Raw genomic sequence first — 144,179 nt, forward strand, 5'->3', positions numbered from 1 at the left:
GGACCCAGTGTAGCTGTGTGTGTGTTATTGTTTTTGTTGTTGATCATGTGTGCCATGGTCTACATGAAGCTCAGACTACCTCAGGTGTCCATTTTTGCTTTTCACCTTGTCTGAAACAGGGTCTCACTGGTTTCCCTGTGCTCAGGCTAGCTGGCCCACAAACTTCCTGAGATTTTCTTGTCTCTGCCTGCCATTTTACCATAGGAACACTGGGATTATAGAACTACTGCTGTGCCCAGCTTTATATGGATTCTAGAAATTGAAATTTGGGTCTTTATTCTTGCATGAGCTTTAGTCATGGAGCCGCCTCCTCATCCCTACCACAGTGCAGCTTTAACCGCAGCATCTATTCTCACGACTTAACATTCAGACCTTGAGGAAACACTTCTATTTACTGTTTGCCTTCTACCATCAAACTCAAGGATGATCATACTCTAACCTGAAAAGATTTTACCATCAAGAACACTGATGTTTCTAACAACGGTGGATAAACCCCATCACAGAAAGTATGGCTACAGCACAGCCTTGCCTCATGCAACATGATTTCCACCCCATCGCCCACCTGGGGGCCGGTGGGGCTAACATCATCTTCTTGCTTTTCCAATGCATGGTTCCAGAGGCATGGAAGTAATCTTTGCAGAAGCTGTACCTGGCAACAAAAAAAACTTCAGGGAATATTGAAGCTGGGGGTGTAACTTAGTCATTAGGGTTCTAGCCTTAAGGCACAAAGCCACAAGAGAGCTTCCCAGCACTGCAGAAACCAAGCATGACATGCCTGTACTCCCGGTACTCATGAACTATGAACATGTCTTTAATCCTAGTACTCATGAACATGCCTATAATCCCAGTACTCAAGAGGTAGAGGCAGGAGGATCAATGTTATCATCAGCTACATAGTCTTTGAGGCCAGGTTGGGATACATGCAATCCTCTTCCCCAGAAGACCATGATGTAATTTAAAACATCATAAGTAAATCAATAAGTGTGCAAATCTAGAGAAGACATTCATGATTCTGATACCAATACTATACACTGAAGACCAACTGTTCTTAAAGCAATAATATTGCAATAATTATATACATGCAAAAGATTTTAAACTTAAATAAAAGTAAAAAATTCACCATTGCTTAAATTGTATGTTCATTGTAATTTTCCTTTTCTTTTTAAATTTTTGTGTGCCATTTCACAAATAAATATAAAGATAGTTCTATGTTAAAATTCTTCATATTTATTTTGTATATTCCTTGATGAAAATTCTCTTCAGATTTTGGACATTCTCTGGTTTCTAACCCTTCAAAACACAAATCCTGAGAGAATATTTGTTCTGATAACACAATTAGTGATTTTTGCTGAAAAAAAGATAAAACATATATCATGATATAAACACATTATAAATTATTATTTAGGTGTTTCATCTTATTTCTCATCTAATGATTATAAACTTATCCACAAAATATCCAGAAACTTGCAATAACAAATTTATTTGTATCAGAGACTTTCTCAACAAAAATCTTAATTTCATATAGATTTTCCCCCAGCATAATGTTTTATTTGTTACATTCTGTCTAGTAGTATATTTATTTGATGTATAATTTGTAAAATTTAGGCACATGATGTTTGGGCTTTTGACTATTTTCTTGTCTTGGGCTCCACAAACATTAGCTTCAGGTCAGAGACAAAACAAACAAAACAGACAAAACAGTGTGAGGAGGCCCTGAGAGATGACAGAACTGCTTGTGAGCCCAGGTTCTGCTTCAAAACAAGGCCACTTGCGACCAGGCTGTGTCTGCTCTTACAAGACAACACTACTGCAGGATCCCCACGGCCATTCTGAGGCATGCTATTCTTCATTTTCAGTAGGACCTCCTCCACATTGCAGGAACCTGGATCTGGAGAATGAGCTCTGAAAACGAAGGTGAAGTGTGGCTCTTGTACCACAGGGTTGGAGCTGTGCAAAGCCATCCCACGCCAGGTGATAGGAGCCCATTCGCTCCTTACCTAGGCAAGATGTCACCCGCAGAATGAAGAAAGAAGTGCCTCCTTGACTTTTCTGCTGATAGCTGCCTGGAAGAACGGTATCAGGACAAATGTCCTGGAGTGAGGCTGCTACAAGTCCAAGAGGAGTGGAGACATTTGAATAAGGTTCCTCTTATCCTAGACCTCAGGCCGTTTCAGTTGCCCATTAACTAGAGAAGAACCTTTTCTTCTGTGCCTATGACATCACAGCACACTTAAAAATCACCAATGAAAACAAAATATCCAAAGATGGCTGGTGACTTCAGGTCACTGTGACTTTATAAAGGATTCCGTATCTGCTGCTCCTTCTCTGACGGAAGTAGCCAGGACACATGGGGATTTCTCTCCACAAGCACCAAGGATTGCTTTACCACCACACATACATACAAACAAGGCCTCTATCCAATCCTGCTATCCCATCTATTTATAGGTACAAATGTTTTGTTCTAGTGAGTGGGGTTGGGGTATTAGAGATAAAGTTTGGCATATACCAGGGGAGGAGGAAGAAAAATCAGGACCTAAGTTCAGCGCATTTTTTGTTACTGTACTTCCCCGTCCTTTTTTTTTATTCTTTCAAAGGAAGCCCTAAAATCTCTCTGGAAACTCAGAAGGTTTGGGCATAAAACTTGAAAAAGCCTGATGTAAGACATGAAAATACTGTTTTTCAATCAGGCTCAAATTTCTGAAATAATGTTCTCTTTTTGCATGTTTTTGGGAAGGATGCTGGTAATATGGTTACAAAATCTTTAGCAGACACATAAAATGGTCATTCTATTGTCTTTGAGTTCCCTCATGCCTGTGCACAGATGATTTATAGATTGAGTGGATTTAGGCAATCTTTATATCAGATACCCTAAACCTTTGAGATGAGGTTTGTTTTCCTGTGCTTTCCTAATGGGGTTGCAAGAGAGGCCAGGCCTATGTCTTTCAAATAAAATTCAATGTCTTTCTTGGCATGAGGCTTTTCATGCAGCTGCCCCACAAATAGTTATGATTAATTAATAAAAAACAGCAAAATAAAGTTTAAACTTTTGTGGGTGCTTTTCTGTCTTGGCACCTGGTTAGCTGATCAGCCAGAAAACAGTAATTTGTAAAAAATTAATCACCATAATCCATTTACAAAGATATAGTATTAAAACCTAGACACTTAGAGATATACTGAAAACTAATAAGAGAAGGAGGGGAAGAAGAAAGGAAGGAAGGAAGAAAGAAAGGAAGGGAGGAAGGGAGGGAGGGAGGAAAAAGGGAGGGAGACGGAGAGAGAGATGAAAGGAAAGGCATGGGAAGGGAAGAAGGAAGGAAGTATAGGCATAGGAAAAGAAGAAGGAGGGGAAGATGGAGGGAGGGAAGAGGTGGGGACAGAAGATAGGGAAAGAAGTAAGAAAGTTCAGAGTTTTAAAAATACAAGCTAAAACAATGTACCAACAACTGGGCTGGTTCTCTATAAACACACACAGCAAGTCCCACCAGTGTGGAGAGAGCAGTTTCCACAGTTTCTCTCCCAGCTCCCCAGGTTGTTGCAGCTTTTGTTATCTAAAAAGCACTTTTCTTAAGCCCACCTTGAGTCACTAATATCATCTTGGTACAATATATTATTTAGGGCATTGACTAAGTCCTGTAAACACAAAGGAACCCTCAAATATAAGAACCAAAATAAGATGTTTATTTGCTTCTCTTAGTAGCTCTAAGTTGAGACCCAGTGAACATTGTCCTCTTTTGAGCAAATTCCAAATGACCTGGAGCTGCAGTGAGTTAAGAGCACTTGATGATCTTGCAGAAGACACAGGCTTGATTACCAGCACCCACATGGCAGCTCACAACCATTTCTAACTCCAGCTCTAGGGCATCCAATACCATATTCTGGCCTCTGAGGGCACCAGACATTCACACAATGTATATGCATGCATCCATGGAAAACACACACACAGAGACACACAGACACAGACACACAGACACACACACACACACACACACACACACACACACACCACTGCCTGTTTTGGCTCCTGAAAATTGTTTTTATATTTTTACATAATTGCAAAACCTGGAAAGACAATATTTGTAGCATGGGAAGAATAAAAATTCAATCTTCAGTGTCTATTTAAATAAAATTTGATTTATTGAAATATACCAACACTCCTTCAACTCATAGTCAAGAGTGGCCAATAGTTGCTTTTGCAAATAATGGCAAAGATGAATAATAAAACCTAGTCTATGTGACCCCAGAGACTGAACACTGACTGTGCTGCACTTTTACAGAAGTTGTCTAAATCCAGTTCCAGGTGGAACAGAAGGCTCTTTCCCATGTGTTCTATCTGAAGCTTTGAGTTTCTTCCATCTCTGATGATGCTGTTTGTCAGCAGGCAATGGTCATGGTCTGCTATGCACTGGATATTTTCTTCTCAAAAATCATATGTTGAAGCCCAATGCAACTGAATTTGGAAATATCTTTGTGATCGTTAATATTGGTGGTCAACTTAATAAGATCTAGAATTACCTAAAAGATCAGCTCTGACTGCGATGAGATAGTTTCTTCTATACAGAACAGGGATGCTGCACCCATAAAATCTCAATAGCACAGTTGCCTAAATAGCCCACAGTGATAGCCCCAGTTGACATGCCAATGTGAAAAGGGAAACACCCACAGACTCCACACTAGAGGGAGAGCTGCAAGCAATCAGAGCTGCTGAGAGAGAAGATTCAGTCTTCTCCAGGGCAGAGCCAATGGCCAACAGGATATCCAAGCTGTTTAGTCCTAAACACATTTACACATGAGCAACACTAAATAGAATCAGTAAATCGTGAAGTCTGTGCGTGTGTGTATGTGTGTGTGTGTGTGTGTGTGTGTGTGTGTGTGTGTGTGTGTGTGTGTGTGTGGTTTAGAGAGGGATAAGGAGAAAGAGGAGGAGGAGAAGAAGAAAGAGGCTATGGTTTGAAATGAAGTGATAGAGTGGAGTGAACATAGAAAGAGTTGGAGGGAAAGGAGGCATGGTAGAAATGTACTCATATGAAAGTCTTAAAAATAAAAAGGGTTAGATATAAACTGAAAAGAAGACAGATTCTGGGCAAGAAAGAGCCATGAACCACTGCTGCTGAGTTCGGTTTCAACTTTATATAAACCAAGCGCAGAAAACAGTGCTACCTGCCTTTAGGGTGATCCCCCATCTTGATTGACAGAATCAGGATTACCTAGTTGTTATGATAGGTATACTCTTTTCCTTTCTTTCTTCCTTCCTTCCTTCCTTCCTTCCTTCCTTCCTTCTTTCCTTCCTTCTTCCCTCCCTCCCTTCCTCCCTCCCTTCCTTCCTTCTTTCCTTTCTTCCTTCCTCCCTTCCTTTCTTCCTTCTTTCCTTCCTTCTTTCCTTCCTTCCTTCCTTCCTTCCTTCCTTCCTTCCTTCCTTCCTTCCTTTCTTTTTGTTGTTTTATTTTGTTTTTCAAAAACAGATTTTTCTCTGTGTAGCCCTGGCTGTCCTGGAACTCACTGTGTCTGTCTGGACTTGAACTCAGAGATCCATCTGCCTTTACCTCCTGAGTGCTGGAATTAAAGGCATGCGCCACCATGGCCTGGCAAATGGTCTTAATATAGTTACTAGATTTAAATTCTAGTAGGATTGTTGTGCTATAAGACAAGGACTACTCAATCCTTCCCTTCCCTCTATCAACACAAAGGGAAGCCACTAGAAGTTTCTAGGCCGACTGGGGTGGGGGGAGAAATAACCTGTAAGCTACACAGACTGATGCAGTCACAGTCACTTCACTGATGCTCTTACTCAGATATTTTATACATAGATACTGGTGCAATTATAAGATGAAATCAGAGAGTCTAGATTGCGGGGGGGGGGCGGTTCTGTGAAATTCTGGCACACACTGAATTATATACACAGGAATTAAAATTTAAAATCTTGTTATCTGACATCCATTAGGTTCCCTACTAGGCAGGGCTCAAGTTTTGCTATATTCATTACACTAAGTTCCTTTCTTCCTTCTCCCCTCCCTCCCTCCCTCTCTCCCTCCCTCCCTCCCTCCCTTCCTCCCTCCCTCCCTACCTCCCTCCCTCCCTACCTCCCTACCTTCCTTCCTCCCTCCCTCCCTCCCTCCCTCCCTTCCTTCCTTCTTTCCCCCTCCCTTTTTTCCTGTCGCCCAAGATAGGGATTGACTGCACTGGCCAGGCCTCCAACTCCTAGGCTCAAGTAATTCTCCCAACCTCTTCACAGTAGTCAGTACTATAAGCATAAGCACTTTTGACATAAAGGAAAATTGTTTCACAAGGGACATAATTTTACTACTGGAGTGTTTCCAGATCCCCAGAGGACACCAGTATAGCTGTGTTTTCTGTGTCAACAGGCCCCAAGCTGTCCATCCTAAGTTCCTAGCTGTTGACTCCTGTGCAGTGATCCCCTCTGTCCTCTTTCAGCCACTGTGAAATACAACGAGACACTACATTTGGGCAAAGTTTATTGATTTCTTATTATTTTTATTATATATATATAGCTATTTTTAAATACAGTGACAAAATACTTTCATTTTTAAAGGGACAGGGTAAATTTGACTCACAAATATTATCAAAGATGTTTATCTTGCCAGGCACTATGGTACATAGTTATATTCAGCTCTCAGGAGAATGAAGCAGGAGGATCCTGGGTTTGAAGCCAGCCTGGGTTACATAGTGAGACTCCTTTAAAAAATCTTTTTTAATTATTGGGACTGGATAAATGGCTCAGCAGTTAAAAGCTCTTGTTGTTCTTGCAGAAAACCCAGATTCAATTTCCAACAACCATAGCGTAGCTAACAACCATCTGTCAAAGGGATTCTAGTCAAAGGGACTCTGATGCCCTCTTTTGACTTCTCAGGTACCAAACATGTATTTGGTGCACAGACATACATGAGGGAAGCAAATCATTTACACATATAAAATAAAAATCTAAAATTATAATACTAATAAAGCTCTTATCTTGATTAGATACTTTGTGTGAAAAAAATAGCTAATGTCCATGGACAACTAAGCAAAGAGAAGGAGGCAGTTTACTAAATAACCCCATCTCACCCCATATAGGGACCAATCACTTCCTTGTCACTGAAAGCTGAGTGTTGGTGCCCTTGGCTCCCAGGAACATGCTGTTGAAACTATTGTCCTGCTTCTGAATTGATAAAAGGCAAGCCTGAACATCTGCATTAGAGCCACAGACAGGACGCCTGCCAGTGCTGTGTCCTGATATGACAGATGGAATAATACTGAACATCCTTAGAACATAAGACAGCTCTTAAAGACTGAAGAGTAAACATATTAGAACATTCTGGTCGTTCTGTGGTGTCTCTCAGTCTCATCAGAGCAGCCTACACCTGGAAAGGGATTCCCCAGAAACAGAAAAGTTACTTCAAATTAATGGGGAGAAGTCCCCTAATAAATTCAATGGGCTAACCAGATACTCAATGGAAAACTTTCAACTATCAATTTGTGTCTCTATATAACAAGACAATTAAGTTTCAGAAGAATTGAAGAGCCAAATGTAAACAAATTTTAACCATATTAAAAGGAAGTGTAGGCGGGCTAGAGAGATGTCTCAGTGGTTAAGAGTGCAGACTGCAGCAGGACCGGGGTTCCGTTCCCAGAACCTATGTAGAGTGTTTCACAACCATCTGACCACCAGCTACAGGGAGTCTAATAATCTCTTCTAACCCCCATGGTAATTCCTCACTAATGTGGCATACATTCACTTAGCTACACACACACACACACACACACACACACACACACACACACACAAATGTAAAAATAAAATACATCTTTTAAAAAGGAAAATGAGAAAGAAAAAATTCTTCAGTAAGAGATGTATGCAGAGACTGCTCTTAAGAGACACAACCAAATATTACAAAAAGAAAAACTGATATATGGGTCATGCTTAAACCTTCCAGAAGACAAAGACATCAAGGGTAACAGGGGAGCACAGAGTCAGCAAGACATTTATTATATGTAACCCCACATACATACACACACAGAACATACACACACATAACATACATACACACAAACATACACACATACATACACACATACATACATACACACATACACACAAACATACACACATAGACACACATACACACATGATACACATATACACACATGCTTACACACATACACACATAATACACATATACACACATGCTTACACACATACACACATACACACACATACATACACACAAGCTTTCTAAATCAGTAAGCCATCTAAAAGAATAAGCAAATGTAACTTGATTTAAAAAATCAAAGAGCTTGTCAAGCCACGATGCTGCATATCTGTAATTTTAGAAGTAAGAGGTCTGAGGAAGAAGAAGTCTCATGAGTTCAAAGCCAGCCTGGACCACAAAAAGTCAAAATACTTCTATTAACAATAGTAATAAAGAAAAGGTTCTCAGACAATGAGAAACTTTTCACTATCTGTCCAGGCATACTACAAACATTGAACTACAGATACTGCATATTATATGAGGAAAGAGGTCCTCGGGGATGTCTGTGTATCATTGGGTTGGAGTGAGGTGAGGTGGGAAAAAGACTTAAAATGAAAAATAAATATGGAAATGTTGATTAATTTATAATTGAAAAACTGTCTACTTCAATTCTACTACCATGTAAGCTATTTATAGAAAAAATGCTTAAGCATAAATAGGAAGAATCATATACAAGAATGCATAGAAATTTTATAAAAATGAGAACTGGAGTGGGAATGCTTGTGTGGGAAGGACTGGATAAATTGTGGAGCATTGTGCGACCATTTGAAAGGATCTGCAGCCGGGCGGTGGTGGCGCACGCCTTTAATCCCAGCACTCGGGAGGCAGAGGCAGGCGGATCTCTGTGAGTTCGAGACCAGCCTGGTCTACAAGAGCTAGTTCCAGGACAGGCTCCAAAGCCACAGAGAAACCCTGTCTCGAAAAACCAAAAAAAAAAAAAGAAAAAAAAAAAAAAAAAAGAAAGGATCTGCAGTTATATATAGTGTGTACGAAAGTTCTCTATGCCATCAATTAGTGAAAATGTAAGTATTTCAGTTTAATAGCGAGCTATTTTGTTTAGCATTGGTATGAGAGTGCATGTTCTTGTATACAACTTGGTCTAATTTATTTACAGACTGAAAGGAAAACTGACGTGTTTCTAATCCTGTATTTGAAGGCACTGAGAGAGGTCAAAAGGATGTGTGTATAGGGCAGTATTCACATCTTGGTGGTTCCTTTGAAGAATGCAAGGCCAAGGTATACTTGGGTTATCTGCTATTCTTAAGAATAACTTATGGAAAAGGCCCCACTCATCCAGTCGTTGCTATTTATGCAGTTAAATTGGAAATGAGCCACAGGCATTGATGGACACCTTTCGGAGCCTACTCATATTCCCACCTTTCCCAGAGCACCAACTTCTGGATTCTCCAGTCAGCTTGACCAACTGTGAAGTGAGCCTGGTCATGGTTCATGCCCTTGTGATCTTAAAACATTTGAGTAGAAATGGAGTCTTTTATAGCATTTGTTCGTTCTCTGCTAGTACGTTTTAAAGTGGGAAAGTGAGTTTAAAAACACTTTTTTTCTCCCCAAGCACTTTGACCAACGATAATTCTGAAATGTCAAGGTATCTTGGTATAAATCTCAAAACCAAAAGCAACACCCCCCACACACAAACACACTGTAAGGTGAAATTAACATATATCTATAATTATATCCTAAGTTAAATAAAACAGTTAAAAATGCCCAATGTCCTTTAACATCTTTTTAATTTCAGAAATGGCAATGTTACTTCCACATTTAAAAAAACACCATAGAAATAGTGTAAGGAAAATTTATAACAAACTTATAGTTATTGTTTTACACTTTAGTAAATTCAAGCTAAACCAACATCAAATTAACCAGAATTAAGTTCAGGCCTCTGGTTTTCTGCCTTCAGAGCTGGGGCTTGGTTTCCTCCTTCCCTAGAGCATAGGGCACCTTCCACACATCCTTCACTCCCGGAACAGCTGCCTAAAAAGGCAACTTTCACAGCTGGGGTTGACAATACAGCAAGCACTTCACAGACAGGAATGGGGGAAACAATGCGAGAGTCTGAGTAAAAATCAGTTTAGGAAAAGGTAGAATTTCATATGATATAATATAAGTGTCTGGGCTGTTGTAAAGGAATATGCTTGCCACTTGCACACAGGCTGCAGCCTGGAACTATTCGGAAGACACTTTCATTTTTAACAAGAGCCCGCTACTGTCCCTCCATTGAAAAATAGACCCTAACCATTAAGCCCCGATCGAAAGGAGATGTGATATTAATTTTCAGTGACCTCGCCTGAGACGAAGGTGTGTGTGTGTCTGTGACAAATAAAAGTTGTTGGTTTTTTTTAAAAGTCTGTATATCTAATGGGGAGGACTAACTAGCCAATGCATCGTGAAGTACCCAGGATTTCAATGTAAATACATTGAAATGCTAAGAAAAATTTACAAAATTGCTTTGTTCTGCACGACAGTAGCATTACTGTAGCTCACAGCTTCGTAAACCAGTAGGATATTATGAAATTATGATCACATTCGTCGTCACTGCTTCGCCCTAGGGAAAGGCAGTTGACGACGATTGAAGTCAGAAGGGAAGGTTGGAACTGAGTTCATCCCAGTGCCTACCGACCATCTTCACACAGAGACCATGGAAGAGAATGGGCTCTTTCTTCCTTTGGATTGTCAGCTGTGCCTGCCTCTGCTGTGAAACTTGCCGGCAGAAAAGGGGTGGTTGAAACTGTTAAGATGTGTCCTTGTTGTTTAAGCCGCCGCGGTGGCCTCTGTGAACCAGAGAGCCTGTCCTCAACCTATTGCACAAGCGCGCGAAAGACAGCGAATGCGACCAAGGAACCTTATATAACAGAAATCCGGGAACAGCACAAAATGAGATCAAATCATAGTGCGCATCTGCCTGGCGCACAAAAATGAAAAGCCACCCTCCTTTCTGATTTAGATTGTGCCATGCTGGGTTTCTGACCACTAATTGAGGAGATTGAAGAATAGAGAGTGCGATTAGTCTTGGAAATAGCCCCTTTATTATATACTTTAGCCGCTTCTAGAGCACAAAAAAAAAATGTGGACTCTTAGGTGAGGCTCAGCTCTGCATGGCCATGTTAAGGAAGAAAGGTTCAAATGATGCTAATTCTGTTAGGTTTTCAAAAGTCTGCTTTAGCTCTTAAGAGAAGTGGACGGTAGCAAGAGCAGCAGAGCCCAGCCATCCTAGCAGGCGACTTGGTGCTCCACTTCGAGGACTCTCTAAACTGCCACAAGTTCTGCTCAGTCTTCGGCGGATTACAAAACACTGCATAGAGCTTGTGGTAGTTGCTCTTTCTCCTTACTCCAGATGCCTTCAGGTTCCAACCTGAAGATCCAACGTCTCCAGCTCGATCTTCTGCACACCTGGACTACAGCAGCAGTGGCACCTGAGATCGCCTCGCCCCACCTCTGCCTCTCCACATCCCTACCTCTTCAGAGCTTGTCCTGAGAAGCACGCGCTTTCCTGTCCTTGACATCCATAGCCTGGCCTTCGCTGGCCAGCCCAACGACACCAAGAGAGGTTGCTGGGTGCCAGAAACTCTAACCTCCAGCTAATCAAAAAGGAAACACCTGGTGCATCTCCGCGACCTTTTCGCGTCCAGCCACGCATGGTGACATTTCCAGCTCAGGGAGCAGCTAAGATACAGGATTTGCATCACCGCGACCTCTGGAGCCCCAGGCTTCGGGCAGCTTCTTGGATTACTCCCCTGAGCAGGAAGGAGAAAGCCTGCTTTCCTGGAGCTGCGAGGCGAGAGCAAGCGGAGCGGCGCCCCGCTGGGAGAATGCTGCTGCCCGGGGCTCGGGGGGGCGGCCAGCCGCAGCTTCTCCGCGAGGGGTTAACTGCAGCTCCTGCGGCCAGGCGGGCGCGATCGCTTCCTCTCCCGCTGCCCCGGAACATGGATTCTGCGCCCACGAGATGTTCGCGGGCTGAACCAGGCAGTCAGGAAACATGAGAAGGCCTCGGTATTCCGGGTCCCGGGCCGCGAGCGTCCGTTTGGGTAAATAAAGCCGAGACGACGGCGGTGGCGGCGTTGAGCTCGTCGAAGCCTTCGCCGAGAACATGCGTCGGGGATGGGAGTGTGCCTAGCTCCAAGAAGGGACAGCCAGCCGCTGGCGGAGGGCTGCGCGGCCACAGGTACGGCCCTGGGTCCCCTCCCCTGAGCCCAGCCTCAGGCTCGCCCAGGCTGAGTCGCAGCTGCTCCCCAGCAATCAGGACGCCGGGGCTATGCCCTCCCCTCCCCCCTCCCCTTGCCCCACCTCTGTCTGAGGTCGAGTGGGGAGCGCTCCTGGGTGTTGATCAAGGCTGGAGGAAGGATCTGGGAACCAGTTGGCAGCCCACCTGGTTGCCTTTGCTTTGCTTTCTAATTATCCACAGGCCAGTTCCGCAGGGAGCGCGCTCCCCAGCACAGCTAGGACAAAATCTGGGTAAGTGCAGAGCACAAGAGCAGAAATGGGTTGTAAGGGACCTTTCACGGGACCAAGGAAGACTTAGGAATTATAGGTTTTAACTGCCCCCACGCCCCACGCCGACCCATTGTAATGGTTCGGATCTCTAGGACGTGTGCCAACCTCCTGCCACCGCGCCCGCAGTTGCAGACCTGAACCATGGCTGTGTTTGCAGTCTGTGGGAAAGGTCCTAGATAGCAAACCTCACCATGACTTTGCTAGAGAAAAGGCGCTGTTGTGTCTGGGGTGTCGGGGAAGGACGCCTGCACCAGCAAAGAGGCTTGCTTGATAGGCAATCGTCGAAACAGGAGCGCCCAGCTCACAAACTTGCTTTGACACTTATCGCCAAGGCTGTATGTGCACCCCGACCGGTACCTATCTGCTCAGGATTCAGCCCTAGGGGGCAACGCTGAGGCCACCAGAGATTTGACTTCACTTTCCATATCAACACTGACAGTGGCCGTCGCTTAGTCGCTGTGGCTTTTCCTAAGTGTTGCGTGTGGCCGCCACTGCAGTGACTAAAGGGCGGGGCAGGGGGCGTTGGCGAGTGTAGACGCTGCGCACTCTGGAAGCAGTATGTGTGTGTTGAGGGGGTGCTGGCAGCTCTATGTGAACGGCTCGAAGTAGACCGAGATACCAGGAGTTGCCAAGGGGGAGATCTGACCGCTGGGCATGGTCCAGATATCGCGGCGATATTGCAGTTTTTCTGCGGTGGTGCGGCCTTGCTCCTGATGCCTGCACCTGGTGGCTGAGGCCTCCAAGACGCTCTAACTCCAGAGGTGAGCTGCGGGCTGTCCCGAAGGCCGGTGGCCACAATCTGAAAGGTGCGGGGGTCACTGCCTGCTAGGAGGCTTCAGACATCTGAAATGGGCTCAAATTCCTGAGGACTGTAATCCTCAGAAACCCCGGTCCTGGTGCCTTCGCTTTGAGTGCCCCAGGAAAATTCGGGAATTTGTGATACATTTGTCCTGAGACCATTTAATTTTCTGGTTTGGGGCTCTACGCCTAACTTTCTCCGCTGTCCTTATTTCAGCGGGAAACTTTAACCGAAAGAAGCAGAGGACTCCGCTATATGGTCCAAGATCTAGAAAACATGGACATCCCTTGACACCAAGACCTAGGACGCACTGACCCGCCCCTGTGGATGCAATTATTCATGTTACCCAAAATCGTCCCATCCCTCCAACTCCTTCTGCTTACCCTAGAAGAGGCTTTATTCTGTGTGTGGTGCTTAACGAATGTCCATTCCTCCTCCTCCTCCTCCTCCTCCTCCTCCTCCTCCTCCTCCTCCTCCTCCTCCTCCTCCTCCTCCTCCTCCTCTTCTTCCTCCTTCTTTTTCTTTTTATTCTAATTCTGTTTCGCTGTCCTACTTGTGTGTCTATTAGAGACCGAAAAGTTGGTTTGGAAATTGCGTTCTTTACCTCGGTAGGTAAATTATTTCTGTTTGAAGTTCCTAGAGGTGTGGGAGCTTGACTGCCCGGAGAAGAGCAGGGACCTGTCCCAGGGTTCTGTGTAGGTAGCCTGGTGCTGAAGAAGGCCGTTCACTAGTCTACCAGCAGCAATCCAGCCCTGGCCCTCAGCTCAGCAGCCCGGGAGTCCCCATCAAGTTCAGGGCTCCTGAGCGGTGGGAACCTGAGCACAGTCCGGAGTAACATGATGCGCCTTGATCTTCTAGAACCGGAGCCCTGCTGCGGAGTTCCTGGCGCCCAGCTCCAACGCGCTGCGGCAACGCCGCGGATCCCTGCCAGCCCGCACCATGAACACCATTGTCTTTAACAAGCTCGGGGGAGCGGTGCTTTTTGAGGACCGAGGTACCCCAGAGCGGGAACGTGGCAGCAGGCCATACGGTGGCATCTTGGACAGTCCACACACACGCCCGGAGGTGGGCATTCCAGATGGCCCGCCCCTCAAGGACAACCTCGGTCTGAGACACCGGAGGACTGGGTATGCTCATCGGCCTGTGCGGACCCGCTAGTCCGGAGGGTAGAAGCGGCGATTTGCGGGGAGGGTTGTGAAGCGCAAACTAAAATTTGGGAATAGGGAGTCTGCAGCTTCCCTCCTGGCCTCAAACACCCGATTCTTGAGGATTTACCTTCTCAAAACTGAAGGGACTAATTCCGTAGAACAGTTCAAAAGAGACTTGGTGGAAATTGAGTTGATGCACAGTCCTCCCACACTTAGAGGTCCCTGGCAATCTGGGACCTGGCGTAGTTTCTTGCTTTCTCTGCATATCGAGGGAGTAGATTGAGTGCTTTACTCTGTGACTGGGTAAAGTCATAGAGTCAAACAGACAGTTGGTCCCAGGTAAGGTCTCGGTCACCGGAGGATGTCACCTTGGCCTCAAGGTTCCCTTGGCCTGGGACTAGGTCGGTTCCCATACCGGGACTAGGTTGGTTCCCATACTGGGACTACGTCGGTTCCGTATGGCGTCCCTGGCGCTCACAGCTCGGCAGAGTCCGCGGCGAGCCCGGAGGAGGAGGCTGCAGACCTGCCGACTTTCGGTTTCTAGGGTTAAGCGGGTTGTCGTCGCCCGGGAGCTTTGGGGTGAGCCATCTGCCGTGTGGCAGTAGGGTAGTGTGTGCCCGGCCAGGTCTTGGCAGTTCCTAAAGCGGCCGGCCTCCTCCTAAACCACAACACCGGCTGCTTGTTTTACCGCACTGATGCTTAGTAGAAGAGATTAGGTTGTCGCAAACTGTTACAACCAGTCAGCGAGGATGGAATTACATTTCAAAGAGTTAGAAGCTGTCGTCCGGGAGGCAGGGGCGCAAGCGCTCGAGCGGGGACTGGGCTGGGAGCGCTTGCAGTTGTGCGGCGACACCTCCCGGAGCCTCTCGGGAGCGCATCACCCACCAACTCTAGAGAGATGGTTGCTTTGTTTGCTCCTCTTGGAAGTCTGCTTTCCTGGGGTCTTTTACAAACCTTCACCTATTGGGACGACGTTTCACAGGTTCCACTCTTCCTAAGAAGGAAAGAGGCCCTAGACTGTTTCCTAGGGTCTGCTGTTTTCCCAGCTTCCCGCATTTCCAGAGCATCAAATGAAATAGGGAGTCTAGGCAGTTGTTTCTGCCTTCAGAGTAAGTGTTCCCTGACCTTTGGCAACCAGCAGTCCCAGGACCTTAGCAAGAGGACTTAGAGGGCCGACCCTCCCTCTGAGGCCAGAGCCTCTCAATGGTCTGTAGAAGCAGGCGAAGAAAGGATCAGTTAGCTCTGGATCCAGATCTACAGTCTAGAGAATAGTTTTCCACGTGGCATTCGCCCCTACCCCTGCAATCCTGCCTTGCAGGGATCAAGATAGCTCCCCTTTTCAATATAAACGTAAGGCCTTGCACTGGCACAGGACCCCATTGTCAAACAGGCTAGAGAGATGCACAGGAGCCCGTTCTCCCACAGAGAAGTAAAAAGTTGTGGGTTTCCTTTTCTTGCTTTGCCCCAACTGTGGGGGCTTTTAGAATTGAGGTGCATAAGGATAGAGACCCAGGATTGCTGGCGGTGGGGTTCAGTTAAGCCTAGGCTTGGTGCTGACATCATAGAAATGTGACCTATCATGTATTCCTGCGGGCTACCAAAAAGGTGCCACTAACACGTCCCTCTCTTCTCCTCATGTGCCAGGGTCCGACAGAATGGAGGGAAGGTGAGGCACAAGCGACAGGCCCTGCAAGACATGGCGCGGCCTCTTAAGCAGTGGCTTTATAAGCACCGTGACAACCCTTACCCCACGAAGACCGAGAAGATATTGTTGGCCCTCGGTTCGCAGATGACACTAGTGCAGGTAATCCAGACCCCTCAGACCGGTGTCTTCCCTCCTCGCCAGCCGCTGAGGAGCAGAAACGCAGTGCTACTGCGGTTGCGCCTCTCTCTAGGAAGGATGGTGACCAGGCAGGTCCAGATACCCTGGTTTCTGTTGCGGAGGAGGATGAGGCACACAGGTGCCAGGTCCTATCGTAGAAAAGAGATTTCACCCCTAACAGTCACCTCGGTGCGAATGATTGGGTCCAGAAGGAGTTTGTGTGATGCATTGGTCGGGGTGGCGGGAATAGAAGGCCTGCTGGAATGGGATAAAAAGGTGATGGGTATGGATCTGGGTTCATAGCCGCGATGGATAAGGGTGGTGCAACCCACCGTGGTTCTCAGTCTTCAGTGTTTGTTAGTTACTAGGGAGTGTGCTTAGAGCACAGATTGTTGCATCCTGCTTTGCTCATCGTTCCTTACTATGTAGTTCTGGGGCGGGGCCATAAAATGCATATCTAACAAGTTCCTAGGTGGTGCTGAAGATGCTTGTCCAGCTTTGAGAACCCCGGGGCCTGAGGGTGCATATCGGACCTCAAGTTAAAGCACTCTACAGATTCAGATTAAGTAAGAACAACCATTCAGAGGTAAGCCAGAAAGCAAGAAAGCTGGGAAGAATGCAGCCTCCTCGTGTCACACACTGTTTTCTCGTGGGCTGAGGAGAGAAGATTCCAGATTGTGAGTGGCCGGTTCACTTTGTCAGTTGTAGAGAAATCATACCAGCGTGTTTTTTTCCTAGTGAACAAACACTGCTTTGTGTTTAATTAGCTTTTCTGAGCACAATCTTACCGCAAACCGCCCGTACAGAGCAGCTCCTCCCATTTTTACCAAGGTGCAGGGGAGCTGTGGATAAATGATAGAGGAACAAATACCATTACACTGCAATTTTCCTTACATAGTGATGTGAACTTCTGTGTAAACAACATTTAGGAAGAGGAGGCCGCAGGGTGAGCGGGAAAACTCCATATATTATAGTAGCACAAGTGAGAAAGTTTGGACATCTCATTAAACATCTGAGGACGCTGTGAGATCCAAAATAAAGCTGCACGCGATAACATAAAAATCTCTTTCCAGAGTATTTCCAGATTCATTTAAGAATTACGGGAAAGTTTGACAAAGCATTTGCGCTGGCTTGTAACAAGTCTCCACAAAATTCCAACATGTATTTTTCTGCTTATTTTCAGAAAACAGTTTTAGAGAGAAACATCTGCTTTCTTTCCTATCAACAGGAAATTGTAATAATGGTGATTTGCCACAGCACTGGAGGCAGAAACTAGTTCCTCATTTTTGGCTTGAGATCTGTTTAACACAAAACTGAACCTTGCAAAAGCAGTTTTCTAAATAGTTATTACAATAAGAAAAACGACTTACGAAAAAAAATGCATATGATTCAATATTAACTTGAACAGGCCTGTCACTTATTCTAGACATACGCCCACTTACAGAAAAACATGAATTCTAGCAGAAAGTTCTACAATCAATTACATTATTCTGGATGATCATGTGGCTTCACTGCTGTTCATATGTAAAGCAAGTTTATTTGACATGTTTTTAAAAATAATGTTTAGTGATTAAAAAGTAGCATTTGTAGCTATGAGAGAAATTTTATATTTTAATTGTTAGCTTGAATGAACTGAAATGCAAAGTTATATTCTTAATTTAGTTATATAGTTACTTGCCACTTGTAATGATAGCTTCAATACAAATAACTGCTTTCACGCTTATATCTTGGTAACACGACTACATTTTTCTAATTTATGTGTATTTTTTATTCAAAATTATTTATTCTTTTATACAGTTCAGAACATAAAATATGTAATTCTTAGGTGAGGAAAAGATTGTTTGCAATTAGATGATACATGTATAACAATGATTTTTATTATTTTCAGTAAGATAAATTTCTTAAACTTTAAAATGATAAGTGGAAAAATTTGAAATGTATAAAATTTCCACTCAGGGATTTTATTTGTAATCCACCTTAGGTTCAGTTATTTTCCACCATGCGCAATGGCATATGCAAAAGATATATGTAATATGTGATGTATACCCACACATCCAATTATATAGGAATTTATATGAGTCAAGCATGAATTAGACATCCAAAGTATATTCCAGCTTTATGGAAGCAGTATAAATTATGCAAATACTTTACACTTCTGGAGGAAAAACATAGAGCTGTGATCTGAGTCAAGCTTTGGTCCTTGCAAATTAGAATCTTGTCTTGAGTCAGTCTCTCCCTGTGAGTCACTTTCTCCTGTGGAAGTTTCATCAGAAGAGTGTTCATGTCTCACTCATGTGGTTCACACCATAGCATGGCTCTCTCCGGGCAGCACACTATCCCTACATGCTTGTAGAGTGATTGGCTTTCTTCTGGGAAATGGCATTCGAATCACATAGCTTTCCAGAATGTCTTTCTGACAATTACAGGAAAGCTGGAACTCTTGCTTTAGTTTCAGAACATAGCAGAGAACTCACAGCTTATTAACTTCATCCTACAGGGTGAAGTCTTCAGAACAAGAACAAGTATGACTCACTTTGTTTTCAAAATGTCTACAAATATACTACACATGCAAGCCTGCAGGCAGATGTGAAAGCTGCCCTTGCTTCTGTCTGAACTCATGATTCTTGTTGACTACAGGGCCTACTCTTGCTTCTTTCTCATGGATTGTTACAACAGGCTGTGACCATAACTATTTTATTCCTCAACAGAATATATTAAGTTTGAGCATTTATTTTACATTTAACATTTTCCTCTGAGTGTGTGTCAAACTTTTCCTGTACTGTAATTCTCCTTTCCTTTGCTCCTCTTAAACTGCCGAGGGAAGGTGTGAGCCCTGGTCAGCAATCGGGAGTAAAAAGATGGAAATATGTTTTAGAACCTTTTCTGATACATAGAATCCTGGAGGACACTGATCAGCACCTACAGTTTTTCATCCCTGAGAAAATGAATTAACTAATGATCACGTGATTCTCGCTTACTGTTTGTTATTCATTCACCTCAACATTTTGGCCCTAATTTGCTATCACTGTGCTTAACTTTTCTTTGCGCACATCATCTTTATGAGAGCATAAAAAGTAGAGTATTTCTTTATGACATGCTTTGGTGTCAGCCAAACAAAATCTTAGACTTGATTTGATTCATATTAATAACATTGTTCATAGATTAAAAAATATGCTGTGTATTCCTAAATTAAGAATCGCTTGTGCTTTTGTGGAGCAATAACAAATGGTATGAGATGGAAAGTTTGTATCATCACAAGATATGTAGCTTCCAAAGAATAATGCTTGGGAGTTGAGACTGCTTCTTCCATTAATATAACTTCGCATTAATATAATATAATGATGTGCTCATGGACATTTGATAAAATCATAGTATTACAAAAAATTTGTTTCCAACATTGGCCTAGCTGTTTTTGCTGGTAGTTGAGTATTTATTCTGAGAAAATACTTGTTACATATTCAACAAAATCTTAGACAAGGCCTTATATGTCATTCCAAGTGCTACTGGTACAGAGAGAAGATCCCCAATATTTACATAATAATTCAGACTAGGTTTGTTAATTTAATATGTTCAAAACTGGAGAGACTCCAGCTCATTCCTTTGGGTTCACACAGCAATTCCTCTGTCCACACAACACACCTAAGCACCTTTAGTAAAGATGTGTGGAAAACCACTTTCTCTTCCAGCTTCTAGATACTTGGCTCTTTAAGCCTTTGCTATAAAATATGCAGTTTTAAAAGCACTTCTGACATTAAAATGCTGTTCCAGAGTCTACCTTTGGTAAGAGAATATGCACAACCACATGAAGGAATCCAAAGTAAGTGTAAAATGTTGAAAATGGGAGTCTATATTTTTAGTGTCAGTGACACAGAAATTTACATTTAATCAATGAGGAAAAGTGAAAAATATGCAAATTCACCAACCATTAGTACTTTTATTGTTCACAGAAGTCAATATTAAACACCCCAGGCTGCACTTAGCTGTTAAGTTGTACTATACATTTCTGGTCATAAAATACAGAAAGCATATGTATGCTAGCAGACTTGGTGTTGGTCAAACTTATGAAGCAACTTTAGAAAAAGCCTATGTTAAAGATCACTGACCTTTCTGAAAAATCATGTAATGTCACTATAATAGGTTCAGAATTAGAAATATTTAACACAGTAAAAAGTAGATGATCTCCAATTGTGAAAACCCAATTAATTCCCTTTGACATTTAAATATTCTTCCATTTTTATGCATTAGAATTATAGCATACTATGATTATAGTTATTATATTAAACATAATTAGTGCATTATGTTTGTTTTTTAACTAGAAGGCCATTTCACTTTTATTATATGAAGTGTCATGAGGATTGGGTTTTATACCCTATCATCTGTGTATAACACAAGTTAGTCAACACTGGTTAAGATCTAGCTAATGCAGTCTGAATTAAATGTTGTTTAGTAAAGAAAGTGACACAAAAAGGTTTGGTGTTGAGTGCTATAAACATAGGAGAAGTTGCAGGCTGGGTGCTCTGTGTGAGAGGTGTAAAGACAGGCCTACTCACACACTACTGATTTTAAAAGACAGTGCTGGGACTAGGAAGCAGGTTGGATAGTGGGCTGCAGAGAGGCTGGTGGATAGTGACAGCGGCTTCACAGCTCTCTCCTCTTAGAGAAGATGAAGATGTTAGGAAATGTCTGGTCCATTTTACAACAGGTGAAGGGCTTTCTATCTGTTTGTCTGTCTGTTTGTTTGTTTCACACCAAGGAGCAAAACCAGAGCTTTGCATATGCTAGGCAAATGCTCTACCACTATGTCATAGCCCAGTGGATGAAGTATGCAAAGGTCAGGAAAAGCTGGAATGAATGAACTAAATTTACATGACATGACATGTTTTTAGATAATTCAGAACAGAAAACCAGGCCACTTTTCATTATACCACAGTCGTATTAGTGATTAGGACATTAGTGATGACTTGAAAAAGTAAACTGATTAAGTCAAAACAATGCATCACATTTAAATTTGATGTTCACTTTTAGATCCATTTAAGAAAACAGAATGGAAACTAGGGAAGTTTGAAAGAATGTTTTTAAAGTTTCCAACTAATAATCATGAAGATTTCATGAAAATTTAGGCAGTGAGTGAGATAACCAGAGGGGAGGGAGGGAAAGGGAGTGACCAGGAGCTCTTTGCTTCCATGGTGAATGACTGACCTTGTTCTCAGATTACCACTGTTGTTTTAGGGATTCAGGTGTGACATTTGTAGATTCGTGTGTGTGTGTGTGTGTGTGTGTGTGTGCATGTGTGTATGTGTGTGTGCGCGCGTGTGTGTGCATGTGCGTGTATGCGTGTTGATATATCCGTTACAAGACCTGCACTTTACACCACAGCTAGCATGCAATAGCTACTTCCTGCATATTTGCTGAATGAATACTCCTGGAGTCGTCTATGTGTGGAGGATGGAAAGACTGAGAATTTGAAGCACTGAACCATAGTCATAACAGTTCAGCTTGACGGGTATAGAAGCTGATGACTAAGACTTTTGAAGGGATCTGGTACACACTGTGAAAGCACAGCTTTTCAAGGTAGAAGAGGGCAATGTGAATGTAGTCAATGTTGACTTTATATTAAAAAAATACATGCTAGACAAGGAGAAAAATGTAATTTTTCTTTTTAAAACAGTAATCACTATAGTTTTAGTAATAATTAGATATTGATCAATTTACAAAAATACTTATTTTGTATTTATAATATTTATACTCTACTATAAATGCCCTAAATAAATTTATAGTATGACTAAGAAACAAAAAAATAATTTTCTACAAACTATTATAGTAATAGGAGTTTGGGTTCTGGAACAAATTGACAGAAAAATTATATTTATATAGTTCATATTTTTAAAAGCAAATTTTGTCCTTTTAATTTTTTTTAAGAGCTGTCGATATCCTGATAGCACATTTTATCCTCTAGGAACTCAATGGCTTGAAGGAAGACTGAAAGTAATTCAAAAGTCATTTCTTTGTCTTCCCTGATGTTTCTAACAGCAGACGTTTAGTTTCTAGCAGGTGTTCTGACCCCCTTCCCCACTCCTCTGATGGCTCCACCTTTGAACATTTTCTACCTTCTCTGTTAAGTGTCTAGTTTCGTTAATTGGCTTCCAGAGCTCGGCCCTGGACTCTCTTCAGTTCGCCTACTCATAACTAAGCCTGAAGGTGAACCTCTAAACCTGTAACTCTCAAATTGGACCCTCTCTTTCTTTAAGTCTTATGTTCACCTTTTGTTTTCCTGTTGAACCTTCATCTGTGTGCTTCTCTAGTACCTTAGCTTAGACATTCCCCCAACAGGACACCGGCACATCCTCAGAAAGATTTCTTATTTTTCAAAATTTCAGGGCAACACAAATTGGTTGACTCAACGTCACCATTAACTTCCACTCATTGTGTGTGTGGATTCTTATATCATTTATCCTCAATCCCTTTTCCCCTTGCCCTCTCTTTTGAGATGGTGCCTCCCACTTTTCCCCAAGCTGACCCCAAATCCTGGCCTTAAGTGATTCTTCTGCCTCAGCCTCCCAAATAGCTAAGATCACAGGTTATGTATAGCAGCAACACTGGTCTTAGATCCTTTAAATGAAAGTAATTGCATAATCGCCATGTTTTAATGCTTTGTTAATTGAAAAACTGATGGTGTTTTAGGTGTCCAATTGGTTTGCTAATGCTAGACGTCGGCTGAAGAACACTGTTCGTCAGCCAGATTTGAGCTGGGCCTTAAGAATAAAGCTATACAACAAGTATGTGCAAGGCAACGCCGAGCGGCTCAGCGTGAGTAGCGACGACTCCTGCTCTGAAGGTTCGTTCAGATTCTATGTTCCTGTCTTTGTTTTGCCATTATATAAGTCCACCAAGGTGCTGTCTTAATGGTTAACCACTAATATTGTAGTGCCACAGATTTATTTTTTAGTGAGGCAACTTCATCCTTACAGTATATAAAGCAACAGGAATTATAGCCATTCCCTCTGTTTATAGATTTGTCATGTGTGGGGAGAAAGCATTTTCCTTAAAATTAAATACCCTATGGAACAATTACATAGGCTCCTGTTTCCTTTTACCTAAAAATTAATCTTATATATCAAAATAATTCTGCATATGGCATATATTCTTCAATTTTGCATATTTTTAATGACTGTGACAGTTGAGCATTTAGGGAAAGTATGTGCAAACACTAGTTGGTGATGTTTTTCCCCTTAGATGGAGAAAATCCCCCAAGAAATCACACGAACGAAGTGGGCTACAGCACCCCTGCCCATCACACTGTCACTAAAGGGGAGAACTCAGTGATAAAAGCTGGAGTGAGGCCCGAGTCAAGGGCAGCTGAGGACTACGTGTCGCCTCCCAAGTACAAGAGCAGCTTGTTGAACCGTTACCTTAACGACTCTTTAAGACATGTCATGGCCACAAGCACTGCCATGATGGGAAAAACAAGGCAAAGGAACCATTCGGGATCTTTTAGCTCCAATGAATTTGAGGAAGAGTTGGTGTCTCCGTCGTCATCAGAAACTGAAGGCAACTTTGTCTATCGCACAGGTAAGTCCAGGCTTTGTTGTAATTATGGTAACCTGTGTAAGACAGATAGAAATCTGTGGCAGAGGGATTTATTATAAGAGATATAAGAAAGCCAGAAGATACTTGATTTACATAATTAGCATAAGATAATTATGGATTGCCATAATTAATTCTGGTGTAAAGCTTTTGATTTTTTTAAACTGGCAATGGTTATATTTGTTAGTCGATCATGGTCTCAGAGAGCCTGAGATACTTTGCTCTTTAATAGTAAGGCTAAAAATATTCATTCTTACAGATAATTTTAATTATGATGACGTGATAACAGTATTGATTAAGAAAATCAATATTTTGTGTGCGCATCTGTGTATGGGCCCATGTGTGCCAGATACCTTCCTCTATTGTTCTCAGCTTTATTCCTTGAGATTTGGTCTCTCATTGGATCCAGAAATCCTCCTGTCTCTGACACACCAGCACTGGGGTTACAGGCACATGGCCCATCATGCTTAGCTTTTTTATGTGGGTGCTGGGCATCTGAACTCAGGTCCTCATGCCCATGCAACAAGTTTGCTTTCCCTCTGAGTTATTTTGCTTGCCTGGCAATAACAATATTTAAAAGATGCCTATGCTTCCTTTATAAGTAATCATTAAAGGATTGTGCTGGACTGTGGTTAGCCATGCAAATGTTCCATATTTTCTTTTATATACTTTGATTGCTTGAAGTGAAAGAAAATTATACAAATTAACACACCTGCCAGCATTTTCAGGAGGAGAAACACAAACCTAGATCCACTTACTTTGGAAACTTCACTTTTATATCTGGAAAGTACAAGTTGGGCTGATAAGTAGCTTTGAAGATTTTATAGTCATTCCAGAAATATTGAGCTGATTTCTACATGTCCAAAGCATTCAGATGGAGTAGCAGGTTGGTGAAAATTATTATCTTGATTTTAGCTCAGCAGGACTTGCTTTTAAGGAGTCTTTGAGCATAGTTACTTTGGAATAAGGGATAGGTGAGATTTACATCTAGTACTGATGCAGCCTGGCTCCAAAAAACACCAACGAATGAGTCTAATGTTAGATCTGAAGACAGGAAAGCACTCAACCTAGCCCGTTACACCACGATGAGAAAACCAGCCAAGAACACACAATAGTTAAGCATTGACTGAACAGCACAGCACAGCTAAACCTGCACAAGAAGTTTCAGGAGGGACACCTCTTGTATCTACTACCATCAATCATTGCCCATAGTTACCCGACGCTAATCAATGTCTGTAGCTATACTACTGTCTGTATTTATCCTACTGCCAATCAGTGCCTATAGTCAACCTACCACCATCAGCCATTGCCTGTAGCTAACCTACCACCACCAGTCATTGCCTATAGTTAACCTACCACTATCAGTCATTGCCTGTAGCTAACCTACCACCACCAGTCATTGCCTGTAGTTAACCTACCACCATCAGCCATTGCCTGTAGCTAACCTACCACCACCAGTCATTGCCTGTAGTTAACCTACCACCATCAGCCATTGCCTGTAGCTAACCTACCACCACCAGTCATTGCCTGTAGTTAACCTACCACCATCAGCCATTGCCTGTAGCTAACCTACCACCACCAGTCATTGCCTGTAGTTAACCTACCACCATCAGCCATTGCCTGTAGCTAACCTACCACCACCAGTCATTGCCTGTAGTTAACCTACCACCATCAGCCATTGCCTGTAGCTAACCTACCACCACCAGTCATTGCTTGTAGTTAACCTACCACTATCAGTCATTGCCTGTAGCTAACCTACCACCACCAGTCATTGCCTATAGTTCACCTATCACCACCAGTCATTGCCTGTAGCTAACCTACCACCACCAGTCATTGCCTGTAGTTAACCTACCACCATCAGCCATTGCCTGTAGCTAACCTACCACCACCAGTCATTGCTTGTAGTTAACCTACCACTATCAGTCATTGCCTGTAGCTAACCTACCACCACCAGTCATTGCCTATAGTTCACCTATCACCACCAGTCATTGCCTGTAGCTAACCTACCACCATCAGTCATTACCTGTAGCTAACCTACCACCATCAAGCTAACCTACCACCACCAGTCATTACCTATAGTTCACCTACCACCACCAGTCATTGCCTGTAGCTAACCTACCACCATCAGTCATTGCCTGTAGCTAACCTACCACTATCAGTCATTGCCTGTAGCTAACCTACCATCACCAGTCATTGTCTATAGTTAACTTACCACCATCAGTCACTGCCTGTAGTTAACCTACCACCATCAAGCAATCTACCACCACCAGTCATTGCCTGTAGTTCACCTACCACCATCAGTCATTGCCTGTAGCTAACCTACTACCATCAGTCATTGCCTGTAGTTATCTTACCACTAACAATCATGTTTTATAGTTTTGCTACTACCATTGACAATGATGTTATTCCCCCAGAATTTATTAAGTACAATGTGTCCAACATCATAGCAAAAGTGATATCTAAATTATATTCTTAAAGAAGAATGAGGTAGATAATTTCCTGTCACTGGAAACTTTTCCAGTGAGATTTAGTTCTTCTTTTTTTGTATTATGAAACTCATTTATCATTTTTTATTGTTTTTATTGAGCTATACATTTTTCTCTGCTCCTCTCCCTTCCTCTTCCCTCCCCTTCTACCCTCTCCCATGGTTCCAATGCTCCAAATTTACTCAGGAGATCTTGTCTTTTGCTAATTACCATCTACATTAGATCCATGTATGACTCTCTTAGGGTACTCTTTGTTGTTTGTTGTCTAGGTTCTCTGGGATTGTGAATTGTAGGCTAGGTTTTTTGGTTTTTTTTTTTTTTTGCTTTGTATCTAAAAGACATTTGTGAGTGAGTACATATGATATTTGTCTTTCTGGATCTGGGTTACCTCACTCAATTTGATGTTTTCTAGATCCATCCATATGCCTGCAAATTTCAAGAAGTCATTCTTTTTGTGCTATGTAATACTCCACATTGTGTAAATGTACCACATTTTCCTTATCCATTCTTTGGTCAAGGGGCATTTAGATTGTTTCCAGGTTCTGGCTATGACAAACAATGCTGCTATGAACATAGTTGAGCACATGTCCTTGTGGTATGGTTGAGCATACTTTGGGTATATACCCAAAAGTGGTATTGCTGGGTCTTGAGGTAGATTGTTTCCTAATTTTCTGAGAAATTGCCATACTGATTTCCAAAGGGGCTGTACCAGTTTGCACTCCCACCAGCAATGAAGGAGTGTTCCCTTTACCCCATATCCTCTCCATCATATCATCAGTGATTTGATCTTGGTCATTCTTACAGGTATAAGATGGAATCTCAGAGTTGCTTTAATTTGCATTTCTCTGATGGTTAAGGATGTTGGGCATTTCCTTAAGTATCTTTCAGCCATTTTAGATTCCTCTGTTGAGAGTTCTCTGTTTAGGTCTGTACTCCCCGCCCCCACCTTTTTATTGGATTATTTGTTCTTTTGATGACCAATTTTTTGAGTTCTTTGTATATTTTGGAGATCAAACTTCCGTCTGATATGGGGTTGGTGAAGATCTTTTCCCAGTTTGTAGGCTGTCGTTTTTCTTGTTGACTGTGTCCTTTGCTTTGCAGAAGCTTCTTAGTTTCAGGAGGTCCCATTTATTAATTGTTGCTCTCAGTGTCTGTGCTACTCGGGTTATATTTAGGAAGTGATCTCCTGTGCCAATGTGTTCAAGTGTACTTCCCACTTTCTTTTCTATGAGGTTCAGTGTAGTTGGTTTTATGTTGAGGTCTTTGATCCATTTAGACTCAAGTTTTGTGCATGGCAATAGATATGGATCTATTTTCATTCTTCTACATGTTGTTATCCAGTTATGCCAGCATCATTTGTTAAATATTCTTTCTTTTTTCATTTTATATTTTTGCTTCTTTATCAAAAAGCAGGTGTTCATAGGTATGTGGATTGATACCTAGGTCTTTAATTTGGTTCCATTAGTTTTCTTGTCTGTTTTTATGCCAATACCAGGCTGTTTTTAATACTGTAGCTCTGTAGTAGAGTTTGAAGTCAGGGATTGTGATGCCTCTAGAAGTTCCTTTATTGTGCAGGATTGTTTTGGCTATCCTGAGATGAAACTCATTTTTCAAGGTATGTCATACGACAGGGACCAAGTTAGAAAAGAGTCCATGGTGAATCCTGTAGCTGAAGTGAATGACCTAAGCAGTCTTCTTAGAGGGTCAGCAGCATATGATGGCACAAAGAGAAGATAGAGGTCTGAAGGTGCTACTTACCCATCAGCTCCCATGATAAGGATATGGCTTATATATGGCAGGCTCTTCTCTCACTATTGAGCACCTCTCTTTGAAGTAACAGTATTTGTTTAATTCTTACCGAGTAGTTAGCCCACACCCCAGTCATTTACTGAGTACTGTTGATACACTTGGCCCTGCCTTGGGGACCACACATTTCTGCATAATTTCTACATGAGGAGCCTGACATGGCAACAGTAGAGCATTAGGAAGGAATCCACATTAGAACACCAAGTGCAGCCTTCAGATGTGTTAGCCTGAAATCTCCTCAATTATCTACAGATGTGAACAGTGTTATCATTCCAGAAGTGTCAGGACATTCTTAAAGAACTGAGTTGACATTTTTCAGTTTGTATCTCTAACTCTCACATCATAAAGTAATTCCAAACACACAGAAATATAAAGGCAGCCTCAGAAGGAAGGACTGGGTAAAGTTAAAAATAAAAAGCCATTTAGCCAATAATGAAAACAAAGAAAACCTATATTATTATCTGAATGCTAGAGACTGAGTGGAGATTGGAGTTAATTTAGAGTTTTAGAAATGTTTTCAGAGAAAGAAAAATAAATTAAGAAATTCCAAGTGCAGGTGTTTAAAAGAAAAACAAAAGTAAAATGTGGGGTAAAATGAAAGTCAGAAAATAAATAACCAAAAGTTTGAAAGCAATAATAAATAAACAAAAATAGTCAGTCACAAATTAACATTGGAGATGACAAAGTAGATTTATAAACAAATGTATAGCTATCAAGAAGACTTTTTTAAATGATCATAAAGGGAATGGGGGTGGCTCTGTGGCTAAAGCATCTGTCACACAAGCAGCAAGCCTCAGGACCAGAGTTGAGATCACCAGCCCCTCAAGAAAGTCTGTAATCTCAGCACTTGAAAGGAAGCCAGAGGCTCTCCAGAGAAAGCCAACTAGTGAGACCAACTTGACCAGCAGGCTCTGGTTCAGTCGAGAGGCCCATCCTCTGTGGACAAGGAGGCAAGTGGTTGAGGGAGACTTCAGATGTCAACCTTGAGCAAACATGCATACAGATACAGTACATACTAGGCCAACATGTGCAAACACATACGCAAGCACACCTACACACCTGCAACTGTGTATATGCAATAGATTGATATTAGCCTTGAAAATAAAAGATAATTTCACAAGTAAGAAAGTTTTATAAGTAACCAATAACTCGGAAGAAATTCAGGTTTTCAGTAAATCCAGTGCCCCCAAATTATGAATTGATGGATCCATTGGGCTGTTTTTGTTTTTTCAAACTTTGAGTAAATAAGTCTTCAGTTTTATATTTTTTCTGGAACATTTAAAATTATAAGAAGTTCTTCATTTTTTAAAAATGTAAATGTAATTCTAATCCCAGACAAGATTACGATAATAGAGACATCTCTTTAAAAAGAACATGTTGAGAGATTTTTACAGTTCAAGCTATTCAAACTACAGAAGCATGAATACAGCTATGGCAATAAAATTTGCATGCACAGGTATAGCAAAGGTTTCTTGGAAGAAAAATTATAATTAATGAGATACATTAGGTAACAACTGTTTATTTAGAAAAAGGTGTTTCTTATAAACACATTTATGCTACCCAGTGAAAACAAGGTTATCGCCTGTAAAATTCCCATTGTGCTGACTCTTGAGAACATGCACTCTTTTCAGAGGGGATGAAACGCTCAATCAGAAAGGGGCTGAGCCTGTACTTGGTGCTTTTCAGACTAAGACAGTTTATTAGCTGCTTATTTTTCTTGGCCATTCCAAGAGCACTTGGTGCATACTGAGCACCACTCATCTGCCAGCTCCCTGTAGAAATAAAGCCCTTTTTGCAGTTATCCAGCCAGTGAGAAAGCAACCTACACATGTAAGCTTTTTCATGCATGTGTGTAAACTTAAAAAGAAAAGTCTGATTTTTTTTCTTAATGTCCAAGCTTGGAAAGCAGAGAGACCAACGACCTAAAAGCACTGTGCTAGGTTTCAGGCCAAACAATAAGTGGCTGTCTGTCTTCAGGGGGACTGAGAGATAACACTGTCGTAGCCAGGGTACCATGTGTGCCACCAGAAGCACAGGACACTCCAAATGCTTTCTGAGTTAGCACTGTGGCTTTCCTTGGTTCCTGAGCCTACTCTGTATCCCTTCATTGCCGTATACAAAGGCATTAACTCCATTTTAAAAGAACACTGTAAGTTTGCTTTGTTCAGTTGGCTGTGCTAAGCAATTACATTTCCTTGTTCTCTGTGTAGACCAGAGTGGCCTAGAACTCACAGAGATCTGCCTGCTTGCCTTCTGAGTGCTGAGATAAAAGGTGTGCACCACCACACCTGCCTTTGGCCTTTCTTATTAAGTCATCAGAGGGAGGAGAGAGTCTGTGGGTTATGAAACAGAAGCCATCAATGCATGAGTGTTTTGTTAGTTTTTACGTAAATACTATCTCTCTGTATTTTGCAGCCTTGGGCATTATGCCAAAGCCATAATAAATCCTCAATAAATATTCACTGAAACATTTCCAATACAGAATTCCCAACGTTTTTAATACAGTAAAGTGACATTGCAGGCAAGCAGTCACTTAGTGTGTCCACGGGAAGAAGTCTTGTGAGTTAAAGCAGCAATCCATTTTCCTCCGGTTAGGCTAATGAATGGGCATTTTCAGATACTTGCTGGAGTGAGTCTCTGTTACAAACTGACACCCAAGCCTCTAGTGCTGAGGTGGGTCTGAGACATCACGATAAAGAGCATCATTCATCCCTCTGTCCTCTCTCTTCCTTATGTTCTCCCACAAAACCAACTAACTATTCCACCTTATAAAAACAAGTCCTTATTAGAGCCTTGTTCAGAGGATTTAAGTCTGCTTTTTGCTTCAAAACCAAATCTATTGAATTTTCTTCTCTCTGGTGAGAGGAAGAAATTTCTAAGTGTGGTGATTAGAGGATATCAGGAAAGCCTGGAAATAAAACTTAAGGACTTCTGCTTTCTACTCAGCTGGAGAACAAGGGCTGTCTGTCTGTCTGTCTGCATGTGTCTGTGCACATATTCACAGCTCACAAATGAACCTCTTTATAAGTAACTGGGTCATTTAGACATTTCTCTGAACCCACCGTCAGTATATAATTCATCAGTGTAACCTCCCAAGAGGCTGAGTGTTTCAAGTTCATCTTATTAAACTGACTTAATTAGTCACATGTGTCCTAGACAAAATATACAGGTCTCCAGGACTGCTGTGTGATGTAAATTAATCATGTTTAGCTTTTCCCGTGCTTGACTGAGGTGAATGTTTTGATGGTGAGCAAAAAGAACCATATTTCTGGTACATGGGACCTACACTTTAAGATACAGGAACTATTTGGACTGCCTGCCACTTTTGCGGAATCGAAGCCAACTGAGAGCCAGTGGAGTTGCTGAAGATGCGCACAAAAGATCGTGGAGGACAAAGACCAGCTGCCATGTCTGAGTGTCTTTGTCTTAGCTGACAGTGGCCTTTGGAGGGATAAGATGTTCTTTTCTCTCTCATTTCCCACATGCTCATATATGTTAGAATTTAAGCTGATGTCTGTAGTAAGCTCTAGGTGTGCTAAACCCAGCAAACCACTGGATAAATCTGGGATGTCACCTCACTCTTGGCTTCAAGTCTTTGGAGAAGTATGCTCTGGTTCTGACAGCTGCTGAGTGCTGCTCTTCAGAAGTTAGTCCATCTTGTCTGAGGTTCTCCTGTGCATAGACTCCTTCCCTCATCAAGGTTTGAAGACCAGGAACCCCATTATTTGGCCAGCCACTTCTTAATGAAACTTGTATAAATGAACCAGAGGAATAATTTTAGAAGATGCTTTAGCAGACATTTTATTTTTAATGGTGAGAATCAATTCTTCTGTAGCAGTAACTTAAAGATTGGTACCAGAGCATATGGCTATAAAGGCAGTGGTGGGGCTTTGTTAAGGACAGTGCATGTGGATTTGTGTGCACATGAGATTTGTCTTCAGATCTTGTAGGCCAGGATTTCTGCTTTGGAGGTAATTTTTTGTTCTATTATTTATTTATTTATTTAATATTGTGACTTGCCTGCTTCTTGTTGAGCTTTGTTGGATTATTTAAAGCAATGTTTTCCTAATAAGGCAACAACAGTTGATAGACTACAGCAGAAAATAATGAGACCACCTATCTCTGGTTCAGCGAGTGGCATTTGAAGCATATATAAAAGTTTACACAGTTGGTTTTGGCCTTGTACTTTACTGATCAAACACTATCTTGGAAGGAGGTAGTCAACATGGAAATTCCAAGACAGCAGAAATTTAAGTATAAATGTAAAAATACAGGGGTATATGCTCCTCTGACATCATAATTCTAAGCACTGCTTTCAGGATGTTTTAAGGACTCTTCTTGTGTTTCCTGCCTTCTTGGAGAGCTTCATTATTTAAGTCATTATTTAAGGCTGGGATCAAACAAGGGTCTTTGACAGTAAGACAAATGGCCCTACCCCCAAACCACACTCCTATCCCCCCAGTGCTTTAAAAAGCCATTCTAACTTTTCTATTCAGAACCCTCAGGTTTGCCACAACCCTAACTTCTCTGCGTAAATATCAATGATTTCTTGAGGGATTTTGAGATTCAGAACTTTCTTAGTCACTAATTTTAAAGCAGTAATATTTCAAATGAGGTTTATAGACATTCTGGAAAATGGGTAAGATTATGACAACATTAGACAATCTGTAGGTTCTCAGTAAATGTTCAGTAAGCTTATGTGGGGAATTTCACTTGAAAAATATGAATGGAGTTACACAAAGTTTTTCCCTCAGTGAAGAACTTAAAGAGGCACGGGCCGGAGAAGGAGAGAGAAAGGGAGGAGGGAGGGAAAAACAAAGACTGACAGTCACTCACTCCTGAGTGACTCATTCTTTGGTACTAAGAAAGCCAAAATGAAGGTTTGAGACTCTCAGCCTCATTAACCACATGGCTTGCCAGTGAACCCAAAGTGACATCTTAGCTTGGAGAATGCATAGATTTTGTCAGAGCTGGGTTTGATCCAGACATATCTGTCCTTTATTACATAGCAATACTTAAGACAGACAGCAATACTAATTTCATACTTGTCTGAATGCAAAAAATGATTCTTTTTCAAAATCATTTCTCTGTGTTTATGTGTGTGTGTGTGTGTGTGTGTGTGTGTGTGTGTGCACTCATGTACATGGTAGGAAGCATACATATGGTGACCAGAGAGAGAGTAATTTAGTGAAGTTTGATTCTCTCCTACCTTAATGTGGGTTCCGGAGATTGAACTAAGGTTGCTAAAACTCAAGCATTTTTACCAGCTGAGCCATCTTGCTTCCACAAAGTGTGTTTTGGAATGCAGGCACATTCCGTCTGTCCATTAGGTAGTGATTCCCATTGCCTTGCATGCATTACAAGTTCTCAGTGGCCCTAAATTGGTGATGTATTGATTGAGTGTTCATAGACTCCCTAGCACTTCAAATAGTAATGTATTTGTTGCATAAATATTTCTAAAGTGAGTGAATTGGTGTTTTAATGTTTTAGTGTAACTGCTCTTAAATCTTGACAGACATTCAAATGTGCACAAGTGTGCATTGGTCTTTATTTATTACCATGCCAAGAGAAAGAAAAAGATCCTGAATAAGTTACAGATAATAAAATGTAAATTTTTGAAACCAGGCAAAACTTAGATAAAATCAAGCTCAAAAGAGATTGTGAATGAAAGAAATTCAATTTTAAGTAAAAGAGGAACTTCCAGGAAATTCATTGGTAATAAGTGGGGAAGATTAGCTAGTCTGAAGAAAATCCATCAATGAAGGAAACATCAAGCAGGTGGGTTTGCCACTGAGAGCACAGTCTTGGAGGAGAGGCTTCAGGAACAAGGTGAGATTTAGACCATCCATCAGGACTCTTCTGTCTCTTCAGGAGTTGGCAAGAACCAGCACCAAGTTTTGCCTTTTTAAGAATGACTGTTTGGAGTTGAGGATGCAGCTTAGAGTTCATACCTCCTCAGGGTAACAAAGACTCAGGTCTGCTCCTCCTCGCTCCAGCTCCCATCTCAGCATACACCTTACACCCCTCTCTCAGTGTTTTCCTACTGAAGACATGTTTATGAGCCTCCTGTAGAGGCATTCTTTATATTCTGTTCTGATTATTCTGCTGGCATATGTCAGCAGCTCCACCATGCCTGTTTCTGATGCTCAGACTTGCTGCAGAGGCCAGTCACCTCCTGGGCAGTTCCCTGGATGTGCTTGTGTGTTTAAGACTGTGTTAGTGTTTCCATTAAGATACTTTTTCATTCCCTGGAACTTCTAAATGTCACTAAAATTCGAGCCAAATTCAAACCTTGGTGTAAAAGTGTCTTTTTCCCCTTTCTCCATGCATAAATGAATAAAAAAAAAAAAAAAAAAAAAAACCCACTAATGCTAAGACATGGATGAGACTGAATTAGGAACATTGACACCTCTGTGTAGCCCAAGACTAAAGACGATGTAAAAAAATGTTTACTGTTTCTCAAAATAAGACATTTTTTCTGTTTAGTGAACATGGATGTGTGTACTCTACCCCCTCTCTGTCCCCCCATGCCAGTCTGTCTGTCTATCTCCCTGTCTCTCTCCCCCTCCCTCCCCATCCTTTGATTAGTTCCCCAACTTCTGCTTCTCTGCTTTGTTTCTAGAATTCAACAGGTATTTTTCTGTCTAAATTTTTCTGTGTAGCGTTGCTCTTACAGAAGTTTTACTCTGGGTAAATATGTACTTTCTGCCAGCCCTGAATATTTTGGTCCTTTGAAGTTTTAAGGCCTCATGTATTTGTTTTCTATGATTTATTAGATTGTCGATAACTGTGAGTTTTCAGGAAGCAACGGAGGATAATAAACTTGTGTATCCTAAGAAGCTGGGTTTTTATTTGTTTGTTTGTTTCTTAGAACTTTTTTCTTGTTTTTTCAGGTTGGTGGAGGATAGCATGTTTAAATAGCAGTTTTGTACTGAACTGGCCCTCCCCATTGGCAGCTCTGTTTTAGTGTGGTTCCCTAAAGGGCAGGTGGTCATGGACTTTCCTGGGACCCTCAAATCCCATTTCTTACTTCATGATGAGTAAATGGCTTTGTGTGTACCACAGGAACAGAAAAAAGTGCTTTTTAAATTTTTTATTAAAAATTTCCATCTCCTCCCCTCCTCCTCCCCCTTCCCTCCCATCCCTTCCACTCATACCCCCACTCCGCCCCTCTCCAAGCCTAAAGTGCTTTTTGGACATGAATTGTTTAGTCTAATTGCTTTGGGTAATTCCAGGTACTTAATTGGTGTTTAAGAATTTTGAATCATTAGTGTTGAACTTTTGAGAACTTAAAATGGCTGTGTGTACATTTCTACCAATTTCATTGAAATTTTAAAAATTCACATATTATTATTGTGTGTGATGGAGTGTGTATGTGTACTCAAGTAAAGATGTGTGTGTGTGTGTGTGTGTGTGTGTGTGTGTGTGTGTGTGTAGGTTAGAGGACAATTCTGCAGACTGGATTCTCTCTTTCCATATTTATGTACATTTTGGGGCTCAAACTCAGGTTGTCAAGTTTAGTGGCAAGTGCTTTATTCATGAAGCCTTCTTGCGGGTCCAGTTTCTTTCTTGTTGACATTATAAATTGCAGGTTGGCTTCAGTTATAAAGGAGAATAAGGAATGGTTTGTAGAAGATCACCAGTCATTAACAGTGGTAGCTGGAAGTCTCTGTGGGCTACATGCACACTCTTGCTTGTAGTGACAACAGATGTTGAGCACGTGGAACATTATATTAGCTTTTGAAAGTGAGCAGTACCATCTTCTGTCTACCTTTACAGCATGGGAGCCTGAAGTCACTGCCAGGAACAACTCCAGTGCTAATAGCATCCCAGTTAGATGAGGCTTAGTCTCAGGTTTAAGCATCAGCACTGCCCTTCTGCCTCCAGCAATCCTGAGACTTCTCAGCCAGAGAAGAGAATCATGAGCTGCTCCAGTAGGACAAGCAGTTCATGGCCCCTGAGCTTCTGTGAAGGAATTCCTCAGATGGAGATTAAGAACACTTTCTCGGGTCAGATGGGGAGCACTTCCTAGAGCCAGACTGGGAGCACTCCATCAGCACCTCCTAAGTCTAGGAGAACCAGAAGTGGAGTTTAAACTTCACCTGCTCAGGACACTAGGCAGCATCTTAACACACTGGCCCTGTAGCCTTGGTGATCTCCAGTATCGTCCAGAACTGCTGGACTGCACACAGTGTTAAAAACTACCTCACTGCTGACATTTGGAGCATAAATAAATATCTCTGGTTGAAACAATGTATTGGGGTGTGTGTGTGTGTGTGTGTGTGTAGATGTGTGTGATAAAGTAAATTTTGCCTTTGAGTAGTTTTCATTCTAATAAAGAAGTGAGTTGTTTAACAATGGCAATGCAAAGAGGAGTATATTGGAAATGTAAAGAGTAAATGAAACCTTTAAACCACTGAACAGTGGTGGGAGACCACTGTCCATCCAGTGAGAGTTCCAAGGGACAGACTGTTCTTACATCTCACATAGCCACCTGTGCACTAAGAACTCATTGTCCCTTCAGCCGAGCCAGACTTGGGCGATGGTGGACAAGGCTCAGTGTGCAGGGCTGTTTGCAGTAGGAATGCCCTGTTCTGCCAAGACTGTCATTATGACCCTGAAATGTGCCCTTTTTCAAAGGGCCAGAACTCAGAGGCTGTTCTTCCAGTTTCCACACTGATTTAGACAGCAGATGCATTAAAAGGCAACGTGGAATTTAGAATCATTTGTCATATGGCTTCCCGGCAAAAAAAAAAAAAAAAAAAAAAAAAAGAAAGAAAGAAAAGAAAGACAAAAAGAAAGAAAGAAAGAAAGAAAGAAAGAAAGAAAAGAAAAAAAGGAAGAAAGAAGGAATGGCTATCTGGCCAGAGGAAGAATTCCTTAAGTGTTACTATGTCCTGCATTTCTAGATGTAAAATCCCAGGCTAGAACTTGTTGAGTGCCAAGGACCCTTGCTGTGGTATCTCAGCCTAGTGTGGGGCTGACGGCCGTGCTGTCGTGGCTGCTTGTGGTCCAAATGGCCTTCTTGAGTTGCAGCTGAAGCCATGCCTGCGGATGTTATTGTTTTCCATGGTCACTCACAGTTCTGGTGTCTTCCCACCCATAGTTCTGCTAGCTGCTGCGTCTGTCTAGCTGGACTGAGGTCCAGTCACCGCCGCGTCAGGGGGGTAGCTGGTCTTTTTTCACTTGTTGAGCCTCCTGCTTCTTTTATTTTAGACCTCTTAAGAAATATAGCTCCAGTTTGGCTTGTTTTCACATCTCACCGAGACCATAGTTTCTCTAACCTGTGTCCTTCCTCCTTCAGATTTTTCTTAAAGTAGATTTGCCCCTTACACTCTGCTTAGAAAATGTAAACAAAAATCATCTGGAAGAGTAATGGTTAACTGTGCTAAAAAGTATTTGAGGGCTGTTTCACCACTACTGTAGTTGAAGCTCTGAAGTTTCCTTTGTACATGCAGTAACTCTCCTCGCACTAGAGAAATGTCGTGATTTCATGACATCTTAACTACTCGGAAGACCATTCCTACACTACCTGGAAACACACGAGTGGAAAGTATCCCAGGAGCTACAGGAACCCAGAGAACAGGCTTAGCCAACGCCCAACCTGCACTCACTTTTATTAAATGACATTGCACAAGGCCCAAAGAGGGGCTCCGTTGACACATTCCAAGTCGAATCAATATTTTTATGGTAGCCTCTGCTGGAGTTTGGAAAACAATATCATTGGGCCCAGATTTTCTTCCCTACCAAAGCCTCCTTCTTTACATGAACCACTGGGAGGTCACAGATGGAACCAGCAGAGACAGAGGCAATGTCCTGGGCTATGGAAGTCCAGATGAGCCAGAACTGCTAGCGTGGGTTTGTGTTCTGAGGTAGGTCCCTTTATCAGCCCTAGACTCCAGTTCCTTTTGCTGTGAAGTGAAGGAACATGATGATGTAATCTGTAAGTGACACGCCCCTGAAAATCTGTGACTCTGTGGGAGGCATCAGGGAGAAGGAAACACAGAGCTCAGAGAAATGCACAGGCAGAGGCCTACCAGCTACTCACCCTGAGGAAACACAGCTCAGAGAATCGACCAGGTAAGAGGCCAACCATGTTACCCACCCTGAAGAAACAGCTCAGAAAATCACTCAGGTAGAGGCCTACCACGTTACCCACTCTGAAGAAACAGCTCAGAAAAATCACTCAGGTAGAGGCCTACTACGTTACCCACCCTGAAGAAACAGCTCAGAAAAATCGCTCAGGTAGAGGCCTACCACGTTACCCACCCTGAGGAAACACAGCTCAGAGAATCGCTCAGGTTGAGGCCTACCATATCACACACCCTTTGAGTACATTGGGCTTAGGGGGCTCAGAGGTCTCAGTTGTGTCTATCATGGTGGGGTTTGTATGATGTGTTATTTTAGAAACATCTAGTCCAAGTTTATAACCACTGCTTCAGTTTTAAATTGTATAGCACAGTTTATAATCTATCCTTAGAATTTATTTTTGTAAATTACATGAGGTAATGATCTGACTTCTGTGTTTACTCATTTATTTATTTTCTGGGGTTTTATTATTTTTTTAGATAGGATCTCAAGTAATACAAACCATGAATAACCTTGAACTCTTGGTCCTCCTGCCTTTTGCTCCCCAGGACCTGGGATTTAACTTTGTAGTTTTTTTCTCCACACGATTGACTGAATGAGCAACAGTTCCTAACTGACAGGAAAGGCTGTCTTCATTATACACCAGCTTTAGTAGGGTGCCTATTTCTAGATGCTATTGCATGATCAGACTTAATATATTCATTGTATAAGAGCAGACCACTCTCCCAACTCTGGTCATATAGACCATTTTGACATATAGCAGTATATGTCCATTTTCATTTTTCCTCCAGATATTGTCATCTGTTCTTAGAAGTTCAATTTCCAGCTTTTAAGTAAATTTGGCAAGTTCTATTGAAGAGTATTCTTGTTGGAAATTAATTTGGTATTGTAGTAAGGAGCTGCGAGCAGGCCTGCTTTTCGTCCCGCCCGGCTCCCGCATAGCTAGCTTAGCCCTGGAAATAACAACACACAAATTGTATTCTTTTAAACACTGCTTGGCCCATTAGCTTCAGCCTCTTACTGGCTAACTCTCACATTTTGATTAACCCATATTTAGTAATGTGTGTAGCACCACGAGGGGAGGCTTACCAGGAAGATTCTAGCCTAAGTCCATCTTGGGTCGCAGCTTCATTGCATCTGCCTCACTTCCCTTCTTCCCAGTATTCTGTTCTGTCTACTCCACCTGCCTATGTTCTAACCTATCAGGCCAAGCAGTTTCTTTATTAATTAACCAATGAAATCATCAGATAGGTAGAAGACACACCTACATCATGGTATCACTTTGAATATCAGTCTATTAGCATTATTACTTTGGGGAATATTTTTGTCTTTAATATATCAAGTCTTCCCAGTAAGAAATTTTTATTCTGGTCAACTTTTATGACATTTAATACAGTTTTATTCTTTACATGTAATATGCACATTTCTTACACAGTTAATTACTAGATATTTTATGTGTTCTTAATTGTTTCATTGTATGTAATTCTTGCCAGTTATCTGATATAATAGTTAATTAACACTGATATATAGAAAAGCTATTGCACTTTGTATAATTTTCTTATAGCAAAGTAGATTTTCAAAGCACCCCGTAAGTCTTGTTCAGATATCATTTTGTATGTATCCTCTTCTCCCCCTCCTCCTCCTTTTATTGTGTCATTATTGGTGATTCTACAAAATACCATGGTAAACATTAAATGTAATTTTTCTTATATTTTACCATTAAGTATATACTTGCAGAAGGTTTTGGGTTATCAGAAACCCAAAATAAGGAAATTACTGAATTAAGGAATTCTTTAACCATTCCTAGAATAGGTTAAGGCACCCACCACCAGCAGACACAGTGGTGCACCTTGTATTTACAGAGGGTTACCTCTACAGTTTTTAAGATCATTCTCCAGTTATTTTTTAATCTATTTGTGTTGTTATTTTAAAAAATTCCTATATTTAAATGTTCTTGAATTCTTGGGGAATTTTTCACTTCATCATAATATATCATTCTTTCAATATACTTCTGAATCCAGCTTACATTCTATTAATAAACATTTCAGTTAGTGGTTTTACATCAAAAACCTCCAGTGAGATTTGCCTATAATTTTATGTCATTCTGATGTTCTTACACAGCTTTAGTTAAAGAGTTATATTTATTAGGTGGAAAGAACTAGAAACTATTTTGCCCTCTTTTATTTTGGAGACTTTTAAATGATATATTAGGTCTTCTTGTTGTAAAGGTTTGTTAGAATTTGCCTCTGAGATGAAGTTGGCCTGTGAACACTGAGATGGCCTTGGGCTGTGATCTGTTGGGATGACCTTGGCCTTGAGTCAATAAGAATTTGGCTGCAAGTCCTTGCTTCTCTGCTTTTCCTCATTCACTAGTCATCTTTCTCCTGATTGTCATGAACAGTTTTATAACTTTATCTTTCAAATTACTGATTTTGGCTTTAATACCACCCCATTTATTATCCAGCTTTATACTGAAGTTGGTCTTTTGAATTTTAGTATCTTATTTTTATTCTCCAAGAATGTCATCATCTTTTTATCTTCTGTTACAGTGTGGACCTTAAATTTCCTTCAAAACTCACCAGCCTAGGGGAAATGATGGGACGTTTAAGAGATGAGGCACAGGGAGAGGAAGTTAGGCCAGTAGGGGATTACCTGGACAGGGTCTTCGGGATGTTGGCCCTTCCCCTTCTCTTTCTCTTGTTTCCTTTCCTCCATAAGGTGAACAAATTTGTTCCCTGTTGTGACGTCTCCCTTTCCAGACTCCAAAATCATAGAGCCAAGCAAGCTCTGAGTGAAACTGTGAGCATCACAAAGTTTTCAGCTATTGAACTGGTTTTCTTCATGCATTTTATCATAATGATAGGGACAACCAGGGAGCAGCACTTATTTCTTATAGCAGTTGAGAGAGCAGAAGTTACTTGAAAATATTTTTTGTCTCTTCCCCAATTCCCCCCTTCCTGCCTCCTTCTTTCCCTTTTCTTTTCTGTCTGGTGATTGAACTCAGGCCTTCACACAAGCTAAGCACACGCTCTACCACAATGCACAGCCCATGTGAAACTCTAGATTTTTTTTTAATACAAGTTTTAATATTTATTTATTTATTATGTATACAATATTCTGTCTGTGTGTATGTCTGTAGGCGAGAAGGGGGCACCAGACCTCATTACAGATGGTTGTGAGCCACCATGTGGTTGCCAGGAATTGAACTCAGGACCTTTGGAAGAGCAGGCAATGCTCTTAACCACTGAGCTATCTCTCCAGCCCTCTAGATGGTTTTAAATCCTTCATTAAGAGTCCTTCTTGCCTTTTCAACAAGTCTACTGATATGTTTAAAGAATATTTGCGATCAGGTGACCCATTAAGCCTCATTGAGTCAAGAAGGCAGAAAAAACATGAACTTCTTTTGTTGAGTGAGCTTTAACTGGTGACTCTCCTGATTCCACTTATGTATCCTCAGTTCTGTTTGAGAACTGCTAATCTGCAGTATATTATGTGCTCTATTGGGAGAGCTTGTGAAAGCTCATGCCGAGCAAGCCTGACATGGTGGGTCAATCATAGAATTAATGTAAAGTCACTGATTGTGGGAGGTCACATCTGTATTGCCAGCACATGTATGATGAGTTGAGGTGAAGTCACTGGCTGTGGGAGATCAGGTCTTTAATGCCAGCACATGTATGATGAGATGAGATGGAAACAAGAGAATCTGGAAGCTTTAGGCAGGCTAGCCTGGGGAATGCAGCGCAACAAACAGGAGAGACCCTACTGCAACAGACTTAAGAGAGAAATGACTCTCCAAGGTCCTCCAGCCTCTATATGCACAGCATGGTACACATGCATTGTGGCACAACTCATACACATGAATAATAATATTTTTTTAATTTCAAATTTCCTGGAGAGATGGCTTAGCTCTTTGTAAGTGTTTGCTGCTCTTCCCAAAAACCCAAGTTCCATTTCCAGCACCCGAGTTCTGCTCACAACTCCATGCAACTCTAAGGTTAGAGAATCAATGCACTTTGGTTTGGTCTCTGTGAACAGCCATATACACGTGGCACACATACATACACATGCACAGATAAAACCATTTTTTAATCTTTAAAAACATTACTGATAGGCTTCATCTGTATAAACATGACTTGTTCTGGTAGCAAAGACTTCCTGAGTTACATTGTTTCTAGAAAAACTTTACATATAATTGAATTAAATAAACGTGCCTATAGTTATAGCAATGTGATGTGGGGCTACTTGGCAGATGTGCCCCTTCGAAGTACTCTCCTTGAAATGCTACTGAACTTGGATGTACTGTTCACTCTGTAGTTACACATGTGACAGAACATGCTAGAAACCCACCACTTCCATGGAAATCTTTAAGCTCTTTGAGGAAACTGGTGGGAATTTTCTAAATGAAAACAAGAAACTATGAATTCCACCACTTTTTTAAACATTTCTTTCAAGCAAAATGATCAATAAATGAGCTTTAAATATCATACACTTCAAAATATTTTTCTACCCTTTTGTACTGGAGTTACTTTTGTGGTTTTAGCTAGTGCCATGAGGGCAGTTGATGAAAATGGCAGAGGAAGCAAAAGCATCACCATGTTTGAAAGGCATTGTGTTAACTAAAATCATTCTAAATGTGGCTTGTGTGCTTGATTTGTTTTGAAAATGTCAAAAATAGATTTGCTTTCACGGAAGACTTATATCACTTTTTTTCTCTTTCTCCCTTTTTTACCTGACAATGAAATACACTGTGTCTTTGTGAGCGCTCCTGCTTAGATCTCCCTGGGTTTGTTTGACTGTGACTGGCCCAAGGAAATATTTTATAGTAATTCTGAGTCTAAACTGGCCTCAGAGTATTTTTCTGTGCGTTTTGATTCTCCTCTGTCAACACACACAGCTGCAGCAGCGCTTACACAGTACCATATTAAATAGACCACTGTCCCTAGGTCTTTCTAAGACTGGTCCTTTCTTTCATTTGAACAACTGACACTTCTCACATCCTTTGCTTTGCAGTAAATTATTGTCACTGAGTGGCATGTGTTTTATCAAACAAGTCCCTGAGTTACATAGCTATTGCTTTGGTTCATCCTTGAAGACGAAGGAGCTCAAAGACTTCGCATCCTTCCACCAACTAGTTCCACCACTGGGAAAGAAGCATAAGCAATGCCAGATCCAGTTTGAGTCAGTGATTGTAGCCTACTCCTTTACTAAGCTTTTTCTAGAAGGGTGGGGATCTGAAGTAGTTGTTTTCTTTATTTTTATTTCCTTTAACTGATTGAAAAATAGTAGTTCCACACATTTCTGGGGGTACAATGTAAAGTTTGATGCATGTATACACATGGTACAATCAAACCATACTCACTAACACACATATCACCCCAAGAATTTATCATTTCATTGTGGCAAAAGCAGTTAAAAATCTCAACTCTTCTGGCATATACAGCACATTTATTACTAACCACAGTTGATTCTCTGTCTTGAATGGCTGGATCTCATGGTAATTCCAACCAGGCTTTTTCTGGACTCTCTTGCTGTTTTTCCCAATGACTGTAGTAATTTACATTCCTATCAATAATGTACAAAGAGCTCCCTTTGTCCATGATGTCTCCAATGCTTGATTTTTTTTGAGAGAGAGAGAGAGAGAGGGAGGGAGGGAGGGAGGGAGGGAGGGAAGGAGAGAGGGAGGAAGGGAGGGAGAGAGAGAGAAAGAGAGAGAGAGAGAGAGCACGCATTTGCCACAAAAAGGATATGAAGGGATTTTTCGTGGCTTTAATCTTATACTTAAGAGACACTGAACATTTCTTAATATATCTTTGATCATTTGTGTGTCTTCTTTTGAGAAATAACTATATAAGCTTTTGTTGTTGTTTGTTTTGTTGTTGTTTTAATGTAGTTTTTGCTGTTGTTATTGAGTAGTTAGCGTTCTTTCTGTACTTTGGGTATCACAATTTTATCGGAAATGAGATTTTTTTTTTCTCCCTACTTATGGCCTGTCCCTTCCCTCTATTGTATCCTTTACTCTGTGGAACTGTTTTAATTTGCTAAAAATTCCACTGCTTAGTTTTTCTTTTATTGCCTGTGCTCTGAGGGTCATATCTAAGAATCATACCCTCGTTTTCCCAGGGAGCCTCCCCCCTGTTTTTTCTTCTCATGGTTTTATGGCTTCTGGTCTTTAGTCCTAAAGGGATTTTTCCCCAGTAGTCCCACACATCCTATGTTGGTGATGCTGCCTGGCAGTGGTGCATCCCACTTTCATCCTAAAAGAATAGAAAAAGATGCTTTTAAATCAAGAAGAGCAAGGCAGATGCCAGAGGCTGGCTTCTGATCATCACACACCTACCGCCATGAAGAAATTGCTGGCCCACATCAACAGAGGGCATAAGATAGGGCATGAGGTGCTGTGTGTTATCTCAACAACAATGTGGGGTTTGTGAGTCTAGTTACAAATTAAATAACAGTTTTGTGAGTGTGTGTTAGTTTTCTACTTCACATAGGAAGTTGCCATAAATGTTATAACTCAGTACCATTATACGATGTCATAGATCTGTTAGTCAGAAACCTGGTGCAGAATTCCTGGAGTCTCAACTCAGGGTCTTACAGGCTAACATCAGGATGTTAGTTATTTGGCTCCTTCAGCACAAGCAAAGAACCCACATGCAGATTTCCCCAACCACTGGCAGAATTCATTCCTGGTGGTTATGGGACTGGGATAACTATTTCCTATCCTTTCTGATTCTAGAGTGTTCTTTGACTTTGTGCTGTTTTCAGACAGCATCATCACATGGACTCCATGCCAAGTGTGAATTTCTCTGACTCCCCCTTCACCTTTAACCATTAGACCTTTACATTTAAGAGTTGATGCTACTCTACTGGACCCACCTATATGAACAAGAATAATCTTTTTATTTTGTGGTCAACTAGCTACTGATCTTAATCAAATCTACAAAGTCCATTCCCTTATATAATGTAATGTAGCACCAAGAACAAAAGTTCTGTAGGGCAACATTTTGCCTCCCCTCATGTCCACATAACAAGGTAATTTTGAAAGGTTTGTCTCATCTTTCCTCCAATGTATAGATGATAAATATAGGATTAATAGCAACTGAAACCTTTTAATTATAAGTTATCAAAAAGTATACTGCTTAAATGCTTTGGGTATGGACAGTGTACAAACTGAGTCATGAGAACTCATCTAGATAAGTAAGTTCAAATTTATATTTCACTCATCTGTGCTCATTTATCTTCATAAGGGTCCCCATGTCTCACTGTCATGTGTTCTCTATATATCTGGCTCATTTTACTCTTTTAAAAGTTATATATTACCACATTTATTTATTTATTTATTTATTTATTTATTTATTATAAAGTAGGCAACTGAACATGCAGTTGAGCATGGAGTCATTAGCAGTGTACTTCTGAGCAAGCTGGCTTGGTAGTGGCAGTAGCCTGGGGATGCTGAACGGCAGGAGGAGTACCAAAGATGCTCCTGTGTGGTGATCAAAGCTGCTGTGTGTCAGTCACACAGTCAGGCATGCCTGGCCATGTGTGTGGTGCTTCTCCTACATGTGTCACACTTCCTTTAGTCCTCACAACATCTCTGAGGTGTTAGGATGAGAGTAGACGTAAGTTAGCAGAATGTGCATGTGAGAGCTGTGGCAGAAAGCCAGATTCTAAATTGGGCTGTTTGACATGAAAACATCACCAAGATGGAGGTTTGTCTTTGTGACATTTTTTCACTCTCCTTTTCTAAGGCTATCTGTGCCTCCTGTATCTTTTTCCTATCACCACTAAAGATCTTGTGTCCATATGAGTTTCTCAACCCTCCGCCATCAGAGTGATCTTCTGTGACTCCATCGAAACCTACAGATTCTAATTCTGGGGACAGCTGATAATGGCAAGAGCTGAGAGCACTGCCAAAGGGCTTACATGAGGGCACTGGAGTGACAGGAATGGCAGTGTCACCACACCCACAGGAGCCGCTCATTGACTTTTCCTCCATTGATTTCCATACTCAACTCTCACTGCTCTATGAAGTAGGCCTTGTTCCAGTCCTCGTTTCCCACAGAAGCTTGTAAATTTCCAGGAGATGGAGAGGGCTTCACTGAACTCTGCCTACTGCGGGCATCAGTCCTAAAGATTAGGCTCAGCCCTGGAGCGCCTTCATTTTTGCCAATCACCTTTGGTTTTTAGAATTTACTTCAGCCCTTCTTCCTCTGACTGTTGAGAGCCCTTTGTGAGCATATGAGCCTGAGACAATGAGATAGGGCCGACTTGGGCAGATGGTGGTCTTCTGTTTATAGAACGGCGAACAGCGGTGGGAAGATGGCGGCAGGAAGACTCAAGAACCTTCGCAGACAGAACTAGGAATCTGGAGACATGAAGTAACAGAGGGTGGCAATTGCTTTCAGGGACTGTCACATGAGACCAAAGTGCCAGGCTTCTTAGAAGGGCAACTGCTCATCTGCAAGGGACAGCCAGTCTGTTAGGGGACAGGCCTGCAGGGGTCTTTCCTCCTTCTCAGGGTGGCCACAGGATACCCAGACCAGGCCTGAGACCAAGAACTTTGCTTTCTGCCTTGCTTTTAGGTTCGATTTAAAACACCCATGCACTTCTCTACAAATCTACAGTCCATGAAGTCATGGCTTAATTTTCAAAATAGAGTCCCAATTTTTAAAAAGCTGAAATGATGTCACATTTCAAGGACAGTACAAACAGTATCTCCAGAGAACCCTGCAGTGAAGCCCTTTGTTCTACACACAGCTTATCCAACTTGAGTGTTTCAAGCTTCAACTCTTAGATTTGGGACTTTTCTTAAGTTTGGGGTAAGGCTGCACGGTCAGCTGTCTTCTATTAGGTCTGTCAAGGCGTCAGTGGTAACACTTGCTAAAGCTTTACTTCCTGGGTTTAAAGTGTGTCAGTAATATAATACTGAAAGGATGAAGTATGACTCTGCTGGGGCTGAAGAGCAGCAACAGAGCTGCCTCTATGTGTGCTGTGTGCTCTAGACCTAGGCCTCCTATAGCAATGAAGGTGTTTACCTTAAGAGGATTATCTTTTTAAAATTCTGATGCCGTCTCCAATGGTGAGACTCAATAGCATTCCTTTGAAACACTTTCACTCTTAATCTAGAATTAAAACCACCATTTTATTTTAATTTTAAAAGCTTGTCCTTGAACTAAAATAACACGGAACATTTTGAAACAGGGCTCCAAGCAGCTGTAGATACGTTTCATTTAAACCACAGAGACTGCAGTTAGATTCCTCAGTGCCAGACACACTGCCAATTAGAACTGTGGGCAGATGAAAAATGAGTGAACTTCTGGATTCAGTAGGACCAGTGGGACTGGTTGGGACTTTTGGAGTTGTCCCTGCCTTTGGGTAGTACACACAGATGACTGGATCTTTGCCTGAGATCCAGCATTAAGCCCTTTGCCATGTGGAGAGGCATGTGGAACCTCCTCCTTTGCTTCTCACAATGTGCTCACCTCCAAGAGAAGAAACCGTGTGGAGAAAGCTACCAGACAGAAGTTGTAAGACTAGAACACACTGAAACTCTAGGCCTTGGATATGTGATAAAAATAGCATTTACAGAGAAGGCAATTGCTTACCATGGCAGGAAAAGGGTTAGAGTCCATGATTGAACTGTAGAAATATTTTTTACAAAGTTCATTTTTATCCTTACTATTCTGGTATTTGATTAGCGAATCCCATGCCAGATTAGGTCTAATAATACCTTACATTGTGCTGCTCTGTGTACTGCAGGCGCATGAACATCTGTTCTTCTATTTGATCCTCATTATGACTCTATGAGGTAAAAGTACAGATAATTATTCCCACTCCTGCAGGGCGGGAGGGAGTGATTTGCCACAGCTACTTAATGGCAGAGTTAGAAAGAGACATGAACTCTCTCAGCACCTGATTCAGGCTCTTTCCATCCATATTTACAGTGTTTTCCATCCTGGGTAAATGGACTAAAAATTAATAATACTTTGCAGAGAACTCTTGAAAACAGTGACTGGGAGTTTATCTGGAGCTTTTTTATTTTTTTTTTTTTTTTTTGGTAAATAGTCTGCTTTGAAAATTGTGTAAGATGTTCCAGAAAAATGCATAGCTACCTCCTGTCCCCTCCCCCGCCTTACAGCTTTTGTGACAGAAATGTCTCTGTGGCAGCTCCTGGTATAGCAGGGTTGAGGGCTGTTGTCACAGGAGGAGGCACCTGGATTTCCTAAAGCACATTTACCTCATGGGTTGTGGCTGCTCTGTACGTATGCTCCTGTTCTGTAGCTTGCTGATCCAGACATAAAATGAGTCCTTGTCTCCAAGTTCCAGGAGCCCCTACTCTCCAAGGCATGCACACAGTACAGTGGACTGGATGGAAAATATGGAGAACACGAATAAGGGTTTTCATCACATCACTTCCTCCTCCTGCCCACCGACTTCCCCCTGTGCCTAGGATTCTGCAGTCTCCCACAGCCTGAGCACATGCTCTATTAGTGAGCTGCATTCCAACCCTGCCCTTGTCTCATCTCTCTGTCCCCACATAACCTCACAGCATCTCATTAAGCCTACTCTTCACTCCTTTCTTCCCCTTTCTACTCTGTTGCCCACTCCAAGGGCATGGTAGACTCAGAACAGATGGTCCAGAAGTATGTGAGTGTCCACATTTGTGGATCTGTCAATTCTCTTCAACTGGCTAATCAAGAGATAGAGGTAGTATAGAAACTCTCGCTTAAAAAAAAATAGAAAATTACTCAGACCAGGCAGAAATAACTTTGATTTATCCTTACCAGTCTATCTGGTCCTTATTTTTTATTAAAAAAATGAAATATGTATTATAAAGAAAAGTGAAACTGTGTTATAGGAATAGAGAATGGTATAAAGTGGCTTTATTTTTGATATTTATTTTTTAAGTTAAATATAATATTTTCATTATTTGAAAATTTTATACCTTCATAAAATATATTTTTATCATATTTACCTGACCACACTCTTCCCTCTGACTCCTTCCAGTCCCACTCTCCTACACACCCTCCCTACTTCCTGTCTCCTTGGTTTGTTAATAGCCCACTGAGTCTAATTTGTGCTGCAAATGCCCAGAGGTTCTGAGGCCATCCACTGGATCATAGCTGACCTACCAGAGACCACATCCCTAAGGAAAATTGATTCTCCCTCCTCTAGTTGCCATTAACTGTCAATAGCTCCTAATTTAGGAGTAAGGGCCAATACATAAGCCCTTCTTATCTCCTTGCTGTATGTTGATTGGCCTGATAGTGGAGTGGACAGTTCTTTTGAAGACAACATCCAGTAGACATTATTTTACTCCAGTCTTCCCACAAAAACTTCTCTAATGAGGTCTGAGAGCTGCATTAATATATGGGTAATAGAGAAAAGAAGTTAGAATTATGAAAATAATTGTAGTAGGTACACCCCTGGATGCTATGAGCTCCCCAACCATGGACAGATATAGAGCACTAGTGCTTCTTCCTGTAGAGTAGGACGTAAATCCATTAAGAAAGGAATTGGTTACTTCCGTTATATTTGTGCCACTATTGCACACATGGGCATATCTTGCCAGCCTGGTCACTATTGCAGTTCATAAGATTCACAGCTGAGTAGCACCATCAAGTACTGTGGAAGCTAGTCAGCAGGAAAACTATTTCTAGTAAGTACCAAGTTGATTTCTCTTTGTCCTGTGACCAACTTACGTGGTATCTTCAGAAATAAGGTGTGATAATCAAGTTCCAGTGGGCAACCAGGAGCAATGGCAATAGCCTATATTCTTTGGTGGGGGACATCATGGACCCCCTTGACCAAAAATAAATCACTTCAAGGGCAGGTATCCCATACCTGCAGTGCACTTTTTATTTGGCAATTTATGCCTTCTGTGAGGAATATCATGTCCTGTGTACAGTAATTCCAATGAAGGCTCTTTATATAAATACACACATATACACACACGGGTACATGCACACATCCACATAAACGTACACGAAACTTATAAAACAGACAGTTTCTGTGGGGCCCCTGCAAGCTTCATTGCTGGCAGTGAAACAGTCTGATCTGTAAAGAGGCAAGAAGAAAATCTCTGCTCATTTCAACCTAGTGAGCCAGAATGGATCAAACCTTTGGAATCTGACACCAGGCAGTTCATTTTAGACATATCTAAATACAGTATAATCTTGGAAGAAAAGTGTCCTGGTAACAATTATGCCAATCTGTGTGCATGATATGTGACCTCTACCATGAAGATGGGTTCTACAGCTTAAGGGCCTAGGAGCTGGTGTGGTCTCTGATGGAGACAGAGTAGAGATCAGCAGGCTATGAAGTACACATGACGTCGGATGAGTTTGATTCACTGGAAACAAACCTAAAGCTAAAGGTCTAGGGAAGGAAAATCTGGGGTGAACATTCTGGGGGATTTGGGTGAGATCTGGCTCTACAGACAGCAAAGGTCACCAAATCATCTGCTCCAAACTTTCTGGCAGGAAACAGGTATTCGTTTCTTCCATTGAGGTAACAACCCTGCATGATTGACATTCCTGGTTTCTCCATTGCTTATCTGTGAGCACTGATGCCTTCTATGGGTTTCCAGGTGGCTTTTCAAAGTGCTGGGGCTGCTCCACCTTATACCTCCATCCCACCTCATTACTTTCCTTCTCCCTTTCACACCCTTCATGGTGGATATTGCATACCCTCTCAAGTAGATATTGGTTTTAAACACATTTGTTTTAAGTGCAAATGAAGCTCTTCTAAGGGTTCAAATGCATCTTAAGAGCATGTGTGTCTCGTTGTCTAACCTTATATTTCTACCTCTGTCTTCCCAACCCCTACTATTAAGGAGTATTAATATAAAGTAAGAGGACTTTGTTCTGCTGTTACAGCACACTGAGGCAGCATACTTCACAATGACCCAGTGAGGATTTATAAAGGATTTTAAAAACTCTGAAAATAAAGCAATGGAAAGGAAACAAATAGTAATTATCCAGTTTAATCACAATATGCTACATGTGTGTTGATATGTTGCCCCACACTGTAAATGAATACAGTCATTCTTACATACACCATGTCGGTTACTGCTCTTGTCATTGACAGAACACCTGATGAACACAGTTTGATGGAGGAAGGACTAAGTTTGCATTGTGCTCTCAGGGTATGTCAGTGCATTGTTGAAGAAGGTGGGGTAGAACGTCTGTGGAACAGTGACTTGTTCACATGAAGTTAAAAGGAAACAAAGAAGTTAGCTAGAACCAAGTCTATGTATAACATTCCAAGGTCCAACTCTGGTGATCTACCTCTGCTAGCTGGGCGCCAGTTCCTAAAGGCTCCATAGCCTTCAAAGTAGAGCAACAAGCTGTGGGTCAAGCCAAGTCAAAGCATGAACTGGGCATCCCAGATTCAATAAGTCATGCTAATCTAGATTTAAAAATTTCAAAGTCAACAAAGGGGAAGAAGGAAGGAAGACGAAGGGAGGGAAGGAATGAAGGAAGAAAGAGATGTAGAGAATTAGGGATAGACAACAAACATCACACAATTGCCAGTTCTGAAGTAAAAAAAGGTAGAAATTATTGAACTGGTATTTGGGTCCTGGTCCCACATGTCCTGCTTTGGAGCGTGCTTTGAAGCCCTTAGGGCTTTACTGTGTGCCCTGGGTGTGCTATTAGATGCTAAATCACCCTGGTGACTTACAATATACTTTGTCTGCTCTAGTGACCAAGATCAGATTCCTTTCTTTTCTTCTTAGGAAAACTCAACAGGGTCAAGAGCACTGGGTTGTCTTTTTATACTGTTCAAATACCACTGAGTATTTGCATTTATAATTTAAGAAAATTATGTGTCATGTTTTTCCTGGAAAATATGGGGTGTTTTCATAGTTATGTTATATGTCATATCAGTCTGCCTTGATACAGGAGTTAGAAGATCTGGCCCAGTATAGTGGTGCATACCTGTAATCTTGGCATTCAGGAAACTGAAGCAGGAGGGCTGAGAGTTCAAGACCAGTCTGGATTATAACATCAGACCTTCTCTGAAAAAATCTAACAAAAAAGTTGGAAGACCTGATTTTGAGACTGAATGAGTGAGAACAAAACACAAGAAGTAAATACAATTGCCTATGTTGACAGAAGTTTCTATCCCACCCCATCCCGTAGCTGTTCAGTCCCAAAAAACACACAGCAGCCTACATTAATTATAAACTAGTTGGCCTAGTAGCTCAGGCTTCTTTTTTTCCCCATCATTTGAAGCATATAAACTATTTATTTCAGGTTTTTTTTTATATTTACAATTTTCCATCTCCTCCCCTCTTCCTCCCCCTTCCATCCCCTACCCTCTCCCCATACCCCCCCTCCCTTTTTCAGGCCAAGGAGCCATCGGGGTTCCCTACTCTATGTTAAGACCAAGGTCCTCCCAACTCCCCCCAGGTCCAGGAAGGTAATCAACCAAGCTGAGAAGGCTCCCACAGAGCCTGTCCATGCAGAAGAGTCAAAGATCAGCGCCTTTGTCCTTGGCTTCTCTGTCAGCCTCCACCGTCGGCCACATTCAGAGAGTCTGGTTTGGTCTCATGTTCCATCAGTCCCAATCCAACTGGAGTTGGTGATCTCCTGTTAGTTCAGTCCCACCGTCTCCATGGGTGAACGCACCCCTCACGGTCCTGACTTTCTTTCTCATGTTCTCTCTCCTTCTGCTCCTCATCAGGACCTTGGGAGCTCAGTCCGGTGCTCCAATGTGGGGCTCAGTCATTTTCTTCATCTATCGCCAGGTGGAGGTTCTATGGTGATATGCAAGAAATTCATCAGTATGGCTATAGGAACTGGCCTTTTCAGGATTCCTCTCCTCAGCTGCCCAAGGAACTAACTGGGGGCGTCACCCTGGAAACCTGGGAACCCCTCTAGGGTCAAGTCTCTTGACAACCCTCAGATGGCTCCCTTAATTAAGATATATGCTTCCCTGCTCCCATATCCACCCTTCCTGTATCCCAAGCATCCCATTCCTCCAGGCTCCCTCCATTCCCCCCTTCACGCTTTTCTCTCCCCATCTTCCCTTGGCCACGTCTCGCCCCAACCTCAAGTTCCCAAATTTTGCCTGGCGATCGTGTCTACTTCCAATATCCAGGAGGATTGCTATATCTTTTTTGGGGGGGGGGATTCACCTTCTTATTATCTTCTCAAGGATCCCGAATTATAGGCTCGATGTCCTTTAATTATGGCTAGAAACCAATTATGAGTGAGTATATCCCATGTTCATCTTTTTGGGTCTGGGCTACCTCACTTAGAATAGTGTTTTCTATTTCCATCCATTTGCCTGCAAAATTCAAGATGTCATTGTTTTTTACCACTGTAGTATTCTAGCATGTATATATTCCAGAGTTTCTTCATCCATTCTTCCACCGAATGGCATCTAGGTTGTTTCCACGATCTGGCTATTACAAATAATGCTGCTATGAACATAGTTGAGCAAATGCTTTTGTAGTATGATTGGACATCTCTTGGGTAGATTCCCAATAGTGGAATTGCTGGGTCCTGGGGTAGGTTGATCCCGAATTTCCTGAGAAACCGCCACACTGCTTTCCAAAGCGGTTGCACAAGTGTGCATTCCCACCAGCAGTGGATGAGTGTACCCCTTACCCCACAACCTCTCCAGCAAAGGTTATTATTGGTGTTTTTGATTTTAGCCAATCTGACAGGTGTAAGATGGTATCTCAAAGTTGTTTTGATTTGCATTTCCCTGATAGCTAAGGAGGTTTAGCATGACCTTAAGTGTCTTTTGGCTGTTTGAACTTCTTCTGTTGAGAATTCTCTGTTCAGTTCAGCGTCCCATTTTTTAATTGGGTTAATTAGCATTTTAAAGTCTAGTCTCTTGAGTTCCTTATATATTTTAGAGATCAGATCTTTGTCAGTTGTAGAGTAGGTGAAGATCTTTTCCCAGTCAGTAGGCTGCCTTTGTGTCTTAATGACAGTGTCCTTTGCTTTACAGAAGCTGCTCAGCTTCAGGAGGTCCCATTTATTCAGTGTTGCCCTTAATGTCTGTGCTGCTGGGGTTATGCGTAGGAAATGGTCTCCTGTGCCCCAATGTAGTAGAGTACTTCCCACTTTCTCCTCTATCAAGTTCAGTGTGTTCAGATTAATATTGAGGTCTTTAATCCACTTGGACTTGAGTTTTGTGCATGGTGATAGATATGGATCTACTTTCATTCTTCTACAGGTTGACATCCAATTATGCCAGCACCATTTGTTGAAGATGCCCTCTTTCTTCCATTGTGTACTTTTGGCTCCTTTATCAAAAATCAGGTGTTCTTAGGTTTGTGGTTTAAGATCCGGGTCTTCTATACGATTCCATTGGTCAACTTCTCTGTTTTTATGCCAGTACCAAGCTGTTTTCAATACTGTAGCTCTATAATAGAGTTTGAAGTCAGGGATGGTAATGCCTCCAGAAGTACCTTTATTGTATAAGATTGTTTTGGCTATCCTGGGTTTCTTATTTTTCCATATAAAGTTGATTATTGTCCTCTCAATATCTGTGAAGAATTTTGATGAGACCTTGATGGGGATTGCATTGAATCTATAGATTGCTTTTGGTAGAATTGCCATTTTTACTATGTTGATCCTCCCAATCCACGAGTAGGGGAGATCTTCCATTTTCTGGTATCCTCTTCAATTTCTTTCTTCAAAGACTTAAAGTTCTTGTCAAATAAATCCTTCACTTCCTTGGTTAGAGTTACTCCCAGATATCTTATGCTATTTGTGGCTATTATGAAAGGTGATACTTCTCTGATTTCCCTCTCTGCTTCCTTATCCTTTGTGTATAGGAGGGCAACTGATTTTTTAGAGTTGATCTTGTATCCTGCCACGTTACTGAAGGAGTTTATCAGCTGTAGGAGTTCTTTGGTGGAGTTTTTCGGGTTGCTTATGTACACTATCATATCATCTGCAAATAACGAAAGTTTAACTTCTTCCTTTCCAAATCGAATCCCCTTGATTCCCTTATGTTGACTTATTGCTATTGCTAGAACTTCAAGCACTATATTGAAGAGATAAGGAGAGAGTGGACAGCCTTGTCGTGTTCCTGAATTTAGTGGGATAGCCTTGAGTTTCTCTCCGTTTAATTTGATGTTAGCTGTCGGCTTGCTATAAATAGCCTTTATTATATTTAGGAATGACCTTTGTATCCCTAATCTCTCCAACACCTTTATCATCAAAGGGTGCTGAATTTTGTCAAATGCTTTTTCAGCATCTAATGAGATGACCATATGGTTTTTTTCCTTCAGTTTATTTATATGATGGATTACATTGATAGATTTTCATATGTTGAACCAGCCCTGCATCTCTGGGATGAAGCCTACTTGATCGTAGTGGATAATTTTTCTAATGTGTTCTTGGATTCTGTTTGCCAGTATTTTATTGAGAATTTTTGCATCAATGTTCATGAGTAAGATTGGCCTGTAATTCTCTTTCTTGGTTGAGTCTTTGTGTGGTTTAGGTATCAGGGTAACTGTAGCTTCATAGAAGGAATTTGGCAGTGACTCTTATGTTTCTATATTATGAAATACCTTAAGGAGTATAGGTATTAGGTCTTCTTGGAAGTTCTTGTAGAATTCCATATTGAAACCATCTGGTCCTGGGCTCTTTTTTGTAGGGAGGTTTCTGATAACAGTTTCTAATTTTTTGCGACTAACAGGACTATTTAGAGCATTTATCTAGTCCTGGTTTAACTTTGGTATATGGTATTTGATGGCTCCTTGGCCTTGAGAGGGAGGGAGGGGAGGTATGGGTGGAGGGAAGGGGAGGTATGGGTGGAGGGAAGGGGAGGGAAGGGGGAGAAGGAGGGGCGGGAAGGGGGAGGAGGAGCAGAGGGAGGGGGGAGGAGGAGAGAAGGAGATGGAAATTTTTAAATATATAAAAAAATAAACCATGAGAAAGAAAAAAAAAAGAAAAAAAAAGCTGTCTATTTCTTTTACATTTTCCAATTTTGTGGCATACAGGCTTTTGTAGTATGATCTAATGATTCTCTGAATTTCCTCTGTGTCTGTGGTTATGTTCCCCTTTTCATTTCTGATCTTATTAATTTGTGTGTTCTCCCTCTGCCATTTGATTAGTTTGGCTAAGGGTTTGTCAATCTTGTTCATTTTCTCCAAGAACCAGCTTTTTGTTTCATTGATTCTTTGGATTGTTTTCTGTGTTTCTATTTTGTTGATTTCTGCCCTCAGTTTGATTATTTCCAGTCTTCTACTCCTCCTAGGTGAGTCTGTTTCTTTTTTTTCCAGAGCTTTGAGGTGTGCTGTTAAGTCTCCAATGAGTGCTTTCTCCGTTTTCTTTAAGTGGGCACTTAGTGCTATGAACTTTCCTCTTAGCACTGCTTTCATTGTGTCCCATAGGTTTGAGTATGTTGTGTCTTTGTTTTCATTAAATTCAAGAAAGACTTTAATTTCTTTCTTTATTTCTTCCTTGACCCAGCTGTGGTTCAGTAGTTGACTGTTCAGTTTCCATGAGTTTGTGGGCTTTCTGGGGGTAGCATTGTCGTTGATTTCTAATTTTAATCCATGGTGATCTGATAAGATGCAGGTGGTTACTAATATGTTTTTGTAACTGTGGAAGTTTGCTTTGTTACCAAGTATATGGTCAATTTTAGAGAAGGTTCCATGAGCCGCAGAGAAGAAGGTATATTCTTTCCTATTTGGGTGGAATGTTCTATAGATGTCTGTTAAGTCCATTTGGTTCATTACCTCCATTAAGTCTTTCAATTGTCTGTTAGGTTTCTGTCTGATTGACCTGTCCATTGGTGAGAAAGGAGTGTTGAAGTCTCCAACTATTAGTGTGTGTGGTTTGATGGCTGCCTTGAGTTCTAGAAGTTTTTCTTTTACATAAGTGGGAGCTTTAATATTAGGGGCATAGATATTCAGGACTGAGACTTCATTCTGATGAATTTTTCCTGTTATGGGTATAAAGTGTCCCTTTCCATATCTTCTGATTGATTTTAGTTTGAAGTCAACTTTGTTAGAAATTAGTATGGCCACACCGGCTTGTTTCTTAGGTCCATTTGCTTGATAAACCTTTTCCCAACCCTTTACTCTGAGTAGGTGTCTGTCTTTGTGGTTGAGGTGTGTTTCTTGTAAACAGCAGAATGTTGGATCCTGTTTTCATATCCAATCTCTTAGCCTGTGCCTTTTTATAGGTGAATTGAGTCCATTGATATTCAGTGATATTAATGACCAGTGGTTGTTAACTCCAGTCATTTTTTTGTAGTAGAGTTTGTGTGTTTTCCTTCTTCTAGTTGTGCTGGTGAAGGGTCGCTAGATGCCTGAGTTATTGTGGGCGTTGTTGGACTCCTTTGTTTGTGAATTTCCTTCTATTACTTTCTGCAAGGCTGGATTTGTGGTTACGTATTGTTTAAATCTGTTTTTGTCCTGGAATATCTTGTTTTCTCTATCAATGGTGAATGCAAGCTTTGCTGGGTATAGTAGTCTAGGCTTGCATCCATGTTCCCTTAGTATCTGTAGCACATCTATCCAAGCTCTTCTGGCTTTCATGGTTTCCATTGAGAAATCAGGTGTAATTCTGATAGGTTTCCCTTTATATGTTACTTGACCTTTTTCCTTTGCAGCTCTTAATATCTGTTCTTTATTCTGTATGTTTTGTGTTTCAATTATTATATGGCATGGGGATGCTTTCTTTTGATCCAGTCTATTTGGTATTCTGTAGGCTTCTTGTACTTTCATAGGAACATCCTTCTTTAGGTTGGGGAAGTTTTCTTCTATAATTTTGTTGAATATGTTTTCTGGGCCTTTGAGTTGTAATTCTTCTCCTTCTTCTACCCCAATTATTCTTAGGTTTGGTCTTTTCATGGTGTGCCAGATTTCCTGGATGTTTTGTGTTAAGAATTTGTTAGATTTGTTTAGTTCTTTAATCTGTGAATTTATTTCCTCTATAGTATCTTCAGAGTCTGAGATTCTTTCTTCCATCTCTTGTATTCGGTTGGAAATACTTGTCTCTGAAATTTCTGTTCGTTTACTCAGAGTTTCCATTTCCAGTCGTCCCTCAGATTGTGTTTTCTTCATTACCTCCATTTCATTTATCAGGTCTTGTACTGTTTCCCTTACCTGTTTGATTGCTTTTTCTTGTTTTTCTTGGTTATCTTTGAGAGATTTATTTATTTCGTCTACCTTTTTGTTTGTCATCTCCATTTCTTTATGGCAGTTTTTTACCTCCTGTTTAAGGTCCTCTTTTATTTTCATAAAGTACTTTTTAAGGTCGGTTTCTTCTATATCTTCTGGGGTAGTGTGTTCAGTTATTGTTGTTTTGGGATGTCTGGATTGTGGTGATGTCATGTTGCCTTTCATGTTGTTGGAGGAGTTCTTGCATTGGCGCCTGCCCATGTCTTCCTTCAAATGGAGCCGAGAGGTGCTTGGTGTCTTAGAGCAATCTTTGCTATGACTGAATCTGGTTGGATCTCCCCAGTGCCAGAGGAGGACCTATTCCTTGCCTCACAATCTGAAGAAGCCTGAACTCCCTTGCAGGAATCCTCAGACCTGCCTGGAGGCCAGAGTCTGACCTCTTTGGGTGGATGGCCTTAGTACAGGAGCAGGACACCTGAAAACACTAGGGAAGGCTTGGGAGAAGCAGGGACATGAGAAACAAAGACAAGCCTGTAGAAGGAGCTGGGAGGAGGGGGTCTGTGCTCTCTTCCAGGGCAGGTTGCCCCAGGCTCCGCACTCACTCACCAGTCCAGATGGAACTCCAGGGCACAGGATCAGGGATTCCAGGCAGCCCAGGGACGCCACCCGGACAAAAGGGCTAGCTCAGGCTTCTTATTAACTAACACTTACATCTTAATCCATAATTCTTGTCTGTGTTAGCCACGTAGTTTGGTACCTTTATCAGTGAGGCATTCTGATCTTGCTTCCTCTGCATCTGGGTGATGACTGCAGACTGAGTCTTTCCTCTTCCCAGAATTCTCCTGTTCTGGTCACCCTGCCTATACTTCCTGCCTGGCTACTGGCCAATCAGCATTTTATTAAACTAATACAAGTGACAAATCTTTACAGAGTACAAGATCATTGTCCCACAGTATACCTACTAGTTGTGATACATGATGGTAGCTCAGAAATAGAAAGACAGAAGAAACATAATGGGAAAAAAATCCAGAGGTGGTAAAAGTTGCAGCCTCTTAGTGGGGTAGAGAAAAATACATTTGAAGAGTTGACTTCATTAAAGGAATAAACTAAGGTAGAAAGGAGGAAATGAGAAAAAGAGACTTTTAGGAATTGGTCTTACATGCTAAGAATCAGTGCATTAAAGTACAAGGAAGTAACCATTGAGAAATAGGTTGAATGAGCATTTGGAGGAATTGCAGATCCCATGCTGAGTAGTTCTGGGTTAGTCCTTCAGCAGGATTCTCTACTGTACCACACTATAATGTCATAGTATAATAGATACAGTACTTTAATACTATTTTTTATTTCTTGAGTATTGGGTACACTTGTTTGTAAGCATCATCCAGTCTTCTTCCAAAGTCCATGTACAAAGTATGCAGAAGGGGAATAATGTTGAGGTGTACCTTGAGTTGGCACTGCTGGGAAACAGTCAGCCCTGTACCTGTCAAGCAGAAACTAAAGATGAGTCATTGAGGTAGGTAATCAAGTCACCATGAACCTGAAATAAATTCTTTTAAGACCTAGATTAAAAAAAAAAATGGAAAGCTAAGGCCTGGAAAAATGGCTCACACTTGTCACCGAGTCTGAAAACCTGAGTTCAGACCCTGGACCCACATAGTAGAAGCAGAGAACTGTTGCATGCTAACTTTCCTTTGAGTCTGTTTTTCTAAGTGAAGAATCATAGGATGAGAAGTTTGCAGTCTCCTGGACACGGAATTTGATGCAGTAGCTGCATCGCACATAGCACACACACAAAGTCAGAGCCCCCTGAGTAGCCTGGGCTGAGATCTAGATGTGTGTGTGTGTGTGTGTGTGTGTGTGTGTGTGTGTGTGGTGTGCATGTGTGTGTTGTGCATACATGGGTGCATGTGGGGGGATGTACATGTGTGTGTGTGTGTGTGTGTGTGTGTGTGTGTGTGTGTCTGTCTGTCTGTGTATCTGTATGTGGAGCAGAGTTTGGCTGCATTTTTTTCCAGAATGCATTTAGGTCATGTTAAATCTCAGCAGGGACCCAACTTCATGAAAGACAAGGGTGGAGAACTTTTGAAATTCTCACTAAGAAGAAATCCTGCCAAGCCTACAGCACAGCAGGGATAGGGAGTAGGGGCAGGGGGTTAACCTACTGCCTGGAAGTTAGCCCAGAAGGCTGCTGGAGAGGAAGAGGGTGAAGAAAGAGAGGAGAGAGTAGGTGTTCTTAGCATCCCCCATCTAAGGTGGAAGCATTCAGAGGTTAGAGGTCAAGCTGATCCCATGCCAACTATCTAACTCCTGTTGTCCCTCAGAATCGACTCCTGCAAGCGTCCTCTGACCTGCTCATGCTACCATGGCACATGCTACCCTCTCCCACAAAATAAATAAATTAAAATGTAATTTAAAACCCCTTTTTAAGAGTGGGAGGCTATACATGCCACAAATCAAGATGAACTAGGTCTTCAATTTTTCTGCTGCACAGTGAGTCAGTGATTTCACAGAGATTCTGTATGTAGAAGATGACAGCCCTTCCTATAGTTTCCACTGCATTAGACAGCACTTGTGAAGTTCTGGAGGTATAAAGTGTCTGGAGTAGTCAAATTCATAGAGACAAGAAAACTGTTGCGGGGCCTGGGGACAAGGAGCTATGGGGAAAGAGTGGATAATTGTGGACATTTAGTTTGGGAAATTGAAAAACTTCCTGAGACGGATGGTGGAGGTGAGGGGATTATACCAGTGTGCTCAGTGCCCTGACTTGGACTCTTAAAAATGGTTAAAAATGGCTACAATGATAAATGTCGTGGGGGAGGGGAGCTTTCATCAACTCTTTCTGCGCAGTGTAACAAAGCTAGAGCCACTCCTCGGATTCCACTTCTTACTCATATTCAGCAGGTGAAAAAAAATGTTGATGACAGTTTGTATTGTGTCTAGATGTCTAGAATAAAATAATTACCTTTTCCACAGCATATAAGATGGTGGCCTTGGAACTTCAATCCCAGTCTACTCCCACTAAGATTGTGGGTTTTAGTTTTGAAGAACTGGGTTCCAGTTTTCCCATTATTGTTTGCTAACTTCAAAACATTAGCAGCTCATCTGACTCCCCTAGTTTGTTTTTATATATGCATATAAAATGAAGAAAATAAAAATATCTCATAAAATTATCACGACAGGCACACATAGTCAAGACCCTGACAACCAGAGCTCGGCTGAGCTGTACAAGTGTCACGTCCTCCCATCCCCCGCCGCCGCTACCCCCCTTGGATTCTTCTCTTTCCGGAATTGTAAAAGCTGGATTCTTCTCTATGGCTCTGGGCCTTTCTGTAATTCCACTCACCACATAGTCTCTACATACACTCCAAGTTTGGAAGGAAAAAAATATGTGTTTTCAATGATGAGTGAATTCCTTTGCTGATATTCAACCAAGACATATTCCAAACCTGAAGCTTCTTATGAGGTTAAAAAATCTTGGTCACCTTCTTGTAAAAAAAAAAAAAAAAAAAAACTGAAATAAAATGTGCCTGTATCAACTCCTTGGTGAGCAGAAGACGAGCGCACTGGGGTTGTCACTTTGTGGTGTTTCAATTCTGGAAAAAAAGAAATCAGAAAATAGAGGAGATTTTTCAAACTTTTGTTGGGAAGCTTTTCCTTTTCTTCTTTTTCCTTTTTCATTTTCTTTGATTTTGTTTTGTTTTATGGTGTCTGCTAAAGCATTGCTTAATACCGTGAAAGTCCTAGACCTCCGGTTGCATGTAGATATTCGGCAAACTAATTCAAGTTACTGAATCATGACTTTTTCTTCTGAATTAATGGTTTTAGATAGTGGACTTGAGTCTGTTTCCTGTCTGAGATACAATGCTGATTCGGGACAATCTCAATGAATGGAAAATAATTAGCATACATGGAAGTTTTGTGTTTTTGTTTGTGAGTAAGTGTCCACGTCAGGTTTCTGTCTGGAGTTACATGGCCTGGTTCAATTTGACAATTGACTTTTTCTTATAAGCAATCAGCCAGCAAAAGGATTCTTTACTTTTTAAAGAACATAGTTACTTTGAGTATTCCTTATTATTGCCTCCTCAGCCCTCCTAGCAAGGTGAGTGACTGCACCTTTGCCAGTCTCCATGCTTCCTTCCCACTCACCACACTCCCTTGAGAGGGCTCCCAGGCTGTTCAGCACAGCTGTAAAGTTGAGTATTTTTTATAGAAGCAGCCTTGACCTTGCTGGCCCGCAAGTGGCTTCCTACCATGGCCAGGCTTCAGGAGAGGAGTCTACATGCCCTCATTCTCCTAAATCTGGTCCTATGGTTATAGTTAGAATCTGAAGAATCTTCTAGATCTGGGAAGACTGAGGATCAGGTTTACATTAAAATCTAATGAGGCCTCACTGCATTCTCTTGTGGAAATGGCATCGGGATAATGTTCTCGTCTTCCACACATGTAGCAGATTTGTTTGCTGACATTAAAGGCAAGCACATAGGAAGACACATCTCTTCTTTTATACATAGGCATGTATGATCTTTTATAACCTTATATACATATATACAATATTTTATATTGCTATCATCTTATATATATATCATCTTTACATATCATCTTATATGTAAATTCATCTATTATGAACCTCAGGGCAAAAGCATGAGGAAAGACAATGTGGGAATTGGCCGTGAGTCTTTTGAAAAGCCTCTATGGTTAAGTGCAGTAGCAAATGCTCCTGAGTAGCAAGGTTATTTCTTCATTAACTTAATTTACAGAATGATTATCTAAGCAAAGCTTGCAAGTTAGGGGTAAAGTCAAAGCCATCAAAATGAATCACTGAAAAGCAGTTGTCCTCAACTCACAGCTTCATAAGTGGATTACCAGAAAGCTGGAGTGAATGTGACCCCCACCTCACAGAGAGGGCTTTGTGAACTCAATAGTACAGCAAGTGGTGGGAGGATCCTCTTTATAATTTTATAATTAAGATAAGCAACCAAGGAAATGATGGTCTGTGTTCAGTTTGTGATTTCTCTCATCTGTCACATGTCAGACCCTCCTTGTCTTCCTATGTTCACGGAGCTAGCTGTTAACAATAGCAGTGCGACACATCTGTTGATTGACAGATTTGTTGATTGAGCACTGGGGAATAGGAGTGCTTCCATCTTTGCTTCCGTCTCAGTTCGGAGAGGAAAGCATGTGTATATCTTTTGGTGTGCAAATCTGACAACAGGCAATGAAAATATGATAGGCCAGAAAAAACTCATCTAATTAGGAACAGAACCTATGCAAAGGAAATGGTTTATGTTACTGTAAAAGCAAAAATGTGCCTTTAGTGTCAGATACATTGGTAAGACCTGGAGTGTTTGCCTTCTGCCCCCAGTGTAAACATGACTCCAAGACGCCTCTGGAAGTCATTTACTCAGCTCTTATTTCATATGCATGCTCTGTTCTGGGGCTTGGTGCAGAACTTGATGGAAAGTTATTTTCTTTAAGTGACAGCTTGTTTACAGAAATTCCTTGAAATCTGGATGGTTATTGAAAAGACTGAAATAAATGTTGCCTGCAGCTGCCTGTAGCAGAGCTTCACCACACCTTCCAAAGTGATCCCATGCCTTGCTAGTAAATCATCTAACATCCATAAAGGTCATGGAGACGGCTCCCTTTGTAATATGAAATATTTATGTTTCTTTTGCAAAAAACATACTGTGAATCATTTTGTTGTGTTTAGGTTGAGGGTACATACTAAATTATTCCAAAATTATGGGGACCACATGCCATTCCCTCCAAAAGTTTGTGCAATATCTATTTATCTAAGGGCAGATGACTGCTCTGGATAACCAGTGGCAGACTTCGTCAAGTTAAGTCTAAGTATACACAGCTGAGCATAAGCAAGTTGGACTACAAGGATTTCTTGAGCTTTGCCAATAGCATATGACCTTGGAAAATGCTGTTTTTTTTTTTTAACTACAGCCTGCTTTCAATGGAAAAAATTCTTTTTGCTTCAAATTAACAAGTGATGATTAGAAGCTTATTGTGTTCTAATTTTTAGAAATGAACACAGGTACATGACCGAGCAGAGCCGCCCTCCTGAGGAAAGGTGTCTCTAGTCAGGGAGCAGAATGCAGCCTGGATAACTAGCCAGCCAAAACGAGTTTGTCTGAGAAGACGAAAGGGGAGGAAGGTCATTTTCACCTGTTCCCTTAAAGTCTTTGTGCCATTTCAACAGATTAAAATTGTGGTTTCCAAGGGGCGCTAGCAAATAAGATGTGTGTGTGTGTGTGTGTGTGTGTGTGTGTGTGAGAGAGAGAGAGAGAGAGAGAGAGAGAGAGAGAGTGAGTGTGTGTGTGTGTGTGTGTGTGTGTTCATCCATGCTACAACATGCTTGTTGAGGTCAGAGAATAGCTTTCAGAGTTGGTTTTCTCCATCAACCGGGTAGATCCTAGGGCTGGAACTCGGGTCATCAGCCGTGCTGATCTTGCCGGCCTTGTTTATTCTCTAAGAAGTACCTGGACTCAGCAGGAAAGGAACCTCTAGTTCCCAGCAGAAATTCCTATCATTCCTATACACTTTCTATGATTTCCTTTTGTGTGTCTTTAAAGCAGTAATACATATCTCTTTACAATCGCCAAAGATTGTCATCTTTTCACATAGAATGAAATCCAATATTGAAAAAATGTAAGGCCCTTTTGTGGTGGAAGTAAAGTCCTCATGTCAAAGGTGGGACTGGAATGAGAACTGAGGTAAAGAGTGGATTAGTTGGATTTGTCTCAAAACTTCTGGCCTGAATGTCAGCCAGATGGCCTTCTCTGTCTTTCCTTCATTTAGGGAAATGGTTTCTTTTCCCTTTACCCTTTGAGTGTGTTTCCTCCTGAGAATAAATGCAGTATGTATGAAGGGTATGTGGCTAATACATATTTTAAAATAATTCATTTTTCAAGATGTTGGTATTTTATACTTAAACTCACACGTTGAATAATAGTAGACGAGCATATGGAAAAATGTTCAGCTCTTTGTGTTAATGTATTATTCTGTAGTTAAACCCTTTATTAATTATTCATTAATCTATCCATCCACCTTTCCCTGAATTTCCACAAAGAAAAGCCTTAAGAAGATTATTTTCAAATTTGTTGCTAAGTAGCACAACATCAGTTTGACTTCACATCGTCATCAATTTCTAATGGTCCGTTTATACCTGCACTTGAAAATCAAGACACATTATACTCTGTATATTCAGGAATCAAACACCGCCCTGCTTGCTGTGGAGGGAACCCTAGCCTTCCTCTCCTCTTGAACTCAGAAAATGCCGTTACTAATAATCCATTCTCCCCAGACAGGGTCTTGAGAAACAATCTAGATCCCAGTTCCACTCAGTCATTTAACAGTCCCCAGTCTATCTCCACCCCTCCTTTCCAGCTACACTGCTACTTCCAAGTACCTCCAGCCCCGCCCTCTATCTCCCTTAGGTCCCTGCCAGGATCCTCCCTGACTCCTTGGTCTTAGTCCGTAGCAAGAGGATTCTTCCAAATATCCAAACCTGATTCCACTTAAATATCCATGGGGTCTCCTGGTACCTTTTATTGCACAGAAAGCCATAACTTTTGGCTTTTATTAATTCCTCTTGATTCAGTCTCAGCTGACTCTACTCATCTGTAACTCAAGGAGAGATTCTCAAAGGGGTAATGGCATTGCACCTTCACCAAACCCTTCTCTGCCTGTGGTAGGTACCCTGTCATAGTTTTAAGCTCAGTAACTCCCTTCTTCTGTACCTCAGTGAGTGCTCTCATGCCTTTACTGTATCTTGGCACCTGGATAATGCCATCATTGGTTAGATATAAGGCATGAGGAGAGGAGACTACTTATTGTTTGGGGTTCTGTAGGGTGTTGTCCCTCTGCTACAAGAGAATCATCCCCTCATAATCCTCATTCCTCTATCCTTTCACAACTTTCTTAGAAACTGTAAGTTTCTGTCCTTCATTTACCAAATGGTCACCAGCTTTGGGATGAGATCCTTCTGGAATTATTATTTCTAGGGTCTGTCACCACGGTTGGTACACAGCCTGTGGTTGGTAAGTGTTTGCTGGGGGGAATCAATGAGCCTGTGAGTAAGTAATCAAAGAAAGAACTGATGCACCTGAAAGATAAATTGGGGTCCAGTCTATTCATGCTGAAAACTGGGCCTTGGACCTGTCAGAGAGCTTTTCTGAGTTTTATTTCCTACAATTGGAAATGGGAAGTTTTCCCCAATGGTAGAAACTGAGTCTAGGGCCTTGCTCAGGCCAGGCAAGTGCTCTGGTTGAAGTGAACCTTCAACCTAGGAATATGTTTAGTCATGTCAGCATTCACAAAAAGAAATTAAATAAATCATGTGATTATGATCACAAAGTATAGGGTTTTTTCCTTCTGACATTTGTTGATGGAGGCTGTATGTTCATTCCCGGTTGCCCAGACCCTAAACAATCACACAGGAACTATATTATTTCCAATACTCTTTAACCAATAGCTTAAGCATATTGCTAGCTTGCTCTTATATCTTAAATTAACCCATTTCTATTAATCTGTGTATCGCCACATAGTTGTGGCCTATCAGTAAGGTTTTATCCGGCATCTATCTCATGCATCTGTCTTTTGAAGTGGCTCCATGTCTTCTCCTTGACTCTTCCTACTGTCTTCTCCTCTATTTGCTTGGAATTCCCACCTTGCCCTATTCTGCTAAGCCACTGGCTAAAACAGCTTTATTTATTAACCAATAAAAGCAACACATAGACAGAAGGACTTCTCACACCAGACACTCAACAAAAGATAATTTAATTTTCACTCAGACAAGTTCAAATTCATTAGACTATGGTTATAAATTTTCTACCAAAGCACCAAGCATCCAAAGATGGGAAAAAAATCCAAGGGAGGTCAAACATTGTACCTATTAGGTAAGGTGGACTATCAGGTATATTTGATACTCCGTGCACTTCTACTTCAGTCAGAAAGCTCCTGAGAACTGGATTAGCATAAAACAATGGCACAATTAAAGCTGTTTAGCTATGCATATGAATTTTGTATCTTGTGAAAGGAAAGTACAGTACTGAATTGGATCCTCATAAGAATTCTAAACTGCAGCTTTTAAAGGTGAGCATTCTCAAATCTCATACTCTCTCTCTTAGGCAAAGTCTTCATAATTGAAACTTTCTCCAAATAATCCAGAATAGGACTCATATTGGGGTATAGCTCAGTAGTAAAGTTGGCTAGCATTCGAGATGCCCTTTGTCCAACCTCTAGTGTTTTGTTTTGTTAAAGTACAGTTTTCTAACACACTGATTGAATGATGTGTGTGCAAGCTGCTGGTACAAAGACTGCTTCAAGCATGAAACCAGATAGTGAACAACAGATTGGCCACTGCCACAGTCTGTTATTTAATGCACCGATTCTGTCACTGAAGATTCCTTCCTAATGTGTTACATATTGTGGCTGTTCAACAACTGAAGTGACCTTCTCCAGGCTGTTGCAAAACTGAAGCTGCCATAATTATGCATCTTGCCCTTTTGAGAATTTTCCACATTGCAGCTGCCTAGACATAACATGGCTTAGACAATTCAAACACAAACTATGAAGAACTGTTGTGTTTTTTATTATCTGTTCCATTTCAAGGTAAGTCTTCAACGGGCTTCAATTTTTGCTACAAAAACTAGCAAAGGCAAGTGTAGAACCACTTTTTATCATTCCTGGGTGCTTGGTGGCTCACAGACATTATTTCTAATTTTCACAACCATCCTAGCGGTTTACTCTTCTTACTCCCTCTGTGCACATTTTAAAGTGAGACTAGTGAGTTTCCTAGGTTCATTCTAACAATTTGGTTTCAGATTGCAAAGAAAACAAGTGTATTTTTTAAAGTTCTACTGGCTGGAAATGTTCAGTATCCAGGCACTGACATCTAGTGAGGATTATCTTGGTGCACCATCCCATGGCAGAGTCCAGGAGGGCAAGAGATTATGAGAGAGCAGAATGAAGGGATGAACACATCCTTTCTGAAGAAGCCCACTCATTCATCCAGGAGAACAGAGTCCTTGAGACCTAATCACTACTTAAAGTCCCCTCCTCTCAGCAGTGCTGCATGAGCTTCCATAGTAGGAACCTGAGGGATCATTCCAACCACTGCAGTACTCAGCCCTTTGGCTCCAAATAATAATAGCTCACTCTTTTCAAAACTTAGCAACAGCCTGTATAGGAACTACTCAGTCCTCCTTCACAGCTAAATCCAGTAGCTCAATTCCTCTGCTCCATGCACATATCTTTAGGGTCAACAGCTGCCAAATTGGTTTCATGATTCTGTATGAATGTTCCCAGGGAAAGATATGAACAAAAGTTTACTCATCCCAGGGTACCAACAAACCAATGTAACAGTTTCACCAAAGGCCAACTCAGTGAATCAGTGAATTTATTAGCTCCAAATAGCAAACGTTAGGGGTGACTTTAAGGTGTTGGATGACCCTAAAAGCAACTGCATCATCAAAAAGTCTCACCCTAGCATGGATGATGACTTTTCTGTAGTTCCATAACTCTATAGCTCCTCCTCTCCTTGAACTCACCCTCTATATTTCTGTCACCTCCCAAGGACACAGGATCATACTCAGTCATACAGTTGGAAGTAATGGCTTGAATCTCCCCTCCAAAAAGGGGATTAAGGGACACCCCCAATCCCTCCTTTTATAAGGAATATCAGTGGGTTGGATATTAAAAGTCTTTAAGAGTAATTGGAGCTGTTCTGATTGCCATGTAAAGACTGACACATTTAGAGGACAGTGTTCTACAACAGAGGGCAGTTCTAGCCTCTTCCCCTCTTCAGAGACCTGATGGTCCCAGCTACTTTTCAGGGATGCCATAGACAAGACAGATTAAAAGTAACCCTGTTTGGGAGATCGCTCAGTGGGTAAGAGCACTTGCTGCACAAGCGTGAAGACCTGAGTTTGAATCTCCAGGACTCACATTAAAAAACCTGATGTTGATAAGTGTGCCTGTAACTCAAGAGCTGAGGGACCCGGAGACAGGAGCATTTTTGAGGCTTGTTGACCACTTGCCTAGCTCCAGGAGTTCAGAAAGATACTGCCCCAAGAGAAGAGGTCAGAAAGCAATCAATCAGGACAGCTGATGTTCTCTGGCCTCCACGCACCTATATAGGCATGTGTACCCATGTGTGGTATTCACACACATAACACACACACAAATAAAAATTACAAACATATTTTTAAAAAAAATATTTACAGAGCCTTTTCTTCATGTCAGTAGAAAGGGAAACCATGCTTTATTCTTTGGAGAAAGGACCAAATAAAATATCCAACGAAGGGCAGCAAAAACAGTTTACTTTGGTTTATCCTTCCTAGAAAGAATTTGTGTTTGAAGATCCCATGTGGATTACTCTCTATTACCCTATTTTCCCATAGAAAATATAAGATAATAAAATAAAAAAACTATAAAAATAAAATTCCCACCAACACTATAATATAAAGCTGGGCCAAATAGGTTTGAGTTCAAAACACAAATGTAGATATTGCAACAGTCTATTACCATGACTATACCAATTAGAAGACCTGTTGAGTAAATATTCTGCAGTCTAATGATAGCTTGAATTCTTTGATTCTTAAATTTTTATCACTAATGATTTCTTGTATTAAATACCATGGCATAGAAAAATTATAATAATAGATCATAAGTTATACAAAGAGGGTGAATTGTTTGCCACCCAGGGAACATGCTCCCTGTTCCCAGTCTGTCAATGTCTAAGCAAAGGCAAATGTGAACAGGTGTCTTTACCCTTCCTTGAATCTACAACCTTAAACCTTATAGAACTGCTAGAATTGCAACTCACACTAAAGCAAAATCATGAACACAATGTATTGTGCTCAGCCTTAGACTGAGAACCCAATAATGGTTTTTAAAAATACCAAAGAAATGCTACCATGTCTTGCCACACTTGAGAGAAGGCCAGAAATCTCTGCATGGTTTGATTAAAAGCAGCAGCTTCAGATTGCTACGTTGGTTTCCCACTGGGTTACCCTCTGCCTTCCGTGTCAGGGCTTCTGAGGTATTTCTTCCTGTCAGAGCCATCAGTCCCAGAGATAGGAACCAGGGATCTGTCCTGTGGACACCCAACCCCTGATGCTGGAGTTTAATTCTCTTCTTTACAAAATTCCATCAAAATGGACTACAGCCCTAAAGCGTGACAGAGGGGACTCAAGAGCAGTCTTGGTACCTCCATGGATGTGGGGCAGCCTCACAAAGCCAGCAACAATGGAGCTCATAAGAGCAGGAGTCATAACACCATAGCCCCAACTCCATACCACACCTGTCCAGGAAGCTCTGTTTCTGGTACATTGTCCAAGATGGACAGGCAGTCCTAGGAATGAGATGCTATCATCACCCATTTTACAGGTGAGAAATGCAAGCACAGTGTGTATAAGTAACTTGCCTGATATCACTTGCTTTGTGAGTCTGCTCATCATTTTCATGTGATCCCACATCAAATCCTGAGCCTTTCACAAATTATTGCAAAGAATATTGTTTGTTTCCTATAAGATGCTTTTGCTGGGTCACCAGGATGTAAAGTAAAAATGTTGGCTTCAAAGCCTGATGACCTGAATTTAGTCTCCAGTATACACATGGTAGAAGGCAAGAATTGTCTGCTACAAGTACCACTCGGACCTCCACATGTTTGCATGTAAACATGCACACTTGTAATAACATTAAATAAATGTCTTATCTCTTCAAGACCATATTGTTAGGTTAAAGCAACTTACTTCCTACACTTCTTTTTTTCTGTAGAAATTCTCTGTATTCTAAATTTAGATGGTTATAGTGAAGTGAGTTCTGTATGCCACTGTATTCAGTAGGTATTGCTTTGATTCAAATTCACATTTAATTTATTTGTAAAATAAAAATTGTACACATAGGGTACAATGTGATAATTGCACATTTATAATGGAGTCAGTGTCTATTTTAGTTAAAATTCATTTTTATTTTTTAACTGGCACACAAAAACATAGCAATTGTATATTTTTAGGGTGTACCACACACACTGGTTGTGTTATTTACAAGTTGAATAGGAAGGGACACAGTCAAATACGGCTGAAGCATCTGCAACCAACTGCTAGGTGCAGTCCGTTCAAGACATCTGCCATAGGAGTGCAGAGTGTGTTGCAGGAAGACCACTTGTTTGTTTCCTGGCTGCCTGGCAGCTCATGCCCGAAACAATCACACAGAAACTATATTATTTAAAACACTGCTTGGCCCATTAGCTCTAGCTTCTTATTGACTTACATATTAATTTAACCATCTTCATTAATCTGTATATTGCCACGTGGCAGTGGCTTACTGGGTAAAGTTCCCAATATCTGTCTCTGGTGGGGCTACATGGCTTCTCTATGATTCTGCCTTCCTTCTCCCAGAATTTAGTTTAGCTTTTCTAAACTAACTCTGTTCTACCCTATCAGGCCAAGTCAGTTTCTTTATTAACCAATTGTATTCATAGCATACATAGGGGAATCCCATATCACCTCCCCTTTTCTGTTTAAATAAGAAAGGTTTTAATTTGAATATAGAAAAATTACACACAACAAAACTGGTAAAAAGCAAGAATTACAGTTACAACATTTATACCTAATTTATCATATCTTTTATCATAACTAAGGAAAACTAACAACCAATTCTTCAACTTCATCAAAGACTCCAGTTGGATATAATATTGCCTAAGTAAACAATAAGTTCATTGTGAGCAATTTCCAAAACTCTAGAATTGATAGAGACATCTTGCTGCCTGGACAGTCACCCAAAGTTCTTCTATACCATTGGGGCATCCATCTTCAGTCTACAGGCCCATAGTATCCAGCAGACTTTTCTACAAAGCAGGAAATTTCAAAGACAGTTTCACCTATTTCTCTGTCCTGCAGAATGTCTATCAGACTCTTTCATGAAACAAGAACCCTGAGGATCTTCTCAACTTTAGTCAAGTTCAGCAATCATTTCTTTGTGGGTCCTGCATGTCCAGTTGACCAAGCAGTCCAGGCAAGAGCAGTTTTTGCCCAAATGGCAAAAGAACTCCATAAGGAACCTCTTCAATACCCATCTTCCTCTTGAAGTAGCTTGGTGTTGCCAGGAACTGATGTGTCTCACTGTCATGAAAAGTTTTAAGTTCTTAAAACATTTTAACATCCTGAAGATACCTAAAAGATTTGAAGAATATCTATCCATCTGAAATATATCTCTGTACATCTAGAAAATCTAACTAACATGACTACAAGCTTGACTATTATAGATGACTCTCTTTTTACCTATATTTCTTAATTATACATTACATTTTAAAATGAGCTGGGCAAACACAATACCTTAATCAAATTGACCTTAAATTTGTATCAATAAACAAAGATCCATATAAATGCAAATCTCTATAGCATATTCCCCTTTAAATATAAACAAACATTAATAAACAATATTGGAGAACATGGGCATAGTTCTCTCTAAACTTCTTCCTGCTTCCTGTTAGGCAAAGTATTTTTTTTGGGGGGGGGGTGTTTGTGGTAACCTGTCAGGGGCTCTTGGCCCATCAAACCATAATAGTCTGGAATGATTCCACAGGTTCTCATCTTCTGTGGAAACAAAAGAAGAACCTCTTTTCTAAAACAACATATCCTTAAACTCAAATTCTGAAATCAAGATACCTTTAAAGTATATATGTTGGTTTTAGTTTAACAGTCTGTACAATGAAATGTCTCTCTCTACTTAGCTCCTTCACAGTCAAAAAATTTAAAGAAAATACAATTATATACATAATCCAGACTCTGTGCATGTATCGTCTTTATGTGGCTTGTTTTTACTCTATTACTTTTTAATATTTATTTTATTGTCTTTACTCCTTTAATCTATGACTGTGTGTATTCTGTCCCTTTAAAGACTTTACCTTCTTTAAAAAACCATTTACTCATTTTATAACTCTTTACACTCCTTATTTTCTCTCTCCCAAACCTATGTACATTTTTTAAACACACTGTGTCTCATTTAGAGGTCTTTTCCATCTGGATTTGTCTTTATTACATATCTGTAATTATTTTCTGACCAGAAGTGCTTCTAAAAATACTAAGCCCTTCTTATAAATTTAAGCGGTACAATTACTAGGGGAAATACAGCACTGTCTGCTCGCCCTGCCCAGTCCAGCATAGCAGAGCTGTTTGCTGCCTCTGAGAGCCATGCACACAGCCCTATTTTTAGGCACACGGCCAGTCTATGTTGCCATTAAGCAAGTTGTAGCACGTTGTTCCCAAACCCCATTTAAATGCTCAGCCTCCTGAAAGAATCAGAGTTTGTGCTGGCAGCATGACTCAGGAAGCCACAATTTCAAAGCAGTGCAGCTTTTTTTCTGCTACCACTGAATCAAGAAAACCTTTCTTAAAGTAGCTGAGACATTAAGCTGTGTTTAACTCTGTTTTCTTTCTTTTCTTTTCTTTTCTTTCCTTTTTGTGTGTGTACCTAGAATTTCTTCCCAAAGTCACTCAGGTTTAAAGTGGATTTTAGTTGTCCATGTGGGCACCAATTCATTGTAAGGAGGTTGCTTGTTTGTTTTCCAGTTGCTCGGCAATTCATACCTGAAATAATCACACAGAAACTATATTATTTAAAACACTGCTTGGCCCATTAGCTCTGTCTTCTTATTTGCTAACTCTTACATATTAATTTAACCTATCTCCATTAATCTGTGTATCACCACATGGCAGTGGCTTACTGGGTAAAGTTCCCAGCATCTGTCTCCAGTGGGCCTACATGCTTTTTTCTGACTCTGCCTTCCTTCTCCCATCATTCAGTTTAGTTTTTCCCACCTATCTCTGTTCTACCCTATCAGGCCAAGCCAGTTTCTTTATTAACCAATGGTATTCATAGCATCCAGAGGGGAATCCCATAACAGGAGTGGCTCTCATCTGCATGAAGATGCTCATCCTTTTTTTCTAGGGGCTTTTGTTTCTGCCTGGCTTGGGACTTGCAGTCCTGGGCAAAATTTAGAATGGATCCCTCTAGCAAGGCAGACTCAAGGTAGGAAGGATTTTTCAGTGTTCTTTTGGCCAAAATAGGTTATAGAAGACCACTTAATAGAGGCTGTCTGACCTCTAGCCACCACTATCACACAAAGACAAGGCAGTGGCCTCACCTTTATGCATGACTTCTTTTCACATCCATCCTTCAGAGTTACCAGAAACAATTCTGGGGAGGGTATTTACACAACACAGTGTGAGCATGAAGGTCAGAAGACAACCTCAGGAATCAGTCCTCATCTTCTGCTTTGAAACAGGGTTTCTGTGTTGTTTGACTGGCTCTCAAGATCCTGGGAATTCTTCTGTCTCCATGCCTCCCTTCTAGCCAAAGGTGTGCTAGGATTACAGATGTGTGCTATTGCACCCATATTTACCTGGGAATCCTAATTCCAATCTTCATATTTGCATGGCAAATGGTTTTCTGTATGGTCCTCCATTTTTCATTTCATGTGTACCTTCATTCCTGTTCAGACTTTACATACTGTTTCCAATTTAAAAACTGAAAAGACGAGACCCTAAAAGTCAAAATGCAGGAAAAAATGGTAGGGTAAATTCAGTTTTAAGATTCAAGTATATCCAGAATGTTCACATGCATTTGGAATGTAGAAAGATTGGTGATAGAGTCCATCTTGTGTCAAAAATGTATTTTTTCTTTTGTAATAAATATAGCAGTTGAACTGTAAATATGGCACAACTGTCATTTGCTATTTTTCTGAAAGAGTCAAGATGACTGTGAATGCTGTCTTTTTATTGTGTTGTTTCTGGTGTTAATACAATCAGACAGGTTTAACCCCATGATCCTGCAGTCTGAAGTATCATTTCTGGAGATGGTGATGCAAGGAATTTGAACACCCTGGCAGCAGGCTGAGCCAACTCAAGATACACTGCAGTTCATATATCAGAGGAAAAATACTTTTTGATAGCTTTTCAGAGATACTGAAGAATTTGAAAACTCACTGAGGGAGCCAGACATTACAGCCCATTTCCAGATCATTACAAGTGGATATTTTTCCATTTAAAAGGTTTTTATTTTGCTAAAGAAAGCCATATTAGAAGTTTGTAGCCTAATACTATTCAGCTGTGTATTTAGTAAATGACATTACCCTTCTAGAACTGCAAGGAACAGCAGTAAGCTTGCTCCTGCAGGGAACAGCCCTTGTGCTATGGAAGAGCACAGGGGATGAGGAGCAATGTTAATAGGAGGGAATAAAATTAAGAGCACACCAGTTTCAGAACCAGTTGCCCAATTTGAATGTAGAGTGGGTGCTTTTATAGACAATGAGTGCTCCTGTAGCATGCAAGCACACAGAAGCAGAGCTAGAAAGTCATTTTCTGAGACATGACTGGAAACCTAGCTTTCATACATGAAGCATTTTGGGTAGCATCTCCAATATTCCCCTTGAGAAAATGAAGTAACAAAACCCATCAGACACCCGAGGTCAGCAGCTCTTTAATGTGGCTCCAGGGCTCTTTGTCCTGGCATGCTGTAGTGTTCTGGCACAAAAAAAGCAAGAACAACGCCATCTTTGTCTTTGAAGATGATAGATTCCACACACTTAGTTCATTAATCTGAGTTGATGGGCTTTGCCTGGAGTTAAATATGCTCTCTTTACACAGTGGTTTTCATTTTAATCTCTAAACAGTACTGATTTTCTCAGTGACTACATTAAATGCTGCTTATAGATGGAAAATAATAAAGTGAGATAGGAAGTTAGCATTTTAAAAATAAGGACCCTTATAGTAATATATGTATTCAAATCTCTTTTGATGTTTTACAAATATTGTCATGTGGTCTTTATAACCACCCTATGAATCTGTGATCCATTTTCTAAATGAAAATGTAGAGACACAGAAAGTTACACAGCTGGTGAGTCCTCAGATAGCTGTGCTATAAGGTGAGTCTAGGCCCTGCCCCTATGTTACCTAGTGTCTCTGTGACCTCCTCTAGACCACCCTCATAGCTAATACAAGAAGCCAAGCAAAGTGAGTATCCACCATCTCAGACCTTCTGGCTGATCACCCACCAGCTCCTCCCTCCCACAGACTGTATGCTAATCTTCAAAGCAAAGTTTCAGACTGGAAGCTTTTAACTTAGCAAGGGTGGAGCAACCTTGGAAGAGACAACTGTGCATCAAGAACACTCAAAATGGTTAGTGGAAGACTGAGAGTGAACAGAAACTGTATAAATTGGGTGACACTTTGCGTGTTTTAGGAGGTTACTTTGAAGTCACAAATCCTGTTCCCTGCACTTTTAATGCACCAGTCCAGATAGGTAGAGCAGAATGGCCATGCATCCTAGAAGAAAAAAGAGAACCAGGAATAATAGAGTGAGAGTAGCTGTGCATCCTACCAGCACAGTAGCACAGGGGACTGAACAAAGATCTGCCAGCAAAATCCCATGTACTCTGCTGGAATGAAAATCTATGATGGCTAGAGTTCCCCAGTAAGGGGCTGAGAAGCACATTTGTAGGGCTACCACAGCACTGGTGCTCCTGCAAGAAAAAGGATGCTGTGCATTGCTGTTAATGACAATACTATGATCCCTGGAAGTTTTGACAAGTGTCCCCATCCAGATAAAGATCTCTTCACCATTGGCCCTGCATAGAGGAGTGCAGCTTCTAATTTTTATATTCTGATGTGACCCAAAGGGGATGATGCATTGACAGAAAGGCTGCTGAGGAGGGGATACTACAGATCCAGGACATCTGGGCATCATTAGCCTTAGCTGGAGCCAGCCCACATGAGAGGTAGCAGGAAGGAAAAGAATGTTGGGCCAGATGTGGAAGCCATGCTAAGGGAAACACTGGCTCAATTTTTGGAAAGATTTTTCCTCAAACTCTTAAATGATTTTGGAAGCCACCTAATAATGGCCCTGAGATGAATAATTTAGCTAGAATATTGCAAGGCGGGGTGGGGGTGGGGTGGAGAATCCATCCATAAAGATGAGATTGGTTTCATTTTCTAATTCTCACTAATTAGTTTTCCAGTGGGCCCCACCCCACTGCTGGCTCACAAAACCCAGACACCTCATGACTCTTCCAGAGGCAGCAGACTTGCTAGTGACCCAGTGTCACTCCTCCTTTTGGGGGAAAAACCCAAGTTTTAGGGGAAGGCTCTCTCAAAACTGTTAGAAGTAGCTTAGTCCTGAGGGATGAGTCTTAGACTGGTAGGTGTTTTCATACTTTCGCTTTGTTTTTGGTCAGATATCATTTCAAATAATTTCCTTTGACTCTGCAAGAACTCCAGCTGTCCCGAAGAGAGGATAACCACAATTTCTTCTGCAAGTGCCAGGACAATGGCTCTCCTGCGATGATTTAGCAGGGATTCTGTCTAGCTTAGAGGAAAGTGATCACAAGGCTAGCATAGTTCCTAAAATATTGTCCAATTAAAGCCTGGGGAAGCTGTGGGAGCTTGTTTAGATTTCCTTTTCTGAGACTTGGACAGGTGGTGCCTTGATGACATAGGGACAGAAAGAAAGTTTTTGCTGTTCTCGTGTCCTTAGCCTACAGGCCTAGCAAAAAGTACAGAAAAAGACTTGAATAGTGTGTGTGTGTGTGTGTGTGTGTGTGTGTGTGTGTGTGTGTGTTCACTCATGTTTGGTATATTTAGGTTTCAATAGTGCTGCAGATAGAAGCCAAGTCCTCATGCATGGCAGGTGAACTTGTGTTTAAATGATTTAAATCATTCTGGCTAGCGATGCATTAGGCTCACCAGAGTCTCTAAAGGTCATTTGATCCAAAGCGATACTGGCATAATGGAATTCTGTAGCTGTAAACATGACCTTCAGTGTTAGCTGACTCAGAGATGAGTCTCGTAGTCCCCACTTCCTGAGTCCCTTGCAAGTTGTTGGATCTTTTAAGCCCTAGTGTTATTTGTGAACAAGATTATTGTTACCAGAGAACATTTGGAGGGTTCCTGGAATAATGGTTGACATAAGCACAACAGTCAATAAACACTAGCTCGTATTCTTATCACATCTCCAACACTTGGGTTCTCTTTCTTCATATTCAAGTTTTCATCGAGTGGAGGAAGCTTTTGAGCTCGTCTCCCATGTTTTGAACGTTAGGGAAATTCTAACAGTAAACTCTTCCTTAAATAGAAAAGGATAAGACAAAGCAGAAGAGGTCTCAAAGACAGGTGCTGATGAGGCAGGAGGGATGGCCCAGTGGTTAAGAGCACTGACTGATCTCACAGAGGACCTAGTTTTAATTTCCAGCACCTACATGGTGGCACACAACTGCCTAGAACTCCAGCTCCAGAGGACCTGAAACCTTCTTCTGGTCTCTTCAGGTGCCAGGCAAACGCATGATACACAGGTGTGAATGCAAGAAAAACACAAACACACACAAAATAAATTACTTTAAAAAATACATGTCCAGAATATCCTGTTTAAAACAGATAAGCAGTAATCCCTTAGAAGGCCATCTGCCCTGCCCTAGTTTGGTTTCTGTTGCTGTGGTAAACATCATGACCAAAAGCAGTCTGGGAAGGAAAGGATTTATTTTATCTTACAGATCAATATATAGTCTATCACCAAGGGAAGACAAAGTAGGAAATGAAGGCTTTCTAGAGGCAGGAACTGAAGCAGACACCATGAAGGAGTACTGGTTCCTACCTTGCTGTCCAAGCTGCTCAACTTGTTTTCTCATACATCCCAGGATCACCTAACTAAGGGTGGCACCACTCACAGTGGACTGGGCACTCCCACATCAATCATTAGCCAAGAAAATGCCCATTGGGTATGCACTCCCACAAGGCAATCTGATACAGGCAATTCCTCAGCTGAGGGTCCCTCTTCCCAGATGACTCTAGTTTGTGTCAAGCTGACAAAACTAACCAGTGCACAAATGTTACTATTCGGCCTAAATATCCTATCTTAATTCTGTTTCACACCCTTTCCCAGGTTTTCCATGGTGACTATTACTTTCTTTTTTAAGAATAGGTGAATACTAAATTAATTTAATTTTGTCTACAAAAAAATAGAATAAAAATCACCACTTGATTTGATCGATTAGCAGTGAGAGCAAAAGCAAAAGCATTAATGTGCAATTTATGTATACTAAATGCTTTTCTTTCTCTAAAAATTATTCAGAATGAAACCTAATCATTGGGAGACTAAATCTGGAAAGATCTCAAATTGCGATAAGGGAAAGTCACAATTAGAGGGGTATGCATTCTACACCAGTGCTTGATGGAGGACTCTCATTGGTTAATAAAGAAACTGCCTTGGCTTTTGATAGGGCAGGATTTAGATAGGTGGAGTAGACAGAACAGAATGCTGGGAATAAGGGAAGTTAGTCTGACGCCATGCCTCTCCTCTCTGAGACAGACGCCATAGAGCCAGCCGCCAGGTCATACATGCTGAATCTTTCCCTGTAAGCCACCACCTTGTGGTGCTACACACATTAAGTGCTCATGCACGCTAATTGTATAGTCTTATGATCCAGAACCTTTTAGTTTTAGGGATCAATAAATATTATGGCATACTCTATTCCCTATTTCTTGTTAGGTAAAAATAAGAATAGCTATTTTTTTAAAATTACATGTATTTATTCATGTGTATTCAGGTGGGGGTGGGGAGCATCAGTGCCACAGTACAATGTTGTAAAGGTTGGAGGAAAACCCCCCGGGAGTCTCTTCTCCTTCGCCCTATGAGTTCTGGGTTCTACGTCAGGCTGTTAAACTTGATGGTAAGCAACTTTACCACCTGAGTCGTGTTGCTGGCCCAAAGCCACCATGGAAGCCATCTGTGTGTGTGTGGGTTGGCCCAGCCAGGTATCCTAATGTGGGGAAATAGACATCCTAAGCATTACAAAGGGATGAGACTAATGGGTGCTGCTGCTTTTTTTATAATGTCCTGTTGTATTGAGCAGTAGGTGTTGCATGTCCTCAAGGAAGTTTTCTCTCCATCCTGCTTGTTGGATCTTGTTCTTTTCACCCACAGCCCCAACTCTGTGGAAACCAGAAGCTGGTCTGGTGTCCCGTGTCTCTGAGATGCACACACTTAACTAAACCTTGGCTATTCTCAGCAACTCTCATGAGAGATGGCTGCCAAACTCACTGCTTGTGGAAGCCTGGTATTCAGACATTGGGGATTTTTGGCTTGCTTTAGACACTTGACATACACCCCAAGGTTTTAGTTTTTCTTCAAGGACATGAAGCCGGTGTGATAGGTGAGGTAGATGCTGTCTTCCATTATCTTAGAATATAAACCATGGCTTCCTCTCTCCACTTACCTAGTCCAAGTGGCCTGCTTTGCTGTCCTCTGGGCAGAATAATTTTCATGTTTCTCTTTCATTCTCCCTGCTTCCTATATTGCCCAGGAATGTCTTTCACTCCTTCCATTTTAATTTAAAGAAATGTCTGTTATGTGACTTTCATATTGCTTAATTTGAAAAACAGTCATAAGCTTAATCTTCCTTCTTTTATTTACGTGGCAGGGATACAAGTACTCTTGCGTGAAACACTGAACAAAATAGTTCCAATTTGAGGATTTATTCATTAAACTTGAAAAATATATCACAGAGGAGAAATATTTGGCCATACTTTTCTCACTTTCTAGGCATGCAGATGTTAGAAATTAGTATGCTTCTAGTGGCTTTCATGAAAGCTGAAAGGGTCCTTGACTACTGTGCCCTGCGCTTAGACAACCTGAATTTCCATGCAACTGGGTTTTTCATGTAATTGTTTCTTTGCTTAATTTTCTAAGGAAACACTCGTCCAAACAGGATAGCCCTATCTTGAGTTTCAACATGCTTTGAGTTTTATAGCATTTAAGATTTTCCTAACTGCCCACCTCTTTTTTCCTTTCCTTTCTTTTTTGGTTTAAAACAGGCTCTTTTGGCTGATTCAATAAGCAGTTCCTGCCAACCAGTTGCTTTTATGGTAATTGACAGCGTAGCTGATTTTTAGAGTCTTGGAATCTAAAGGGGCATTTTAGCTTAGATTTTGGGGAGGCTAAGCCAAGCTACTTGCAGAGGAAGGAACCGCTGGGCAAATGTTGACGATCAGAGCCTGATCTGTGTGGACACTCATACACTGCGCCCAGGAGCCTGCAGCATATCTGTAGCCTGGGCCTCTGCTTCTTCTGACTCTCAGCACTATGCATTCTACACCTTTACTTCTCCTGCCTGGAACCCCTGCACTCCTACCAGAAGAGAGTCTGAAAGATCAACTGTCATGTGTGAGCAAAAGTGACCTGAGCATCATGACTGCTGGTGATGGGAGACAACATCCCCAAGGTTCCTGAAGTACTGAGTATGAACTGAAAGGACAACTAGTTCAAATGAAAAGGAGAAAGCAAGTATTTGCTTTGAAGGAAAAAAAATGCAGGAAAGAAGTCATAGCATTTTGTAGTACCATCCAGTGTTAGCTGGGGATTATAAGCTTGCTGAGTTGTCCTCAAATGGTATCAGTCTCTAAAATAGCTGAGATGTCCCCAAATCCCATCTCAGCACAATAAATAGAAGTCCCCAAACTAGCAGATCTTTAGAGTTCTTGCTTTCCAGAAAATACACAAATGTTTCCAAGAAGAAGGAGGTTGTTTGTGAATTTTCTTCTGTTGTTCATCTGCAAAGTCGACTCCTCAGGGGTGGGTCTGGATCAAAATAGCCTTTTCACACTAGGAAGCCCCAGGAATATCCACACAAAATCATCTATGCTTTAAACTTAAGCTTCCAAGTGTTGACAGTCAGCTTTTGCATCTGGTTTGAAATCCTCAAGAGTGCACTTTAGGACACTTGATAGAAATGCAAACTGTCTCCCAGCTGTACCATCTTATACAGCTCTGTCTCTGTCTTCAGACTGAGTCCTACCTCAGGACACCGAGTATACCCATGTGCCTTAAATAAAGTATAACGTTCACTCTTGAGACTCATGCACAGAATAGCATTGTAAGGTCTGAAAAAAAACAGGGGCTAGTGAAATGGCTTATTGGATAAAAGCACTTGTCATGCAAACCAAAGCACATAAGTTCAAATCTTCAGGACTCATGTAAAAGCTAGGCTCTTAGTAGGAGCATCTGTAAAACCAGTGCTTCCACGGGGAGATAGGAGATAGAGACAGAAGAAACCTTGGAAACTGGAGGAACCAGCTAGTCAGCTATACAGGACAGTGAACAAGCGACTCTGCTTTGAACAAGGCAGAACCAGCAACTGAAGTTGCCCTGTGATTGCTCCCTGTGCTCTATGCACCATAAACACACACATTCACACCTACAAATGTGCACATGTGTACAGACTTACTGTACACACATGTATACACACACGAGGGGGGGAGAAACTAAAAACTAATTAGAATGCCCAAACAAAGATTTGAGTGTGAGTTTTACACATAAGAGATATTTTTAGAGGCACCAAAGTGTAAAACACATTCATTTCCAAGTAAGTAGAATTTCATAATTTCACAGTCTGCTGCTGGAATCTCCTTTCTCCATGGCTTGACTAAGGAGCAGCCACAGTGGGTGCCACTTAGGGACTACAGAACGTTAAGCTTCCTCCTCATCTGGAGGAACTTCGTCCCTCTACATGCAGGCGATGCCACTACATGTCTGTCAGCTGCAAGCTTTCTGCTGTTCCGCAGTCACCGCCCTCCACTGCTCCACTCCCTTCACCCATGGGAAGTGGTTCAGCTCTGAACCTGAGCATCAGAATGTGGTCTTTTCTTATTTCTTCGATGTCTGTAAGTTCATGGAACTTACTCTGCTTTTGACAAATCTTTCCATTGACTAAACATCCCATAACCAATTGCTTCATTTTTGGCAACAGTTGTGGGAAAAATTGAGCAAAGACCAAAATATTAATTTTCTCTTTCTCTCTGTCTCTCTCCTCTCCCCTCTCCCAGCCCTCGGCTCTCTCCTCTCTCGCTGTAAAATGCCCAGTGTTGCCAACTTTCCTGCCCAGAGGCCTTGACTTATTCTCTGCTCCGATTCATCTTGAACTTGTCATTAGTGAGTGTAAACAGATACCAGAAGAGCTTTGTTGTCACCAGATAGATATACACCTCAGCACAAAGTCATTAAAGCTGAAGAGTTTAGAATGGAGATCCTGAGACAGCTCAGTGGCTGAAAGCACCTGCCACCTTACCTCACAAGATGGCTTTGATCCTGGGACTCACATGGTGGAAGGAAAGGACAAATTCCTGTCCTCTGATCTCTGTACATATGATGTGGCTCACACATACACAGATCCTCATTAATATATAAATATATAATATATAAATGTGATTTTTTTAAAGAAAAATTAAAGCAACAACCAAAGAGGCTTGACTCATAGAAAGTTTCTATAAATCTGCAGGCTAAAAATTATTGCTGTTTTATTTCATGTACATGAGTGACTTTCTAACCCCAAATTATCCAACATAGCATGGTGAGACTCTTAATTGTCCAGGACAACCCAGCCAGGTCAGAAGACCCCAGACTGACTGTACTCCAGACCCAAACCCCGTGAAATGCTGCTCTTGCTGGCTCTAAGCTGCCAGTCTCACCCCTCAAGCTTGGGTCTCAGCAAAATGCAGAATATTAAGGTTGGGGAAGCTTCAACAGCTTCTAGGAAAGTCCTTATTCTGTAGTTGAAGAAAAGAAACTTGCCTTATGTAGTATGGTAATGTGTGGTAGCTGCTAATAGGCGAAAACTGAACAAACCCATTGAACAGCCCATTACGGTCAGTGCTCCTCCCTGCACAGCCCTTCCCCACAAAAGCTCAACTTCCTACAGCAAATTAATCTTTCTTGCTTTGATAACTACTGGAATCTGTCTTTTAAAAAAAGAAAACTAATTTTCAGCCATCTTTCCGATTAAATTTTATTCTTGGCATTAATGAAGGAATCCTATGATTAAACAGAAGTGGTGGGATGGCTCCGTGATCAAGAACAGTTTTTGCTCTTCCACAGGACCTGCATTTGGTTCCCAGCACCCACCGCTGGTGACTCACAGTTGCCTGTAACTCCAGCTGGGGGTGGGGATCTGCTGCCCTCTTCTGGCCTCCATGGGCAACTGCACATGTCTCTGTCTCTTTCTCTGTCTCTCACACACACACGTGCGAGAGAGCTAAAAATACAATAAATCTTTTTAAAGAAGTCCCAGAGACAAGTAACTGAACTTGTGAATGTGTGCTTCTCTTTGCAGACACTCTGGACAACGGCTCGAATAAAGGTGGCAGGTGAGCTAAAACAAGTTTTCTTTGCCATTGGTGCTTTGCTATGATGCTGTCCCCAGTGCACAGTACAGTGGGTTTGATCCTTTCTCTTCTCTTTCGCACACATGCAGTGCAGCTAACAGAAGGGGCCCGAGCAAGGATGACACGTACTGGAAAGAGATCAATGCAGCTATGGCCCTAACAAACCTCGCCCAGGGAAAAGATGAAGTACAGGGGACCACCAGCTGCATCATCCAGAAGTCTTCCCACATAGCAGAAGTAAAGACAGTCAAGCTGCCTCTGGCACAGCGCTTCTAGTGTGGCCAGGGGCTGCTGCTGAGCATGGCAGTGTTTTTTGTTTTTTTACCCAAAATCCTCATCTTAAGAGCCAAAGCAGGTGTGAAGAGGACTCCCAGCCAAACCTTCTAAGTTCAGCTGTCCTAAATATACCAGTTGCTTCTATAAAAAGACACATAAATTATAAAAAAATCATTTTAATCAAAAATATTAACTTATTTTATGTTACTGAAACTATGCATCTGCGTACCATTACAGTAAGTGCCTTGCTTCCCTGAGATAAGCTCCAACGTGGGCGCAGTGAAGAGCTGGGCCTCAAACAACCGATGTCGACACTCGCTGGACCACCTCGTTCCGAACTGGTGTAGAACCCTTGAAATAAATCCAATCACTCACACACTGAAACTTGGAAATCTGTTCAACCAGGTGAAGTGCTTTTTTGTTTTTCTTTTCTTTTTCTTCTCCCATGAATGCCTATAGGGCTAGAAATTGTTCTTTGTGCTTTCCAGGGTGACAGTGACAATTTTATGTGTGGGTTTTGATAGTGTATCTGATACGTGAGCAGCTTCCAAAATGAAAGGTGCAGCCGGCTCACGTGATGTGGATGGCTCACGTGATGCACACGTTTAAGAAGAGACACTTTCAAACTAGTAATTACAGCATGCTGTAATCAGAAATTATTCTCCTGATCACTGTGGAAAGCATCCCCATGCCCTTTAAAACTAATTTGGATTTTTCTTTTTTGAAGTTTTGCAAAGAGCCTTATTATATAAATCGCTGAATTTTGTTCTTGAGCAAAACTAAACCTATAGTTTAGTTTTAAGACATGATCTTGTTTGCATTGGTCAGTGTCCTTTGCGATGGAAACTGGCTTTCATATGGAGTAACTAAGCTTTTTATTTGGTTTACTTCAAGTCACGATTCTAATGGACAATTTGTATTGCAATGAGAACAAGAAAATGAAGGAAAATATCTGTATGTGGATATACACATATGCAGAAAATTGATTTTTAGAATTTAAAACATATGGGAAACAAAACAGGAACAGTCTCTGGTTTGTGCCAAGTAGGACATTCAAGTAAAATGTAAATGAAATCTTGCATTGAAAGAAAGAACATTTTGTTTCTAACTGACACTACCACTGAGTGGAAACAATCACTATCAAAGAAAAAGAGCATCCTTGCCATTAAACATCCTAACCAGCTTGGGAACACTCGAAACCTACAGAAATGTGGAGACACCGAACAGAGCAAGCAAATGCTCAAGAGCAAAGTGAAAAGACACCTAGTTTGGTGTGGGATTTTTTTCTGGGTATGTAATCTAGTTCTTAGATTTTTTTTTTGACTGGAAAGCACTTTTGCCAGATGTGAATGACATTCAGTAACATGGCATGTGCTGAAATTTTTCTTTATTTTACAAAAAGCTTTTAAAAGTTAAAGGTTGCTCTCTGCTGCTGAGTGGACGTGACTGCCTGGAGGGCCACTGTAAACTTTCCATGGATCGTAGCCTTGTGGGGTGGGTATCTAGTGTAATGAAGATAATTTGATATGAAAATATTTTGTATGTCTATTTTTACTGTTTTCTTAAGCGCAGTCTGCAGTAGCAGGAAGCCCAAGGTGAGGTGTGTACGTGATGACCGTATGAGTGAATGAAGTATTGGCTTCTGCTACTGCGTCCTCAGTACTCTCCGACCCAGGATGCAAAGTGGCATCCACCACAACGCCTCTGCCCAGACATGAATGTGGCAGTGAAAGACAAGGACAAGTACTTCACTCTTTTTCATACTATTATAAGTTATTCTGGTATTAAATATTTGAATAAAAGTGTTTTTGTTTTACCATGTTGCAATTATAAAAATGAATGCTGGTTGTATTTTATTTGAAATTGTCATGTTTTAGTTTTTCCATCTTTTGAGAAAAAAATCAGTGAACTTGTCCTGTATTGTGAACACAAACCAGTGACGGGACGCATGGCTTTCAGTCGCCAAAGCTTGGAGTCCAGCCTGTGCACACTCCTGTGCACTCCAACACACGTCATTAGCATATCGCCTGTGCACACTCCAACACACGTCATTAGCATATCCCCGGCAATGTCTCCAGCTACACTTACTTTTAATTTATTATTTTTCTTTCATTGCTGTTGTCTGAATTGTCTGGAACTCAGAGACCCCTTTACCCCTTCAAAGCACCTTAAACAACACTGAGCCAGCAGCCGAAAGGCTAACACGTAATTTATATTGAAGAGAGAGACTCGCCTTCTTTTTATTTTACAATTGTATTTTAATAAAATTACTAACTCTCAGGAGTTCTTGACAGATTTAAAATAAAAGTTCATTTCTAGACTTCAGTGATCATATGGGTTTTGTTTGCCTTTGAAAGCTGGCCAGTGGAAGGAAGCAGTAGACAGGAGCGGCTCGCATTTGGGTCATGAAATGGGGAGTGCTATAGTTGGATCAAGTTTGAATTCTATCACTTTAGGCCACCAACCCACCTGTTAAGATCTAAGGACAAGAGCAAAACACAGATTGTTCAAATACTGAGTTGCACTGAATTCTTTCTTTCCATAGATAATACAATAGCATTCTTTGTCTGTATTTGTTCATTTTGGATTTTAATTACCTCATAAAATGTTCTTATTAACATATAACATAATGGGCTTCATCATGGCATTTTCATACTTATATGTTTTTATACTGGGTTCAACAGCGCCTCCATTCATTACTGTGTGTTCTATACAGAAGAGAAGCTTGGCTTGGAAGCCAGGCAAATCTGCATTGCCATGCTAGCTCTGCCCCTCCCCCCCCCACGACTGCAAGATCTAGACTCAATGTTCAGAGTTTTTATATGCAAAGTATGAGGAAGGAGCTAGACCTTATAAACTCTGTGAAAAAAGTTGAAAGAATGGATGATACATAAAATTCAGGAACCAGCAAGATATCTCAATGGGTAAAGACTTTGCTACTGAATCTGACAAGATTTTGCTCTCCAGAACCCACACAGTAAAAGGATAAAATTTACTCCTGTAAGTTGTCCTTTGGTCTCCACACTCATGAAGTGAAATAAACAAATATGAACTATTAAAATGCATACTACAGTGGCTCAGTAAGTGGAAAACACTATCACATAATTTGTCCATGTGATGTTTGTGTAGAGGATAAAAGTGTAGGTGGAATATGAGACACAAATACCTTGACAGAAATCTCGAAGCATGGAAAAATTTGTGACTTGAAAGATGGCAGTGGTGACGTTGCTACCAGCGTTAGATAGGCTCATTGGCATCACTTTGAACTGCTACATCAAAGCATGAAGTAGAGCAAAAGCAAGGGAAAGCAAACACACCAAAGACAAGTGCACTTACTGGTGTCCTTCACTGGGGTGACAAGGATTGCTTTTCCTTCTGTCCCTCTTCACACTGCTCAAGATGACCAAACTCAACCTCATGCCTGTGTTCCCTGCATGCTCTAAACAGCAGTGTCTAACACACAACTCCACTGGCCATGGTCCTCTTTTTAAATTCATCCAGCTCAATGATAGCAAACAGAGACTAAGAACAGAGAATAGGAATGAGCCAAGCAGACTCCCATGGTGGCAAGGAAGGTCACCTGTGTCCTGGAAGGCAGCATCATGGGCCAGGGGTGGGGCTACAGGAACTAGCAACTGGGAAAGAAGTATCACCCACCAAGGCCAGAGTTCCATTAGTGAAACCAAGTCTGTGCAGTTCACTGAGATGGTGGGTGAAATGCTTTACAAGCTCACAGTGTATATAAAGCTGTGGTTATAAGTGTGTGCCACAGGACCCCACGGTCATGATAACCATCCCTCCTGACAATGTAGGTCATGGTTTCCATGGAGTGTACAGAGTCCCTTGTTTTTCTAGACACATAATGTACCATTCGGGTCCTCCTGAGCACAAAGAGTTTCTTGACTTGGACTTCTTTGTGACAACAGAACCAGAGTATGACAGCTGCTTGCCATCCCACAGGGATCCTAGTAACAAAACCTGTCTGGGTTTGGGGGGAAAAACAAAATGACAGCAAAGTCCTATGTTTTCTAAGGTGAAAAGATTGCCAGGATTTGGGGGAAAAACAATGTGTTCTCACAGGACTCTATAGGAATCCATCGCATGCAGAGTGTAAGACTTAGAAAACAAATAATAGTCCACAGTCAGTTTCTGCATATTTGGCCTATAACACATCAAATATGATTGTTTTGTTTTGCCTTTAATCTAATTGGTATACAATAGCTCATCAGTGGAGTGTGATATCTATCTACTGATACGTTATAGAATAATCAAGTCAGGGCAACTAGCATATCCCTGTGAAGTTTCATTTCTTTGTGGCAAACACTCCAAGTCCTCTCCTCTAGATATTTTAAAGTATTTAAGTATTTTTGAAGTTTACAGTAAGAATATTATTACCAACTGTGGGGGGCTCTAGAGCACACCCTTCTTGTATATTCTGTCTTTGAACCCCACCTCTATTATCTCTCTGCTTCCTCCACAACTTCAGTGCTAAAATAATAATTATAAAACAATGTAGTTGCGGGGTTTTTTTTTTTATTCTTAGGGGGCCTGCCATCCAGCTCCCAAATAAATACACAGAAACTTATTCTAACTTATGAATGCCCAGCCTTAGCTTGGCTTGTTTCTAGACAGCTTTTTTAAGTTAAATTATCTCTTTAACTATGTTTTCCCTCTGGGCGATTTTACCTTTCTTTATTCTATATATCTTTCTTTCCTTCTTACTCTGTGGCTGGCTGGCTGGCTGCCGTGGTGTGGGAAGTATGTGTTGCTTTTGTTGGTAAATGAATAAAGCTGTTTTGGCCAGTGGTTTAGCAGAATAAAACTAGACAGTAAGTCCAAACAAAGATACACAGAGAAAGTAAGTGGAATCTGAGAGATACCATGTAGCCACTCAAGAAGCAAGATGTGAGGTAACAAGCCACAGGCCTCAAAGTAAAATAACAAACTAACATCAATGGGTTAATTTAGAGAGAGGGCTAGCCACTAATAGCCTAAGCCACCAGCCAGACAATTGCAACTGGTATTAAGCTTCTGAATGGTTATTTGGAAACAGGCAGGCAGAGAGAAACAGGTGCAGGACACCAGAGGGACAAAGCCTTTCGTCTACACTGCCCCCTGGTATCCTCTTCTCCCTTTCTCTCTCTGCTCTTCTTGAGCCTAATTTCTCCTCCTATTTATTATTTGCCCACCAGCCCCACCTATTTCTCTCTTCTTCACCATTGGCCATTCAGCTCTTTATGAGACCAATCAGGTGTTTTAGGCAGCCAAAGTAACACAGTCCTACAGAGTTAAACAAATGTAACACCTTAAACTAATATTTCACAATAAAACAAACATGGGAACACATATGTCATCAATGCACCAATTTCATTTCATTTCTGGGTGTGTATCAGAGGTCGTATTACATCACATTGGATAGCTATTCTGAAGTATATACTATTTGTTTTAATCTATTTTGTTTGAGGATATTCCATCTTAATTTGTATAACTACCTTAACTTACCTTCCAACAGCCTGCATGGGTTCCCTTTCTTTCATATGCTTGCCAGCTCTTGCTATATTCTGTTTTCTACAATAGCAATCTCTACTGGATTGAAGTGATGTCTCCCAGGGTATCCCCTAGTAATTAATGTCAATTTTTTTTCATTCTGATGTGTTCTCTTGAGAAATGTCTATGTTGCTAAAATCCCTTCCCTGGGGAAGATTTGAACATCTACTTGCTCCTCCTAAGATCTTCACAGTAAACCAAAATCCAGATCTACCTCCACTCACCCTGTGAGCCAATGCTGTTATTGAGCTTTCTTACAGAAAGTAGGTGAGGGGTTACTGACCAGAGCATGGGTGATCCCAAGTTGCACTAGAAGGTCCTCACCCCGCGTGGATAACAGCCTCTCCATCCCTCATAGATGGAGCCCATTTTCTCTTATTCTTACCTAGTCATTTACTCTAATCTCTCACCCACACTCAGTGATCATGTCCAAATAGGGAACAATTTCATCAAAATGTCTTAGGGGGAGTGCCTTGATATGGATGTGAGCACGTAGTGATCCTCCTAGTTCCCTCCTTCTAGAAACAAATGTCAACAGTTTGTATTTTCCTTTTATGGAGTGGAGTTCCTGTATCCGGTACCTCCTATATATTAACATCTGGTCAGGGGCAGTTTGCGTGAATCTCCAAATCTGTAGATCATCTCTTCCTTCTGTTGATCAGTTGCCATGGGGATGACTTTTTAGCTTGATGTAATCTCGTATTTTTTTTTACTATTTTTTAAGCCTGATTTTGGGGATTCCTGTCTGAAAAACACCTCTACCTAGTCCAGGGTCTTGAAGTGTTCTTTCTACTAGTTCCATGGTTTGAGGTCTTATGCTCAATTTTTTAAACTACTTTTAGTTGGTTTTTACATATTGTCAGAGATTCAATGATTTGTTTGTTGACTTTAAATAAAAGCTTAAAATTTAGTGCTTTACAAAATTGTAGGTGTAACTTTGTATTAGTTGTAGAGATATTTATATAGTTTCAGGGGACAAAAAGTCTCACACCTCATTGAGAATAAGGAGTTCACACCAAAAGATAAATCAATAATATGTTGTTTTCTCTATCAAGAAAACATTCCTATGACAAAAATAAGTCAGGAAAACCCAATGCCCTTAAGGTGCCTTGTTTACACTGAATGAGGCTGTCATAACACTGCTGTGTGGACAGCCTTGTGTTTCTGCATCTCCAAGTAATTAGTGCTTTTGGATTAGATACTCAGATGGTGAATAATGGGCCAGGATAGGTGCTTTGAGTTTCTTGATAAGTTATATCAAATTATCATTTTAAAATTCTGCCAGTTTGAAATTTGCATTTCCAGTGATTAGGTATTCCTGATCCTCTTCTATATGGCCAGAACATTGAAGAGAATAGACTTTCCCAGATTTGACAGGCAGTGGGTCATTATCTTGTCTTCCCTTGTATTTTTGAAGATGAGTGACCCTAAATAAGGTTATTGGCATTTCTGTGAACCGTTTGCTCATGGTTTTTCTTCTCTTGCATATCTATAGATATAGATATATAATAAGTCCCTTGTCTGAAATGAGATGGGAGTGTTTTTCTGTTGTTTTAAGTTTTAAACTTTGAATAGCACCCACATACACATCTACCGTGTTTGGAGGTCCTAGCAGAGAAGCGCAGCTACTCATATACCTTTGACCGAAGACTAGTTCTCCTCTATTTGGGGAAGGCCATCCTCTTCAACTGAGCATGCAGCTCCTGGAGGGACACACATGGAGCGGTGAGGGAGGAAGGGCACACCAGCCTAGCCAGCCAGATCAGCTGAATCAACCCTGGCGATCAATAGAGTGACAGATGTCACAGCCAGATGGCCCTCACATCCCACATCTAGTTTGTATGGGGTGGTCCCACACATCTCTGCCCTCAGCATTCAGAGCACAAAATGCAGAGCTACCCTGCTGATAACCTATCCTGCTCCCTGACACTATAGTCTTAGACTTGAAGCTAGTTCATACCTGTGCATCCATCTGTGACATACAGATCACAGCAGGAGATGTTCCTTCTCATGAGGGGAGTAATGGCATGGTCTGAATGTAAAATGTCCCCACAGGCTCATGTAGTCAAACTCTTGCTCCCAGTCAGTTGCACTGTTTCAGAGTTGTGGAGTCGTGGAATTCAGCATCTGGCTTTGTTTTGCTTTGGAACTTGCTGATATTAACCAGGGCCATCTGTGTAACTATGGGTTTGAAGCTGTCCAGTGGAGTCTGATGGACTCAACCACAGGTGCACAGCTGAAGATGTTCATTGCCCCTCCCTGGTCAGAATCCATCAGTTGTCAACAGTTCATAGAGCCTCATCTGTGAGAGAGTGAAATGCCCCCTCAAGGCTAGGCAGGAGGGACACAGGCTCTCAGATGATCTCTCTGTGCAGCTGAGAATCATATCAGTACCTTGAAAACATCTTGTTTCTTCTTCTCAGGCCTCTTTCACATCTAGGCCGTGGTAAGTGAAAATGAAGTCTTCAGCCCCACTTCCCTTTTTTTCTGCTATAATATTAACCTTCCCTGGAACTAATTCCCTCCCATGATATGCTGTGACTTGAGTCCTTGTCTTTTAAGAAAGGGATTACCTGTGGGATATTTCAGGACACTTGATTCACTTTTAGCATGATACTTAACAGTCCTTGGTCTCAGGTTTACATTCAGTTACCTTTCTTGTAGCTCCCAGAACTACCTACACAGGAGTGTCAATGCCCACAGGGGGCTTTCTCAATTGAGGTCCCCTCTTCCTAGATGACCCTAGCTTATATCAAGTTGACAGAAACTAACCAGTATAGTACTTGTGGATGCATCAAATAGAGATAAGAGTAACTGTGAATTCCCCTCTTCTACAGAGGTCTCAGAAAAATTATGTTCTTACAATTTTTCTTTATTGTCCCCTCACTTCATATTCAGTAGTTCCCTCTCATTCTTATATTATTTTTATGTCTTTGGTGGAGTTGTGCTACTTTGTAATGATCTGTCTAGTTTCAAATATATATAACCCAACAGTATCACGATCCCTTCTTCACAGAGCTTCAGACTTGACTGCTAGCGAGCCAGAATACTCCCAGGTCAATAAAGATGGAGTAGCCATGGAGAACTGATAACCTCTATTTCATGTTCACCTTCACACAGGCAGTTAAACTTAAATGGGCACTATAAAATCTCTTCAACCAACAAGCCCAACTGTTAATTACTAAAGCCTTAATGGCCTCTGCATTTTGGATCTCCTAACTCCCTAAAGGACTGTCAATTTAACCATAACTACCTAACAACCGCCAAGCCAGACTTTACAAGCTGCTGTTGAGAGTTCAGCTATTTAAGGCTGACTTTAAAAATTATTGGCATTTCATGGCATTTGGTCACTGTGCTGTAAGTGGCCACGAATCATTTTCTTCAAAGCATGGGCAAAGATTACCATGTCATCTTTCTCCACGTGGTTAGTTCACTGCTTATTCTTCCATGTCTGCCCAAACCAAACAGGTAAAATAAGGTCAGCTCTCAAGAAGGGAACAGAGATTTTAGGAAATAAAGCCTTCAAGGACATCTCCAGCCTCTCCATGCTTCATTCTTGCTCTCCCTTATGCTAGAATTGTTTCTTTTGGAGGCCTACCTAATATTCAACCTTTTTTGCTCCCAGAAATTTAATCTTCCTACTTTGAATACCTTTGACAAAACTCAGGCTGTCTGATGAGGTACACAACGCCATGGATGTGCCAATGACCTTATCAAGACCCTGGGGTTAGTTAGTTGCAGATCCCCATTGTTCTCAGAGCCTGCTTCCTTTATGAGGTATAATGTAAAAGGAGACTTCTCCTTCATTTCTAGACCACCCAGACCCAAATAATCACACAGAAACTATATTAATTACAACACTGCTTGGACTATTAGCTCAGGCATCTTCTTAATTAACTCTTTCATCTTAAATTAGCCCATTTCTATTAATCTGTGTATAGGCATGAGGGTGTGACTTACTGATAAGGACTCAGCATCTATCTCCTTCAGTAGCTACATGACATCTCAACTCCATCTACTCTCTCTATATATATCTGTGTTCAGATTCCCCATTTGGCTTTACTCTACTAATACAATTAACCAATACAAATTTATTCATTATTAAATGAAAGTAACACATATATAGAAGAACACACCACATCATCTCCCCTTTTCTGTCTAAGTAAAAAGGAAGGCTTTAACTTAACATAGTAAAATTACATATGCAAAACAACAAGCAAGAACCATAGATACAATATTTAGTCATTTGGCAAATTAAGAAAAATACTCTATCTTTTTTTATCTTTGTAAGTCCAAAGTTTTATATATAGCTTATACTTTATCATAACTAAGGAAAACAATAACTATAACTATCTTCAACTCTTTAATGACCTCAGAAGAATATAATATTATCCAAGTAAACAGGAAGTACATTGTAAGCAACTTCCAAAGTTCTTGAAATGACAGAAACATCTCACCCAAAGTTCTTCTGTAACATTGGGGCATTCATCTTCAGTCTACAGGTCCATAGTATCTTGCAGGCTTTTCCATGAAGCAGGAAATTTGAAATGCTGTGCTGCCTATATTGTGTGTTTCTTTTGTGTCCTGCAGAATGTTTGGCAGACACTTTCATAAAATAGGAACTCTGAAGGACTGTCTCACCTTCTGTGTGTCTCACCTTTATTATTATTATTATTATTATTATTGTTATTAAAAATTTCCACCTCCTCCCTACCTCCCATTCCCCCCTCCCCCCACTCTCCTCCCCCTCCCTCTCCAGTCCAAGGAGCAGTCAGGGTTCCCTGCCCTGCTGAAGTCCAAGGTCCTCCCCCCTCCATCCAGGTCCAGGAAAGTACGCATCTAAACAGACTAGGCTCCCTCAAAGCCAGTACATGCAGTAGAATCCAAACCCAGTGACATTGTCCTTGGCTTCTCAGTCAGCCCTCATTGTCTGCCACATTCAGAGAGTCCAGTTTGATCCCATGTTTTTTCAGTCCCAGTCGAGCTGGCCTTGGTGAGCTCCCATTAGACCAGCCCCACCGTCTCAGTGGGTGGGTTCACTCCTTGCGGTACTGATTTCCTTGCTCATGTTCTCCCTAAGGCAAGGTCAGCAGTCATTTTTCTGTGGGTCCTGCATATCCAGATTATACCATCAAGCAGTCCAGGCAAGAGCAGTTTCTTGCCCAAATGGCTAACCTTGTTACACTGAAGGCAAACTCCATAAGGAGCCTTTTTTTTCTTTTCCTCACTTTTTTTATTAAAGATTTCCATCTCCTTCCCTCCTCCTCCCCTTTCCCTCCCCTCCCTTCCACCCATACCCCCACTCCACCCTTATCCAAGACAAAGAGCCATCAGGGTTCCCTTCACTATGTTAAGTCCAAGGTCCTCCCAGCTCCCCCTAAGTCCAGGAAGGTGAGCAACCAAACTGACAAGGCTCACAGTGAGCCCATCCATGCTGTAGAGTTCATGTTCATTGCCATTGTCCTTGGTTTCTCAGTCCTCCTCCACCATCAGCCACATTCAGAGAGTCCGGTTTGGTCCCCTGTTCCATCAGTCCCATTCCAACTGGACTTGGTGGTCTCCCGTTAGATCTGTCCCACCGTCTCAATGGGTAAATGCACTCCTCACGGTCCTGACTTCCTTGCTCATGATCTCCCTCCTTTTGCTCCTCATCGGGACCTTGGGAGCTCAGTCCGGTGCTCCTATGTGGGGCTTTGTCATTTTCTCCATCCAATGCCGTGAAGGTTCTATGGTAATATGCAAGATATTCATGAGTATGGCAATAGGATCTGTACATTTCTGGCACCCTCTCCTCAGCTGCCCAAGGACCCAGCTGGGGGCGTCTTCCTGGACACCTGGGAACCCCTCTAGAGTCAAGTCTCTGCTAACCCTAGAATGGCTCCCTTAACTAAGATATATAATTCCTTGTTCCCATATCCACCCTTCCTATATCCCAACCATCCTATTCCCCCAAGCTCTTCCCATCCTCAACTTCACACTTTTCTCTCCCCACACCCCCTCCCCCCATTTCACCCCACCCCCATGTTCCCATTCTTTGTCCGGCAATCTTGTCTACTTCCAGTATCCAGGAGGATAACTATATGTTTTTCTTTGGGTTCACCTTCTTATATAGCTTCTCTAGGATTTTTTATGAATTATAGGCTCGATGTCCTTTGTTTATGGCTAGAACCCAATTATGAGTGAGTACATCCCATGTTCATCTTTTTGGGCCTGGGTTACCTCACTTTATATGGAAGAACAAGAAACCCAGGATAGCCAAAACAATCTTATACAATAAAGGGACTTCTGGAGGCATTACCATCCCTGACTTCAAACTCTATTACAGAGCTACAGTATTGAAAACAGCTTGGTATTGGCATAAAAATAGAGAAGTCGACCAATGGAATCGAATAGAAGACCCAGATCTTAACCCACAAACCTATGAACACCTGATTTTTGAAAAAGGAGCTAAAAGTACACAATGGAAGAAAGAAAGCATCTTCAACAAATGGTGCTGGCATAACTGGATGTCAACCTGTAGAAGAATGAAAGTAGATCCGTGTCTATCACCATGCACAAAACTCAAGTCCAAATGGATTAAAGACCTCAATATCAATCTGAACACACTGAACCTGTTAGAGGAGAAAGTGGGAAGTACTCTACAACATTTGGGCACAGGAGAACGCTTCCTACGTATAGCCCCAGCAGCACAGACATTAAGGGCAACATTGAATAAATGGGACCTCCTGAAGCTGAGCAGCTTCTATAAAGCAAAGGACACTGTCACTAAGACAAAAAGGCAGCCTACTGACTGGGAAAAGATCTTCACCAACCCCGCAACAGACAAAGGTCTGATCTCCAAAATATATAAGGAACTCAAGAGACTAGACTTTAAAATGCTAACTAACCCAATTAAAAAATGGGGCACTGAACTGAACAGAGAATTCTCAACAGAAGAAGTTCGAATGGCCAAAAGACACTTAAGGGCATGCTCAACCTCCTTAGCAATCAGGGAAATGCAAATCAAAACAATGATGAGATACCATCTTACACCTGTCAGAATGGCTAAAATCAAAAACACCAATGATAGCCTTTGCTGGAGAGGTTGTGGAGTAAGGGGTACACTCATCCATTGATGGTGGGAATGCAAACTTGTGCAACCACTTTGGAAAGCAGTATGGAGGTTTCTCAGGAAATTTGGGATCAACCTACCCCATGACCCAGCAATCCCACTCTTGGGAATTTACCCAAGAGATGCCCAATCATATTACAAAAGCATCTGTTCAACTATGTTTATAGCAGCATTATTTGTAATAGCCAGAACCTGGACACAACCTAGATGCCCTTCAGTAGAAGAATGGATGAAGAAAGTGTGGAATATATATATATTAGAGTACTACTCGGCGGTAAAAAACAATGACATCTTGAATTTTGCATGCAATTGGATGGAAATAGAAATACCATAAGGAGCCTTTTTGATGCCAATCATCCTCTTGAAGTAATTGGTGCTTACAGAAGCAGACATGTCTCATTGTCAAGAAAAGTCTAAGTTCTTAAAACATTTTAAATATTATATTCTGTAAGTCTTTGAAATGTGGAAGATTATCTATCTGAAATATCTAGAAAACCTAACCAACATGACTATAAGTTTGACTATTATAGGTGACTATCAATTAATACATGATTTTAATTATACATTACATTTTAAAATGATCTGTATAAACATAATACCTTAAACAAGAGCAAAAATATATAAACACATTGTAACAAATTGATCTTAAATTTATATCAATAGATCCATGTCCCTGGATGTGCCTAGCAGACAGGGGTCACATGCCCACCCCTCACATGAGCATGAGTCACAAGTTCTCAGTTCACCCCCAGCACCTTGGTACCCAGGACCACATTCTGGTGCCACAACAGCTTTTCAATACATTCTTGTTTCTTAAGTGAGTTTTATTTGCCTTTCACTAAATAAAGAGTACTTAGGACACTTTGAGACTCATAGATAAATCCCAGCCAGCTGGGGAAAGGGTGGAGGAGGGTTAATATGTAAATTACATTGGTGATTTCCCAAAAATTAGTCACCAACACACAAAATACTCACTAAGAATTTTTGCTGCTGCTGTTCCTTGGGACAGTGCAGGCCCATAATCTCAGGACTCGGGAGGAGGAGGTAGAAGGGCCAAGTGTGATGCTTGTCTGGGCTACAGGTAACCCTGTCTCAAAAAAACAAAGCAGTGCTTGTTCACACCCTCTTATGAAAGGGGAAGGAGTAAATGGGAGACATGCAGATAAAATAATGATACAAGTCCAAGATGTGGAGACTGAACTATATATTTAGAAATGGCTTGAAATGACCTAGACCAAAACAGGCCTCAGAAAGTCAACTCCATGAGAGCAGGAGCTTATCCAGACCAGATGACTGGGCCAGTGATCAAGGGTGGAGCAGGCCTGAGGCAGTGAGCTCAGCAAGAGCTAGACTGAACTAGCTATTTAGACCAGAGTGGGACTAAGAAAGTGAGATCCATGGGAGCAGATCTAATCCAGGGACATTTGCAGACTGGGACTGAGCCAGAAACCTTGACCAGAGCAGACCTGAGACAGCAAACTCCAGAGGGACAGGTGCAATGGAGCAACAACTGAGTGAGTGGGCCAGAGATGGACACCACAGCTGGTAGAATGTGAATCTGGGACCTTCAAGGGAGTAGACCTAAACCAGGACCCCTGTGGATCTGGGCATGAGTCTAGGACCTCTGAGGAACTAAGCCTGAGCCAGGACCTCTGTGGGTCTGGGAGTGAATCTGGGACTTCTGAGTGAGTAGGCAGGAACCAGAGATCTCTGCAGGTCCAGGTGTGAGTTTGGGACCTCAGAGGAAGTAGACCTAAGCCAAGTCAAAAGCAGGTCTGGGCATACCCAAGCCTGGGAACTCCAAGGGAGTGGATTGTGTCCAGAAATATTTACAGGACCAACCTCAAGCCAGGGACCTGTGCAGGAATGAATCCAGACCAGGGACATTTACAGAAACAGGTCTGAGCTGACAACCTAGGTTAGAGCTGGCCTGAGACAGCAAATTACAAGGGGGTGGAGCAAACCCTGGAAGTGCTGAGTACCCTCCAGGAACACAGAGTGACCAATGATGGGGAAACTGAACCATATACTTAGAAATGGCTTGGAAATGACCTAGACCAAGGCAGACCTCAGACAGTCAACTCCACGAGAGCAGGAGCTTATTCAGACCAGAGGACTGGGACAATGACCAAGGCCAGAGCAGGCCTGAGGCAGTGAGCTCCACAAGCTACCTAGGACTGAGAAAGTGAGATCCATGGGAACTGTGGCACTGACTGTACCATGAGAAACAACCATCTGAGCCTTGGATTCACTGGCATCTAGAAGATTAATGACCAGAATCACAGATAGCCCTAACCACACCAATTAGAGGAAAAGATGAGTAGAAAAGGCAAGAAAACATGCAACACCACAAAGAGCAAGGCAACACCAGTAAAATCTAAAGACCCCACATCAGCAAGACTTGAACAACCAAATATAGATGAAACAGAAGAAAATGACCTAAAAAATAACTTCAGGAGAATGTTTGAAACTCTTAAAGAAGTAATAAAAATTCCCTCAAAGAAATGGAGAAAAAGATAAAGAAAAAATTAGAAGATTTTTATTCTACTGCATGTACTAGCTTTTTGGGAGCCTAGTCTGTTCGGATACACACCTTCCTAGACCTGGATGGAGGGGGGCCTTGGACTTCCCACAAGGCAGGGCATCCTGACTTCTCTTAGGACTGGAGAGCAAGGGGCGGGGGAGTGGAAGGAGTGGGAGTGGGAAGAGTCAGAGTGGAGAGAGAGGGAGTGAGGGAGCGAGATTGGGAGGAGTGGGAGGGAAATATAGAAACAGATATCATGAGAAGACTATCAGGAACCACAAATGCAAGCATAAATAGCAGAATACAAGAGATGAAAGAGAGAATCTCAAGTGCAGAAGATACAATAGAGGAAATAGACTCATCAGTCAAAGAAAACATTAAATCTAACAAAAGCTTAACCCAAATATCCAGGAAATACAAGACACCATAAAAAGATCAAACCTAAAAATAATAGCTTTGAAGGAAGAGAAGTTCAACTCAAAAGCACAAAAAATAAATTTAACAAAATCATAGAAGAAAACTTTTCTAACCTAAAGACAGATATGCCTATGAAGATACAAAATGCTTACAGAACACCAAACAGACTGAATCAAAAACAAAGTCCCCTCCCCACATAACAATCAAAACACTAAACATACAGAATAAAGTAAGAATAGTAAGAGCTGAAAAGGAAAAAGGCCAAGTAACATAAAGGCAAACCTATCAGAATTATACCTGACTTCTCATTGGAGACAATGAAAGCCAGTAAGTAATGATCAAGTGTTATGCAGACATTAAGAGACCACAAATGCCAATCCAGACAACTATACCCAGCAAAACTTTTAATCACCATGACAAAATATTCCATGACAAAACCAGATTTTACCAATACCTAGCCACAAACCCAGCCCTACACAAAATACTGGAAGAAAAACTCCAACCCAAGGAAGTTGGTTACATTAACACAAACACAGCTATGATGGTCTCATAGCAGCAAATCCCAAAGATAGGGAAAACACACAAATTAATATCACCAACAATGAAAACTAAATTAACAGGAGATAGTAATCACTGGTCATTAATATTCCATCCAAACAGAAAAGGATATACCTTCTTCTCATCACGAAGCTGGAAAAATCCCACACAAGTGAGTTAACAGAACATTTGAAAACTTTAGAACAAAAAGAAGCAAACTCATCCAAGAGAATTAAATGGTGGGAAATAATTAAATTGAGAGATGAAATCAACAAAATAGAAGCAAGGAAAACAATACAAAGAATCAATGACAAAGAGTTGGTTCTTTGAGAAAATCAACAAAATAGACAAATCTTTATTCAAACTAACCAAAAGACAGATATAGACTATCCAAATTAACAAAATTAGAAATGAAAAGGGGGACATAACAACCGACATGGAGGAAATACAGAAATCATCAAGTCATATTTCAAAAGCCTATACTCTACAAAATTGGAAAACTTAAAGGAAACAGACAACTTTCTAGATAAATATCACTTACCAGAATTAAATCAAGACCAGAAAAACAAGTTAAACAGACCTATAAGTGCTAAAGAAATAGAAACAGCCATAAAAAGTCTCTCAACAAAAAAAAAAAAGCCCAGGACCAGATGATTTTAGCTCAGAATTCTACAAGATTTTCAAAGAACTAATTCCAATACTCTTCAAATTGTTCCATGCAGTAGAAACAGAAGGAACTCTGCCAAATTCTTTTATGAGGCTACAATTACCCTGATACCCAAACCACATAAAGATATTACTAAGAAAGAGAATTACAGACCTATTTCACTCATGAACATTGATGCAAAAATTCTCAATAAAGTACTGATACTTCAAATCCAAGAACACATCAGAACCATCATCCACCATGATCAAGTCAGCTTCATCTTAGAGATGGAGGGCTGATCCAGCATATAAAAATCTGTCAATGTAATCCACCATATAAACAAACTAAAAAATAAGGTCCACATGATTATCTCATTGGATAAAGGAAAAGCTTTTGACAAAATACAACATCCCTTTATGATAAATAGTCTTGGAGAAAGCAGGGATACAAGGGAAATACCTAAACATAATAAAGGCAATATAAAGCAAGCCAACAGCCAACCCAAGCTAAATGAAGAGAAACTCACAGTGATCACACTGAAATCAGGAACAAGACAAGGTTGTCCACTCTTTCCATATCTATTTAATAGAGTTCTTGAGATCCTAGCTAGAGCAATAAGATACCAAAAGGAGATCAAGGGGATACAAATTGGAAAAGAAGAAGTCAAACTCTCACTGTTTGCTGATATTATGATAGTTTACATGAGTGATCCCAAAAATTCTACCAAGGAACTTCTACAATTCATAAACATTTTCAGTAATGTAGCAGGATACAAGATTAACTAAAAAAATCAGTAGCTCTCCTATACACAGATGATAAAAAGGCTGAGAAAGAAATCAGAGAAACATCACCCTTCACAACAGCCACAACTATCTCAGAGTAACTCTAACCAAACAAGTGGATGACTTGTATGACAAGAATTTTAAATCTTTGAAGAGAGAAATTGAAGAAGACACCATAAAGTGGAAAGATCTCCCATGCTCTTGAGTAGGCAGAATTAACACAGCAAAAATGGCAATCCTACCAAAAGCAATCTACAGATTCAATGAAACGCCCATCAAACTCCCAGAAAAAATCTTCACAGACCTGAAAATAATGGTACTCAATTTCATATAGAAAAGCAAAAAAAAAAAAAAACCAAAAAAAAGTCAAAACAAAAACAACTCAGGATAGCCAAAACAATCCTGTACAATAAGAGAACTTCTGGAGGCATCACAATCCTGGACTTCAAACTCTATGACAGAGCTACAAGACTGAAAACAACCTAGTATTAGCAAAAAACAGACAGGGGGACTAATGGAACCAAATCAAAGACCCAGATATTAATTCACACACCTTTGAACACCTGATTTTTTTTTTTTTTTGGTGTTTCAAGACAGGGTTTCTCTGCAGCATTTTTAGAGCCTGGCCTGGAACTAGCTCTTGTAGACCAGGCTGGCCTCGAACTCACAGAGATCCGCCTGCCTCTGCCTCCCGAGTGCTGGGATTAAAGGTGTGCGCCACCACAGCCCGGCTGAACACCTGATTTTTGACAAAGAAGCCAAAATATCAAATGGAAAAATGAAAGCATATTTAACAAATGGTGCTGGCATAACTGGATATCAACATGTAGAAGAACTAAAATAGATCTGTATCTATCACAGTGCACAAAACTCAAGTCCAAATGGATCAATGACCTCAACATAAAACCAACAACACTGAAGCTCATAGAAAAGAAAGTGGGAAGTACACTTGAACTCATTGGCACAAGAGACCACTTCCGAAATATAACCCCAGGAGCACAGACACTGAGAAAAACAATTAATAAATGGGACCCGCTGAAACTGAAAAGTTTCTGTAAAACAAAGGACATGATCAATAAGACAAAAAACAACAGCAAACAGAATGGGAAAAGTTCTTCACTAACCCCACATCAGACAGATGTCTGATCTCCAAAATATACAAAATATACAAGAAATTGGTCATCAAAAGAACAAATAATTCAATTTAAAAAAATGAGTACAGACCTAAAAAGAGAATTCTCAAAAGAGGAATCTAAAATGGCTGGCAGACACTTAAGGAAATGCTCATCTTCCTTAGCTATCAAAGAAATGCAAATCAAAACAACTCTGAGATTCCATCTTACACCTGTAAGAATAGCCAATATCAAAAACACTGATAACAACTTATGCTGGTGAGGTTGCGAGGTAAAGGGAATACTCATGCGTTGCTGGTGGGAATGCAAGCTGGTACAGCCCCTTTGGATGTCAGTGTGGCAATTTCTTAGAAAATTAGGGAACAGCCTTCCTCAAGACCCAATAATACCACTTTTGGGTATATATCCAAAGGATGCTCAATTGTGCCATGAGGACATTGCTCAACTATGTTCATAGCAGCATTGTTTGTCATAGCTAGAACCTGGATACAACCTAAATGCCCTTCAACCAAAGAATGGATAAGGAAAATGTGGTACATTTACACAGTGGAGTATTACACAGCAGAAAAAAATAACCACATCTTTAATGTTGCAGGCAAATGGATGGAGCTAGAAAACATCATTTTGAATGATGTAACCCAGAACCAGACAAACAATTATCACATGTGCTCACTTATAAGTGTTGTTTAAACATAAAGCAAAGAAAACCAGTCTATAAATCACAATCCCAGCGAACCAAGACAACAATGAGGACCCTAAGAGAGAGATATACATAGATCTAATAAACATGGGAAGTAAAAAAACCAAGATCTCTTGGGAGCATGTGGACCTTGGGAGAGGGTTGAAGGGGAGGGAGAGGGAAGGAGGGGAGCAAATAAAAATGTAGAGTTCAAAAAATCAATTAAAAAATTATATCAATAGTCCAAGAACCATATCAATGCAAACTATTCATCACGATGTATTGTATCTCCCTTATTTTATTTTATAATTGACTTTGACCATTAATCATTTATAACCAACACTTTTAAAATGAAAGTATTTATAAACAATCATTGAGGGAATTTGGGCATAGTTTTCTCCAAACTGTTTCATATTGCTTGTTGGGTGATATATTTTTAGTGTCCAAAGAGATCTTTGCGGGGGGGTGCCTTCAAACTACGTTAGCCTGGCAGAAATCCACAGGTTCTCATCTTCTGTGGGAACAAAAGCAAAACCTCTTTTCCAAAGTAATATCCTTAGACTCAAATTTTGAAATTAAGATACCTTTAAAATATATATGTTGGTTTAACATAGCAGTGCCTAGAATCAAGTATCTCTCTACAGTTAAAAAATAAAGAAAACACATAGTATACATAATTCAGACTCTCTGTATATTCCATCTTTACATGGCTTTTTTACTCTATTTCTTTTTATTATTTAATACCTTTATTCCTTTAATCTATGTCTGTCTATACTCTTTTATATTACTTTTACTGTCTCTTCAAAGGATTTGTTTTATTTTTCTATACTCATTTTCCTCTCTTTCCCCAAGCCTACATGCATTTTTAAATGTACTATGACATATTCAAAAATTTATATCTGTCTAAATCTGAAGATGGATGCTGTAAAGTAATCCTCCACTAACTTAGAATTGAGTATAATAAAGGGTCATTTATTTAAGATCACAGTCCTCTGAACAAATGGGGAACAGGAACCCAATCCAGCAGCTGGGAGAGGAAGCATGCAAGCTTTATGGCTGCATTTATAATATAAAGAACCACATCCAAGTGGGCTGCTATCTTAAAGACTATTGGCTGAAAAAGTTCCCACAGCACCTTCCCCTTTTGTCGAAATAAGAGAGTTCTAAGCCTAATACAAAGCTATGTACAAGAACAAATATCAAGCTTACAAATTAGATTGCAACCAGCCTAAATAATATCAAACAAGAAACATATGCTAAATGTTTCAATAATTATTCTATCTGAAGAAGTTTAAGTCTTGTATTAGAAATAGCTTGGCCAAGTCATGAGAGGAAAGTAACTACAACTACCTAGTCTTCAGCCCCATAAAAGACCTGAGAAAAAAATAATATTGAGTAAACAGGAAGTGCAATCAAGGAACTTCCAAAACATGCAATAAATGATAGACACAACTGGCCACCTGGGCAACCACTTAAAGTCTCATTTATAACATTGGAGCAACCAGCTAGTGTAACTGACAGAGTATTTCCAGAGGCACAAAAAATTTTCAAAACTTTTTTTCATGTAAACACTGCCTGGCCCATTAGTTCTAGCCTCTTATTGGCTAACTCTCACATCTTGATTAACCCATTTCCATTAATCTGTATTGTTACTTGACTGTGGCTTAACGGCATGAGTTTAACCAGCATCTGTCTCAGGCAGGAGAATCATGGCATCTGCCACACTTCCCTTCTTCCCAGCATTCTGTTCTGTCTACTCCGCCCACTTAAGGGCTGCCCTAGCAAAAGGCCAAGACAGTCTCTTTATTCAACCAATGAAAGTAATGGAGGAGGGTCATCTGTCTATGTGTTACTTTCATTAGTTAATAAAGAAACTGCCTTGGTCCTTTAATAGGACAGAAAATTAGGTAGACAGAGTAGACAGAACAGAATTGTGGGAGAAAGAAAGCAGAGTCAGGCAGATGCCTCAGGCAGACACCATAGGTCTCCTTTCCGAGATGGATGCAGGCTAAGATCCTTCCCAGTAAGACACTACCTGTGGTGCTACACAGATTACTAAATATGGGTTAGTCAAGATGTGAGAGTTAGCAAATAAGAGGCTGAAACTAATGGGCCAAGCAGTGTTTAAATGAATACAGTTTCTGTGTAATTATTCTGGGGCTAAGCTAGCAGTGCAGGAGCCAGGCAGAAACATAGCCTGCTTCTCCTTCTTCATGAAAACAATACAAATACAGAAGGACCTCCTACACTATTTCCCCTGTTTCTGTTTAAACAAGAAAGAAAGGCTTACCATCTCTTTGCTAGCCAGTGTAATTCATTTCTATATTCTGAAACTTATCCTTATATCCAAAAATATATATAGCCACCCCACTTCATTAAACAATTCTCTCTTTACATTGAATGATGATCATCTGACATAGAGATGAATAATATGCATTGGTATAAATCTTGATTTATTGATACAATATGCAATTTTGTTTATGCATATTTCTAATCTTGATTAAGGTATTGTGATTGTGTAGTTCATTTAAAAATGTAATGTATAATTAGGAAATATAGGTTGTTAATGGATAATCATGCATAATAGTCAAGCTTGTAGTCATATTAATTAGATTTTCTAGATGTACACAGATATATTTCAGATAGGTATTCTTCATATCTTTCAAAGACTACAGAATATGGCTTTTAAAATGTTTTAATAACTTAGGACTTTTCATGACAATGAGACACGTCTGCTCCTGGCAGCACCAATCTACTTCAAGAGGAAGATGGGCATCGAAGAAGCTCCTTATGGAGTTGGTTAGCCATTTGGGCATAAAGTTGCTCTTGCCTGGACTGTTGCATAAACTGGACATAAAGGACCCACAGAGAGAGGACTGCTGAACTTGCCTAAAGGTGAGATGATTCTTTGGGGTTCCTGACTCATAAAAGAGTCTTCTAGACATTCTGCAAGATAAAAAAGAAAGTGACTGAACTATCTTTGAAATTTCCTGCTTCATAGAAAGTCTGCCAGATAGTATGGGCCTGTAGGCTGAAGATGGATGCCCCAACAGTACAAAAAACTCTGGGTGACTGTCCAGACAGTGAGATGTCTCTGTCATTTCTAGAGTTTTGGAAGTTGTTTACTTCTTGTTTACTTAGGTAATATTATATCCTTCTGGAGTCTTTGATGGATTTGAACAATAGATAAATATAGTTATCATTTTCCTTTGTTATACTAAAAGATAAACAGATATAAATATTGTAACTATAATTCTTGCTTGATAACTGTTTTGTTATATGTATTTTTACTATGACAATCTTTTTTCTTGTATCATGTTTGTACTGTCCATGAATTTTGTTAGTGGTTGAGGCATGGGCAGTTCTTTGCCCAAAGGCTAGTTTACCAAGTAGAAAACAAGTTCCAAGTAGAGTGTTCACATTAATAGAACCCTAATATATTTAAATGCCATATTCTACAGTTCTTTTTATTTTTGCACAGATGCTGTTGATGTCACAGGTTCTTGCTCTCCCGTACTTCTGAGGACAGGAGGAGTCACTGGGTGTCCCCCAAGGAGGTTGCCATCTCATCAGATGGGAGCTCTTCCCATGAGCTCACCCCCTCAGCACAGCTGGTGCCCCATGGTGAGAGCAGAATGCCTTGCAGGTGGACCTGGATTCCAGGCCACTTGTGTTATGTCCTCAAGTAGGGCCACACAGAGCCCATCTGTAACTCTCTTTGGAATCCGTGTCCAGTGACTTTAGAACATTGGGCAGGAAAAAGCACCCTCTTTCTCATCCACACTAACAAAACAAAACCCCAAACCAACATCAGAGGTCCCAAAGGCTTTGAACATACCATTTAAGAAAATGTTTATTCTCTTTCTTGGTTGAGTCTTTGTGTGGTTTAGGTATCAGGGTAACTGTAGCTTCATAGAAGGAATTTGGCAGTGACTCTTGTGTTTCTATATTATGAAATACCTTAAGGAGTATAGGTATTAGGTCTTCTTGGAAGTTCTGGTAGAATTCCACATTGAAACCATCTGGTCCTGGGCTCTTTTTGGTAGGGAGGTTTCTGATAACAGTTTCTAATTCTTCGCGACTAACAGGATTATTTAGAGCATTTACCTGGTCCTGGTTTAACTTTGGTATATGGTATTTATCTAAAAAACTGTCCATTTCTTTTACATTTTCCAATTTTGTGGCATACAGGCTTTTGTAGTAAGATCTAATGATTCTCTGAACTTCCTCTGTGTCTGTGGTTAGGTCCCCCTTTTCATTTCTGATCTTAATAATTTGCGTGTTCTCCCTCTGCCATTTGATTAGTTTGGCTAAGGGTTTGTCAATCTTGTTGATTTTCTCCAAGAACCAGCTTTTGTTTCATTGATTTTTTTGGATTGTTTTCTGTGTTTCTATTTTGTTGATTTCTGCCTTCAGTTTGATTATTTCCAGTCTTCTACTTCTCCTAGGTGAGTCTGCTCTCTTTTTTCCAGAGCTTTGAGGTATGCTGTTAAGTCACCAATGAGTGCTTTCTCCATTTTCTTTAAGTGGGCACTTAGTGCTATGAATTTTCCTCTTAGCACTGCTTTCATTGTGTCCCACAGGTTTGAGTATGTTGTGTCTTGGTTTTCATTAAATTCAAGAAAGACTTTCATTTCTTTCTTTATTTCTTCCTTGACCCAGGTGTGGTTCAGTAGTTGACTGTTCAGTTTCCATGAGTTTGTGGGCTTTCTGGGGGTAGCATTGTTGTTGATTTCTAATTTTAATCCATGGTGATCCGATAAGACACAGGTGGTTACTAATATTTTTTTGTAACTGTAGAAGTTTGCTTTGTTACCAAGTATATGGTCAATTTTCGAAAAGGTTCCATGAGCCGCAGAGAAGAAGGTATATTCTTTCCTATTTGGGTGGAATGCTCTATAGATGTCTGTTAAGTCCATTTGGTTCAGTACCTCCATTAAGTCTTTCAATTGTCTGTTAGGTTTCTGTCTGATTGACCTGTCCATTGGTGAGAGAGGAGTGTTGAAGTCTCCAACTATTAGTGTGTGTGGTTTGATGGCTGCCTTGAGTTCTAGAAGTGTTTCTTTTACATAAGTGGGTGATTTTATATTAGGGGCATAGATATTCAGCATTGAGACTTCATTCTAAAGGATTTTTCCTGTTATAAAGTGTCCCTTTCCATCTCTTCTGATTGATTTTAGTTTGAAGTCAACTTTGTTAGAAATTAGTATGGCCACACCCACTTGTTTCTTAGGACCATTTGCTTGATAAACCTTTTCCCAGCCCTTTACTCTGAGGAGATGTCTGTCTTTGTGGTTGAGGTGTGTTTCTTGTAAATAGCAGAATGTTGGATCCTGTTTTTGTATCCAGTCTCTTAGCCTGTGCCTTTTTATAGGTGAATTGAGTCCATTGATATTCAGTGATATTAATGACCAGTGGTTGTTAACTCTGGTCATTTTTTGTAGTAGAGTTTGTGTGTTTCCCTCCTTCTAGTTGTGCTGGTGAAGGGTCGCTATATGCCTGAGTTATTGTGGGCCTTGTTGGACTCCTTGGTTTGTGATTTTCCTTCTATTACTTTCTGCAAGGCTGGATTTGTGGCTACGTATTGTTTAAATCTGTTTTTGTCCTGGAATATCTTGTTTTCTCCATCGATGGTGAATGCAAGCTTTGCTGGGTATAGTGGTCTGGGCTTGCATCCATGTTCCCTTAGTGTCTGTAGCACATCTATCCAAGCTCTTCTGGCTTTCATGGTTTCCAGTGAGAAGTCAGGTGTAATTCTGATAGGTTTCCCTTTGTATGTTACTTGACCTTTTTCCTTTGCAGCTCTTAATATCTGTTCTTTATTCTGTATGTTTTGTGTTTTGATTATTATATGGCATGGAGATGCACAATCTGAAGGAGCCCGCACTACCTTGCCGGGATCCACAGACCTTCTTGGAGGGTAGCCTCTCCCCTCTCTGGTTAGGTGGCCTTGGTACAGGGTTAAGACACTTGAATACACTAGGGAATGCTGTCCAGATGGGACTCCACAGCACTGAATCAGTCTATTTGATGTTCTGTAGGCTTCTTGTAGCTTCATAGGAATATCCTTCTTTAGGTTGGGGAAGTTTTCTTTTATAATTTTGTTTAATATATTTTCTGGGCCTTTGAGTTGTAATTCTTCTCCTTCTTCTACCCTAATTGTTCTTAAGTTTGATCTTTTCATGGTGTCCCAGATTTCCTGGATGTTTTGTGTTAAGAATTCATTGGATTTGTTTTGTTCTTTAAGCTGTGAGTTTATTTCCTCTATAGTATCTTCAGAGTCCGAGATTCTTTCTTCCATCTCTTGTATTCGGTTGGAAATACTTGTCTCTGTAGTTTGTGTTCGTTTACTCAGAATTTCCATTTCCAGTCTTCCCTCAGATTGTGTTTTCCTCATTACCTCCATTTCATTTATCAGGTCTTGTACTGTTTCCCTTACCTGTTTGATTGCTTTTTCTTGTTTTTCTTGTTTTTCTTGGGTATCTTTGAGAGATTTATTTATTTCATCTACTTTTTTGTTTGTCATCTCCATTTCTTTATGGCAGTTTTTTACCTCCTGTTTAAGGTCCTCTATTATTTTCATAAAGTACTGTTTAAGGTTGATTTCTTCTATATCTTCTTTTTTTTTTTTCCTTTTTCTCATGGTTTATTTTTTTTATATTTAAAAATTTCCATCTCCTTCCCTCCTCCTCCCCCCTCCCTCCCCTCCTTCTCCCCCTTCTCTCCCCTCCTTCTCCCCCTTCCCTCCCCTCCCCTCCACCCATACCTCCCCTCCCTCCCTCTCAAGGCCAAGGAGCCATCAGGGTTCCCCACTCTATGCTAAGACCAAGGTCCTCCCAACTCCCCCCAGGTCCAGGAAGGTGATCTACCAAGCTGAGAAGGCTCCCACAGAGCCCGTCCATGAAGAACAATCAGAGCCCAGAGCCATTGTCCTTTGCTTCTCAGTCAGCCCCCGCTGTTGGCCACACTCAGAGAGACGGGTTTGGTCGCATGATCCATCAGTCCCATTCCAACTGGAGTTGGTGATCTCCCATTAGTTCTGTCCCACCGTTTCCATGAGTGAACGCACCCCTCTCGTTCCTGACTTTCTCCCTCATGTTCTCGCTCCTTCTGCTCCTCATCGGGACCTTGGGAGCTCAGTCCAGTGCTCCAATGTGGGGCTCAGTCACCTTCCCCATCTGTCGCCAGCTGGAGGTTCCCTCACGGTCCTGACTTTCTTTCTCATGTTCTCTCTCCTTCTGCTCCTCATCAGGACCTTGGGAGCTCAGTCCGGTGCTCCAAGGTGGGGCTCTGTCATTTTCTTCATCTATCGTCAGGTGGAGATTCTATGGTGATATGCAAGAAATTCATCAGTATGGCTATAGGAACTGGCCTTTTCAGGCTCCCTCTCCTCAGCTGCCCAAGGAACTAACTGGGGGCGTCTCCCTGGACACCTGGGAATCCCTCTAGGGTCAAGTCTCTTGACAACCCTCAGGTAGCTCCTTAAATTAAGATATATGTTTCCCTGCTCTCATATCCACCCTTCCTATATCCCAAGCACCCCATTCCTCCGAGCTCCCCCCGCTCTCCCCTTCACACTTTTCTCTCCCCATCTTCCCTTGGCCCAGTCTTGCCCAACCCTCAAGTTCCCAATTTTGCCTGGCGATCGTGTCTACTTCCAATATCCAGGAGGATTACTATATCTTTTTTGGGAGTTCACCTTCTTATTATCTTCTCAAGGATCCCAAACTTATAGGCTCGATGTCCTTTAATCATGGCTAGAAACCGAATATGAGTGAGTACATCCCATGTTCATCTTTATGGGTCTGGGTTACCTCACTCAGAATAGTGTTTTCTATTTCCATCCATTTGCCTGCAAAATTCAAGATGTCATTGTTTTTTACCGCTGAGTAGTATTCTAGCATGTATATATTCCACAGTTTCTTCATCCATTCTTCCACTGAAGGGCATCTAGGCTGTCTCCAGGATCTGGCTATTGCAAATAATGCTGCTATGAACATAGATGAGCATATGCTTTTGTTGTATGATTGGACATCTCTTGGGTAGATTCCCAATAGTGGAATTGCTGGGTCCTGGGGTAGGTTGATCCCGAATTTCCTGAGAAACCGCCACACTGCTTTCCAAAGTGGTTGCACAAGTTTGCATTCCCACCAGCAATGGATGAGTGTGCCCCTTACCCCACAACCTCTCCAGCAAAGGTTATTATTGGTGTTTTGGATTTTAGCCAATCTGACAGGTATAAGATGATATCTCAAAGTTGTTTTGATTTGCATTTCCCTGATAGCTAGGGAGGTTGAGCATGACCTTAAGTGTCTTTTGGCCATTCGAACTTCTTCTGTTGAGAATTCTCTGTTCAGTTCAGCGCCCCATTTTTTAATTGGGTTAATTGGCATTTTACCGTCTAGTCTCTTGAGTTCCTTATATATTTTAGAGATCAGACCTTTGTCAGTTGCAGGGTTGGTGAAGATCTTTTCCCAGTCAGTAGGCTGCCTTTGTGTCTTAGTGACAATGTCCTTTGCTTTACAGAAGCTGCTCAACTTCAGGAGGTCCCATTTATTCAATGTTGCCCTTAAAGTCTGTGCAGCTGGGGTTGTGCATAGGAAACGGTTCCCTGTGCCCATTTGTTGTAGAGTACTTCCCACTTTCTCCTCTATCAAGCTCAATGTGTTCAAATTAATATTGAGGTCTTTAATCCATTTGGACTTGAGTTTTGTGCATGGTGATAGATATGGATCTACTTTCATTCTTCTACAGGTTGAAATCCAGTTATGCCAGCACCATTTGTTGAAGATGCCCTCTTTCTTCCATTGTGTACTTTTGGCTCCTTTATCAAAAATCAGGTGTTCATAGGTTTGTGGTTTAAGATCCGGGTCTTCTATACGATTCCATTGGTCAACTTCTCTGTTATTATGCCAATACCAAGCCGTTTTCAATACTGTAGCTTTGTAATAGAGTTTGAAGTCAGGGATGGTAATGCCTCCAGAAGTACCTTTATTGTATAAGATTTTTTTGGCTATCCTGGGTTTCTTGTTTTTCCATATAAAGTTGATTATTGTCCTCTCAATCTCTGTGAAGAATTTTAATGGGACCTTGATTGGGATTGCATTGAATCTATAGATTGCTTTTGGTAGAATTGCCAATTTTACTATGTTGATCCTCCCAATCCACGAGCAGGGGAGATCCTTCCATTTTCTGGTATCCTCTTCAATTTCTTTCTTCAAAGACTTAAAGTTCTTGTCAAATAAATCCTTCACTTCCTTGGTTAGCGATACTCCCAGATATCTTATGCTATTTGTGGCTATTGTGAAAGGTGATACTTCTCTGATTTCCCTCTCTGCTTCCTTATCCTTTGTGTATAGGAGGGCGACTGATTTTTTGGAGTTGATCTTGTATCCTGCCACGTTACTGAAGGAGTTTATCAGCTGTAGGAGTTCTTTGGTGGAGTTTTTGGGGTCGCTTATGTATACTATCATATCATCTGCAAATAATGAAAGTTTAACTTCTTCCTTTCCAAATTGAATCCCCTTGATTCAATTATGTTGTCTTATTGCTATTGCTAGAACTTCAAGCACTATATTGAAGAGATAAGGAGAGAGTGGACAGCCTTGTCGTGTTCCTGAATTTAGTGGGATAGCCTTGAGTTTCTCTCCGTTTAATTTGATGTTAGCTGTCGGCTTGCTGTAAATAGCTTTTATTATATTTAGGAATGACCCTTGTATCCCTAATCTCTCCAAGACCTTTATCATAAAAGGGTGCTGAATTTTGTCAAATGCTTTTTCAGCATCTAATGAGATGACCATATGGTTTTTTTCCTTCAGTTTGTTTATATGATGGATTACATTAATAGATTTTCGTATGTTGAACCAGCCCTGCATCTCTGGGATGAAGCCTACTTGATCGTAATGGATAATTTTTCTAATGTGTTCTTGGATTCGGTTTGCCAGTATTTTATTGAGAATTTTTGCGTCAATGTTCATGAGTGAGATTGGCCTGTAATTCTCTTTCTTGGTTGAGTCTTTGTGTGGTTTAGGTATCAGGGTAACTGTAGCTTCATAGAAGGAATTTGGCAGTGACTCTTGTGTTTCTATATTATGAAATACCTTAAGGAGTATAGGTATTAGGTCTTCTTGGAAGTTCTGGTAGAATTCCACATTGAAACCATCTGGTCCTGGGCTCTTTTTGGTAGGGAGGTTTCTGATAACAGTTTCTAGTTCTTCGCGACTAACAGGATGATTTAGAGCATTTACCTGGTCCTGGTTTAACTTTGGTATATGGTATTTATCTAAAAAACTGTCCATTTCTTTTACATTTTCCAATTTTGTGGCATACAGGCTTTTGTAGTAAGATCTAATGATTTTCTGAATTTCCTCTGTGTCTGTGGTTATGTCCCCCTTTTCATTTCTGATCTTGTTAATTTGCGTGTTCTCCCTCTGCCGTTTGATTAGTTTGGCTAAGGGTTTGTCAATCTTGTTGATTTTCTCCAAGAACCAGCTTCTTGTTTCATTGATTCTTTGGATTGTTTTCTGTGTTTCTATTTTGTTGATTTCTGCCCTCAGTTTGATTATTTCCAGTCTTCTACTTCTCCTAGGTGAGTCTGCTTCTTTTTTTTTCCAGAGCTTTCAGGTGTGCTGTTAAGTCACCAATGAGTGCTTTCTCCGTTTTCTTTAAGTGGGCACTTAGTGCTATGAACTTTCCTCTTAGCACTGCTTTCATTGTGTCCCATAGGTTTGAGTATGTTGTGTCTTGGTTTTCATTAAATTCAAGAAAGACTTTAATTTCTTTCTTTATTTCTTCCTTGACCCAGGTGTGGGTCAGTAGTTGACTGTTCAGTTTCCATGAGTTTGTGGGCCTTCTGGGGGTAGCATTGTTGTTGAATTCTAATTTTAATCCATGGTGATCCGATAAGACACAGGTGGTTACTAATATTTTTTTGTAACTGTGGAAGTTTGCTTTGTTACCAAGTATATGGTCAATTTTCGAAAAGGTTCCATGAGCCGCAGAGAAGAAGGTATATTCTTTCCTATTTGGGTGGAATGTTCTATAGATGTCTGTTAAGTCCATTTGGTTCAGTACCTCCATTAAGTCTTTCAATTGTCTGTTAGGTTTCTGTCTGATTGACCTGTCCATTGGTGAGAGAGGAGTGTTGAAGTCTCCAACTATTAGTGTGTGTGGTTTGATGGCTGCCTTGAGTTCTAGAAGTGTTTCTTTTACATAAGTGGGAGCTTTTATATTAGGGGCATAGATATTCAGGATTGAGACTTCATTCTGAAGGATTTTTCCTGTTATGAGTATAAAGTGTCCCTTTCCATCTCTTCTGATTGATTTTAGTTTGAAGTCAACTTTGTTGGAAATTAGTATGGCCACACCCGCTTGTTTCTTAGGGCCATTTGCTTGATAAACCTTTTCCCAACCCTTTACTCTGAGTAGGTGCCTGTCTTTGTGGTTGAGGTGTGTTTCTTGTAAACAGCAAAATGTTGGATTCTGTTTTCGTATCCAGTCTCTTAGCCTGTGCCTTTTTATAGGTGAATTGAGTCCATTGATATTAAGTGATATTAATGACCAGTGGTTGTTAACTTCAGTCATTTTTAGTAGTATAGTTTGTGTGTTTCCCTTCTTCTAGTTGTGCTGGTGAAGGGTCGCTAGATGCTTGAGTTATTGTCGGCGTTGTTGGACTCCTTGGTTTGTGATTTTCCTTCTATTACTTTCTGCAAGGCTGGATTTGTGGCTGCGTATTGTTTAAATCTGTTTTTGTCCTGGAATATCTTGTTTTCTCCATCAATGGTGAATGCAAGCTTTGCTGGGTATAATAGTCTAGGCTTGCATCCATGTTCCCTAAGTGTCTGTAGCACATCTATCCAAGCTCTTCTGGCTTTCATGGTTTCCATTGAGAAATCAGGTGTAATTCTGATAGGTTTCCCTTTATATGTTACTTGACCTTTTTCCTTTGCAGCTCTTAATATCTGTTCTTTATTCTGTATGTTTTGTGTTTTGATTATTATATGGCGTGGGGATGCTTTCTTTTGATCCAGTCTATTTGGTGTTCTGTAGGCTTCTTGTACCTTCATAGGAACATCCTTCTTTAGGTTGGGGAAGTTTTCTTCTATAATTTTGTTGAATATGTTTTCTGGGCCTTTGAGTTGTAATTCTTCTCCTTCTTCTACCCCAATTATTCTTAGGTTTGGTCTTTTCATGGTGTCCCAGATTTCCTGAATGTTTTGTGTTAAGAATTTGTTAGATTTGTTTAGTTCTTTAATCTGTGAGTTTATTTCCTCTATAGTATCTTCAGAGTCCGAGATTCTTTCTTCCATCTCTTGTATTCGGTTGGAAATACTTGTCTCTGAAGTTTCTGTTCGTTTACTCAGAGTTTCCATTTCCAGTCGTCCCTCAGATTGTGTTTTCTTCAATACCTCCATTTCATTTATCAGGTCTTGTACTGTTTCCCTTACCTGTTTGATTGCTTTTTCTTGTTTTTCTTGTTTTTCTTGGGTATCTTTGAGAGATTTATTTATTTCGTCTACCTTTTTGTTTGTCATCTCCATTTCTTTATGGCAGTTTTTTACCTCCTGTTTAAGGTCCTCTATTATTTTCATAAAGTACTGTTTAATGTCGGTTTCTTCTATATCTTCTGGGGTAGGGTGTTCAATTCTTGTTGTTTCGGGATGTCTGGCTTGTGGTGATGTCATGTTGCCTTTCATGTTGTTGGAGGAGCTCCTGCATTGGCGCCTGCCCATCTCTTCCCCAAAGAACGATGGATCCTCCTGCAGACTGTCAGGTCCCCTTGCAGGCTAAGCAGCTCTCAGACAAAGGCCTACCTTGCTCCGGGCAGTCAAATGAAGGAGGGGACCTCCCACCGGCCTGGGTGCACTCAATTCCAGGTCCCCAGAGCCCAAACAGGCTGAGCTGTGGGATTTTGTGGCCCCAAAGACGGGAGGATGAGGCAGGGGGAGGGGGGGAGGATTCTGGGTGCAAGCTGGGAAGGGACAGGAAGAGAGAGGCAGTATCCGGGGAGAATAACCCCTGCAGGAAGAGCAGGAAGTGTGCTGGTGGCAGGGGAAGTTGTGGAGAGTCGTGGTCCCTCTCCGGGCAGCTGCCGTGGTTCGGGCACTCACTCCTCACTCACCCCAAAGAACGATGGATCCTCCTGCAGACTGTCAGGTCCCCTTGCAGGCCAAGCAGCTCTCAGACAAAGGCCTACCTTGCTCCGGGCAGTCAAATGAAGGAGGGGACCTCCCACCGGCCTGGGTGCACTCAATTCCAGGTCCCCAGAGCCCAAACAGGCTGAGCTGTGGGATTTTGTGGCCCCAAAGACGGGAGGATGAGGCAGGGGGAGGGGGGGAGGATTCTGGGTGCAAGCTGGGAAGGGACAGGAAGAGAGAGGCAGTATCCGGGGAGAATAACCCCTGCAGGAAGAGCAGGAAGTGTGCTGGTGGCAGGGGGAGTTGTGGAGAATTGGTGGTCCCTCTCCGGGCAGCTGCCGCGGTTCGGGCACTCACTCCTCACTCACCCCAAAGAACGATGGATCCTCCTGCAGACTGTCAGGTCCCCTTGCAGGCCAAGCAGCTCTCAGACAAAGGCCTACCTTGCTCCGGGCAGTCAAATGAAGGAGGGGACCTCCCACCGGCCTGGGTGCACTCAATTCCAGGTCCCCAGAGCCCAAACAGGCTGAGCTGTGGGATTTTGTGGCCCCAAAGACGGGAGGATGAGGCAGGGGGAGGGGGGGAGGATTCTGGGTGCAAGCTGGGAAGGGACAGGAAGAGAGAGGCAGTATCCGGGGAGAATAACCCCTGCAGGAAGAGCAGGAAGTGTGCTGGTGGCAGGGGGAGTTGTGGAGAGTCGGTGGTCCCTCTCCGGGCAGCTGCCGCGGTTCGGGCACTCACTCCTCACTCACCCCAGAGAACGATGGATCCTCCTGCAGACTGTCAGGTCCCCTTGCAGGCCAAGCAGCTCTCAGACAAAGGCCTACCTTGCTCCGGGCAGTCAAATGAAGGAGGGGACCTCCCACCGGCCTGGGTGCACTCAATTCCAGGTCCCCAGAGCCCAAACAGGCTGAGCTGTGGGATTTTGTGGCCCCAAAGACGGGAGGATGAGGAAGGGGGAGGGAGGGAGGATTCTGGGTCCTTCTATATCTTCTTGAGTAGGCTGTTCAATTATTGTTGTTTCGGGATGTCTGGATTCTGGTGATGTCATGTTGCCTTTCAGGTTGTTGGAGGAGTTCTTGCATTGGCGCCTGCCCATCTCTTCCTTCAAATGGAGCCGGGAGGTACTTGGTGTCTTAGACCAATCTTTGCTGTGACTGAATCTGGTTGGATCTCCTCAGTGCCAGAGCAGGAGCTATTCCTTGCAGCACAATCTGAAGGAGCCTGCACTCCCTTGCCGGGATCCACAGACCTGCCAAGAGGGCAGCCTCTCCCCTCTCTGGTTAGGTGGCCTTGGTACAAGTTTAGGACACTTGAATACACTAGGGATTGCCATCCAGATGGGACTCCACAGCACTGAATCAGGGATTCCTGGTAGCTGAGGGATGCCTCCCAGATGTGTCTTCCGGTTTTAATATCTGGTGTCTTTGCTCCCAGATGAGTCTTCTGGTGCTAGTATCCAGTGTCTTTGCTCCCAGATGTATCTTCTGGTCCTCCTAGATGTGTCTTCTGGTCCTCCCAGATGTGTCTTCTGGTCTTAATGTCCAGTGTGTTTGCTGGCCAGGGAGTTCTGGAGAGGGCCTATCTTGCCACAGGAAAGCTATTGAAACAAAGAAACTCCTGCCCGCTGATTGCTCTCCCTATGCAGTCCAAGTGCCCTGATAGGGCTGAGCTGGAGATATTATGAACCCGAAGAGGGGAGGAAGAAGGGAGGGTTTTTCTGGGTACAAGCTGGGTGGGGTCGGAAGATGGAGGCAGTAGCCAGTGAGACTAGCCCCAGCCAGAAGACTAGAAAGTGTAGCTGGTCAGGGAGTGGCTGTGATCCGTCTCCCAGGCTGATGCAGAGGGGGCAGGAAGTCACTCACCTCCCAGATGTGTTTTCTAGTCCTAATATCCAGTGTCTTTGCTGGCCAGGGAGATCCAGAGAGCGCCTACCTTGCCGCAGGAAGGCTAATGAAACAAAGAAGCTCCCGCCTGCCAGTTGCACTCCCTACACTGTCCCAGCGCCCTGATGGGGCTGAGCTGGAGATGTTATCTTCTACAGTTCTTTGAATGATTGAAGATTACTTATCTATGTGAAATACAAACTCTATGTATCTAAAGAACCTGCTTAGTCTAACTAAAAGTATGACAAACATGGATGACTATTGACCTATAATTCTTACTAACTATATAGCTTAAAGACTAAGACTTTATATTATAATATTAAACAATTTTTAAACAACTTGCAGCAAATGAGGACAATTACCTCAAAATGTAATGAATGTACAAGTATCTTGATCAGAGGTCAAAATGTATAGGGCAATATGATAAATATATCCTAAAATTGTATCAATATACTAAATGTCTTAAGCAGAGGTAGAAGCATGCATGCATACAATATGACAAAATAACATTGCCTAGGTATACAAATGTTGTAAACAGATATAGGAGCATATTCAATATAACTTGAATTTGTAACAATATATAAGAATTTATACCAATATAAATTACCTATAAATAATAGCTCACAAGTATTCACTCCCTGTTATTATATATAAATAACTCACTGTTAATATAAGTGTGAATAAGCTAACACTAATCTACCAATTATCCTATCCAATTTTCCTTATTTAATCAAAGAGATCCCTGAGCCTACATAATTTCCACCCTGAACCCCAACCCAATAGCAGTTATCATACCCCTAATTGATGCCACTAACCCTGAGGACAAACCTTGTTGAGAGAGGTGACATCATCTTCTAGAATTACTTCCAGCTGTTATGGGAGTGATGTTCTTTCTATGGGATTCTGCAAAAGTAAAATGATGGCTAAGTTTCAAGATAACTGTTTGGTATAATTGCAAATACTCTCTAAATAAATAGGGTTTTTTGAGGTTCCTATTTGAAGTTCTGTCCAGAACATTGTAATAGGTGCACCATTTCAGCTAACCAAGTTGGAACCATCTTGAGCAGCTGGTACCCAAAACCAGTCTTAAAGCAGAGCTATCAACATCATGATGTCATATCAACCAGGTGAAGTCATTGTTGTGGAGACCCATCTTCTTCCTGGATACTTCAAATATTACTTCAGGAAAATTTATTGTTCATTGTGAAAAACTTAAACATTGTGTATATGGACATATATTCAATGAAAGGTATGATAGAGCCAAAAATTAAGTATGGAGAAAAGTAAAATTTTTCCTAAATTCTTTCTTCTTTCTGTCCCATACCAGATGGCTCCTGATATGAGACTAATACTCTGATTTATTTTTGTGTGTGTGTGTGTGAAATTTTTTTTTTATTTTGGTTAAGCTTTAGTTATTTAGTCATAGGTTTTTATAGTCTGGCTATTTCTTATCAGAAACAGCCTTTACAAATGTTTTCTTCTATAGTACTGGATGGATTTTCTTTTTTATTATTTTTCCATTCAAAAATTTACACTTCCTCCCCTCCTCCCATTTTCCTCCCTTTCCCCCACTAACTCTCCTTTCTCCCCCTCCCTCCTTAAAAGAGGGCAGGGTACCCTGCCTGTGGTGAGTCCAAAGCCCTCCTCCGAATATCCAGGCCTAGGAAGGTGTGCATCCTAATAGACTAGGGTCCCAAAAAGCCAGTACATGCAGTAGAAATAGGTCCCAGTGCTATTATCAATGGCTTCTCAGTCTGCCCCCATTGACAGCCCCATTCAGAGTCTGGTTTGATCACATGCTCGTTCAGTGCCAGTCCAGCTGGCTTTGGTGAGCTCCCATTAGATCAGGCACACTGTCTCAGTGGGTGGACCAACCCCTCACTGTCCTGACTTCCTTGCTCATCTTCTCCCTCCTTCTGCTCTTCAACTGGGCCTTGGGAACTCAGTCCATTGCTCTGATGAGGGTCTCTGTCTCTATCTCCATCCGTTGCCAGAGGAAAATTCTATTGTGATATTTGAGATAATCATCAATGTGATAGTGGGGCAAGGCCAGTTCAGGTACCCTCTTCTCTGCTGCCCAAGGACCCAGCTGGGAGCATCCCCATGGACACCTGGGATCCCCACTAGATCAAGTCTCTTGCCAACCCTAAAATGGCTCCCGTAATGTAGATATCTTCTTCCTTGCTCCTATATCCGCCCTTCCTCCATCTCCACCCTCCCACTCCCCCAAGCTTTCCCAGTCTTTCCCTTCTCCCTTCTCTCTCCCCCTCTCTCCTTCCCCCATCCTCACCCCCACCCCTAACCCCACCCCCATGCTCCCAACTTTTGCCCGGCAATCTTGCTTGCTTCCAGTTTCCAAAAGGATCTATATATGTTTTTGATTTTTTTCTTTAAACAACATACTTGGATTTAGAGAAGGAAAACCATTGTCCAACTTCAAAGCCTGCTATGATTTTTAAATAGAGCTATAAACATATTAAGATAATCAAATTTTACCATGCAGATTGTAGTAAGGAGGCATGGGCAGGTCTGCTTTTCAGCCTGCCCGGATCCCACATGGCTAGCTTTACACCCGAAATAATTACACGGAAATTGTATTCATTTACAGTATTCAAACTGCCTGGCCCATTGGTTCTAGCCTCTTATTGACTAATTCTCACATCTTGATTTAACCCATATTTAGTAATGTGTGTAACACCACGAGGGGTGGCTCACTAGGAGAGATCTTAACCTGTGTCTGTCTCGGAAAGGGGAGGCATGGCAACTGTCTAAGGCATCTGCCTCACTCCCAGCATCCTGTTCTGTCTACTCTACACACCTAAGAGCTGGCCTACCAAATGGGCCAATGCAGTTTCTTCATTAACCAATTAAATCAACACAAACAGAAGACTCTCGCAAATCAGCACATGATAAGGCATCATAAGTCAGATTTTTCTTTGCTTGGTGATACTTTCTAGAGAGCTATCTTTTCTTCTTTAGCCACCTAGATGTCCAAGGTCTCTCTACTTTTTGAAGATGAATATTTTCCTGCAAAGACAAGAACAGAACACTGCCACCTATATGATTGTCATCTCTGTGGATGAGCTGTCATTTCTCTTTCTCAGAGGTTTCTCTTTTTCAAACTGAAACTTTATTAATTTTGAAAATATCCATAGCTTTTCTTCTATGTAAGCAAGAGCAAAACCCTTTCCCCAATGTAGCACATCTTATGGTTTCCATTGTGTGGTCAACACGTCCTTGAAATACACTGGCTGGTTTAATTCAGAATTTTTTCTATTACTTAATGTCTCACTGCTACATTGGTTTTTTCTCAGTGGTGTTAAGAAAATTCAAGGTTAATAAAGCATTATACAATCTAATTTTCTATCCTTTTATGTTTTTTAACATATCCTTTATAATTTGATTTGATTTTTATATAACCGTCTAGCCTGTAGGATTGTTTGATATACCTGTAACATGCCTTATTTTATAATAAGCAAAAAACTGCTTAATTTTCTTAGAGACATATGTTGGACCATTATCTATCCTTATTTGTGCAGGTATGCTCATGATGACCATAACTTCTAATAAATGCATGATTACTGAATCAGCCTTTTCTGAACACAAACCATTGCCCATTAAAACCTGAATATGTGTAAATGATGTGGTGTACATATTTTAATTTTCCCAAATCTGTAAAGTGGAACACATCCATCTGCTGAATTTCATTCCTTTGAGTACCCTTTGTGGTACTCCCTGTAGGTAGTGGTGTTTGGTTATAAGTAGAACATCTTTTTAAAATCTCCTTAGTTGGTTGCCATGTAATAGAAAGCTCTTTCTTTAAACCTTTGCTATTGACATGATGTTTTTATGAAACTCTGAGGCCTTCAGCACATTTCCAATCAATAATTGATCAATTTCTGCATTACTTTGTGCTAGAGGGCCTGGTAGACCCATAGGGGATCAGATGTGTGTTATGTATAAAGGACAAAATCTATTCCTGATTATATCTTGAACCTGAATAAATAACAAAGTCAATTCTATCTCATCTGCCATAAACCCAGCAGTTTCAATATGCAAGGCAACTCTTTCTGCAGTTTGCAAATCAATATATTGAGAGGTTCTTTAAAATCCCTTAGTGCCTTGAGAATAGCTTATAATTCTGCCTTTTGGGTGGAATTATAAGAGGTTTGTTTCACCTTACTTAAATCTTCTGTTTTGTAAGCTGCATTTTTTGATGTATTTATATCAGTATAGAATATACAGGCTCCAGTTATTGGTGTGTTCCATACAATGTGGGGAAGAATCCAAGTAGTTCTCTTTAAAAGATTCATTTTATGACTTTTGGAATAATTGCTATTAAACTCTTCTAAAAAAGTTGCACAAGCTCTTTATCAGGGTTCATTGTCTTCCCATAACTTTTTAATTTCACCAGTAGTAAAAGTCACTACAATCTCTGGTGGATCTATTCCTGCTAGTTGATGAAGTCCCATTTTTCCTTTTATAATTAATTCAGAGACCTTTTCAAGAGAAGTTTTTAAATTTTTACTTGGTTTATGTGGTAAAAAGATCCATTCTAAGATAATATTTCCATTTGCATTAAAATTCCTGTAGTAGAAATTCTGGAATGCAATATAATTAGAGTGCAATTAAGATTTGGATTTACCCAATCCACATATGCCTCCTGTAATTTCTCTTTAATGACAGTTAATTCTTTTTCAGCTTCAGCTGTTAACTCCCTGGAACTGTTTAAGTCTTTGTCACAATCTAAGGTTTTGTTTAAAGGAATTAGGTATTATTCCAACAGCCAGTTGTATACTGGAAATGTCTCCTAACTTTGAAAGTAATTAAGAGTACACAATCCATCTCTCCTAATCTGTGCCTTCTCTATTTTAACATTCTATAACCCTATTTTATAAACTAGGTAGTTGACAGAATCTCCTCTTTGCATTTTCTTTCAGGAGCAATCTGTAATCCCCATTTAGGCAAAACTTTCTCTACTGCTTTAAACATCCTTTCTAAAGTATCTACATTTGAATCAGATAGCAAAATGTCACCCATGTAATGGTAAATTATCAATTTAGGAAATTGTTTACATAGTATTTCCAATGGCTGACTTACAAAGTATTGGCACAGCATAGGGCTATTAAGCATTCCCTGTGGGAGGATAGTCCATTGGTATCTCCTATTAGACTAAGAATTATTATAAGTAGTCACTGTGAAAGCAAATTTTTCTCTGTCCTTTTCTTGTAAAGGTATAGTAAAGAAACAATCTTTTAAGTCAATAACTATAAAACACCATCTTAGGCAATAGGGAAGACAGTGGAAGTCCATATTGTAGAGGGCCCCTAGGTTGAATTACCTTGCTGACAGCTTTTACATCTGTCACTATTCTCTATTTTCCAGATTTCTTTTTAACAACAAATACAGGAGAATTCCAAGGGCTGGTTCATTACTCAATATGGTAAGCATCTAGTTGCTCCTATACCAACTGTTCTAAAGCCTGTAGTTTCTCTTTTGTTAAAGGCCACTGTTTAACCCATATTTCTTTCTCAGTTAACCATTTTAAAGGCCATTGGTACTTCTAAAGGTTTGCTAGTTGCTTCATGTTTTTGTACATCCAGAATGTATGGTACCCTTTGTTTATAATACCTTATAATATCCATCCCAGAAACATGAGTTTCTGGGACTGCAGGAATGTTAATATTGGTATTCCATTGCTGCTGCAGGTCATGACCCCATAAATTAAGTGTGATGTTAGCCACATATGGCCTCAGCCTTCCTCTCTTTCCTTCTGGCCAAATGCATTCAATCCATCTCATGCTTTGTTTCACTTGAGATAGGGTTCCAATTCCTAAGAATGGAATGTCTGCCTCTTGAAAAGACCAATTTGGATGTCAAGATTTTGAAGTAATTATAGTCACATCCACACTTGTGTCCAGTAACCCCTCAGTTACAGTGTTGTTTATGTGCACTCTTAGCTTTGGTCTTTTATCATTTATAAAAATCTGCCAAAATATATGTTTTATATTTCCTATTAAAATTTTTAATTCATCTTCTTTGTTTATTCCATCATCCAGTACAGTATGGTTTTTTACAGAAGGCAATGGATTTTTTTTAATTTTCCTGGTGAGACATGTCCTCCATAGTGACTGGGATTGATTGGACCACGTTTGACTTGGGGGCCTGCATGTACCCCTCCACCGAGTTCCTGATAATTTCAGGTTTCCTTCTCTGTCTTTTGTTGATATAAATTCATTGGTCCAATGTTGGCCTTTGTCACATCTCCTACATAATCCATAACATTGAGACCTACTATGTTTTGCCATTCCCAGAGGAAACATTATTTCTAGAAATTCCTTGTCTACAATCCCTTCTCAAATGTCCTACTTTACCATAATTAAAACATTTGGCATATTGATGTCTCCTCATACCTTTAGAAATTGCTTCTCCTACCCAAGCCTCAGTATTATAGTCAAATGTCTCAACATTTATTGTATGCAGGATCCATTCATCCATTGGTGATGATCTAACCTTTAAAGGTCCAAGTATCTTTTTGCATTCTAAGTTGGCATTTTCAAAAGCCAGAAATTCAATAAGTACTCATCTAGCTTCTGGGTCTGTTACTCCTATTGGTACAGCCTTAGTTAATCTTTGTAAAAAAAAAAAAAAGTCACCAAAGGATTCTCTTTGGCCCTGTTTAACAATAATATATGATTCAATTCTTTTTCCTAGTTCTTGAATCCTGTCCCAAGCATACTGTGTGGTATACAAACAAGATGTTTTCATTGTAAAGAGCTTGAACCTATGGGTCAGCATAAGTACCCTTGCCAAGAATTTGATCTTGAGAAGCCTCAAATCCTTTCGCTTTTCCATGTTGTTTTAAATTTTTGCCTCTTCTCTCTAATAGCATTTCTATGTTAGTTTTGACCTGTCTTGTAGAACTGTAGAAACTAATAAACTAATTATGTGATGTAGCCTTATTGGTAGAGGCCCATGTTTTTACCACCTCCATTACAAATAGTGAATGCAAGCTATAAGATACGACTGTTTGCTTTTAGATCACTCATACCTATAGGTTTTCATCTACATTCTTTGGATCCTTTTGGGCATTAGACCTTGATGCCTTTTCAGAGGTGATTACAGGGTGGGAAGCTAAAACTCTGAGTAAGTAAGTCATCTCTGACACTGACACATATTGACAATGTTAAATCCTGTCCTTGTACCTTCTCTCCCTGTTCATCAGCTCTAATACTTTCCTCAATCATTTCAAATCTTTTCTTCTACTGTCTTTTGTAAAACCTGAATCTCTTGTCCTATATATGTTTCTAGTGATCTCACTAATGCATCTAGCCTCTGGTCCTCATTCTGAACATGTGATTCCAAGATATGAAGTTTTTCCTTTAAAGATAACATCTCATCCTTGGAGATTCTTTGGATAGCATGCAGATTGCCATTCTGGAGAAATACTCTATTTGCTAACCTATCATAACTTTTTAACAGATTTTGATTATCAAATTCAACATTATGAATTCTTTCAGATAATTTCTCAGTACTCTTTAACATGGATTGAATTTTGTCTGTCAAATTGTTATCCTTTTCAATAGTATTAATTTTTTCAGCTAACTTTTGATTTTTGATGGTATTAATATTGTCAGATAGCTGTTCATTATTAGTCTGTAAAGACTGTATCGTTTCCAAAAGTGCTTCATTCTTGACTCTGAAACCATTTTCTTAAGAATACAATATGAAAAACAAAGCTAAGTACCAATATCCAACAAATGGATATATCAGAAAAACCATATAAACCTCACAGAATACCATCCACAGTATAAGTAAAAAGGTTATTAAATTTCTGAATGATAATATTGTCTGCCATTGTATAACTTTCAAATTTATTAATTTACTTCACTACATTTCAGTAAATTGTTGGTAGGTGTAATAATCTTTACTGCCAGAAGGTGTCGCAGTTGCAGTGGCATGGAAGAGAGATGTGACCAGTGGCAGTATGGGGCTGTTTGCACTGCTTTGGTTTTGTGCGTTGGTGCCTGGTTAAATACTGACAAATATGCTTTGCTTGAAAATTTTAGAACAATTAAAGCAATTCTGTACATGGAGAGAGATTTTTGTGGCCAGAATATCAAGGAGCCCAGAACACGCATCGCATCGTACACAGACCAGAAGCTATGCAAGTTGCCCTGTGGCAGGGAAAGAGGCGGAGGGGAGGTGCGAGGGGGAGGAGTATGCAAGAGCCCGGAAAATTACCAAGTCACTGCACAGTGGTTCCACTGTGGTGGGGCTTTGGCAAAAAGCTACTTAGTAGATGAAATCAAGCTAGGCGGGCAGGGGTGGGAGACCCTCTGTGCTGCAGAACTTTTGGGACATTTTAGTCCAGTTCTAGTAGGCGTCCATGTTGGGATTCACGGCGCCAGATGAAGATGGATGCTATAAAGTAATTCCACACTAGCTCAGAACTGAGTGTGCTAAAGAGCTATTTATTTGGGGGGAGACTCACAGATCACAGTCCTCTGCATGAACAAGAAACAGGAACCGAACACAGCAGCCAGGACAGAGAGCACACAAGCTTTATGGCTACATTTATAGTATTAAACCATGCCCAAGTGGGCTGGTATCTTAAAAGCTATTGGCTGAAGGAGTTCCCATAGCATGAATCTTTCTTTGTTGCATATCTGTAATCATTTTCTGACTAGGAGCAGTTTTTTTTAATGGTAAATGGACATGGATAGGACCAACTCTGCAGCCCTGCCTGTTGGCTTTGTCCCATCCACCGTGGTGGAGGTATGTCCACTGCCTCTGTAAGACATACTCACTGCCCCAGCTCCAGGCTCACCACTAAGCAATTTGTGCTGCTCACAGACCCCATTAAGTGCTTAGTAACAGGACTTCCCGAAAAAAGTCAAAGCCCTTTGTACTGCCAGCATGAACCAGGAAGCTAGCTCTTAAAGGAGTCATGCAGTTTTTCCTGCTGCTGCTGAGTCGGGAAGCCTTCTCTTAAAGGAATCACACCTCTGCTTACCTCTAGCAAACAGAGCCCACCAGAGAAATTACTGCTACCAAAAAGCCATGCTTAGCTCTGTTCTTTTGTGTCTAGAATTCCTTCACAAGCACTCTCAGGTTTTATATGGATGTAGTTGATCTACATTGGTGCTATTAGTATGCAGAGACTGCTCATTCATTTTCTGGCTGCTCAGACCCAAATAATCACACAGAAACTATAATAATTGCAACACTGATTGGCCAATAACATAGGTGAATTCCTACCTACCTCTTATATTTTAAATTAACCCATTTCTATTAATCTGTGAATCAGCAAGAGACTGTGGATTACTGGTAAGGGTCCAGTATCTGTCTCCTTTGGCAGCTACATGGCATCTCCTTGACTCTGCCTTCTCTCTCTCTCTCTCTCTCTCTCTCTCTCTCTCTCTCTCTCTCTCTCTCTATCTCTGTTTGGATTTCCCTCTTGGCTTTACTCTGCCAAGCTATTGGACAAAACAGCTCTATTCATTAACCAATAAAAGCAACACATAAAATATAGAAGGACGTCACACATCAGTGTAATGACATAAATATGGGCATGTCAATAGAGTTACCCACTTCTGAGACTTATCAAGACTCACAGGCTAATGGCTACTACACACCATCTTTCTGGCACATAACGATGTTGGCATGTGAGTGCTTGTGTACACATACACACATACAACCTTCATGGAAATAGGAGTAGGAAGCTCGCAAGCTTCCTGACTGACCATGGCCTTGGAAGGCTACAGCCATGACCCCACACCTGCTAGAGAAGGGCATTAGATCATAGGACTAGACAAGTCAAGTCAACAAGTAGTGACAGTAGACCTCTAGCCCAGACTCAAACATTTAAAACAAAATGAAGTGTTTGCTTTTACTCCATTTCCACAGGTGAAGACAGGAATCAGATGCTGTGAGGGCTGGGCTGGGCAGACAGCAGGACTGGGGTAGTCCAGTTTTCTCAATTTTTTTTCCTAAAACACTATGCATGCAGAGGCATGGATGGCTGAAAGACCAATGCCAGGGCAGGAATGAAGTCTGCCAAGGTAGAAAAGGCAGTAGGCAGGCTTGTGCTCCTTGTGTAGGAAAGAGGTAGAAACTGGGAGAATGCACCAGTCATCCAGGAAACTGGGCATCTGGGAAACTGATTTGTGGTGAAAAATGCTTTCAGGAAAAAGGGTTGAAACAACTCAACAGTCTGTGGTACAGGGACCTGTGCCAGTTCACCAGCTTATTTTAAGTGCTCTCAAAATCTAGCAAGTGCTATACAAATGGAAGAAGAAAACCCTGATGTGACAATATGTGTGACATTGTTTACCTAATTCTGAGTTTTCAAAATATGCATATGTCAGGACCCAGAGTTGTGCTCTATGACTCCTGTAGATGTTGGTTTTAATTGCATATTACTTAGCATCATTCAGGTTCATGTGAGGACTCTTACAGAAGCAGGTGAAGCTACTTGTGACAAAGAAAGAGCCAAGATGTGTCCAGACTGAATGAAGCAACAACTGGACTTGCCTTATCAGCCTAAGAAAACATCATTAGGGTCTGGAGAGAGGGCTATGTAGTTAAGAGCACTTGCTGCTCTTGCAGACGACCTGAGTTATTTTGAAGCACTCTCATGCTTAGGTGTCTAACAGCCACCTGTAACCCCAACTCCAGAAGATCTGAAACCCTCTTCTGGCCTCTTTGACCATCTGAATCAATGTGTGCATGCAAGCATGAACACATATACACACACACACACATGCATAAATAAATAATCTTTTAAAATTGCATTTAAGTAAAAGGAAAAGAAAACATTATTAGGAAGGATGCTTTCCCAGACCTGGCCCTTGGGAGTATGTTGTGTATGGCTGAGGCAAATACAGGGGAAATGATTTTGTTTACCACTCCTCTACTTCCTGTTGCTGAGATGAGACATCCTGACAAATAGGAAAAGAAGAAGTCGCATGACTCCTTTGTAGATGGCAAGCCATTATATAGGAGAGATCCCAGAACCTTCACCAGAAAGCTTCTAAAAATTGTGGATACTTTCGTCCAAGTGGCAGCATAAAAAAAAACTTACAGAAATCAGTAGCCTTTAAATACACCAATAACTAATGTGCTGAAAAAGAGATTGTGAGCACACAGCCATTCATAATAGCCTCAGAAAACAAAAAACTTCAAGTATAAACCTAACCAAGGAAGTAAAAGACATCTACAATGAAAACTTTAAATCTCTGAAGAAAAAAATTAAGGAAGACATGAGAAGATGCAAAAATCTTCTATTTTCATGAATTGGAAGACTTAATATTGTATAAAACAATTCTACCCAAAGCAATTTACAGTCAGTGAAACCCCAATCAAAATCTCCATGATATTCTTCAAAAAAATAGAGGGAAACATCCTAAAAATTTCACAGAAGCACAAAAGACCCCCAGTAACCAAAACCATCCTGAGCAAACAGAGTGATGCTGAAGGGATCATCATATCAAGATACATTGCAGATCTATAGTAATAAAAACAGCATGGTACTGACACAAAAATGCACATGTAGATCAATTGAACAGAATAGAAGACTCAAACTTAACATCACGAAATTATAGCCACCTGATATTCGACAGGGATGGCAAAAAGACACACTGGAGGAAAAACATCTTCAACAAATAGTGTTAGGAAGACTGAATATCTACATGTAGATGAATGAAATTAGACCCATATTTATCACCCTGTACAAAATTCAACTCCAAATGGATCAAAAACCTTAAGGTGAAACCTGAAATTGCTAGAATAAAATATGGACAATACCTACAAGATATAAGTGCAGAAAAGACTTTCTGATTAGAACTCACTCTTCAGGAATTAAAGTCAACATTTGAAAAATGGGACTTTATTAAACTAAAAGGCTTCAGTCTATCAAAGAACGCAATCAATCTAGTTAAGAGGAAGCCCATGGAGTGGGAGGGAATCTTTGCCAGCTATCCATCTGATAGTGAATTAATTAGTATTCAGGATATACAAAGAACTTACAAACCAAAAAATAAAAAATAAAACTTTTAAACAGGCTATATATCTGAAAAGGGCCCTTAGAAGAAGAAATAAAAATGGCAACAAAGTGTCTGAAAAAGTACTCATCATTCTTAGTAATTAGAGAGATGGAAATTAAACTACTTAGAGCCTTATTCTGATCAGAATAGTTAAGATTGAGAAAATAACTGACAGAAAATGTTGGCAAAGATGCAGGAAAAGAGGAATTTTCATTCACTGTTGGTGGGATTGCAAACTGGTGAGACCACTATGGAAATCAGTGTGGAGAATCCTCAAAATGCTAAAAAAAAAAAATAGATTTAACATATGACCCAGCTATATCATTCCTTAGCATATTCCCAGATGACTCCATATCCTACTAGAGAGATACTTGCTTTTTCATTTCCATTGCTGTTTAATTCCCAATTCCCAGGAAATGTAAGCACCGGGTATTAAACAACTAAGGAAAATGTACATATACACAATGGAATTCTACTCAACTATGAAGAAAAATGAAATAATGAGATTTTCAGGAAAACAGATAAAACTGGAAAATAATTTACCAAGTGAGGCAACCCAGACAGAGAAATATCCCATGTTCCTTTTTTATCTGTGGATTCTAGTTCTGAATCTTTAGATTTGTGTATTGTAATGACAAGTTTTATATTAACTTGACACAAACTAGAGTCATTTGAGAAAAGGTACTTCAACTGAGAAAATATCTCCATAAGATCAAGCTGTATACAAGCCTGTAGAACATTTCGTCAATTCGTGGTTGATGTGGGAGGTCCCAGCCCACTGTGGGTGGTATCACACTGGTGGTCCTGGGTTCTGTAAGAAAGCAGGCTGTGGTGCAAATGAGTAAGCAGCACCCCTCTATGGCTTCATCATCAGCTTCTGCCTCTAGGTTCCTGCCCTGTTTAAGTTCCTGTCTTCACTTCCTTTGATGTCAGTATAAGCAAAATACATCCTTTCCTCCCCAAGTTGCTTTTGGCATGGTGTTTTATCACAACAATAGAAACCCAAACTAAGAAAGGTATATAACTTGAAGTAACTAAAGAACCAAGAAAAATAGAAAAGGACAGTGTGGGGGTGGAGGGAAGATGGAGCTTTAGAGATGGGAATAGCAGGACACAGGTGCTATGAAAGGGAAAAGGGGAATGGGAGAACTTTCTTAGGGATGGAAGGAAGTTAACACAAAGGAAGAGAGAGCAGCGGGGATGAGGGATGTATAACACAAAAGAAACTTTAAAAGCCACAGGGAAACATTATTTTATAAGTTTACTTTATGTACATACATTGTGACAAATATCTAAGAGTAACAATTTTCAAAGAAGAAATAGGACCAACCAGACGACACTGTCAACACCAATGACCTGAGTTTGATCCCTGGAACCCACATGGAGAAGGGAGAAAACCAACTCCCACATTTTCTTTTGACCCCCACACTTGTGCTGTGGCACATTCATACCACAACCCCCAACACCACCCCCCAATACACACACTATTTATTCCAGGTCACAGTTTCAGATATCTCAGTCCATGGTTGGCTCACTCAGTGAATCCGAGCTTGAGGTGAGACAGAATATCATGGCAATAGGGACATGGCATAAGAGTCACTCACCTCCTAGTGGCCAGGAAACAGAAAAGTAATTGGAAGGGATCAAGGCTAAGCTATTCCCTTTAAAGCCACGCCTTATACCTATATCCTCCAACTGGGCACTACCTTCCATGGCCCCATAACATCCAGAAGCCTACTCACATCTGATCTGACAATGAATTAAACTCTCAAATTAGATACAGCCCTCATAATAAAATTGCCTCTGGAAATACCCACACAGATACACCAAGAGATATGTTCCCCTAATCCCAGAGGCTGACATCTCTCAATCTTACAAAGTTGACAATCAAGATTCACTTTTATGATTAAATTGAGAGAAGGTTGTACTTTTCTTGGCATCACAAGGCCAAATATGGAAGAGACTACTCTGGGATCACTCATTATTGATGCCTACAACACATGGAGCAATTCAATTGAAAACCAGAGTGCCACATGGGGCTATAACCTTTGAATTACAAATTACCTGGCAGGTGGCTTCAATTTTCTGCACATACCTCCAGATCTATGAATAAAGAAATTTTTTCTCAAGAAGTCAAAGAAACTTTTTATCAAGCTGTATGTATAACGTTAGAGTGATTCCTTGGGAAGAGCATGACCTAAAAAAGAGGAATTCTGGGAAACACAAAATTGGGGTTGCTCTGGACTGGAGAACCTGTTCCCATGCTAAGGTATTGGGCAACTTTCATTTGAGAAGTGAGAATTTCTTTTGCCTTTTCTTGCCCAATTCACTTACTGACCTCATTCTTCCTTACCAAACATGTGTAATTAGTTATTAGTTTTTTCTCAATAGAATGAACTCAGTAGGAAAGAAATTGGGTGCTATTCTAACCAGCAACCTCCCCCAGCCCACCTTTCCCCAACACACACAGAGCTACAAGTAGGGTTCACTGCCACTAGATTTTTCAGTCAGTCCTGTGACTCTGATGTTAAATTAGTAGTTTACAAACCTATCTCTTAATGCAAATCAAAACAACTCTGAGATTCCATCTTACACCTTTAAGAATGGCCAATATAAAAAACACTGATGAAAACTTATGCTGGAGAGGTTGTGGGGTAAAGGGAACACTTCTGCATTTCTGGTGGGAATGCAAGCTGGTACAGCCCCTTTAGATGTCAGTGTGATGATTTCTCAGAAAATTAAGAAACAACCTTCCTCAAGACCCAGTAATGCCACTTTTGGGTATATATCCAAAGGATGCTCAATTGTGCCATGAGGACATTTGCTCAACTATGTTCATAGCAGCATTGTTTGTCATAGCCAGAACCTGGATACAACCTAAATGCCCTTCAACCAAAATATGGATAAGGAAAATGTGGTACATTTACACAGTGGAGTACTAAACAGCAGGAAAAAAAAACCACATCTTTAATGTTCCAGGCAAATGAAACATCATTTTGAGTGAGGTAACCCAGACCCAGAAAAACAATTATTACATGTACTCACTAATAAGTGGTTTTTACACTTAAAGCAAAGAAAACCAGTCCACAAATCACAATCCCAGAGAACTTAGACAACCATGAGGACCCTAAGAGTGACATACATAGATCTAATCTACATGGGTAGTAGAAAAAGACAAGATCTCCTGAGTAAACTGGGAGCATGGGGACCTTGGAAGAGGGTTGAAGGGGATGGGAGAGGCAGGGAGGGGAACAGAGAAAAATGTAGAACTCAATAAAATCAATAAAAAAGAAAAATGAAACCCTGTCACAAAAAAGAAACAATAAAGACAAAAAAAACGTAAAAGATTCATGCAAAATTCCTTTTTTTATCAATGGGAATGTATTCCAGTATTTTCAAAGGGAACATTAAATACTGGATAGACCTATATGGACTCCATCTCCTGTATACAAAAAGCTTAATTTATAAATTAAGCACAAGAAGAAAATAACAATGATTAATAAAACAATTACAGCTATATAAATAAATAAATAAAATCTATCTCTGACCATCTAACTATGTCAAAACAAACTGAGCTCATTTTTCAAATACAGATTCTTGGCCTTTGTCCCAGACTTACTCAATAAATTTTCTGAGGATTGAATTCATTAAATGTTTGTTTAATAATTTTTAGGCAAGTGTGGGTTACATCTGATCATCAACATTTTTAATATAAACACATACTTAGGTGTTGCTAAAAATCCAACTGTTTTTGGTCAGTATCAACTTGATTCCTCTATGTCCTGCAACCAATGTGCATAATAGGGTTTTATCATAAAGTTTTGGTGGGCAACCAAGAGTAATGACAATAGTTCATATTGTTTGGGGGTGTCTCTGGAACATCTTTGATCAATAACTAAAAGGGAGTTTCCTGCACCCAGCACTGGGCTTTTTATTTGGCAACCTATAGCTTCTGAGAGGAGCATCATACTCTATGTAGGGTAACTCCAATTAAATTATTTAATATGAATAAATGTACACACAAAGTTTATAAATTTCTATGTTGCTTTTTCAAACATCCTAATAATTAGTTATCCCTTCCTTAACCCGAGAATTCCTCCCTGATATCTACCTCCCATAATACTTCAAGTGTTATGCAAGCTACTCAGAAATAAACCATAAATTAACATGTGTTTCTGGGATTGCAGGAATGCTAATCTGAGTATTCCATTTTTGTAACAAATCATGCACCCCCAAATTCATTGCTATATTAGCCATGTATAGCTTTAGTTTTCCTCTCTGTATTTCTGGCACTAACATTTACCCTTTCACACTGTTTTACCTGCGATACAGTTCCAATGCCTAAGAGCTGAACATTTGCCTCCTGAAGAGGACTATTTGGAGGTCAAGATTCTGGTGCAATTATTGTTACATCTGTACCTGTGTCTACCAACCCTTCAATGACAGCATCATTTATTCATATTTTTAAATTTGATCTTTGCTCATTTATAGGTTTGCCAAAAATACTCACTTTATGGCTTCTCCTGAAATTTTGTTCTTTCTTCTATAGATTTTCTATCATCCAGAGCAGTATGGTTTCTTTTTTTCTTTTCTTTTTTATTTTATTTTATTTTTTTTTTATTTAGTAAAAATTTCCGCCTCCTCCCTGCCTCCCTCCTTCCTCCACTCTCCCTCCCTCTCCTGTCCAGAGAGCAGTAAGGGTTCCCTGCCCTATGAGAAGTCCAAGTTCCTCCCCTCTCCATCCAGGTCTAGGAAGGTGAGCATCCAAACAGGCCAGCTCCCCCCGCCCCCAAAGCTAGTATGTGTAGTAGGGTCCAAAACCCGTGTCATTGTCCTTGGCTTATCAGCAGCCCTCATTGTCCGCCATGTTTAGGGAGACTGGTTTTATCTCATGCTTTTTCAGTCCCAGTCCATCTGGGCTTGGTAAGCTCCAAATAGATCAGCCCCACCATCTCAGTGGGTGGGAGCACTCCTCGCAGTCCAGACTTCCTTGCTCATGTTTTCCCTCCTTCTGCTCCTCATTTGGACCATGGGCGCTCAGTTCGGTGCACCAATGTGTGGCTCTGTCTTTACCTCCATCCATCGCCAGATGAAGATTGCCTCATGATCCTGACTTTCTTTCTCATGTTCTCCCTCCTTCTGCTCCTCATCAGGACCTTGAGAACTCAGTCCGGTGCTTCAATGAGGGGCTCTGTCTCTAGCTCCATCCATCGCAAGATGAGGGTTTTATGGAGATATGCAAGATAATCATCAGTATGGCTATAGGATCTGGCCTTTGACGAATCCCTCTCCTCAGCTGCCCATGGAACTAGCTAGGGGAATCTCACTGGATACCTGGGAACCCCTCTAGAGTCAAATCTCTTAATAATTCTAAGATGGCACCCTTAATTAGGATATATGCTTCCCTGCTCCCATATCCACCCTTCTTATATACCAAGCGTCCCATTCCCCCAAGCTCTCCCTATCCTCCCCTTCACTCTTTGCTCTCCCCATCTCCCTTTGCCCCCATCCCACGCCACCCCCAAGTTCCCAATTTTTGCCCAGCAATCTTGTCTACTTCCAATATCCAGGAGGATTATTATATGTTTTTCTTTGGTTTCACCTTCTTATTATCTTCTCAAGGATCACGAATTATAGGCTCGGTGTCCTTTAGTTATGGCTAGAAACCGATTATGAGTGAGTACATCCCAGGTTCATCTTTTTGGGCCTGAATTACCTCACTCAGAATGGTGTTTTCTATTTCCATCCATTTGCATGCAAAATTCAAGATATCATTGTTTTTTACCGCCGAGTAGTACTCTAATATGTATATATTCCACACTTTCTTCATCCATTCTTCCACTGAAGGGCATCTAGGTTGTTTCCAGGTTCTGGCTATTACAAATAATGCTGCTATGAACATAGTTGAACAAATGTTTTTGTAATATGATTGGGCATCTCTTGGGTATCTTCAAAAGAGTGGAATTGCTGGGTCCTGGGGTAGGTTGATCCCGAATTTCCTGAGAAACCTCCACACTGCTTTCCAAAGCGGTTGCACAAGTTTGCATTCCCACCAGCAATGGATGAGTGTACCCCTTGCCCCACAACCTCTCCAGCAAAGGCTATCATTGGTGTTTTTGATTTTAGCCAATCTGACAGGTGTAAGATGGTATCTCAGCGTTGTTTTGAACTGCATTTCCCTGATTGCTAAGGAGGTTGAGCATGACCTTAAGAGTCTTTTGGCCATTTGGATTTCTTCTGTTGAGAATTCTCTGTTCAGTTCAGAGCCCCATTTTTAAATGGGTTAATAAGCAATTTAAAGTCTAGTCTCTTGAGTTCCTTATATAATTTAGAGATCAGACCCTTGTCAGTTGCAGGGTTGGTGAAGATCTTTTCCCAGTCAGTGGGCTGCCTTTGTGTCTTAGTGACAGTGTCCTCTGCTTTACAGAAGCTGCTCAGCTTCAGGAGGTCCCATTTATTCAATGTTGCCCTTAATGTCTGTGCTGCTGGGTTATACGTAAGAAACAGTCTCCTGTACCCATATGCTGTAGAGTACTTCCCACTTTCTCCTCTAACAGGTTCAGTGTGTTCAGATTGATATTGAGGTCTTTAATCCATTTGGACTTGAGTTTTGTGCATGGTGATAGATATGGATCTACTTTCATTCTTCTACAGGTTGACATCCAGTTATGCTAGCACCATTTGTTGAAGATGCCCTCTTTCTTCCATTGTGTACTTTTGGCTCCTTTATCAAAAATCAGGTGTTCATAGATTTGTGGGTTAAGATCCGGGTCTTCTATTCGATTCCATTGGTCGACTTCTCGGTTTTTATGCCAACACCAAGCTGTTTTCAATACTGTAGCTCTGTAATAGAGTTTGAAGTCAGGGATGGTAATGCCTCCAGAAGTACCTTTATTGTATAAGATTGTTTTGGCTATCCTGGGTTTCTTGTTGTTCCATATAAAGTAGATTATTGTCCTCTCAAGGTCTGTGAAGAATTTTGTTGGGACCTTGATGGGGAGTGCATTGAATCTATAGATTGCTTTTGGTAAAATTGCCATTTTTACTATGTTGATCCTCCCAATCCATGAGCAAGGGAGATCCTTCCATTTTCTGATATCCTCTACAATTTCTTTCTTCAGAGAAGTAAAGTTCTTCTCAAATAGATCCTTAACTTCCTTGGTTAGAGTTACACCAAGATATTTTATGCTATTTGTGGCAATCGTGAAAGGTGTTACTTCTCTGCTTCCTTATCCTTTGTGTATAGGAGGGCAACTGATTTTTTGGAGTTTATCTTGTATACTGCCACATTACTGAAAGAGTTTATCAGCTGTAGGAGTTCTTTGGTGGAGTTTTTGGGGCCACTTATGTACACTATCATATCATCAGCAAATAACGAAAGTTTAACTTCTTCCTTTCCAATTCAAATCCCCTTGATCCCCTTATGTTGTCTTATTGCTATTGCTAGAGCTTCAAGCACTATATTGAAGAGATAAGGAGAGAGTGGACAGCCTTACATGTTCCTGAATTTAGTGGGATGGCCTTGAGTTTCTCTCCGTTTAATTTGATGTTAGCTATTGGCTTGCTGTAAATAGCCTTTATTATATTTAGGAATGACCCTTGTATCCCTAATCGCTCCAAGACCTTTATCATAAAGGGGTGTTGAATTTTGTCAAATGCATTTTCAGCATCTAATGAGATGATCATATGGTTTTTTTCCTTCAGTTTATTTATATGATGGATTACATTGATAGATTTTCGTATGTTGAACCAGCCCTGCATCTCTGGGATGAAGCCTAGTTGATCGTAGTGGATAATTTTTCAAATGTGTTCCTGGAATCTGTTTGCCAGTATTTTATTGAGAATTTTTGCGTCAATGTTCATGAGTGAGATTGGTCTGTAATTCTCTTTCTTGGTTGAGTCTTTGTGTGGTTTAGGTATCAGGGTAACTGTAGCCTCATAAAAGGAATTTGGCAATGACTCTTCTGTTTCTATATTATGAAATACCTTAAGGAATATAGGTATTAGGTCTTCTTGGAAGTTCTGGTAGAATTCCGCATTGAACCCATCAGGTCCTGGGCTCTTTTTGGTAGGGGGGTTTCTGATAACAGTTTCTAATTCTTCGCGACTAACAGGACTATTTAGAGCATTTACCTGGTCCTGATTTAACTTTGGTATATAGTACTTATCTAAAAAAGTGTCCATTTCTTTTACATTTTCCAATTTTGTGGCATACAGGCTTTTGTAGTAAGATCTAATGACTCTCTGAATTTCCTCTGTGTCTGTGGTTATGTCCCCTTTTTCATTTCTGATCTTATTAATTTGTGTGTTCTCTCTCTGACGTTTGATTAGTTTGGCTAGGGGTTTGTCAATCTTGTTGATTTTCTCCAAGAACCAACTTTTTGTTTCATTGATTCTTTGGATTGTTTTCTGTGTTTCTATTTTGTTGATTTCTGCCCTCAGTTTGATTATTTCCAGTCTTCTACTCCTCCTAGGTGAATCTGCTTCTTTTTTCTAGAGCTTTGAGGTGTGCTGTTAAGTCACCAATGAGTGCTTTCTCCATTTTCTTTAAGTGGGCACTTAGTGCTATGAACTTTCCTCTTAGCACTGCTTTCCTTGTGTCCCACAGGTTTGAGTATGTTGGGTCTTTGTTTTCATTGAATTCAAGAAAGACTTTAACTTCTTTCTTTATTTCTTCCTTGACCCAGGTGTGGTTCAGTAGTTGACTTTTCAGTTTCCATCAGTTTGTAGGCTTTCTGGGGGTAGCATTGTTGTTGAATTCTAATTTTAATCCATGGTGATCCGATAAGACACAGGTGGTTACTAATATTTTTTTGTAACTGTGGAAGTTTGCTTTGTTACCTAGTATATGGTCAATTTTCAAAAAGGCTCCATGAGCCGCAGAGAAGAAGGTATATTCTTTCCTATTTGGGCGGAATGTTCTATAGATGTCTGTTAAGTCCATATGGTTCATTACCTCCATTACATCTTTTAATTCTCTGTTAGGTTTCTGTCTGATTGACCTGGCCATTGGTGAGAGAGGAGTGTTGAAGTCTCCTACTATTAATGTGTGTAGTTTGATGGCTGCCTTGAGTTCTAGTAATTTTGCTTTTACATGAGTGGGTGCTTTTATATTAGGGGCATAGATATTCAGGATTGAGACTTCATTCTGATGGATTTTTCCTGTTATGAGTATAAAGTGTCCCTTTCCATATCTTCTGATTGATTTTAGTTTGAAGTCAACTTTGTTAGAAATTAGTATGGCCACACCCACTTGTTTCTTAGGACCATTAGCTTGATAAACCTTTTCCCAACCCCTTACTCTGAGTAGATGTCTGTCTTTGTGGTTGAGGTGTGTTTCTTGTAAACAGCAGAATGTTGGATCCTGTTTTCATATCCAATCTCTTAGCCTGTGCCTTTTTATAGGTAAATTGTGTCCATTGATATTCAGTGATATTAATGACCAGTGGTTGTTAACTCCAGTCATTTTTTTGTAGTAGAGTTTGTGTGTTTCCCTTCTTCTAGTTGTGCTGGTGAAGGGTCGCTAGATGCCTGAGTTATTGTGGGCCTTGTTGGACTCCTTGGTTTGTGATTTTCCTTCTATTACTTTCTGCAAGGCTGGATTTGTGGCTACGTATTGTTTAAATCTGTTTTTGTCCTGGAATATCTTGTTTTCTCCATTGATGGTGAATGCAAGCTTTGCTGAGTATAGTAGTCTAGGCTTGCATCCATGTTCCCTTAGTGTCTGTAGCACATCTATCCAAGATCTTCTGGCTTTCATGGTTTCCATTGAGAAGTCAGGTGTAATTCTGATAGGTTTCCCTTTATATATTACTTGACGTTCTTCCTTTGCAGCTTTTAATATCTGTTCTTTATTCTGTATGTTTTGTGTTTTTATTATTATAAGGCATGGGGATGCTTTCTTTTGATCCAATCTATTCATTGTTCTGTAGGCTTCTTGTACCTTTATAGGAACATCCTTCTTTAGGTTGGGGGAGTTTTCTTCTATAATTTTGTTGAATATATTTTCTGGGCCTTTGAGTTGTAATTCTTCTCCTTCTGCTACCCCAATTATTTTTAGGTTTGGTCTTTTCATGGTGTCCCAGATTTCCTGGATGTTTTGTGTTAAGAATTCGTTGGATTTGTTTTGTTCTTTAAGCTGTGAGTTTATTTCCTCTATAGTATCTTCAGAGTCCGAGATTCTTTCTTCCATCTCTTGTATTCGGTTGGAAATACTTGTCTCTATAGTTTCTGTTCGTTTACTCAGAATTTCCATTTCCAGTCTTCCCTCGGATTGTGTTTTCCTCATTACCTCCATTTCATTTTTCAGGTCTTGTACTGTTTCCCTTACCTGTTTGATTGCTTTTTCTTGTTTTTCTTGGGTATCTTTGAGAGATTTATTTATTTCGTCTACTTTTTTGTTTGTCATCTCCATTTCTTTATGGCAATTTTTTACCTCCTGTTTAAGGTCCTCTATTATTTTCATAAAGTACTGTTTAAGGTTGATTTCTTCTATATCTTCTTGAGTAGGCTGTTCAATTATTGTTGTTTCGGGATGTCTGGATTCTGGTGATGTCATGTTGCCTTTCAGGTTGTTGGAGGAGTTCTTGCATTGGCGCCTGCCCATCTCTTCCTTCAAATGGAGCCGGGAGGTACTTGGTGTCTTAGACCAATCTTTGCTGTGACTGAATCTGGTTGGATCTCCTCAGTGTCGGAGCAGGAGCTATTTCTTGCCTCACAATCTGAAGGAGCCTGCACTCCCTTGCAGGAATCCTCAGCCCTGTTTGGAGGCCAGACTCTCACCCCCTTTGGGTGGGTGGCCTTAAGTACAAGAGCAGGACACTTGAATACACTAGGGAAGGCTTGGGAGAGGAAGGGACCAATGTGAGAACCAAAGACAAGCCTGCAGCAGGAGCTGGGAAGGGGGTCTGTGCTTTCTTCCAGGGCTGGTTGCCCCAGGGTCGCACACACTCACCAGTCCAGATGGAACTCCACTGCACCAGATCAGGGATTCTTGGCAGCCCAGGGATGCTGCCGGGACAAAAAGGCCAAGGTGGGGACAGGGCAGGATGGAATATCACACAGCAAACCTCACAGCACATTCTGAAGGAGCCCGCACTCCCTTGTAGGAATCCTCAGACCTGCTTGAAGGCCAGACTCTCACCCCTTTGGGTGGATGGCCTTAGTACAGGAACAGGACACTTGAATACTTCAGGGAAGGCTTGGGAAGACATGAGAACCAAAGACAAGCCTGCAGCAGGAGCTGGGGGAGGGGGTCTCTGCTCTCTTCCAGGGCAGGTTGCCCCAGGGTCACACACACTCACCAGTCCAGATGGAACTCCACTGCACCCAGTATGGTTTCTTAAAATAGGCATTAGGTTGTTTAATTGCTCTGGGAAGGAGTCTCCTCCATAATGACAGGAAATGACTGAACTAAATTTGGTATGAGGGTTTGGGAGACTTCTTATGGCATTTCCCAATGGCAAAGGGTTAACTTGACAGCCCCTTCTTCATCTACATTCATCAGTTCAATGCACGCCTTTACCAAATCTGTATAATCCAGAAGGGAGGGTGATATAGATATAAATAATTTTCATTGGTATCGATATTAAGGTCAATTTTGTTATATGTATATGTATTTCTGCTCTTGATTAAAGTATTATGATTGTGTAGTTCATTTTAAAAATGTAATGTTTAATTAGAAAATATAGGTTGTTAATGGATAATTATCAATAATAATCAAGCTTGTAGTCATGTTAGATTTTCTAGATGTGTATAGCTATATTTCAGATAGGTATTCTTCATATCTTTCAAAGACTACAGAATATGGCACTTTAAATGTTTTAATAACTTAGGGCTTTTCATGACAATGAAACACGTCTGCTCCCGGCAGCACCAATCTACTTCAAGAGGAAGATGGGCATCAAAGAGGCTCCTTATGGAGTTTGATAGCCATTTGGGCAAGAAACTGCTCGTGCCTGGACTGTTACATAAACTGGACACAAAAAACCTGCAGATAGAGGACTGCTGAACTTGCTTAAGGTGAGATGATTCTTTGGGGTTCCTGACTCATGAAAGAGTCTGCAAGACATTCTGCAGGGCACAGCAGATAGTAACTGAACTAACTGTCTTTGAAATTTCTTGCTTCATGGAAATGTTTACTGGATACTATGGGCCTGTAGGCCAAAGACTGATGCCCCAATGGTACAGAGGAACTTTGGGTGAGTGTCCAGGCAGCAAGATGTCTCTGTCATTTCTAGAGTTTGGAAGTTGCTTACTTCTTTTTTATTTTTTTCTCATTTTTTTATTAAAGATTTCTATCTCCTCCCTTCCTCGTCCCCCTTCCCTCCCCTCCCTTCCACCCATACCGCCACTACACCCCTCTCCAAAGACAAAGAGCCATCAGGGTTCCCTTCACTATGTTAAGTCCAAGGTCCTCCCAGCTCCCCCTAAGTCCAGGAAGGTGAGCAACCAAACTGACAAGGCTCACAGTGAGCCCGTCCATGCTGTAGAGTTCATGTTCATTGTCATTGTCCTTGGTTTCTCAGTCCTCCTCCACCGTCAGCCACATTCAGAGAGTCCGGTTTGGTCCCCTGTTCCACCAGTCCCATTCCAACTGGACTTGGTGGTCTCCCATTAGATCTGTTCCACCGTCTCAATGGGTAAAAGCACTCCTCGCGGTCCTGGCTTCCTTGCTCATGATCTCCCTCCTTTTGCTCCTCATCAGGACCTTGAGAGCTCAGTCCGGTGCTCCTATGTGGGGCTCTGTCATTTTCTCCATCCAATGCCAGGTGAAGGTTCTATGGTGATATGCAAGATATTCATGAGTATGGCAATAGGATCTGTACATTTCTGGCACCCTCTCCTCAGCTGCCCAAGGACCTAGCTGGGGGCG

At 40.9% G+C, this 144,179-nt stretch overlaps 1 protein-coding gene across 1 annotated transcript; it reads left to right on the plus strand.

The window, feature by feature from the left end:
• The first annotated feature begins 14,268 nt into the window (after positions 1–14,268).
• Mkx (mohawk homeobox) lies at positions 14,269–84,860 on the plus strand. Its single transcript, XM_038335415.1, has 6 exons — positions 14,269–14,456; positions 16,122–16,281; positions 22,981–23,134; positions 23,533–23,868; positions 84,533–84,566; positions 84,674–84,860. Exons 1-6 carry the CDS (start codon positions 14,269–14,271, stop codon positions 84,858–84,860), a joined length of 1,059 nt encoding a protein of 352 aa, XP_038191343.1.
• The last annotated feature ends 59,319 nt before the right edge of the window (positions 84,861–144,179 follow it).

The sequence above is a fragment of the Arvicola amphibius genome, chromosome 6 (assembly GCF_903992535.2).
Source record: "Arvicola amphibius chromosome 6, mArvAmp1.2, whole genome shotgun sequence".
Lineage (NCBI taxonomy): Eukaryota > Metazoa > Chordata > Mammalia > Rodentia > Cricetidae > Arvicola > Arvicola amphibius.

Bases quoted from the DNA above. Each gene is read 5' to 3' on its own strand.
- Mkx (XM_038335415.1), top strand. From the start codon at position 14,269: ATGAACACCATTGTCTTTAACAAGCTCGGGGGAGCGGTGCTTTTTGAG. The intron at 16,282-22,980 runs GTAATCCAGACC...ATGGTGTTTTAG, and splicing joins CGCAGATGACACTAGTGCAG to GTGTCCAATTGGTTTGCTAA. The intron at 84,567-84,673 runs GTGAGCTAAAAC...GCACACATGCAG, and splicing joins GGCTCGAATAAAGGTGGCAG to TGCAGCTAACAGAAGGGGCC.